Consider the following 144,179-nt stretch of genomic DNA (forward strand, 5'->3'; position numbering starts at 1 on the left):
GAATCTGGAAGGCTTCTCCTTCCGGGGATACTATTTGGAACACCAGGAGAGGGACGCAGTCACAGATGAAGCTTAATATAACAGCTATCCGGTCTGCTTGTACAACAAGTGTTACAGCAAACAAATGATGGATGGAATGCTGACAATGCAAACATTCTGCCCCAGTCAAAAGATCTCGGTTAAATCCACCGTTCTTTTGCCCATTACACCACCCCAGTTTGGACTCAGCCATATGCAAATCAGTCTTGACCCTGTGCCCCATGGGAACAGTCCAGACCGAACTGCCAAGCCAGGTCCTCCCTGGACTAGAAACAAGCATCCTAGGACCGGTTTCAGGGTATGTCACCCTTCTTCAGCCAGGCTAGCTTGAATCCAGTGGCACAGTGAGCAAGGGACCCACGTCTGGGCATACCCATCCCACTTAGGGCGAAAAATGTTACAGCAAACAAATGATGGATGGAATGCTGACAATGCAAACATTCTCCCCCAGTCAAAAGCTCTGGGTTAAATCCATCGTTCTTTTGCCCACTACGCCACCCCAGTTTGGACCCAGCCATATGCAAATCAGTCTGAGACCGAAACCGGTCCTAGGATGCCTGTTTCCAGTCCAGGGAGGACCTGGCCTGGCAGTTCGGACTGGACTGTTCCCATTGGGCGCAGGGTCAAGACTGATTTGCATATGGTGGGTCCAAACTGAAATGGCATGGTGAGCAAAAAAACCGATGGCTTTAGGCTCAGATCTCTGTACTGTGGTGAATGTATGACATTGTTCTGCATTCTGTCCATCAATTGTTCTTTTTGCATTTGTCACCTGAGTGGGACGGGTATGCCCAGACGTGGGTCCCGTGCTCTCCATACCACTGGAGTCAAGCTATCCTGGCTTATGAGGGCTGAAAACCCGAAACCGGTCCTAGGATGCCTGTTTCCAGTCCAAGGAGGACCTGGCCTGGCAGTTCGGACTGGACTGTTCCCATTGGGCACAGGGTCAAGACTGATTTGCATATGGCTGGGTCCAAACTGGAATGGCATGGTGAGCAAAAAAACGATGGATTTAGGCCCAGAGCTCTGTACTGGGGTGAATGTATGACATTGTTCTGCATTCTGTTCATCAATTGTTAGTTTTGCATTTGCTTGTACAACAAGGCTTTCTACGTCATATTCCCAATGTCTGGTGGGGTCTTTGCGGATTGGGCTGGTCCCGCTTGTAAACAACATTCCAATCTGTCCAACATCCACATCCTTTAACATCAGGGTGCACTACAGGAACTGACCTACTGGTAATGCTGGGGTTTGGTGACAGGACCACTTCCTACCCCTCCATTTCTATGCCCTCCGTAGACCTTATCAGAGCTTCTCCTTCACAAGGATAGTCAGATCATGAATACGTTTCCTAATGTACTCTATTTTTAGGTTTTATTTACAGGCAGCTCTTATCTGTTTGTTGTCGAAGGCCCAGTGTGGACAATACTTATTGTGGGCTTTGGGTCAGTCCATTGCTTACCATTGGGGCCTTTCATTTGCGTGCTTCTTTTTCATTGCTTTTCCATCTTCTTGTGTTTGTCCTTCCCCTGGAGCACAGCTTTTCTACTATACTTTTGCAGGTCACTTGTGTTCTTCTGCTGCACACATTCAGGGAACTCCTTTTTTCAAAATTTCAGCTCTCTGTGCAAGCAGTTGTGTACTTTTTGCTGTCTTCCTTGCTCTCTGCTTCTCCAATCAAAAACCTCCATGTGTTCCATTTTGCTGCCACCCTTTCCACCCCTGGCTCGGTCATTGCTTCCCAACCCATTTCTCTTTGGTTTTCTTCTTTAATTATTTTTTTCAAAAACCCTCCACTAACTCCTTTATTGCTGAGCAGTCCGGTGATCGCTTCTTCCCCACCACTCTTAAGTTATTCCACCCCCCAGAGTTGCATTAGTAAAAATATATATAAAAATAAATAAATATTTTTTTCTGAAGCCCAGCAGCGTCAATTTGTTACAAGGTCACGCCTTTTTCCTTTAACAGGCTACAGAGCATTTTTTTAGATTTACTTCAAGATTTGCGCCTATCATCTTCAAACGATACATTAAAAGTGCATGGTAATGTATGTACACATATGTGTGATCACACTGCAGCAGCTTGCTTTTGTTTCTGACGGTGCAGACCTGCATCCACAAACAAACTTTTTTCCCCCTTTTTGACGATGCAGAACTGTCTCAGCAAAAATTGTTGTCAGAGACAAAATGTCTGATTGTGCTGTTGAAAGACTGGACTTACTGACTTTGCTAATGCTTGTTTAGTTTGGTTTTGCCAATGCCTTTACAGAGATTTGTATCCTCGGCCATTGCAACCTCTCGTTAGGTGCTGTGACATGACACACAGTCTCAAGGATGTCCATCTCTTCATCCTTATTCATGGTGTTTGAATTTTCCTGGCTTGACTTGCTGCACTCTTGCATTATTTACACTCTATTGAGCTCTGCTAGGCCACCTTGCACCGGCTTTTCTTCATCACAATGCCCACTATGCTACCTGTGCTTGCCTCAACAAGGATTAACTACCGCATGTACTAATGAGGCTTTTTAAGTCTTGTATATTAATTTTGCAATTCACTATTTGAAGAAATCTGAAATTTTTACCCAGCGATTTGTGATTGTGTGTAGTTGGTCCAGAATCAGTTAAATATATCACCAGAAACATAGAGGGGGATAGTAGTGGGGAATTCACAAATCCATTTCGCGATCCAGCAAAGAACTTGCAAAAATGCAAAATGGGTTTAGTAAATTCAAAAATTAGCAGCTGCAAACTCTGTGATTTAAGGACTCGTAGGGTTTGCGACACCCAAAAAGACATCGCACATCTGGCCTTAGGATCCTCTCCTACCGTAACCATTAGGAGGGGCTGAAACTGAGATATTGCAGTCCACTACTGAGAATCCCTCAATGTCTAATCCATTTGTCAAGCCTCCAGGGTTGGAGAAAAATGGAAAATAAAAAAATGTGACAAGTACTACAGTTCCAGGATTTATGAATATTACCAGTAACTAATAGGGCCATTTTCTGAGCTTTTGAAAAATATGAATAAGCTGACACATTTCGCGGAATATTTTTACAGGTATGAAAATGACCCCGTTAATAAATGCTTTAAAGTGAATAATTTTATGTGCGGCCGTGGTTCCCCTATGATGAAAATCGATACAACAGGGGATTACTTACTTGTACCTAAAGGATTTTGTCCTAGCAAAAAAAATAACATTAAAAGATATATATTAATAATATCTAATTCAGTAAGATAGTTGTGTGTAATGTGGATGTTCACGTATGTTGGCAAACTGCAAGTCATAGATTGACCAGGTCAACTGAGCCGGCCATGATTCTAAACCTATCAGTTGAGACCTATGGTGCCATTTAAGGGTTAGCTTTGTTTCTCTTTGGAACCACATGAGCACAAATCTAACCAATCAGTCAATTTGTTTTGTAAGCATGTCATTGGCTGATTTTAGTAGTTGTTTGTTTATGTCTCCTATCATTCTTATGTCTGCTATTATTCATTGTTTGTTGGCTGGGGCAGCTGTCGCGCTTTACAAGCTAAGATAACATAACATAACATGATTGTGCTTTATTGTTTTTCATGTCCATTATCACAGAAAGGACACAATAGTTCATCATTAGGGTTAACCCATTCGCCGCGGGGGTAATTCCCCTGCGGCGCGGGGGGGTCGGCGGTGGCGGTGCTGTGCTCGTGACGAGCCCAGCTCGTCATGAGGCACAGTGGAGCTGTGCTCATGGCGAGCTGAGCTCGTCACGACTCTGCCCACTAATTGATTCTCCCGCACAGGCGGGGAATCAATCGCGCGTGGGCGGACCGCGACCGTTATGACGAGCCCAGCTCGTCATGAGCACAGCTCCACTGTGCCTCATGACGAGCTGGGCTCGTCATAAGCACACAACGGGTTAAAGGGTGTGTTTTGCAATATGCTGTGTGGTGAGCGGTGGCCTTCGAGCATGCAGTCTCTTTCGCTACTGATCCCTTTTTGGCAAAAGTACTATTGCAATGGGAGAAAATTACACCTTTCATCAGCATCTAGAGATAATTCACTTTACATCATATGCGGAATATACATTGTCAAAATTAATTTTAGGACCATAACAAAACATACACAACAGGAAGCAAGCATTGACACAGCTGGTAGGTTGGGTTTGCATTTTGAGTTCTAACTGAAATGCTAAAAAAAAGTGGAAAAAAGACAAAGAATCTTTATATATGTACAGTGCATCTACGACGAAAAAATGTTTTAATGTGCGATGAGTCAGGGTACTTTTGAGATGCAAAATAGTCGCTTGGATATTCCAATGCATTTCAGGTGGAAAGAGACACCAAATAGTCAATAGCGTGAGGTGAGAGAGAAATACTGGGCGGAGCCTAAGTTAACTTTTGTATTTTCTAAAACATTGGTAACAGTAGTTATGCAAACAGCTTCCCTTTCAGGCCAGACCTAAAAATAGAACAAAAAGTTAGATACAAAATCTTTTCTAATGGTTGAATATTTTGTGGTTAAAGAGAATAAATTACTTAGTGTTTTTGAGGTCTGGGTTAATCAGCGTGAGAAACAGTAACGGAGATCAAAGCTTAAGTGATAAGTACAATTAATATGTCTAAGACCCATCCTGGGACATCTTACAACTACTTTATCATAGATGGTGAAAAAGCGAAACAATGATGTTGATATCCAGTTGTCCTGCGGCTGTTTGCGTTGGCTTGCTGCCAGCGCGCGCTGCACTGCGGGTGTGTGGTTGCTCGAGTACTTCTGTTTCGTCCTCTTCTTAGATTAAATTTGGCAGGTCTGACTCTTTGCCAAGTACTTGGCACAAACCAGTTATGTTAAGGGTTTGACACAGAGCTGTTCAACTCTTTTTCTCTTGAGATGTTGAGCTCTACTTTAATTGGCAGGCTAAACATGGGTCTTGACTTGCCATCAGTAAAAAAAGCTGTCAATTGAACTTTAAGCTACTTATGTGCCTGTATGGATCCCCTACAGCGATTCAGCAACCTGTTTAATTTAACCGATGATACGATTTATCTTATGGAAGCAAGCCTTCCTGTTGGGTTTGCTACTCTTTAGTAGATATTGGTGGCTTGGCCCTGCATTGACAGACATTGTTTAATATAAAATGTACAGAGGCTTCTTACCAGAGATGAAGATGACCAAATGAAGAACCTCACAGGATGTCATTTTGGAGCCTGTGATGTCACGCCTGCTATGTTTTGATTGTAGTACATTGAAACAACTGGCTGCACCCTGATGAAATGCAGTGCTGTGTAATTTATGATATGATATTGTAATGGATTGGATTTTTACCCAGTGCCAATCTAGCGTGGCAATGCAGTGGAGGGCAGGAGAACTCTGAAGCAATGCAGAATGTGGAAGCACTAACTGGAGTGCGGCAGGTCACAAAAGTAACATGGAACATATAAGCAACATTGGGGAATAGGAGGTGGGATCAACAAATAGGTTGGGGCAAAGCAACACAGAGGGCGTGGATGGGGGAATCAACAATGGGGAGATAGAAAGGGTGCACAGGTGGGAGGAAGCAACATCAAGAGTGGGGTAAGCAATGTGGAGATGTACACAACAGAGCAGAAGGGGGACCAGGAGGGTGACTGGTAGAAGTCCATGGGCAACAGAGAGCAGCTCGGAGTGCAGTTTGAAAGAAGTACACTAGGGAGACAGCTAAAAAGCACATGCAGTCTCATTGGAAGCTGAACACAAAAAGTAGTGCTTGAAAAGCAAGAAGTGGCAGGAGGGTTGCCAACCAATCAAAAGAGATGGTAAAGAGGTAATGGTCCATGGGAGGGACAAACTCAAGATTGACAAGCTGGGACTTCAATAAGAAGCAGGCGAATGAGAGCAACAGGAACGCCAACTAATGGTAAGCGATTGGCGGACCCTGTATGTTTTTTGTGAGCCACAAAATAGTTTAATGTTTTAAACAACAAGGGAACCCAAAAGGCAATACGTCAGGGACCTTGGGTGTGTAAGCAATTTCTAAAGACAATGGTCCCTAGACAGTTACGAAATTGGAGCAAACAGTAAACATATGCTAGATAGACTATATGTTCTTTGTCCAGCCGGACAGAATTTTAATGATTAAATAAGTGCATAGAAGGAAAATCATGTACAAATTCAAGTGGGACACAACCTGCGTCCAACTCACAAACATAGACAGACAACAAGAATAGGGGAGGGTTTTTTCAATTTAACAGACTTGAATCGCACGAGAGTACCATTGCACACTATAATCCACAGTGTTTATCCATATGGTATACAGAGTGTCGACGACGTTTTGATCCCTAGGGCAAAATCATGAGATCATCTTCAGGACATTAATTATTTACATGCCTGTGTACGAGCAATTCTAGACATTTGAATTATGCATGTCTGGGTACATTTACGCAAATTGTTTGACACATGGTCACAGGTGAAGGAGAAATAAGGAGGGAAAATGAGGGAAAAAGGGATTTTTTTGTTGTTGAGGAAACGGCATTAGATACTGTGGGCAGCAACAAACCATATGATTAATAGTGTAGTGACATGAGCTAATTATCCGGGTGTTTAAGGCCGTGTGCGGATTGCTGGCTTATAGGAAGGTAATTGATAGATAAAGAAAGGAGAAAAGATACTTAAGTAAAAGACGAGTGACGATCAATTCGTGGAATCGGAGGAAAGGAAGAGTTTTGCCAGATGGTCAAGGCCGAGAGGTATAACGCCTGTGAGACTAGAGATTGCGAGCCGGTACGTGTCGCAAGCTAAGGATCTTTACCAGAATTGTTGCAAGTGGTTTGCGGCACACGTTGCGGTAGCTATCCGTGATTAAGTATCAGGCGCCAACAGTAGGTGTCCTGTAATCAAGAAGTTATGTGTGAAACTACTGGGAAAGACAATGCTAAAATGGGCGGAGGTGGGGGGGAGCAATCCTTACCAAGGAATTAGGGTTTACTCCGATTGGCCGGTGACCACGGGATATTTAGGTGCGAATTTGGGTTAACAATGCAAAGCGTGGCAGGTATCGATGACCGTCACGACGGAGGAGGACCTGTAAGGCAAATTAACATTAACCATTAGCGTAGGGGACCTTACAGGAGCTAACGGGAATGGCCGTCGGCGCTAAGCACAATCACACACTTACCGAGTAAGTTCTCGGATAGGGTCCATACGGCGCGGTCCTGGCGAATGAATCAAGGCTCGACGTGCAGTGAAGTGAAGTGGCGAAACAAATAGCATTAGAAAGAGCTGCGGTCACGTGATCAAGGTCATGCGGTCAGCGAGAAAAGCCAATTGACTAAAGAGGGAAATAGAGCGGCCATCTTAGACCGGTTTTGATAATAGATTAAAAGCATGGAAATAATAGCGGTACAGACTTGTAGACTTAAAACAATAGAATTTAGCAGCAATAGAGATTTTTTTAAAAACGTGTTCAAGGACAATTAATTACAAGAATCAGTGTATAAATGGAGGGCAGCAACAGTGACAAGTACATTTTTACAGGAGAGAAGTCCAGTCCTCAAGGCGGTTTAAACCATTGCGGATATTGTTAGTTTTTAGTATCCATTTTAGTTCTTCCTTATTCAGCAATTGGTGAATATCAGCTTCTCTCGGGGGAGGTCTGATTGCAGTAATGATAGTCCACTTAAAATCCATTTCAGTGTGTCCAGATTCCATGAAGTGGTCCACCAGTGGTGCATTAGGGGTGTTGCAAAGGATTCTGCTCCGGTGTTGGCAGATCCGGAGTCTGGCCTTCTGTGAGGTCTGGCCAACATATATTTTCATGCAGGGGCAAAACATTGCATAAATAACATTGGCAGTATTGCAATTTGTAAAGTTTCTCCTTTCAAACTTTCTTTGTTCATACACAAAATCTTTGCCTTCAATAGTAGTGTCACATGCAATACATTCACCGCATTTGGCATGGCCAGCAAGAGGTGGGAGTCCCCAGAGGTCATTCAGAGTGCCCTTGGGTTCATTAGATGGAAGAGCCGCTCGAACCAAGTGATCTTTAATGTTTTTAGCCTTTTTAAAGGCAAAAATTGGGTGTTCAAGTTTTAGTACGCCTGCATTTATAACTTTCCACTGTTTCATTACACTTGTACATGGATATTATAGTATGCAATGTTATATCATGAGTTTTTCATCTCACCCGTTGTCTGAAAATTCCTTGGCCACCTGGCATTGTTGAGGTTCTTGTTATGAAAGGCTGTAGTCTCCTGGTAGTAGTTTTACTTTGCTGAGTATGTGTCTTGCCATTTTCCATCAACCTCGTCAGAGCGGCTAGTGTTTCTGTTACACAGTCCATTTCTGGGTCCCCGCATCCCATTATGTCTTTGTCACTTTTTCCAATCCACTATCTACACTCCAAGTTTACAAGTTTATTAAAACACTTTTTGCTGTCAGCCTTTCTGATCAAAAGCAATAGATTTTGTCAACAATGTGAAAGGCAATTCAGATATATTTTCCCTTGCGTTCTTTGTCCTTGTTTGTAGCTAAGTTTGAATTTTACGATGTTTAGATTTGAGATATGTGTAGAATCATCAATACTAAATTATATTTCCCTTTACTTTTCCACCTAGATGGTGTGAGCTCATTCAATGGGCCTCATGTTTTTGTTAAACCTTGAATACTTCTTGTGTGTGTTTAGTATGCTTTGATTTGGTTTGTTTGGTAAAGTCTGGAACACTATATCAAGCACTTCCAAAACGTCATCGTGTGAAATGTGGGCTATATTATAAATCAGTTTAAAACCACAAAACGCTACCTCTACATTCCGGCAATGCAAGAAGAGAGTCTGCCATTTGATCTTTTTAAATGTAACAATTTTGCATAAAGTGATTTAGGAATAATTGTTTTATACACTTTTGGAATTTCACTGAAATTCTAGGAATAGCCTAAGTGAAATAATGAAAAAGCCCTTGGGCCACCTTATAACTTCACAAAAAATTATATCACATGCAGGGCTGGACTGGAAACCGAAATGAGCCCTGGCAAAAATGTTCAAACGAGCTCCATAATGTAGGAGGCAGTAGGCAGTAAGTAGAAAGTGGCCATGGGCCCATAGCTGGGTCATGGCAGCCCATCCTGCTCTGAAAGATGCCAACGTGCCTGCATCCCACCTGGGAAATGTCCTAGTGGCAGAACAGCCAATCCAGTGCTGCTGACACGACTATTGACTGGACTGACTACACAGGATGTGACATCACTGAGGATTTGGATCAAGAAAAAATGACGTAGTGAATTTAAAAAAAACTAGAATAATTTAAAAAAAAAAGAATAAATAAAATGTAATGTGTAAGCAAATAAATGGCGGTCATGGGTGTCACCCTTGTAACCATAATGATGAATAATGATAGTCTCTTTATCTCATTTTTGCAGGTTCTTTTACTATCCCATTCTTTCTCTCTCTGTCATTGTTGTGATATCTTTCTTTTCTTTCTTTCTCCCTTTTCTGCCATTCTTTTGCTCAGTATCAAAGTCTGATGGTGAAAAAAATAAGTCCTGCTCCCCAAAACGAGTGCTGCGCCCACTACCTACATAAACGAAGAACTCCATTAAAACTTTTATTTTGAAATTGGGGGTGGCTAATAATAAAACCCAATTTTCCAAAGTAAATTTTCCTGTTAAGGTATGTTCTTCTGCGTTTGCATCTATTTTAGAAAGAACAACACCATCACTACCTTTTAAATAAAAATTTTAAAAAACGAAATCGTCTCTTTTTTACACAAGATCTTTTTAATCTTAAACTATGTTTTTCATTTTTTAAATTTAGATTTTGCTGTCTAAAACACTGATGGAAAAGAAAGCACGCTTCACAAGCACGTATTATAATTATTTCTCAATTATATTCAAGATATTTTATTAGCAACCAGACAGATTTCCCAAGAGTAATAAGTATAAAACGGGGTATTATACTGCAGACTGAGCTGTCAGGGCTTTAAGAAAGCACCTTTAGCCTACAAAGGGCGTACATTTCTAAGGAACAATAGTGGTGCCAATGTTTGGATTCGGTCTCGTCATAAACTACTTTTTTGACAAGTAATCTGTGGTGGTAAAAGGCATTTGTGGACTGAAGTGAACTCAGGAGTTTCCCAACACAAAAGGTCTGTAATGTGATGCCTCTATGATATTTACCTCTTAGCACATGTAGGGCAGCTAATGGGTACCCTCATGGCTACCTTATTTGACACAGATGCGGGATGTTTTTTTAAGGTGGCTCGCATATCCCGCGTCATTGGTACCTGCTGGAAGGCTTCACTGACCCTAGAAATTCCTTCAACAACTGCAGATGTGACTGACTCCTCAGGTCCAACGTGTGTGTTTCATACGTTGCGGTCCGCATTCCCGGCCTGGTCGCCAATGTGGTAGATCCTTACCTGCCCATGCTGTTAGCCCTTACTTTCATTTGAAGAGTGGCGGGAGGGCCATGACCTCACAGTTTGGGAGTGCACGCTCTACATCAAAAGCACAATGGCGTCTACGGCAGGCTTCACTAGAAGGCCCTCTAAGCTGGATTGCCCCAACCTATATGACATCAGGATGCCTTGTGTTTTCTGAAGGCTGTCCTGTGGAACAGGGTCAAACCACAGGTATAGAAGCTTTGATTCACCTAAAATCGATTTGGAGGATTTCGCGGTTGTATTTTTAATTGACATACTGACATAGCGTTTTTAATTTTTAATTTTTATTCTTATATGGCTTTAGCTAACATTATCAAGGAAGAAGCAAAAAAATGTAACAGGTGAACAAATTGAATTGCGTTTTTTAAGACCTTTAGATACTTCTACAGCTAGCATCTTTGGGAGTGACAGAATAAAATGGTAAAAACGGATGTGAATATTTAGTTGAAGAGAAAGGCGAAATGTACTTCTGTTTTTTGGGTTTTCAATCCTGGTGCCACGATTGTGTGTGTGTTGTTGGATTCCAATAAGTGAGGAAAATTCCATTACTGTGGTAATAAACAAAGCTCCCACAGTTCTCGCATGGCAAATGGCAAATCTCAGAAGGTAAAACCTGCCTCAAGTTTCCTTGTGAAAATGTGTGGTAAATCCCAACAGATGCAGACTTTGTTGCAATAGGGGAGAGGAGTTGGCCTAACGGCTAGGGCGGTCGACCTCGAATCTGGGGAACTGGCTTCGAGTCTTGGCAATGACGCTGAACATCCTGTGATTCTGGGCAAATCAATTAATCTCCCCGTGCCTAACACAAATGAATGTTTCCTCATGTAATGCAACTGGTGCTATGTAAAGCGCTCTGATGCCCTATTTGAGTCAAGTTTGTGCTATATAAAACTCTGTCAAATAAAATAAATAGGTACTAAATTTCACATTATTCCCTATTTTTCAAATGAAAACTCAGAACAGAATGTATTTACAGCACCTCGTACATAGCTCATCCAGCTGCCTCTTTATTTACTATGCCCATAAATATCTCACATAAATCCAGCCCACTTATAACTGGGGCCTTGCAACAAAAATGAAAGGTCGGTGAACCAATCGGATTTGTAAGAGATTAAGGGCCAGATGTACAAAAATGAGGAAGTGTGATTTCCAAATAGCAATTAGGAAATCGCAATTCCTAATGCTATAACAACTTATTCTAAAAATAGCAATTCCTAGTAGGGTTGCAAATTGACCTACCTCATGAATATTAATGAGTTAGGTCACAATTTGTGACACACTAGGAATCATTGATATCACAATGATGGTGGCTGCTGGGGCCAGTGACCACCATGTATTTGATTGCTTTTCAATAAGGCAATCTTTTTTAATGAAGCCCGTTCTCCTTAAAGGAAAATGGGGTGTGTTTAACAAAAAAAAAAAAGTAAACATTTAAGTCTAATTTTTTAAGAGTAGGCAGTGGTCCATGGGGCCACTGCCTGCTCTTAAAAAAATATTTTTACATTCTAAAAGGGACAAAGGGTCCCTTGGGGACCCATTCCCATATGCGGATGGGTCCCCACCTCCTTGGAGAAGGTGGTCAAATATTAATGTTTTGCGACCGGAATTCAGTCGCAAACAGTGGCGTAGGAAGGGGGTGGGGGCCGCCCAGGTGTCATCACTGAGGGGGGTGACAACATGGCAAAATAGGTGTTTTAAACACATATTTTTGCCATTTTGTCAAGCCGGGGGTGACAAGAAATTTCCCGCACCGGGTACCACCTGACCTTGCTACACCACTGGTCGCAGGCTTTGAATACATTACACTACGAATCAGTATTTGTAAGGGCCGCCCTGAACATACCCCTTCCACAAATTGATTTGCAAACACAATTTGCGATTCAGTAACAAGTTACTGAATCTCAATTTGACTTTTGTGCATTTAAAAGTGCTTTTTTGCTGTCATGAATGGCCCGAGTCTGCGAATTGGGCTTGTTTGCGACCTCCAAAAAAGCTTGGTACCTATGGGCCTTAATCTCGGCACATGAATCCCATTCACAAATTCATTTTAGCTCCTACATTCCATTTAGGTTTGCAAATCGCAATTTGCCATTCACCAAATAAGAAATTATGCTTGCAAATCAATGTAATCCGATTTATTTGGTATTGTGCTATAATATGTTGGAGTAAATCTCATCCCAGAGATATGAAGTGGGTGTTTCAGGGCGGAGCTGCCTTGTAAAATAGGGGAAAATGAACCAACTTTTTCAAAGTCTATCCCAGACCTGAATACGACTGCAATTAACTCCTGTGTACAACAGGAGTAAATCGGGTTTGGAATAGACAGCGAACACCCGGAAAATTGTTGCTGGTGTCAGAGAAGCAGTTTCTCAGTTGTCGAAAAAAGACTTACTTGAAAAATAAAACTATGGCATTAAAAAGGCAAATTTGCATTTGTTTGCATTTATCTTGTAAATGTACAGGATGTCTATATGGGTATCTTGGAAAGCTGAGTCTGCCAGGCTTTCCCGAGAGCACTTCCTGAATTACAAAAGTAGTCATAATCCACAGGAGTAAATTTAGATTTTATTTCAGAATTGTGCCAAAGACGTGGAGGTAGGAAAAAAGGTAGTATTCAAGGGAAAAATGCATCCTTTTAGCCTGTTCATGGACAAGTCCTAGGTTCTGCATCTGGAACTGATGCAGTTTTTAGCAAACTGACACTGATTTAAGCATTTCATTTCACCGATTTTAGTTTTTCGAGAAAATAATCTGCATGATTAACACACACTCATTTTCAATGTTTTCTTTGTTTTTTCTCAATCCTTTTCTTAATCAGGTTCGACTATCAGGATTGTCAACCCATACCCAAATTCTTCCAAAATGTGCAACGTGAGTACTTCAATTGAGTGATAGCTACAGCTGTTCTTTCATCGATTAGATAGGCTGGGATTCCGAATGTTCTAAAGTGTGATCATTAGCATGAGTTACTCTATCAAGTTTCTTTTTAACTTTCTACAATTATGGGCCAGGAATCTGTAAGCATTGAACGAGTAGCCTCTTACATTCCCACACCCCTGCTACAGAAATCATGTCCTTGCTTTTAATATTGCATATTCAAAGAGAGAGATCTGGGGTGCTTAGTAGACAAGAAATGCATGCACCATCTAAATAAAACCTGTAGATATAATTTGGACTCCAGGATTTTTTCTTGCTCTGCCAACTGAAGTCTAAATTCTCAGACCAGAAAAGCAGAGAAGGGCACAGAGGGAAACCGGCGATCCATTTAAAAAGGACCACACTTCATAATTTGCCTCTCATTATCAGCACATGGTGAATTAAGATTCAGGAGTTCACATCTGGATTAGCATTACCCGGCTCAAACTTCAGACGGTAACATCTGGCTGTATTGTTATGGAAAAAAACTAAAATATGCTGAATTTTCACAGTTCAGAATTGGGGGGAAACGTGGTATTCTTGTGAGATCCTTCATTCTAAAGGGCAGCTGGTTGGCGCTGTTGGTTGGTACCAGCACTCATTTTTGAAGACTGGGATTTATATTTCATCATCACGCTTTTTTGGGGGGAGTTTTATATAGCACAAACTTGACCCGAAGGTATCAAAGCGCTTTACATAACCACCTGTTGCTTTACAGACGGACACGTTCATTTTGTTAGGCACTGGGAGATTCAGTGATTTGCCCAGAATCACAGGATGTTCAGCATCCCTGCTGAGACTCGAACCTGGTTCCCCAGCTTTGAAGTCGACCACTCTAGCCGTTAGGCCACATCCTCTCCTCTCTTTGAACTAGACCTTGAGAAAGAAAGGGGGGATGGGGGGGGGGGGGGACACAGAGTAAGAACAAGAGTTAAAAACAGAGAAAGCAGGAATGTAGAGAACCTGCAAGAGCGAAGTAAACAACAGGTGGTAGATACATGCACAAGTTAGGACAAGGAATAGGTATTCAGCAGTCCCACCATCTGCATCACAAGGTGGGCTTCTAAGAAACCACTGGGCAGTGTACTTATTTTGTAGACTTGGGTTTTGACAGTGCAGATTTCAAACAGCCCATCACTACAATAGACACAGAGGACGTTTTGCATCTGTCCCTTTCACCCATTGGCTTCCTTCGACCTTTTTTAGCCATTGGCTTGGGACTTTGGCAATGACATCTTGGTTCAGCTCAGTTGTGTAATCATCGCTTACCTAATGCTATTGGCTGTTTGGGTTACGCCTCTCCCTCCATTTGGGTGCTTGCATTTATCTACATGTGGACACCTATAAGTGTGGTCTATTCTGTTTGTTCCTGCTGGCCTCCACCGGGTTGTCCCGCTCTGCTCCTCTTCTGTTCACTCCCAACCCTCCCTCCTTCCCCTGTGTACTCCTGATGCCCTCTGCCTGCCACCCTCAAGTATTTCCCCCGCGCCCATGCCTCTTTTCTGTGTCTGCTGCTTATTCTCCCATCGCATATCACCCGCCTCCACTCCCATCCCCCACTTGCACCCTGGTTTGGCCCATGCAGGTAAGAGCGGTGGGGCCGGATTGGGGGGGGGGGGTTGATTTGACAGACGACCACGAGGAAAAAATAAATAAATAAATAATGTTCCCTCGCCGTTGTTAATCGGAATATTTCCACCCCCACTCACCCGGCCTCACCGCTCTTACCTACATGGGCCGCTGCTGTTTGCACCTTTTCTTGTTGCCTATCACCCTCGTATGTTCCTCACTCATCATCCCACCTTTTCCTGTGTGCTTGCTGTTCCCCCCACTACCACTCTTTCGTATCTCCCCCTTCTCCTTGCTCTACTGTGCTCCCCTTGTTCCCCAACCTGCATTCCACTCTTAGGTGTTGCCAGGATTGGATATTTTTTCTCTCCATAGAAACCAAAGGAAGTCGACACTGAAGGCTACCTGGCCTTCAACACTGTCCTACTTTTGTTTCCATGTCATACGAAGGCTGGCGGGCAAGGGAGCCTTCATTATAGTCTTTATTTTCTAGGTAATTTAAACTAAAAAAGCACTATAGTAAAAGCTGCCTTCACATGCAACCATTATTTAAAACTGAAGCATAAAGTGAGATGTGCATTGAGGCAAGGGAGCCTTCAATGCACAGCTCATTTTATTCCATTTCTGGCTTTGCGCGCATACACTGCGTGCACTAGCACTTTAAATCCAGACATATTGCCTTTGTTGATGCTTTTTTTTCTTTTTAAATACACCGCTGAGCATGGGTTGAGTGATGGATAAGTGGTTATTATACCTGAAGTGCTTGCCTGTTTGAAGAGGGCTACTGTTCATGAATTACTTGCAAATGCAGGCACTGAAGATTGATTTGCCTTAAACTCTGCACAAACACAATGAGCCCAGTTCAGCCTGCAAGCACCCAGGAGAGCCACCCTCAAGCAGCCACTCACCACAGAGCCACTGCTCCAGCCCCCACAAGATACCCACTGCAGGGAACAGCCACTGCTCCCGCCCACACAAGATACCCACTGCAGGGAACAGCCACTGCTCCAGCCCACACAAGGTACCCACTGCAGGGAACAGCCACTGCTCCAGCCCCCACAAGATACCCACTGCAGGGAACAGCCACTGCTCCAGCCCACACAAGATACCCACTGCAGGGAACAGCCACTGCTCCAGCCCACACAAGATACCCACTGCAGGGAACAGCCACTGCTCCCGCCCACACAAGATACCCACTGCAGGGAACAGCCACTGCTCCAGCCCACACAAGGTACCCACTGCAGGGAACAGCCACTGCTCCAGCCCCCACAAGATACCCACTGCAGGGAACAGCCACTGCTCCAGCCCACACAAGATACCCACTGCAGGGAACAGCCACTGCTCCAGCCCACACAAGATACCCACTGCAGGGAACAGCCACTGCTCCCGCCCACACAAGATACCCACTGCAGGGAACAGCCACTGCTCCAGCCCACACAAGGTACCCACTGCAGGGAACAGCCACTGCTCCAGCCCCCACAAGATACCCACTGCAGGGAACAGCCACTGCTCCAGCCCACACAAGGTACCCACTGCAGGGAACAGCCACTGCTCCAGCCCACACAAGATACCCACTGCAGGGAACAGCCACTGCTCCAGCCCACACAAGATACCCACTGCAGGGAACAGCCACTGCTCCAGCCCACACAAGATACCCACTGCAGGGAACAGCCACTGCTCCAGCCCACACAAGATACCCACTGCAGGGAACAGCCACTGCTCCAGCCCACACAAGATACCCACTGCAGGGAACAGCCACTGCTCCCGCCCACACAAGATACCCACTGCAGGGAACAGCCACTGCTCCCGCCCACACAAGGTACCCACTGCAGGGAACAGCCACTGCTCCAGCCCCCACAAGATACCCACTGCAGGGAACAGCCACTGCTCCAGCCCACACAAGATACCCACTGCAGGGAACAGCCACTGCTCCAGCCCCCACAAGATACCCACTGCAGGGAACAGCCACTACTCCAGCCCCCACAAGATACCCACTGCAGGGAACAGCCACTGCTCCAGCCCCCACAAGATACCCACTGCAGGGAACAGCCACTGCTCCAGCCCCCACAAGATACCCACTGCAGGGAACAGCCACTGCTCCAGCCCCCACAAGATACCCACTGCAGGGAACAGCCACTGCTCCAGCCCACACAAGATCCCCACTGCAGGGAACAGCCACTGCTCCCGCCCACACAAGATACCCACTGCAGGGAACAGCCACTGCTCCCGCCCACACAAGATACCCACTGCAGGGAACAGCCACTGCTCCAGCCCACACAAGATACCCACTGCAGGGAACAGCCACTGCTCCAGCCCCCACAAGATACCCACTGCAGGGAACAGCCACTGCTCCAGCCCCCACAAGATACCCACTGCAGGGAACAGCCACTGCTCCAGCCCCCACAAGATACCCACTGCAGGGAACAGCCACTGCTCCAGCCCCCACAATATACCCACTGCAGGGAACAGCCACTGCTCCAGCCCCCACAAGATACCCACTGCAGGGAACAGCCACTGCTCCCGCCCACACAAGATACCCACTGCAGGGAACAGCCACTGCTCCAGCCCCCACAAGATACCCACTGCAGGGAACAGCCACTGCTGCTCAAAACTACTCGCCAAAGACCCTCATTCCAATTGGACTGGTATCACCCCCAGGAAATATTGATACCGCCATTTGTGACTTTTACGGATGTAGGGAATTAAGTGTCAACCTGAGTTCTACACCTCAATATGCAGAATAAGGAAATCATTGTGTGTGTTGTGTCATGTTCCAAGGTTTCACCTGGTGAAAATGGAGTGGGGAAAGACCCAGTGGTGAAGTAGTTCCCATTTATGTGAGACTCAGGACATCTGAATGAGACCCACATTGTTGAAACAAGCTGGGCTCGAGTCACAAAGGGCTGGTAACGGGAATCGATCACCCACAAATTTGTTGAAGGTGTTCCCCCAACAGGGAAACATTTGTTTCCTCCGGAGGAAAAAAATATGCGTTCGGAAAGGCAGTGTACTCCCCCTTCTGCTGGACAGTAGACTGCATAATTGTCTGCACAGCACCCATGGGCAGGGCCACTGAAATTAAACAATTGTGCAACTGCAGTGTTTTTCACATAATTATGGGTTTGCCACATTTGCCACATAATCCATTATCTGCAGATTTTAGCAAACAAAGTATAGTTTCTAGTTACAACGGTTCAAAGGTTATCAAGAACGCAGTGAAATGTGTTGCTGCGCAATGCAAGCAGGGCCGGACTGGCCCTAGCTGGCACCGGGCGTTTCCCCAGTGGGCCGCCATGTTTGAGGCCGGTTTTGAGCCCCTGGGGGGGCGTTTTTGTTACTGGGCGTCAACAAAATCGGCCCCTGTAACAAAATTGGCCGCAACCGGCCCTCACAAACAGATGAGCTGCACCTCCCCTCGCCCCAGGGGGGCCGGCCGAGCTGTTTGCCAGGGCCGGTTTCGGTGCCCAGTCCGGTGCTGCATGCAAGGCCCTGTTGTAAGGTTGAGTGGTCACCTTTCTGTAACTTATTTTTATATTTGGGTGTTAAACTGGTACTAATGAGGTGCAACCTATGCCCAGACAGTGTTAACAAGTGTTAAAATTAGAAAATAATGAAGTAATACCATCACAAAATGAGCTGCATTCTGCCGCATAATTTGCCTTTTCTTGCCACATAACTTGGGCCTCCCCTGCTGCATAGTTCCAGTGTCCCTGCCCATGGCTGAAGTCACATGACCTCCCAGGTAGTATGCCTGTACACCTGCACCTTATGCACCTTTTCAGGAGTAACTTTTAGAATATTTCTGAATTGGCAAAATTGTAAAAGTTGAGGTGGAGTCGTAAATATCTGCATGCACTTTTACTGCATTTTGTGACTGGGACCCAGTCATTCTTACCTTTTTTTTTTTTTTTTACAAAGAGAGGCCACGCCCCTGTCATCACTCCTCTATGCTGCCCTTACTTTGTGCATTATGTATTGACTGATGCACAGACACCAGTGAGAGCTTATCAGAAACTACATTCCTATTGTTTAGCAGCTGTGGCATTGCTATCGAGGGTGCAGCAGGTGCAGTGGCACCAGGGCCCAAAGCTAGAAGAACCAACTGAATATTTTCTCCCTTCTTTTTCTCTCTTGCTCTGGGTCAAAGTCTGATGAGGAAAGATAAGTGCAGGTCCCAAAAAATGACAGCCGGTGGTCCCAGCCTGCGTCCACCAGCTCAAATTAAGCACCCGGACACAATAAAGGGGATTCAATACGTGTTAATATACCTGTCTGAAAGTAACCATGTGCCAAAAAAGAGCACTGCAAGGTCAGGGACCACGAGGAAGTGATATGGTATAACCGACTTTAAACCAGAAGAGCAGAAGTCAAATCCTGGTCCCCTATTTACCAAATTGTGTGATTCTAGGCAGATTACTCGTTACCGCTCTGCCTTACTTTTCAAAACTACGAATGCCTAAAACCCTGCTAATGGTATTATGGCAGTGTTTCAAAACAGTACATTTTACGTATGTGGTGATAAATTCTTTAATACTGGTAGTCTAGGGAAATATCTTGAGTTGAACACAAAGCAGGGGCTGCATTTAGGGGCGTAGCTTCAGGGGGGTGTTTGAGGTGTTACACCCCCTAATTTTTTTTTTTTTTAGATATATATAGTTGTGTACAGGAGCTTTTAGTCAGATATGGTGAGGTGTCTGTCGGATGTCATCAGGATTTTTTACCTACACACGGACAAAAACACACACACACTTTCCTTCTCCATTTTGAAAGTCTTCAACAATGTTGGTTATTTTTACAAAAGAATGCGTTTTCTCTCACTTAGTACCCCTACCAATCCGCATTCGTCTCCCTCTATTGCCCCTTTAGCACCTTCTTCTCATGCGCACTGCGTGTCGTATATTCTATTTTAAGATTATATGCCAGCGCTATTGTTAGAAAATCTGAAGCTCACCCCCCAATCTTAGTGACCAAGCTACTCCCCTGGCTGCATTATACCACCAATAATTCAGAGTGAGAAGGAAGGGAGTGCACATCTGGATACTACCCACAAGGACATCCGTGTAACAAGTTCAGCACTCGCACTTCCGGTATTACAGGACATTTACTACCAAATTGGATATTGTGAACTTTGAACGCAGCAGAGGCCAAGGAAATAGATTTTTTTTCTTCGACATTTTGTCCCTTATTAGAAGCCCTGGCTCTGCTCTAAACTCGATTTGAAGTGATTGCCCCTTAGCTATGGCATACATGCCATTGATCATGGCAAGTTGTGTGACCCAACTATATCCCACAGGTTTTTTGCAGGTACGACCTGCTAGTATCTTGTTAGCAAAGAACACATTTCCTATTTGTAAATGTGCAAATACAGAACATGCCAAACCCATCTGAACTGAAATATGAGCTTGCACTTGACAGAATTAGTGCTTTTGTAATAAAACAGGGCCTTCCTAGCACTACATCTTACAAATATTTTTTGCCTTTGTGTTCTAATTTGCTGGCCACATGACCTGTGAGACAGTGCTTAAATTAATACACTTATAAAACAGTACAAATTAAAAATCGTGAACGAATTATGGGAAAGGACAGGAAAATTGCAAACTTTCACAAAACAGCAATATATTTTTTTTTTGGGGGGGGGGTAATATTTCGGAAGCAGTGCTGTGATGAACGCCGTGCATGGCACATACCCGCCTCCATTTTGTCTATCGCTGTACTGCCTGAAATCTCTTGATTCGCTGAGAGTTGTTCCTCACATAAATAAGTAACTATGCCAGATATTAGGAGGCAGTTCCAATTCCGGGAAGCTGCATTAGCGAATTACCAGACGTGGTTCCGGCCGGTGCCGAATGTTCCCTCTTCGCTATCAGCAGTGGCTTGCATTAAGGCCCCGCAGATATCGCATGAATGCTCCGGGGATGACGGCGCGTGCGAGCGCCGACCTCCCGCCCTGACATCGTAAATGTCGAAAAAGCTGCTTGAAATGTTCCATGTCCTGCGCGGGGATGGAGCGAACCTCGCGTTTGTAATTTCCTGTGAGATCAAGCACAATGTAAAACAGACGAGCGCGGGGCGGTGCCCAACAGGAACTGGCAGTTGGTGACCGGAAGTTTGTGACTATCCAGCTTGCCACATGGAGAGAGCCTAATTTGTTAAAGCAAAAAGTGCAGGGCCTAATATTTGCCTCATAAGCCCACTAAAAGTAGCTTATCGAAACCTAACACAAAATATTGCCCCCCCCCCCCTTCTGCAGAATGTAATATCTCACAGATTAATGGTCTTGGTCTGATTGGGTGCCCCCCTGAGAGGGTTGAGGGCCCCCCAGAGGGGTGAGGGCCCTGCTGCGCTGCAGGAGCTTGTTTTACGCCACTGGCTTGTCTTGATTCCCCCCTCATATCCTTTTCTTTACCAGACAACACTTCCTGTTTATTTCATTCTTACCTGTTCTTTTCCATTCCTTCTTCCCCCCTTTGTCACTGTTTTCCTCCTATCTTTCCCTTCCCGCTTCTTTCTCCCTTTTCGGCCTTTCCCTGTCTCTATGTTGCTCTGAGTAAGTCTGGTGATGCAAGATAAGTCCCAGCACCCAAAAGTGAGTGCGGTGCCCACCACCTGCAAGCGCTGGCACAAATTAAGCACATCTCAGGGTAAGGCCTGATTGTGTCATGTGACAATATAACAATTTATGGATAAAGTTGTTCACTCTAAACTATAGTCACAACACTCAAAACGTCTCAAAGTGCTCTCTCCCAAACGATTTACCTAGGCTGTTATTCTGGGGTTGCCCACGCTCTCTCCATAAAGATTTGGGGTGTGCAAAGCTTTCAAGGTTTGTTTTTTTTGTTGCAACATTTGTTCATTGGAAATCTTTGCATCTTAATGAAGACTGATTTTTTTTATTCGCAACTTATGTGTTCACAAATTAGATTTTTGCAACAATTTAGAATACAGCTATCCTTATTTAATATTCAAAAGGGTTCTGCACTGTGCTGGAAATCAGGGGGATCCAGCCGGTTTCTTCATCCAACAGGTTTTTTTGGAGGTGAATTTACCCGACCCAAGTGAAACGTGCTGACTGTGCTGTGTACAATGTGAAGAAAGACACCAGGACAATTCAGTGACGTCTGCAGTTTGTGTGCTTTGTGGTCAGAGCAGCAACCTTCAGGACATGATGCAGCGGGTGAGCTAGGCCTCTTATTTTCAGCTCCAGCTCAGCCCAACACAAATGCCTCACTTTAAGGGCCAACTGCCCTCCCTTTGTTCGTCTCTCTTCCTGGCTGTGAGCCAGCTGGAGTTATAGAACCTTGATGGTTAACACCCTCAAGGGAACAGAGCTTGTCACTTCTCAGGTGCTTAAGAGATAAACTGAGATTTGGAGGCAGGTTTATGGCTTTGGAAGTTCAATCTGTAAGAGATAACTATGTTCTGAAAGAAATTAATAATTAAAATGATATTCATTTTTAGAGAAATACTAAAGTATATATTACTAAAAAAAACACTTTTAGGAATTTATGGATCAGGAAAGATTTACAGAAAACTATAAGGTTATAAACCTATGACTTGCAGTTGTTATGCAGCTCCTTGAAACCAGTTCATAATTTACTGAGCTATATTACAAGGATTGTAACTTGTGACCAGCAGGTAACACAAGGCTCTCTGTAATAAAAGTAGCTACTCACGGAACCTCCAACATAAAATAGAAATTACAACCTATATATCGCACGGTGAGCACCCCATGCTATTTGTGCTGAGTCCAACATGCCACTCATCTGCACACTGATCACTCCAGCAAGAGCATTAACTATTGGAGTGATCCTACCTTTAATATACCCCAGAACTTGCTGCTAAATAAAAATCTCTCCAGCGGGTGTCTTAACCCAATACAATATTTTAAAAATGGAATCTGTTCTTGACCAATCAGCTGACCCATATCAGAGTTCTATCTCATTTGCCCTTGTAAGTGCTATGCTTTAACCAATCAGAGAGCTAATCATGTCAAATTTAGGCAAAGTCATCTCTTGTTAGTTTTAGTTTCTGGCTGTTGGTGCCTGTTTCCAGTCCTCGATTATTAAGCTTTGTTGGAAATTAAGACTATTCTGAGTAACCACAATAACTTTTCATCTAGGTTAAATACATATCTCTTGCTATGACTTCCTACACAGCAAATGCTTTAGGGAGATATTGTCTGGTTTATTATAGTGATTGACTCTTTTCTAGTGCATATTAAAGAGGATACTACATTAATTTATCATAACCGTCAAGGTGCAGGGTGCTATAGGGGAAGTATGCACATAAGAATAAAAAATCACATATTTGATCCACTCTTGGAAATGATTTATCTTTGTTTGTGATATTCGGAACGCTCTTTCCCAATTTGGTCCAAATGTCCATTACGCTGGGCGAAATTTCTGTTAGGCGTTTTCCAGCACAATTTCAGTTATTTTGCATACACTTTAAAAGTGAAATTACAGAAACAACACTATTATGCCACGTTGCATAATTGTTCACCATTTGTTTAGTAAGAGTGTACGAGCGAAATGCATCCTGGGATCCACAATGGATACGAGGACAATTTTTGGGTAAAAATATATAGCATAAGATGATGGATTTCACGTTTCTTCTAATGCACAATTCCACATCATTTTCACAACATGTCTTGTAATTCTGCAAAAGCAAATTATGCATATTTTGCACATCCTTAATTTCGATGTGCTCGGCCACTGCTTTGAATCAAGAAAATTCACACCAGGGCCAGCCAGTTCCTCATGGGAATCTGCATACTCTAGACGAATAAGAGCATTTCTTATTTGTCCACTGACTACTGATTGAGTCCAGTTGGCGTGATTGATTGGTGATGTCTCAGCTATAGACCAAGTATCCAAATAATACTGTATGAGAATGAATTCTTGGGGAACTACTAGTTCAGTTTTCTACAAGTGATGTGGACAATTTGGGATTTGGTTTTGCTTTGTTCGCCCTAAGTTGGCAGGGTATGCCCAGACGTGGGTCCTGGGCTCACTTTGCCACTGGATTCAAGCTAGCCTGGCTGATGTTGGCTGATTAGCCAGAAACCAGTCCCAGGATGCTTGTTTCCGGTCCAGGGAAGACATGGCTTGGCAGTTCGGGCTGGACTGTTCCCATGAGGCACAGGATCAGACTGATTTGCATATGGCCATGTCTGAACTGGGGTGGTGGAGTGAGCTAAAGAATGATGATGGATTAAACCCAGATCAGTTGACTGGGGGTGAGTGCTTGCAATGTTCAGCACTCCGTTCATCATCCCCTTTGGTTTTTCTTAGATAGACCTTACACACAGATATTCACGTGGAACTTGCACAGGATTTTTTCCTTGCCACAGTGTGCACAATTTGCACAAGTGAGCTATCCCGCTTGCTCCTCAGCCTTAGTCAAGGTGCACATCCTTACCACTTCCCTCCGTAGGACCAAAAAAGGCATCAGTGCACTCTGAGCTCCTGCCGGGCTTAGGGGGAATTCATCTTTCATCGTTGGAGTTGAGGTATAGTTCAAGCTGCACGTTTACTGATGCAGCCACCATTGGGAAACCATTGTCATCGCCAACTTTGGTGTAGTGTGCTGGGGAAACATTTTTGAAATGATGCAAAAAATAGCAGATCTCTTGTTTTTGGTTTGCCTGTGGAATGGAATGGATCCAAGCTCACAAAAGACAAAATCCGCTTTGCAAGTGATATAGAAGAAATAAAATACAATTTCTACCCCGGTTCAAGCTACTCCGTTCAGGGCGGTACAAGTTGCTCATTATTCTAAATCGCTTCCCAACAGTGAACCGTAAGGGTCTTATCCATTCTCTTGAAAGAGGACACTGAAAATGAGAGAAAAAGTGTTGTTCAACAAGCCCCTGACTGCCGTCAACCAATCAAAATAGGTTTTTGTGGTCAGACCCTTTTGGTTGGCTGTGAGAACCCATTCCCAATTGTCCCTCCTGTTCATGACAAAGTGGATGTACGTGTGACATGCACAACACAAGATGCGATGCAGAATACATTGACAATGTGGTTACAATAGAAATATAAAAATGCAGGTACTCACAACCTTTGAGTACCGGCAAAGAAAGTCTGTTATGCTCTCAATAAAAGTATTTCACTCCTGTTGAAAAGTGCTTGCACTTTCTCTGTTTAAAATTTTAAAAGTGCAGGTACTCTGTACCCATTAGCGACGACGGTCCAATTAAAGGTCTAGATGAGCCAGTAATCCTGCAACAGTTTCTGGATCATTGTGGATTGCCACCAGAACTTTAGTTTGAGCTAAAGGAGGAAATGGATTCTAAAAAGACCGATTTGCCTTGATCTTCCCTTCTGCTTGCCAAAAAATGAAGAAAAAAAAGTATGCACCCCGATCAGAAGAACCACCACGGTCTTATATATTGACCATGTTTGAAGACATAACATAGAACAACGTCAGAGACTCAGAAAAAGTGACGCTGTATCTTATTACTAAGGAGTGGCCCGGTGCGGGAAGAGGCACCCACCGGTAATTGGGTGACTGAATGAGATGCCCTTTGGTCTGTATAGCGTTGAAAAAACTTGTGCATCTTATTAGTAGCACACTGTGTTTATTGTTTTAAATCATTAGGATTGGTTGGTAAGACAGTGCTGTGATTGGGTGTTCGGTTGCGGGGAGTGCTCTGATTTGCTGCCGTTGCCTAGCAACATGACCCAGGAAGGCAGTAGCAGCTTCCTTTAAAGCATGAGGCTCCTCCTTCCCCTAAGAAGGTTTGTCTGGAGCCCCAGGTCCATGATGCTCAATCACTCTAACCTGCAAATAGGCAACCCAACTCCAGTACATGTTACACTTGCAGAAAGAACTCCAAAGCTTATGGCAGTGCCGTACGGTGTGAGGATTGTCCCTTTTCCATGTCTACCCAGAGAGGATGAGATGCCAGGCTCAGGCTATTGAGATCAGAAGAAGGCAACGTACTTGTCTATCTTAGTCATAGTTTACTGGTCTTTATTCATTGGCTTCACATCTTGTCCCATCCCTTGAGTATTCCTGCTTTGCCACTGGTTAGATTGAATGGCTTGTATCCGCGCACTGCTCACATTGGTGAACAATTTTCTCATTTTTTAGCACTCCATGGGTACCCATGGCTTTTCTCCTCGCCCCCAACCTATCCTCTCGTTTACCTGTCACATCAATGTCCATACACTCTCTCTACCTACTTCGTATCACCCTCCCCCGTGCCCCTCATCCTTGCTCTCCTGATTTTCACCTTCCTAACTCCTGCTTTTAAAAAAAAAACTTTTTTGCGAGGAGCTGTCATATGGACACTGTCATAGTGCCATTCATTTCAGTCTTTTGGCGTAGCAATATGACCGTCGGCCATCTTGGAATGGTAAATTAATAATAAATTAATAAAGTATAAAAAAAATACCAAGACAGCCACCGGTGCAAAAACACACTTGTACACAAATGGGCCACCATCTTAGAAAAGGGTTTTCTCATAAAGCAGCCGAAGGTGTGCACCCATACGTATGCATGCATAGTGTTGCACTTTGTGTAATTTCAAAGTAAAGACACATTGGAAAACTAATTGCTCTCTTTGGGGGAGGTCTTTATAGCGCAAACTCAATACGAAGGTATCAAAGCGCTTTACACGCGCACCAGTTGCGTTACAGACAGACAGAGTAATTTTTTTTGTTTGGCACAGGGAGATTAGGTGATTTGCCCAGAATCACAGGCTGTGGAGTGTCCCTGCCGAGATTTGAACCCAGTTCCCCAGTTTCACGGTTGATGGCTCTAGCTATTAGGCCACATCCTCTCCTGGACCTAGATTAGGACAGGTGACACAGATTGGCTTTGCCAATGCTTAGTTCTATCTATATTAATTGAGTGGTACACTCAGGGTCAGTGACACATTAATAGAATACAATTAAGCCAATCGGTGTGCCAAAATAGGGTGGGGGGGCTCGATGGTCCTTAGAAGATCGATTGTCCATGTCTCTATGTCTACTAGGAGACAAGGAGGAAAACTGTCTTTTCAATAGGTGCCAGAAAACCCTCACTATCACCCTCGGTGCTGGGTGACAACTTTTTTAAATAGTGAAACGCTTACACTACGTAAAGAAAAGCGGAAAATTCACAGCCTAAAAATCCATAATTCCTGGATAAAAAGGGTAAAAAAAAAATATCCCTGAGCATTTAGCCCATATAAAAAATTGATCATCACTTTGCACTATTTCTGTATTGAGCCTTGAATTTGCTTCTAGTGCATGTCACCCCCATGCTCTTACATTTGCATCTTCCAGAGGCCAGTGCAAGGCGTGCAGGCCACATATGGCCTCACAAAATTTCCCTTACATTAGCTGTGCCTGTGGCGATTTTAATATCAGGCATTTTTATGACCTCGTGTTTTTTATTGCTGGTTATCTCATAGGCGATTGCTCGTCATCTGGCTTCGCTTAATTCCCTTTCGTTTTTGTGAACTTACTTACATAGGGATCCGGGATGAATGTTTTATGGTGGCGAGCCTTGAAGTCCCCTTACTTGAGGAAGATTAGTTTGCACTCAAAATATGTGAAATAAAAAAAATATATACTGCCTTCGGTAAGCCTGCACCCCTGTCCACCGCTGTGAATGTGTAATCTGGTTCCAGATCCCCCCCTCGCGCAGGAACACAGTTTGGTTTAGGTTTTAATAGATTTAGATTGCAAACTTCAGCTAAATTTAGCAAAATTCTCCATAGATGACTTGATAGCGCTGCTTTGCTTCTCTGTTGCTCAGAACTTCTCAAATAAGTTCCGAGCTGGTGTTTTAAGTATCTCCCCGAAAAAGTACTATGTCTATGAAAAAAGGAATAATAGTTTCACATGTTACAAATGCACCTATGGCTTTGTTAATAGCAGAGACGAGCTTAGTAATAATGGAATGGAATGCTACAGAGAGCAGCTGATTCGAGCATTCCATCAGCTGGTTTGTCGCAACTCAATACCGTAATAACGCCCTTCTTTAAGGTCCACTCTCCGCTGTCTTCAAAGCTAGCTACATAACACAATTCTTTAATATAAACATTTTTGCAAAATCACTGCAACTATCAACTTGTTAACTGCCATCAACTCATAAAGACATCACAAAAAAAATCGACAATGGCGAACTATACCAGGCCTACCATTCATCTGTCAATCTTTTTGACTCTAACCACATTAAATTCCGTCATCTCTATTCTGCTACAATAACAACTCCTGAATAAATATGTAATTTTTTTTAATGAGATCGTTTGTTTAACCCCTTCGCTGCTGCGGACATTCCGCTGTAGCGCTGGGGGGGGCAGGGGGGCAGCGCGGCGGGCCTGTGCTCATGACGGAGCCGCTCCGTCATGAGCCACGGTTGACCTGTGCTCATGACGGAACGGTTCCGTCATGACTCCGCCCATTTGCGTTGTCCCCCCGCACAGGCGGGGAAACAGCGCCGCGTAGGCGGAGCGGCCGCCAACGGGCGTGTCATGACGGAACCGTTCCGTCATGAGCACACGGCAACCGTGGCTCATGACGGAACGGTTCCGTCATGAGCGGGGAAGGGGTTAATCACAAAATGTATATTTTGCGTACTGTGGGTGTGCCCAACACCCTGCGGGCACCCCATCCTCCATTGCTGGCTAACCCTGTGAGCACCTACCCCACCTCCCACCCTCCCTCCACCTCCCAATCCCCCCCCCCCCCCCCAGTTGCTGGCCACCGCCATGGGATTGGTAAAGTAAGGCATGGTAATAAAATTTTAAATAAAAAAACAAAACCTTGAAATTCACTGAAAAAAGCAAAGGTGCACATTCGGTATGCACTGCTTATGACCTCAAAGATTACATCACTCATGAAATGTTCTATGACATCATTGAAAGCTTCACTAATGACGTCTGAAATGACATCATTGATGACTACAACTTGCACAGCGGGAGCACGAGTTAGTTTCTTCAGTTAACTATAACTGGTGAATTTCATTTTTTCTTTTGAGCTTAAACGTCATGTTTTAATTGACAATTTCCCCTAATTGTATTGTCACTTTAAATTCAGTTTTCATCAGTGAATTTCTAGGTTTTTCATATGTAATATAAGATATTATTACCATACCTAACTATAACATCACTTTAACTTTTCTTTTTTTGTTTTTAGGAAAATAAATATGCAAACATATGTTTGTGTGTGCGTGTGCGCATATTAGCTCATTTATGTGTATAGCTGCATATATGTGCTGTGGTGATACAGTGTGATATGCTAGAAATGGCAATGTTGTTCGAGAACTATGAACAATTCTCTGCAATGAGAGCTGTGGTCCAAGAGTCCATTCCACTTTGTGGCCATTACATGCCGATGGTCAGCTGGATGTATTTTCATTTAAAAACAGTCTCAGGAATTGTTGAAAGTAGTTTTGGTCAGTACATCAATGCATTACATTAAAAAAGCGACAAAACTGAGGGTGACATTGAGAAAATGTAATTCTGTGGTTTTCATCTCGGTATGTATTTCTGGTTAAAAATACACAACTACACTGAATTTAGAGTGATTTTAAGATGCAGGTTGAGGAAAGGGTGTATCTCACATATGCAGATTAAGAGGCAAGTTAGTAAGAGGATGTCGTTTTAAATACCCTACCCATGTCTTGAATTTATTTTCCAGCTAGCTGGACTTAACATCTTAGTGGTGGGGCCCCCAAAGATAACCTATTTCGATTGAATTAATGGGGAAATTGCTCACATCTTTCAAAAATTGCAATAAAAGCTGCAATTACCACTCGGTGGGGCAATTACAAACAATACAAACTCCTCAGCCTCTAGAAGTGAGATGGACGCGGATCAATTGTCTCATATTGAAGAAACTGCGAAAACACTTTATAGATCTTCAACTTATTTGAAAGACGCAGGATAAGTGTACGTGTAGACCAGCAAGTGGCAGAGCACAGTGCAAATTGGAATAAATTACCTTTGGGCTGCATAATCAGATCTGGAGGGTTTTTCATGTGACCGCCCTATATCCAGCATAAACGTCAACACTAAATTGTTTATCTCTTTCTCTTATATACTGATGTAGAAATGTTGGAGGACACGCATGAATGTTGGGGCTGCTATGTTATGAGACAGCTGAGCTATGTGAAAATCATTAGGGAAGACCAAGTTTATGATATTTAATCCATCCGTGAAAACCAGACCCAATCCTTCCCTGGGCTTAGAAAAACTGGAGAGGGTGAAAACATTCCAGTACTTGGGGGTAACATTGCATGAGAACATTTCATGGGAACCTCATGTTGTGAGCAGCTGCGTAAAGCTTTCCCAACTATCGGGCGGAATTCTAAAGGTGGCAAATTCCTCAACTTATAAACCTATCAGCCCGGCAGTTGAAATGTACAAAACTCAGGCTAAAGCAGCAGCATCATATGGAGGAGAACTTTGGGGGTTTAAAGCGGGTACAGGAATCTCCAAGGTAGAAAATAACTTTTTGAGACGACTCCTGGCCCTGCCCCGAGGGGCACCCCTCGTCCCGTTGAGATTAGACTTGGGTCTCCCTCCCATAAGAGACGACCTGCAACTAATGCCTCTAAGATTCTGGCATAGGCTCTGGTCAACTGCTGAGCTTGTACACTACAGACAAGAGCTTGCACACGTTATGAACATGAACCTCCGCGATAAAATCCCGTGGTTAGCCTATGTAAAGAAAGAACTTTACCGGTTGGGACACCCGGAACTATGGGAGTCCCCTGAACAAGGCTGTCGCAGGGTTTCACGCAAACGCCTTGCGGGCTTATATAGGGAGAAATGTTTTGCTTCCCTGGTCTCTGTATCCAACAAAGGCACCTTAACTGATCGATTCTTGAATTTCAAGGATACATACCAGTTTGAAGGTTTTATGGACATCATTTTTCCTATTTTATCTAGAAAATTGTTCATACAATGGAGGCTAGGGACTCTCCCTATCAAATCTTTTACCTATAACTGGTCAAATAAGAATGATAAAATTTGCCCAGGCTGTTGCATTCGCGATGAGGAAGAAATTCATATCCTGTTTTTCTGCTCAGCCTATATGAGACCAAGAAAATATTGGCTAGTCCCACTTTGCAGGAATTTGGGTTTAAGGAGCCATTTGAATTCGTTTAGAATATTGAAAACGAGCACTGATCCCCACATAGTCTTTGCAGTTGCCAAACTTTTAACGGCTATGTGGCAGATAAGGTCTAAACTGCTTACTGTTTGCTCTGATTAATGAATTCCAATTGTGCTTTGTGTCTCTAACTTTTTGTATAATGGTTTTATTGATAATTTCAATTGGGTTTTATTTATCTCATGTGAATGTTTTTATTGATGTTGTATGATTATATCTTTTATGGCCTATTTGGCCGAAATAAAGAAAATTTGATTGATAAAAAAAAAAATCATTAGCCAAAGACCAAGTAGACGATCTAGTGCAGTGGTTCCCAAACTGGGGTCCGGGGACCCCTGGGGGTCTGTGAAGCCTCCTCAGGGGGTCCACGACTACTTTGAAAATCAAATAATATTAACAGACTAATAAAGTGTATATATAAACATGCTAAATGTACAATTGGACATTTTAAAACATACTGTAAATGTGAAGGAATTTGAAACAGGAGGCTAAAATTGTAATTATATCCTCAGTTTGATTCGTGGGAGCAGTGCAGGTGCATCAAACTGTATATAGTACGGCTGATGAGTGGCCTCAATTGAATTTAGAAAAGCTCCAACCATTCTATTAAAATTACATTTGGATTTTTTTTTTATTTAAATGTGTTTGCTAATTAAATAAAATGTGTAATTTGTGTATTTATTTGATGAATAATTGTTTCAGTATTTTTGTGTATTGTTTTGCGGTTCAAATCATCAACATTGCTTAGGACGGGGTCTCTGGCTTCTAGTAATGACTCGTGGGGGGGTCCCCGGATTCGAATAATGATTCAGTTGGGGTCCCCGGGTTCCAGTAATGATTAAGTGGGGGTCCCCAGAAGTCAAAAGTTTGGGAACCACTGATCTAGTGAGATGACTTTCGAAGAGGCACTCATCTGGCCTTTGTCACTAGAACAAGAAATGAACGTACAGCAGGTTTCTCACTCACATGTGTTCCTAATCAAATTTTCAGTAGCTCAATGTTCAAATCCTAGAATTTCAGCAAAAGCGGACAGTCCGACGATCTATCTCTTTATTAGACAAAAGAATCTAATACTTGCCGATTAGCCCTCATTCCATAGAAAAGAATGCAGCTTGTTAGACTTTGCAGGTCACAACTAATTAGTATCTCCCCATATAATTTATCATATCATTGTGTAGTATGTCACTTCCGAATGTTATAATATTTTCAATAAAATGCATTTTTCCTTGAACATAATTATCCTAAACCATTTTCAAAATGAAGCACAGTTTGTCCCTCTTGACCTAATAAAACTAATTGATGTTGTAACAAAGATGATTATCAACATTAGTTTTTATTATCCTGCTGTACATATTAAGCAAAGATTTTTGGACAGCAAACACTATAAAACTAAGCGACTTCATCTTGCTTTTATGGACTAGATGTACATGTGTTATTCAACTGGGTTCATGGCTTGGTTACCAGAATTTCAAAAGGAACTCAAACAAATCTCCTTGTTCAGTATCCACTTTGTTTTTTTACATTTTATATCTTATATCTCTATTCTGTCACTTCATCAGATTAAAGTGTGCTGCCCTAACACATTTTATAATTTCACAAAGAACAACTACATGTCATGGTTCTAAAACGCGGTCTCAGTGTGGTGGGTTTACAATATCATTTTTGAATGAATGGGACTTACTTTCTAATAAATATTGTTAATCCTTTACAATAAAGCTTTTTAACCCTCGTATCTTTTTTTGGGATATTTTGATTCATCCTATATGGATGTCTGTTGACGCCAATAAACCTTTTATGCTCTCTTTTTTTATTGTCAGACTGAACACCAATCAGTTTTCCACATAATAAAATTCCAGCCTCCTGGCAATTGTAATATAAATAATTTCATTTCAACAATTAGTTCCACGAGTTAACGATTTGTTTGACTTTGATTATAGAAGTATTATGTGTTCTTTTGTGGAACATGGAGGACTTCCAAATCTGTATTCTTCCTTTCTCTCAAATGTTGCTGTGTTCATCATCTTTTAATAACCTGCTATTATGTTGTCCCTTCAGTGATGTTACACGGCCCTTGTAAATGTAGGAGGTATCACTCAATTTATGATACCAGAATGTTCCTGAATAAAATCTATAATTGAAGTCTGGTTTATCCCCTTCTTTTATGCAGTTCCTGGTTTCTTTAAAATCGTTTTTATCTCGAATGTCTTACTATAGGAAATTTCCATAAAAAGGTAAGGAAACAGAAAAGTTCTTGATGAGGTCTTACATTATTTACACGCAATAACTAAACATATTTAACATCAGATCGAAATGTGCAATGTTTATAAATATGGAGGTAACTTACCTTCACTACTTATATCACAATATATGCTATAGCGGGATCTTCACCTCCCAAAAATCGAGTACTAGAAAAAAGAAAATACGAAGGAGAAGAAAATGTAATTTTCATAAAGTGTTTGTCTAAAGATTGGTCATGCTATTCCAGACTCACGACAGATAACCAGTGAATATGTAAGCAATTTTTTTTTTTTTGTAAATTAAATAAAATACCCTGATATTGTTAAACTGATCTGGTCATCCTAGTCTAATGCAAAGGAACTTCATTTGGCCTCGCAAAGTTCAAAACAATGGGAACTAACTTTCAAGGATACAATTTATTCTGACTATCGACACGGAAAAATCAGGCATCAAAAGAAAAACATTCCTGATGTATATCCCACCACAATCAACTACAAACATATTCACACCCTTATCGAATATATGTAGCAATGGATGCGTAACGGGCAAAGATGACTCTGGACATTGAAAGTAATTGCTTATTCTGTCAGAGAGTGTCCGGTCTGCAGGTCCACTGAAGCAGGCTGGATCCACCTCACGACAAAGGAACCATGAGACAGAAACATGTAAAGCAAATAGAATTATTCTGCAAATGGAGAAGACATTCACAGGAGACCATGAACAACAAACTATCAATTGTTTACCAGCTATGGGGAAAACCGTGTCAGGCAGTGCTTAATATGAGCCGGTGGTTTCCGTTGCTCGGCACTGGCACCTAATTATCTGCACCGGGTTTATGATAGTCTGCCACATGGTGGCGCTGTCTGTCTAATTTAGGTATGAGCACAACAGCAGCTGTTTATTAGTTTAATTTACATTTACAATGACTAATACCTGCCTCCCAAGCCATTCTTATAGTTTTGGGGGTCTGGAATAGTATGAATTATCACACTCGTAAGAGTGTGATGGTTAGTAGTTGTGTTTGTACTGTCATTGGCAGTTGGCAGGGGCACTGTGTGGTGCAAGCTGCAGTGGCCTCCCGACAAGAGCCCGGCACTTATTCTATTAAATTAAGCCCTGGTGTCAGGTGACATATGTACCTATTTGCACATTCATCGTAAATGGCCTCCTACAGAGTCTACTTGGAAACGTATTCAAAACCGCAGAGATCTTTTGGTTCAATGTTCTTAAAACACTGTGGAAGAAAAAAGGGGCGGAGAATGGTGTGTGTTGCACAGCAAGGGACCAGGAAGTTGGACAGGTTTTAAGATATAGAAATTAAACTGGAGATTCAGTCCTCTGGACTGATTGAAATGTCCCACAGAGGCAGAAGGACATCTTCTTTGGTAAGAGGGTCAGTGCCCAGAGTGAAGGTGAGACAGGAGATGGGGCAGGCTGCGTGGTGTGAACTCAATCCACAGAAAGTAAATGTTGCTCTGATGTGACAGGTGGCTTCATGTTTTCAAGTCAGGGCCAAATCCAGCGGCAACGACTATTTACCATGAACAATATGCACTGGAAAATATAATCCAACCCCCACCTGTCAATCACCAGCAAATGGATAGCAAAGTCCTAACCCACATGAGTCTCTGCAGTCGAAGAGGTTTTCCAATGTGGGGGGTGAAATTGTTTCAATGAGCTTATTCTCTTTTTAATTATAATAGTTCTATTCTACATAACAAACCCTACCTTTGCTTACCTCTGGCTCAAGCTAGCCAAGTTCCCCAAGTTTGGAAGTTTTGACTTTTAGTTACTTGTATGAATAGACTCTATAGACAATGTGTAAGCACTTAGGCACTTTATAGTTAAATTGTATAGTGGCACATAATGTTTACAGTTTTTATTGTATATCCTTGGGAACTACTTGATCATTATGTGTTACTTTTACTATGATTAACGAACGACAGCGACAAAAGATGTGTATATCTGGTATCAATGTTCCAGTACGGCATGTAACCATTGAAATTTATTTTGTGTATATAGTTGTATAGCAATTGGCGAATTAGGTAAACGAAAATGGACCTAGTTAATTAAAATATAAAATTTTTAAAATAACCAAGGAACTGTTTTTTACATATGATGTTAATGTTTTAATTGCAATGATTTTGAATTATAAATATTGAATTTAGATACAAGCACCTCCTCCCATGTAAAAATGAGGAAGGGCTTTTGTCCTTAGATACGGTTGTTTATGCACTTACAATATAGCCACCACGGCAAGGCACGCTTGCCTCCACACAGAGTCTGCGTAGTCCACACCAAAGCCCTCCAATTGAATCTCCCGCCGATAAAACTCACTTCAAAGGGGCTTCAAGGTTTCCCGCCACGAAATTGATTTTGAAAGCCTCATTGCACATCCTGTGATGGCATAAATAAAGTGCAATGAACAGTTTAATGGCATGGAGAAGAGTGGAGAGGTGTGGTGCAGTGGCTAGGGTGGGTGACTTCGGAGCACAGGGTTCACGGTTCGATCCCCGGCTCTGACGGCAGCTCAGCTCAGCACCATAGCTCACTTAATTTCCACGACAGCCCCCAGCACCTTGAGACCCGTAAGGGTGAGTAGTTTGTGCTTTACAAATACGGATTTACATTTACATGGCCAACTAAGAGCTTGGCAAATCGTTGACGACCTGGAGTGGGGGATGGGCTTGAAGGAACATTATAAAATATAATTTGGCAAACATAAACTTTTCCCTAGCTTTTTGTCAGTGCCTCCTTCATACCTCTAATCGCATGTCAACTTAAAGTTCTAAAAACCAAGGAAGTGTTTTTTTTTAATACTTGAGGATACATTTTTTAGAGCAGTGGTTCTTAACCTGTGGTCCGGGGACCCTTGGGAGTCCATGACACCTACTCAGTGGGGCCGCAACTGCATAGAAACTTTATTAATATTCACAGATTATTAAAGTGTATACAAATAAAGAAGCAAAATCGATATTTTGAAACATTCTGTGAATGTGAAGGAATTTGAAATTGGAGGATAAACATTAAGTTGATCCTCAGATTGATTCGTGTGAGCAGTGCAAGCTGGGTGGCCTAAACTGAATTTAGAAAAGCTCTTACCTTCCGACTGAAATTGGAATTTTGATTTCTCAGATTTGTTTGTAAAGTAAATAAAATATTTAATCACTTGTGTATTTGTTTGATTAATGGTTGGCCTTAAAAAGGGATACTACAATCACAGATGCCAAGGAACAACTGGCACGAATCCAGGGTGAGTTGCAGGACTATAAAACATATATGGTCAATCAGAAAATCAAGGGTTTATAGAGAAACCTTGATCGATTTTCACATGAATGGGCTTTTCCCTCTGTTGAAGATAAATATTATCAAATACCCACTGAGCAACCTCGTTATCAGAACTATCAAAGGGGCGGCCAAAGACAACAGAGGCGCACGCCCTATAATTGGACGTTCAACAATACCAGTAGTGAAGAGGAGGAGGTATCTGAACAACCGTCAACATCAAATCAAAACAGGGTCAGTTTTGCGCCTGAGAGCAGAAGTAACGAAGATTTAGGTACTCTGTTGAGGTCTTTTTTAGGCCAAACCCAAAGAGGTTCACGAGGGGGAGGGGGCCCGCCCCAGAGGGGAAGAGGCAGGGGGAGGGCCCATTTCCAACCAACATGGCAGACATACTCCCCACGCATCACACGCAGCAGAGGCAGGAACCATCAATGAATGTTGCCAATGATGAAGTAAATTTGCCAACAATGATCAGTGTTGGTGACTTACAAGTAGATTCAGGCTCTACTAATGATATAGTTGTTAATTTGTCCAGCTATGTCTTGACAGATGATGAAATGAGAGTGTTGAACAAGGGTTTGGGTTTTGTTCCCACCCCACGCCATGACACTTTCAACCGCCGGACTGAAATATTTGAAATGATGAGGAAGATCAAAATTCAATTTTTTTTTTGTAGGAACTGAGAGGGCGTCCCCATCGATTTTTGCAACCAATTTATATCGTCCATCAGGTTTTTGCCCACCCACTTCTTCATTGGGCCCTGAAGTGGCTGTCTTTGAACAGCGGGTATTGCGAGATATTGAAGCACTGGAGCAATCCCATAGACAGATCAATGTCAATAATATGAGTAAGAGAGATTGGACTGCCATAAAATCGCTACAAGATAATAAATCCATAATGATAATACAAGCAGATAAAGGTGGAGCCGTGGTAGTACTTAACACCTGTGACTACGAAGCGGAGGTCCTTAGACTCCTGGGGGTCCGCACCAATTATCAACCTTTAATGCGAGACCCCACATCTGAACTCCTTAGTACCATCAAAACCCTGGTGGCGGATGCGCTGGGGAAAAAATGGATAACTTGTAAAGAGGCAGACTTTATTGTAAATCTAAAATCGCTTGTACCGGCATTTTACATCTTGCCCAAAATCCATAAGCCCCAGCGTCCACCCCCTGGGCGCCCGATTGTTTCGGGGATTCAGTCAGTGTTGGAGCCTTTGTCTCAATTTTCTGATTTCTTCCTCAGGGAATCAGTGATTTTTTTTTTTTTTTTTTTTTTTTTTTTTGAAACCGTTTATTGCAGTTTGTAAAAGTTACAGGTATGGGCCTACAACCACCCGGCCGGCCGCTAGAATGACAAAAGCATATTGCATACATACAGTAAAAGTCTCTCGGCAGTGCAGAGTAGTAAAACAGGAGTAATCAATGGTGCAGGCCACACAGCTCCATGCCCACAGTACGGTTCCCTTTTCTTGGAACAAAACAACACCAAAAAACCACACCCGCAAGGCAACCCGCGATCCAAAGCGACAGCACATGCTCCATAAGTGGGGGATCCAAACCAGCAGCAGAACTCTGGAGAGGGGAATGGGAATAGATCAGGGACTGGGGGACCACGCGCCCGCGGCCGAGGGAGGGGGGCCGTCTAGGGAGACGGAGCAGGCGAGGCAGCCGGTAGCAGTGGTGGCTCACAAATACCCCCGCGGTAGGCGTTCCAGGGGCCCCAGAGTTTCACCCACGCCCCAGGCTTACCCCTCGCCACATACACCACCTTTTCACGAAACATACACCAATCCATATGCTCTTCCCAGGCCGACACCGCAGGGGGCCTCTGGGATCCCCACAATTGAGCAATGTCACGCTTGGCTATCATGTATCCCAGAGTCACCCACCGCGTCTGCGGGACCGAATAGTCATTCGGTTCCCATACATTCAGCAAGCATCTCCTCGCTTCAGGCAGCAGCGCGACACGCGTAACCACACGCAGGACCTCATGCACACCACGCCAGAATCGCTCCACCTTCGGGCACTCCCACAGTATATGCATGAAAGTCGCCAACGCACCACAGCCACGCTTACACATTCCGTCACCAGCAAAACCCATACGCAGAAGCCTTGGCCCCGTCACGTAAACCCGGTGAAGGATCTTGAGCTGGACGAAACGAAGGCGAGCCGGGATGGCCACCTCTTTCGGAGAGGCCACCGCGGAAATCCAATCCTCGTCGTCCAGCTCCAGCCCGTCGGCAACCCAAGCCTCGCGGAGACTAGTCAGCAGGCACGATCTATCGTTGATCAGTTTTTTGTATATGAGGGAGATCGTGTTGTCCGGGACATGGCCATCTAGCACTCTGTCCTCCAGGGGGGAAGACTCCGGAATGGATGCGACATCCGGGAAGACGGAGCCCAGCGCATGGCGAACTTGTAGGTACCGAAAGTACTCACTGCCCTGCAGCTGAAACTCCGCCTGCAGCGTCTCAAAAGTTTTGAATCCCCCCCTCGTCCAGAGATCTCCCACCGTGCTGATTCCGATCGTGTCCCACTTCTCGAAGCCCTTCGACGTCCACAGGGAGCCCAACCTCTCAGACGCATACAGCGGTGACGCCCGGGTCAAACGGTCCTTCCACCCCATAGCTGCATTAGCCGCGTGCCAGACACGCACCATGACACGCGTCGGTCCCGTCAAACGGGAGTCGGGCGCGCCAGCGTAGAGCGCTCGATTGTAATCGCCACCGGGCAGGAGCATCTTATCCATCTCAAATGCCGGGTTCAAGGCGGGCCCGTAAAGGCCATGATTAATTGCAGCTAGTTGGGAGGCCCAGTAATACCGTTTAATGTCCGGGAGGGCGACCCCCCCATCGTACCACGGGAGCGTCAATTTAGCCAGAGCAATGCGCGGCCTCCCGTCCCAGAACAGGCGCCGCTGGAGGCCCTCCACCTCACGGAAATAGCGTGCCGGGACCAAGTCCATAGTATTCTGGAGGGCGTAGAGGAAGCGCGGCAGGGACATCATTTTAAACAAGGCCGCTCGGCCGAGCGGCGAGAGCGGCAGACGCCGCCAGCGCACCACGTCCTCCTTCAAGCGCCGGAGGGGGGGTAGCAAATTCCGCTCATAGCGGGCCTCCGGGTCAAGAGTGATATAGATACCCAGGTACCGAAAACCTTGGGAGGCAATCTGGATCGGACAGTCCCGTGGTAGGACCGGAGCCTCCCCGGAAAGCACATAGACACAGGATTTCGCCCAGTTGATGACCAGGCCTGAGTTGCGACCGAATGAGCGCAAAACATCAACCAGGACGATCAGTGATTTCCGCGGGGAGGCGAGATACAGAAGGATATCGTCAGCATAGAGGGACACACGGTCCTCATGCTCGGGGGTCCAGCGGAGACCACGAATAGAAGGGTGCCACCGCAGCCACTCCGCCAGGGGCTCCAGGGCCAGGGCGAACAGGAGAGGCGACAGGGGGCAGCCCTGTCGCGTGCCCCGCCCCAGCGCGAATGGGGCCGAGACTCGCCCATTCACTACCACCTGCGCCAATGGGCCCGAGTATAGCAATTTGACCCAGCTAATGAAACCCGGACCAAACCCAAATTTCGCCAGCATCGCCCAGATGTATGGCCATTCAAGCGTATCAAACGCCATGGTGGCGTCCAAGGACGCCAAGATGGCCGGCTCCCGCACAAATGGGACACGCGCGAGCACCCCGTGTAAGCGCCGCAGATTGAGCGCCGTGTTGCGGTGCGGTATAAAGCCAGATTGGTCTTGGTGGACCAAATCGCCCACCACGCCAATCAACCGGTTGGCCAACACCTTGGCGAGGATTTTGGGCTCCGCGTTCAAGAGCGAAATCGGCCTATAGGATGTGACCCGTTCACGGGGCTTCCCCTCCTTGTGGATCACCACAATTGTGGCCAGACGCTGGTCCGGCGGGAGGGAACCCTGCGAGTGGGCCGCCAGGAACATCGCGCGCAGGTGGGGCGCCAACACATCCGGGCGTAGCTTGTATAGCTCGATGGGAATACCATTGGGGCCCATGGCCTTGCCGGATGCAACCGAGCGAATAGCCAAGGCAATTTCGTCCGAGGTGGGAGGGGCGTCCAGCGAATCCCTGTCCTCCACCGTAAGGGAGGGCAGTGCGATGTCCCGAAGCAGGGCATGGGAATCTTCCTCCGAGCAGGGGGAAACCGGGGAGTAAACTTCGCGGAAATAATCCGCGAAGCAGGAGACAATGGCTTCCGGCTCAGTGACACATGCACCATCCACACCCTCAATCAAAGGCACCACGCGGCTCGCTCTCTCCCTCGTATCCAACCACGCAATCAATTTGCCAGCCTTATCACCCACATCATACAATCGCCCCTGCTGCTCTCTACTGAGGCCCCTGGCCGCCTCCGTGACGAGGGCGCGATAGGCCGCCTGCTTTAGGTGTAGGACATGCAACTTGGCGTCTGTTACCCCGCTCCCCAGGTCACCCTCCAGTTCTGCAATCTCGGCCTCTACCCGGGTCACCTCCTCCCGCTCGCGCCGCCGGGCATGGGAGATAAAGGAGAGGGCCTCCCCTCTAAGAACTACCTTGAAAGCCTCCCACAGGGAGATGGCCGAGGGGACCGACCCCACATTCTCGTCGAAATATCGCTGTAAGGCTTTAATCAAATCGGCACGAATGGTGGGGTCGCGCAAATACCATGCATTGATTGGGGCCACCCTGCCATCCCCCCTCGGGAAGACATCGAAATGCAACAACAATGGGGAGTGGTCTGAGATACCCCGCGCCAGATGGCGCACCTCCCCCACCCTCCCTGCATGGGCCGCCGGGACAAGGAGGTAATCAAGCCGCGAGAGGCTACCATGGGCACCCGAGTGGAAGGTGTACTGTCGCAATGCGGGATGCTTTAATCGCCAGCAATCCACCAGGCCCAGCGTGTCCAAAAGGCCGGGCAGCCACGCCTGTGCCCGGGGGAGGTCCCTAGGGGGATGGCGATCCATAGACCCAGAGGCTACCGCATTAAAGTCCCCTCCAACCACCAGCAGGCCACTCGGAAGGTCCAGAAGGAGGCGCCCCAGGTCCGCAAATGTGGTGGCTTGTAACCCAGGCGGGACGTACACTGATATAAAGATAAACACTCTACCCTCCATTCTTCCCACCAGAACCGTGTAGCGTCCCCTCTCATCATGGCGCACCTCATCAATCTCCAACGGGAGTGAGTTCTTAATCATAATACCCACCCCCCGCGAGCCCGAGGTGAAGCCGGAATGGGCCGCCAAACGATATCCCCGCCGATTCATTGCATGAAAGGAGTTACCTATAAGGTGCGTCTCCTGCAGGAAGACAACATCTGGTGAAATACGTTTTAAGTACTGCAGGACCACACCACGCTTAATCCTATCCCCCAGGCCGTTAACATTCCATGACAACACAGTCAAATCCCTACCCCCCATCATACGTCGAAACAATCGGTCGTCCCCCATCGAGCATTCTAAAAACAACAACACAGTAGCGGGTTTGCCTTGCGGTGCTAACAAACAACACACCCCCCCCACCCCCCGGTCCCAACAGAACTCCCCCCTCCCTGCACCCCTGCATGAGCCCAGACAGCCCCCCCAAAGTGCAGTGTGCCTGTCGCCCCATAGCTAAATACTAACTAGTCCCCCAGAGGAGGAGGGAAGCCCCCAACAGACCCCGCACGACCTCCATAGGAGGGGAACATACGCAATCAATGAATGGTGAAGGAACAACGTCCAGAGCAAGGCCTATTCAGTCACCCCTCAATTCTGATCCGGCGGGCCCTCCTCGCCAGCCGCGCCCCCCCCGCCCCCCCGGCCCCGATCCCCAGGCAGAGTGTCCAGCCAGTCCCCAGCCGCCTCGGGCCGGTCGAAGAAATGTGTGCGACCATCCACCTCTACCCTCAGCTTAGCTGGAAAGAGCATTGAGTACTTGAGGTTCAGGTCCCTTAGGCGACGTTTAACACCAAGAAAGCTCTGTCGCTGCTTCTGGACCGCCGGAGTAAAGTCTGGGTAGAAATGTACCTCCATGTTGTCAAGCTTGACCGGTCCCTGTTGCCTGGAGGTCTGGAGGATAGCATCTCTGTCCCGAAAATTAAAAATCCGGGCAATGAGAGGCCGCGGCGGGGCACCCGTCTTAGGTCTGCCCCCGGGGACCCGGTGAGCACGCTCCACCGCAAAAAGCTTACTCAGCCCCCGGGGCTGGAGATGGGTCAGGATCAACTCTTCCACGAAAAGATCCGCCGCCTCCGCCTCTCGTCCCTCCGGCACCCCCACAATACGGACATTATTCCTCCGGGCCCGACCCTCGGAATCCTCCAGTCGCCGGTCCATCAGGGCGCTCGCCTGTCCAAGCCGGCGCACCTCCTTCTGGAGGGCCACCACGTCTGTCGTGAGGCTCGTTGTGGTGTGGGCCAGGGAGTCGACTCGGTCGTTTGTTTTGGACAAGTCTGCCCTCACAAGGCTCACATCCACCAGGACCGAGTCTATTTTCTGCGCTAAGGTGTCGAAACGCTGGTCCACCGAGGCCTTCATCTCTGCGATGGCGCCCATGACGTCCCGGAGGGTCAGATCCACCGGATGAGCAGATGCCTCCGTCGGGCCCACCGGGGATGCACGCGATGTCTCCGGAGAACCCTTCTGGAGCGTGTAGCGGTCCATACTGTTAGCCTGGTGCGCCGTGCCACGGCGAGTCGTCTTCACCTTCGCCCGGTCGCCATCTTGTTTGGTGGACATGCTGGCTCTTCCACCGTCGTGTCAAGCTCCCCGAGCGGGCCGCTATACCAAGTCACGGGTGCCAGGGGGGGGGCGGGGGCGACCACCGAACCGCGGGTCAACCCACCGCCGGCGGGTCAGCCGGGCTCCTGGACAAGGCCACACCACCGCACCCCGCTCCGCCGCCCAACCCCGCTTGAGAGCAAGGAGGGCGCAAAAGCGAAAGCGAAAGTGCGGGGTACGCGAGTCGCCTAGCCCCGCTCGCCGCTGTTATTCACTTTGTCCCCGGATCGCCCCACTACTCCAATCCGGGGGGCCGGCGAGGAGAAGGCCGCAACCTTCGATCGATGCTCCCACCGGTGTTCGGGGTCCGATTCGAGCCCAAAAAACGGGTGGCGCCTCAGCTCGGGTTCCCCGACACAGTCCCCTCAACAAGGACAGGATATCGCCAGGATTAATTCAGGAGGTCGCGGAGGTCCTCGGGAGCCTCGCACCTACGCGGCCATCTTGGTTGCGCGCTAGGCTCCTCCTCAGGGAATCAGTGATTACACAGCGTTCATATGTACAGGACACCACAGATATTTTGAACATTCTCAAAACTGTGGAGTTTGATCCCGTTAATCAATTGCTGGTTACTATTGATATTGAATCACTGTATACCAGTATACCCCAGGGCGCTACGCTGGTGGCAGCGGCGCGGGCCCTGGGGGCTCTGGAAGGGTTCTATGACACTCCCCAATTGTTCGTGCTGCAGTGCATTGAACTGGCACTTACAAGGAATATTTTTGAATATAAAAAACAACTTTATCTCCAGATAGCCGGGACTTCAATGGGGGCTACATTTGCTCCTAGTCTGGCCTGCATCTATGTGGGCCAGTTCGAGGAGAATGTTGTATACCATGCCTCCAATCACTTCAGAGATAACATCTACCTCTGGAGACGTTACATTGACGATGTCCTCTGTATCTGGACAGGTACAGAGGACTATCTGCTGGCATTTTTGACATGGCTAAATCAGGCTGACGAATGTCTCCGGTTCACATGGACATTCAGTAATACGTCAGCGGTGTATTTGGATGTAGACATTACGGTTGATGAATCGAGGTTGACAACGAGTGTACACCAAAAACCCACAGATAGGAACTCCTTACTTCACTACCGCTCTTTCCACCCTAGAGCTCTGAGGGATAATCTCCCAGTGGGTCAGTTTTTGCGATATCGTCGCAACTGTTCTACAACCTGTAAGTTTGCTGAACAATCAGAACAACTGGCAGCAAAGTTGAAAGAAAGGGAATATCCCATCAAAATCATTAAACAGGCGAGGAAACATGCTTTAAATACTCCACGTGATGTGCTACTGGAGAGAAACAAAAAAGAAAAAAACAAACGACTGCCTGTTGTAATGACGTTTGATCCCCTCTCAACAAAAATGAGACAGATAGTAAGACAACACTGGTCCATTCTTGACACGCCTTCCAGTAAGATGCCACCCCCACGGTTTGCATTCAAAAGAGCACCGAATTTGAAAGACAAACTTGTCCACACTCGTACACTCATGACAACGCAAGTAGCCAATCTTCCATCGGGCCACCACCCGTGTTGGGGGTGCTCAGTTTGCAATCTCACTCAAGCCACTAGAAGTGTAGCTCTGCAGGATGGCAAAACTTGGTTCTTAAACAAGTTTAGTAATTGCAATACGGTTAATGTCATCTACAGGTTGTCCTGCAGTTGTGGTCTGCACTATATTGGTTTGACATCACGGAAGGTGAAAGTGCACATACAAGAACATTTGAGCACCCTCAAGGCGAAAAAGTTAACAACCCGGCTGGTGCAACATTTTATTGAGAAACATCATGTTCCGAGGGACTTGAGATGGACTGTCCTGGAGAGAGTGATGGGTGAATCATAAAATATTGATTCCATTCTGGCGAGAAAAGAGGCTAAATGGATTTTCTCAGAGAAGGCAGACCAGATAGGGTTGAACGACTCGATTGAGTGGAATAAAGTCAGTAGACGATGAGATGGTTGGTCTAGGTGACAGATGTAAAAGACCAGTGAATTTTATTGATGAGTTATCGTATATAGAAATTATCATTCGACTCGGGGAAGCTTACTTGATTTCTCCCGAGGATTCATGTCGTGAGGTCAGGCACAATACATCTTGGGATGCCTGTTTTGACTATCACCGGGGTTCATGCAAAAGATATATGGGTGTTAAGATCTCCCTAATATAGAATATCTGATATTAGAGATCAATATTGGATGACTGAATGGCTGAATGAACGTACGGAATGAGCAAGGGAGAAAGGTTTGTAGATATGCTTGAGTTTGGTGGCCTGTGCCAAAATATTAAGGAATTACAATTGAAACGCATGATTATTTGATATATTCTTTTTGGAAAAATATATATATTTTTTAATATAGTTTCGATCTCTATATATATTGTAGAGATGTAATTTGACAATTTTGAATGGGTCTTGTATTTGCTTTAGTTCCGTTCCCAACTTAAAATGGCCACCAGTTTTTAATTGCTGTGATAAACATGGATTATATAATATCCATTGGCAATGCAAGAGTGGATAGTTCGTAACAAATGATCTCTAGGTAGACACCCTTGCGACATGTGACAATAAAAGACTTGGTTGAGTACGAGGCTCGTGGTGGCATATTCGGAGATGGCTGTTTTCCCGAAATTTACTCTATTCTAAGATGGCTACCATATTGGGAAAGCATACATCCGTTTCTAATTGGATGACGTGCCGGAAGTGGGCGTGGCCAACCACATCCCTTAAGCCGTGCGTGGTGTGAGCTCAATGAGGAAGCTGCACACACGCCGGAGGGACGCGGCACGGGTGAGATGAGTGATTGATGGAATGGCGTCTTGAAATATCACCTGGGCTCAGTGAGTGGTAGACGTAGAAGTATCGAAGTGAAATGTTATGTGAGACGGAGGTATAGCTGATGATTGAGCAACTGATTTTTGGTGAAGCCATGAGCTTTTTACTTTGGTGTAAGATACACCAAGAGAGCGAAAGGAAGAAAAGATCGTATTAAAAGACCATGTTTTTGCCTTGCTTTGAGTGGTGGTATATTTACACATGAACATTGCCACACGACTTTTGAATGATTAGCGGGTTGAGCACGATATGGGTCTTGGACAATCCCCACAGTTGGGTACCAAGAATAGATGCGTTATATACATGCCAGGATAATGTCCAGAATGGACTATGTTTTGGAGAATGTATAACAAAAGGAAAGATGAAAGGAATGTTTCCTTTTTTTTATACGTAAAGGGGATGAGTTATTTGGTAGTCACCCCTGGGGCACGTGAATAGAAGACACGTGTTCCACTTTGAAGACGGTTGCGGGTATGAGAAGGCTCTGCAACCTTCTGGTAAAAACGGAATTGAGTACTTTTTTACTGATTTAAAATTGTTGAGTTCATGATTGCGTCCGGAATTCTGGACGGTTTGTTTTACACTGGCTTTCCTTGTGTCTTTTGTATTATACCATCAGAGGTTTTAGGTGTACCATTTGTGAAGGTGATTTGGAACCCCTTAGCCCTGAAGAAGTTGCGTGATGGGTCGGCAACGAAACATGTTGGCATTATAGAACTGGGTATGGTTTGATTGAAACCATTTTTATTGTGGGAGCTTACAGTATTCAATAAAGTCACGACAAGCTAGTAAGCACCACTGTTTTTTAATGGTGAGAATTAAGATTTTTTATGTTCTCACTGGGGTTCATTGGACACATATATAAAAACACTTGGCACTATTATTATTTTCACCACTTTTATACACTGAAATTATATATTAGTTTATTATAATTTCTCTGTTTTTCACATAGAGTAAGAGCAACCGATGATGATAAGTGGGTATACTGGTGAGTACCAACCAGCAAAACCCCCCTTGGTGTCACTACCGTGAGGTGCTCTTTCCTTCCTCACCTTTTTCTAGTCATGTTTGGGGTAGAACTGGTGTTCTGATGGTTTTTTGACACTTTTAAATTGATACACCACAAACATATGAATAGTGATAGGAAACATACACTAGGGAATTATAAAAGATTGAAAACTCTGTTGATTGATTAATACATGAATTGGTGTATCGTAGAGCCGGCCATTGGTTGTTATAGTGATCAATGGTTGGACCTGTATTTTTGTGTATTGTTTTGCTTTTCAAATAATCCAAATTACTTTTGTGTGTCTGGCTTCCATTAATGACTCAGTGGGGGTGCCTGGGCTCAATTAATAATTCAGTGGGGGGTCCCCGGACTCCAGCAGTTATTAAATGGGGGTTCAAAAAAGTCAAAAGGTTAAGAACCACTATTTTAAAGGATTCACTGGAGTTATGTGTGAGCTGACTGTGTGACTAATATTCATTTGAAGTAATTTCAGCCTGTGGCACAGATTCTCAGACAACTTCAGTGGTTGTGGGTTCAGGCTAGTAAGCAATTAGGGGTACATGAGATTTAAATTATGCCGGCGTACTTCACTTATTTTCTGGAATTTTGCATTAAACTTGTTATGCCACATTCCCCAAATTATATTATTTCTTGTAACTATGCCAGTTTCATGAACATTTCATACAATTTTCCAAAAGCAAATTATGCAAATTTTGCAGGCCCGTGGTTTAATTTCTGGGCCTTATTGTTCAATGTTTGACAGGACCAACACTTTGTGCAAAGCTTAATTTGTACCAGTGGTAGCAGGTCAGGGCTGGGGCACTGGCACTCACTTTTTTGTGCTTGGGGTTATTTTTCATGAACAGATTTTGTTCAAGAGCAATAAAAGGAGAAAAGATAGAAGTGAGGAAAGAAAGATGGGAAAATAGTGGCAAAGTGAGAAATAAAGGAATAAAAAGAACAGGCAAGAGTCAGTTGAAGACAGTGGCGTAACTAGGCCTTAGACCGCCTGTGGCAGCCCCTGCATTTGCCTGCCGAGGTGGCTGAATGTAAGAGCCACCCCGCCACTCCCCCTAGCTACGCCACTGGTTGAAGATTGAGAAAGTGCGCGCGGTGGAAGAAAGAAAAATGAGGTCTAATCAAGTAAAGCCAGCCTTTGTACTCAGTAACTTTAGTATTAAAAACATTATGCCCCTAGTGGCTGCAAGACATATTTATTATATGATCTAATCACTCACATCAGCCATATCCTATGAGCGCAGTCAAATTACCTACCCAGAGGTTATACAAAAAATGATATCTTGGAAAGATAATTTAAATGCAAAAGTACGGTTTCGTAACTTTCTGAGCTCTTTGACTAGTCTACCAGAATAATAAGATGGACACGAATACTGGCATCATTTCGGACGTTGCCGGTATAAAATATTTCAGCAATTTGCGACTCTAAAGGGAAGCATAAATGGCTATGCCTAACGCTTGGTACTTCCCAAAAATATTTTTGTGCTCGAAATATTCCAGCAGATCCTTCTAAGTCATTTTTTGATTTATTGAGCTTTTTGTAGCTCCCTAATCGGTTCATAAAAACAGCAAAACAACTTTAGAGTCTGGGAAAAGAAGATGCAGTACAACAGAACAAACAATCCCAGCTAGAGCCAAAGATGATTCACTCATCTAATCTAATCTATCTATCTATCTATCTATCTATCTATCTATCTATCTATCTATCTATCTATCTATCTATCTATCTATCTATCTATCTATAGCTATATATATAAAAAAAAAAAAATATATATATATATATATATATATATATATATATATATAGCTAGGGAGCAACCAAAAATGGATGCATTTAGGATTGAAGGTATAAGGGTGAAGGGTAAAAGGGTGAAGGGTTTACGGTTGAATGGCGAAGAGTTTATGGGCAAGGGTTTAATAGTGAAGAGTTTAAGGCTGTGGGGTGAAGATTGTGGGGTGGAGAGGCGAGGGTTTCGGGTTTGTGGGGGTGAAGTGTTGAATGTTGAAGAGTTTAGTGTTGAAGGAGTTAAGGATGAACGGTGAAGGGTTAAAGGAGAAGGGTGAAGTATTTTATTATAAGTAGTTAAGTTTGAAGGTATGAGGATGAAGAGTTTGAGCATAAAATATCTAAGGGTTAATGGTGAAGGATTGAATGGTGAATGGGATTACGGTGAAGGGCAATGGGTTTACAGGTGAGGTGAGAAAGGTTTCAGGTTGAAGGGGAAGGGTTTATGGGTGAATTGCAAAGAGTATATTGGTGAAGGGGAAGGTTTAGGGGTGAAGGGTTTAAGCGTAAATGGCTTAACTGCGAAGGGTTTCGGAGTGAAGGTCGGCGTGCCTAGGAGTGAAGGATGACAGATTTAGGAGTGAATCATTTAATGGTGACTAATTTAAGGATTAACAGGGAAAGGTATGGGGTGAATGGTTTACAAGTGACACATGCTTGGGTGTATGGTATACGTATCCTCAGTACAAAATAAATATGTGAATTAGCAGTCATTTGTAAAAGTTTAATTAAGAAACCTCCTACATGTACATTTTACCTTATGCACTGAACCGGATTGTCCCTCTGGGCACCAGCACACATGCAATAACCACATGTACTATTTCCCAGAGGTGGCACGCCAGACCCCTATAGCACAATGCCTTCTACATATGGCTAATGACCATGCATCGTGGTGATTGGCCATGTATTAAAAACCCTGATCTGTCACTCACACTGGCTTGTTTGAGCGGGCCGGGTCTGTGTACCCGTACAGAAGCATGTGTGCTTGTGCATCTGTGTGTGTTTCTTTAAGCATGTTTGGTGACTACTCCATGGTATGTGATGACTCCCATCCTTGGGCATCTGGTAGTGATTGTCCCTGGCATAGGTGACTCTCCCAGGCATTTAGGGATCATTCTATGCTTTATGATGGCTGTGGCATAAGGCACTTTTCCAGATTAAGGCATTCCTTGACATTTTCTGAGCAGTGTAGGCATTTAGTTGGTCCTCACATTATGCCGCCTTTATTGGTAAATTGTAGGCATTTTAGTTATTATGGTCGGCTTGGCATAAAATGCCTTAGTGGCATCCTGGGCATTATATTGGTTCTGGCATAAGATGGACTGCCTTCATATTATGAGCATTCTACGCATTATGGTGTCCATGACCTGAGGTGGCCCTGCTCAAATTATTGGGGGCAGTGTAGACATCATGGTGGCTCCGAGTAATGTTGTCCTCCTTGGACGATGATGGCCACCCATCGCTTCTGATGGGTCATGAATCATCTCTCAAATCTTTAGTGGCTAGAGCTTTCCAAAATGTTCTACAAATCAAAATCGTAAATAATGCATTGCCCTTGATCAATGTAGGGCTCCAAATGCCGGGTTAAGTGCCTTTTGTTCAGTTATAGAAACTCAATTAGCCTTGTTGAAAATTCGACACCAGCTCCAGTTTGTGCAAAATGGAAAATGGATCTGTATAACTAATTAGAACATTGGAATGTGGAGCACTCCATTGTAGACAATGGAGTGCTCCATGCTTCTACGGGCCGGTAAAGGCCCGCAGAGCAGCATTCCAATGTTTTATAAAAGCCTCTCGAAGTTCGAGGGGATTTAAATCCCCTCGAGCTTCGAGAAGCCTTTGTTTAATTTGTTAGAACATTCTGCCCTCTAGTGGCAGAATGTTCTAATAGCCTTATAGCCCTTCGTAGCAGGGCTATACCGCTGTTAAAGTCCCGCTGCTTTTGTTAAAGTCCCTCGCCCTCAGCTCGGGCCTTTAACGCTGCAGCGGGCCTTTAATAGCCGGTATAGCCCGCTACGGTGGGCTATAAGGCTATATTAGAACATAGGAATGTTGAGAGCTCCATTGAGAACAATGGAGTAGCTCTGGGCTTATAATGGCTGGTTTAAGCCTGGAGCACCAACATTCTAATGTTTGTCTTTTTCTTTCTCCCTTTCTACTTTAGAACATTCTACCCTCACTGGGTGGAATATTATAATAACCTTATAGCCCTTCTACCTTGGGCTATGCCAGTTGATAAAGGCCCTCTTCCTGGTTATAGGCCCTCACCTGCAGTTCGGGCCTACACGTCGGGTTCAGGGCCTTCAACAACTGGTATAGCCCTTTGCAGTGGGCTGTAAGACTATATTGCAAAACTATATAGCCAAGAGCATATAAGAGCTGGCCTCACTGGTAGCCGCAGACGTTTTAAGGTAATGAGCATATATTAAAAATAGAGATTTTGGCAACCAAATTTAAGCAGCATGGCCAGGACTAGCTATATGCTCCACTACTCAACGTATGCTGCTGCGATTGTGATAACTTGTATGCAAAATTCTGTAAATCTTTTTTCACAAAACTTCATGAAATTAGTATGTTTTTTAAAATCATGAATTTAATTGTTTAGACTGAAAGATGGTTTGTGGGTATTGCAGGTAAATTTCATGGGTGGTGCGTTTTGGTTAATAAGCTCTCACAAGATTACAACATGAGACTGGATCAAGCACAAAATGTCTTGCTAAGATATTTTCTGTGCCGATGAGGTCAATCTTGTGTAAAAAAAATCACAGGACATTTTGTAATCAAAAGTTGACGAAATTTCGCATAAAGCAAAATTCTGAAATTGACAAAATTAAAATTTGAAGCAGGACTCATTGTGATATTTCCCTATTCCATAGCACTGTGTTTGGAATTCTTTCAATTCTTTTTTACCAAGTGATCATGCAGAGCACTTATTTGTTGATTTTATCATTGATTGCTCACAATCTGTTCAATGAAAGGAACAGCAACAAGTGCCATCAGTCTGTTTTTAAAATGTACTATAACATTGATATTAATGCTACACAAAGTGCCCAATATTGTATTGCCTTCCTGGGTAATTTAGTCATTATGCATAAGTTGCATAAATTGTTACTATGTGGCCTCTTTTTATGCAGCTTCAAGACATTTAACTATATGATTTCTGAGCGGTACCTAAGTCTGTGAAGTAGCGTGCACCGCAAATTAACAAAACTCCTTAAAAGCGAAGTTTAGGAGCAAAATTCAGAACAAAAAGCTCAATTTTTTTTCACCTATGTAGAGTTCACATATTATTCTGGCTGAAAGAATCAAAAGCTATTTTACCACACAGATTTGTCAGTAATCCCTCAATCTTCACTTTAAACTGGGATAAAAAAAAAATGGATCCAGCCTCATGGGCATTTTCCATCACACTAGCCTTATTCCGCCCGCTTCCTCAACTAAGCATCTGGTGGAACACTCAGTTGCAGGGTGCTGACAGGCCCTTCCTTCTGCAAAAGAGGATTTACTTTAACAAAATTTAAGAGAATACACCCTGGGAAACCATAACAAACGTGATAATTTGCTGAAACACAGGAAAAGGAGTGCAAGAAAAAGGATAAAACAAGTGAAGGCATCAAAATAAGAAAAATATTGTCACAGCTGATCGTTAAAAGTCAATTTTGCCATATGGGCTTGAGTAAAATAAGTGCGGCGCCTCAGTCTCTTGGGCAAAGAGACCTCCCAGTAAAGCTTAGAGCAGGAAGGTTATTAAAGAATAGCAAAACTGTGTCCAGGAGAGCCCCGTTCATTCAACGTCTTCAGAATAACTCCTGAATATGTTAATGAGTTCCGATTAGTATACTTGTGCTCACATGTATCTCTGTGAATCAATTGAGCCCTCCGTGACCTAGATTGGATAACCCTATGCTGCAGATTTTATTATAATCCCATGGAACAATTTGCAATCCCAGTGATTCAACCAATCTAACAATTAGAGGCAGGTAATCCAAAAATCTTCTACATACTGATAAACTTATCAATTCTGGCAAACCAAATCCAGTTCAATTGAATTTGGCTCGGTGGGTCTTTTCTTGTATTCTAAAATGTCTTAGACAATGTTGGCATTTGTTAGAAATGGGGGACTAGTTGGCAGAAGTAGGTACTTTTGTCCAAATAGGGATCCTTGCTTCTAGTCAGGGTAAGGGAGATACACTTCTAAAATAACTCCTGCTCACCCCCTTGGTAGCTTGGCATGAGCAGACAGGCTTACCTCAGAGGCAGTTTGTAAAGCATTTGTGAACACATACAGTAATACTGTGAAAACACTACAAATGGACACTACACCCGTTTAGAAAAATAAGTAATTTTTATCTAAACCAAAACAAGACCAAACAGCAAAAATTCACAATACAGTTATCGTGATATCATCAAAAATAGGTTATTCACACCTGGAGTTATTATGACGTCGTTATAGATAAAAATCCTAAAGTACGGCACTGACCCTGAGGTAAGCGGCGTCGGGCGTGGCGACAAGCAGGCCCATAAAGAACAGTACCTTGGAATTGATGAAAGCAAAGACGGTGCACAGCGTCGGGAATGTGATGCTTCCTTGGCGCCGGGCAGCGTCGTTTCCTTACGACCCCAGGGGAGGTGAAGCCTCGGTTCCTTATTGCGGTGCAGGAGAGGTGAGACGTCAGTTCCTTACTGTGGTGCAGTGTCGATGGATTCAGGAATCACCCACATCACGTATCGGCTCCACGTTGATGAAGCACCTGCGTCGGTGAAATCGTGGCTGCGGTGCAAGTCGGGACGGTGCATTGTGGACAGCACGAGCGGTATCCTTGGCTCTGGTGTAGGCAGCGGCCTCGATGACGGCTTCACAGTTTATGTGGCATGGAGTCAGCAGGCGTCAGGCCTACGGTGCAAGTCGGGGCGGTGCATCGTGCTCTTCATGAGCGGTGCCCACGGCTTTGGTGCAGGTTACGGCATCGCTCGCCGGCGTCTGTGTTGCAAGTTCCTTCTGTGGCAGCTGACAGCAGTTCCAGATGCAGAGACAGAAGAAATGAAGTCTTTGTGTCCATGAGACTTCAGAACAGGAGGCAAGCTCAATTTCAAGCCCTTGGAGATCTTTTCCTCAAGCAGGTGACAAAGCAAGAGCAAAGTTCTTTTCTGCTTTCCTTGGCAGCAAGTAGCCACATCAGGCCAACCCCAGACAGCAAACAGCACAGGGTCATTATTCCTCCTCAGCTTCTCCGGCTCTTCTCCTTGGCAAAGGTCCCTCTTGATTCCCAGAAGTGATATAAAGTTCCGGGCCTCAATATTTATATCCCAAAATCCTTTGTCCTCTGGTGGCAGAGAAGCCCTGTGCTCAGTCAAAACTGGTTCTGTCCTCTCCTGGTGCAGCTTCCTGGCAGGAGGTGGAGACAGTATTGTCCTTGGCAGACCAGGCCCATTCAGGTGAAAGAAAATCTCCTCCCCCTACTCTAATTGCAGCTCAGGTCTATTCAGCGCAGCCCTGACTCATCAGGCTCTCTGGTGCCACTGCTCCTCCCCAGCTCCTGTCACCCAAAAGCCAGATATGCAATACACAAACCAGGCAGAGGCATACTGGATGGCTAAGCAAGAAAGTACTTACTTTCTAAAAGTGCTATTTTCAAATACAGAATGTAAAAATCACCCTCACTAAAAGATGCATTTTAACATTCTGAGTTCAGGCATACTAAACTTTATTTTCCTTCCTTGTTCTTAGGGGCAGTTATGTTTATAAGATGTTATAAATAAACTCCCCATTCTATCCTATGGGAACAGGTAGCCGTGCAATAGTGAAAAACGAAATTGGCAGTAATTCACTATCACGACATGCCACACACATCAGGGCATGTCCTACATTTCACATACACTGCACCCTGCCCACGGGGTACCTTGGGCCTACCTTAGGGGTGACTGTGATGCAGGAAAAGGGAAGCTTAGGGCCTGGCAAGTGAGTGCACGTGCCAGGTCGACATGGAAGTACCAGACTGCACACAGGGCTCTGCAATGGCATTAAATTTACAAGCTGCTTATGTAGGTGGCACAATCAGTGCTGCAAGCCCACTAGCAGCATTTGATTCAGAGGCCCTGGGCAAACACGTTGCACTGTACTAGGGACTGACTAGTAAATCAAATAGCAAATGTTGGAAACACCAATCCATGACAACAATTTACAGGGAGAGCATATGCACTTAAAAAATAAATAGCAGTGGTAAAGTGCCCAGAGTCATAAAACCAACAAAAACAGTTCAGGAACAGGAGGCCAAAAAGCAAAAAGTCTGGGGATACACCCACTGAAAAAGCCAGGTCTAACATCATTGAAATACGTTTTTAAACGTTTATGCTTTACTAATTTATATTGCATTGCGTACACCTTCTATCTTCAGTGTATCTGAAAAATAAATGTCAATATTAATTTAACAGGTTAAATTTATTTTTTGTTTCTTTTCATTCATTTCCAGTCATCCCTCAGGTGAGATCAGGAGTAGGTTAAGTATGGTAACTTGTGCCCTGTTGGGGTTAGCCACATTTAAAAGAGTCAATCAAATATTTGTTGTTGAATTACCCTACAAAATTAGCGGTAAGACTGTTGAACCACAGTGTCTTAAAACCTGGAGGAGTTGTCAGAATAACCCAAATATGCCCAAAATGTTTACAATGACATACATTTTTTATAAATTAGCGTGTTCGTGTTTGGATATACGCCTATCCTACTTATAATTTAACGGTTTGGGCATAATTATTTTTATTGCTGGAGTTCAACTTTGCAGGTCTTGCGGACATGAGAAAAAAACATATGCCTCTTAAATGTACAGTTGCGGGGTTTGTGATTGGTCCGCCTCATTGTCCTGACATGACTGTTGCAGGTTTTTCCCTATTCACAAGGTCCACGCCACAAATTTCCATCTCATTAATTTTAATGTACGGCTGTCACTCAGGCGGTCTCTTTCCAATGCAGGGCTTGAAAGATTTAAAATGTTTGTCTTATATCAGAGACGTAGGTGACCCTGGAACTTCACTTTTGTTGACTGCTCTACCTCTTTGTCTGCTTGGGGCTAAGTGGGGACTAGATTCGCGGTCACAACCTACACAATGCACCTAGTTCTCACGTTCTTTCTGGCTCTCCATTCTTCTTCCCTGCTGAGCTTCTTTAGAATTTTGGCCAATATCGAATATTCAGTGTGAATGGCGGCCACAGGTGAAATCTCAAAATTCAGCGATGCAGCGAGCGCAAGGTAATTCGTTTTATTTATTTAATTACTTACCTTACTCGTCGTATGTCCGAGTTCATCAACCCCCGCACCCTGCCCCTCCCATACTCCACCCCACTGCCCGCAGCACTCCCTCAGCGAGCCACCACTGGGCATGAGGTGGAATTAAGACGAGACTGTCTTGATGTTCAGCAGTCTGAGTTTTCAGCATCATCGGCGATGGACTTCTAAGACAAACTATGTACCCCTGCACCTACTAATATTACATTTAATAAAACCAATCTCTCTCACCTCCAGAGCAGGGCCGGTGAGCTATCTCAACCCTGTCAGAACGCCAGCGTTTGCCATGCGTCATCTGAGCACACCTACTTCAAAGGAAAGTAAGAAAAGACTGAGGTGTTGATGGATCAGAGAGATGGATGAAGGTGCGGAATGAGATACCAGCGGTTCACTTGATTAATGAGTTTCAGCTGCTACTTTTCTTCAAACCATGAATGCATCAGCTACACCTCGATGCAGGTGCGTGAAAGGCTGTCAATAAAACTGGATTGTACCACTGTGCAATGTTTAATGGGTTGCACGGGTTCCTATTTTCCTAGCCCCGGGCTTAAATTTGCTAGTTGACGCCCTCAGCTGAAGGACAACTGAAAAGCCTTGAAAGAGAGCAGAACATAGTCACACAAATGTTTTAATGTCTCTTGAGCTCTTGTGGCTTATTCCTGTAGTACTCCTAGTTTACTACAGGGTTCTAAAGTAAGTCCTGGCTTACTCCTTGAATTCAGGAGTAACAGCCGTCTCAAGTTACCCAGTTTCTTGCATGAGTAACTCATCCATTCCTGTTTTCTTTTCAATGCATGTTGGGATTTTTAGTCATGTTTAACCTGTTATAAAACTAAGAATACAAGTACCAGAATTCAAAGGACATTCCTTGATTAATTTAGCTGCTCATGCATGGAAATGGGAAACATGAGAGATCTGGTCTAAGTCAGGAGTACTGCAAGAGTATGTCACACCGATTAATAGTAAAATCAATGTGAACAAGCTATAAATATGTTTCTATAGAATTATGACAGTTATGCATATTTAATGTATATTATGCACATTCGCTGTATAATCCATATTAAACATATTTCATTTTTACTGTCTGCGTTACATATTTAGAATCTTGGGATATGAACATCTGAGAAAAAAGGTTTTGATCAAATTGTTCTTAAACTTTTGCAGACAGATACATTCCTCCAGCTGCCACACCTTGATAAACCATTTCACATTCCACCGCTGGCCTGATTGACATGCAGGGGTGTCTGACGTTAGTCCTAAAGACTGGATTCATGTCAGGGTTTCAAGAAATCAACATTAGATAAATTCATATTAAATTAATCTAAATTAAATTCATTTATATTTTTGGGCATTATCCTGAAAATACGGCACAGGTTCAGCTCTCAAGGACCTATGTTGGGCACCCCATTTTAAAGAATTCCGTATGCAAAGCGTGGAGTCTACACCAAACTGGAAAACCCAACTGAGGCCATATGTGGAACACCTCACAAAATATGACAAAATGTGAGGTCCGGAATAATGATACTGGCATCCAGAAAAATATGCTGTGGACTTGTGAAAAAACCATCCCCCAGGCTACACAGCTAACCGCAGAAAGTGTAGGGTGTTCTGGGTGAAATTGAGGTGATACACAAAGCCTAATTTAAAAACATGAAATCATCCAATGTTTTTCTTAGGAGCCCACCAGCTGCAGAGAAAAATTTTGGGGTTGCTAAATACAAAGGCTGGCTAGTCATGATTCCAACTCATTATTCATTCATGCACCACCCTACAATTCCTTTCTCTTTATCTAACGCTTGCAGGGTCTTTTCCATTTCTTCTTGCTCTTTTTGTCACTTTTTTACAACCCTCCTCCTTCCACTGGTTTCTGCATTTCTCCCTCTTCTTCTGTGTGCAGGACTGTGGACAAAAAATAAGTCTCAGTTCTAAAAATTATTTCTGAATCCCACCACCTGCAACCACCAGAACAAATAAGGCACTGACTATATAGGAAAGAAGCAAACACAAGCAGATGAAGGACGGAGCGCTGAAACTTTTCAGACACTCGCCCTCAGTCACAGATCTGGGTTGAATCCATCATCATTCTTTACCTCACTTTGCCACCCCAGTTCAGACATAGCTATATGCAAATCAATCTTGACCCTCTGCCCCATGGGAACAGTCCAGCCCGAACTGCCAAGCCATGTCTTCCATGGGCCGGAAACAAGCATCCTGGGAAAGGTTTCTGGGTAACACCCTTCATCAGCCAGGCTTGCTTGAATCCAGTGGCAAAGTGAGTAAGGGACCCAGGTCTGGGCATACCCTGCCAACTCAGGGTGAACAAAGCAAACACAAGGAGATGATGGACGGAGCGCTGACACTTTTCAGACGCTCATCCCCAGTCACAGATCTGGGTTGAATCATCATCATTCTTTAGCTCACTTTGCCACCCCAGTTCAGACAAGGCTATATGCAAATCAGTCTTGGGTATACCTAGACGTGGGTCCAGTGCTCTCTATGCCACTGAAGTCAAGCTATCCTGGCTGATGAGGGATGAAACCCCGAAACCGGTCCTAGGATGCTTGGTTCCAATCCAGGGATGACCTGGCCTGACAGTTCGGGCTGGACTGTTCCCATTGGGCACAGGGTCAAGACTGATTTGCATTTGGCTGGGTTCAAACTGGAAGGGCATGGTGAGAAAAAAAACGATGTTTTTAGGCCCAGATCTCTGTACTGGGGTGAATGTATGAAATTGTTCTGCATTCTGTCCATCAATTGTTATTTTTGCATTTATCACCCTGATTGGGGCGGGTATGCCTAAACGTGGGTCCCGTGCTCTCCATGCCACTGGAATCAAGCTATCCTGGCTGATGAGGGGTGAAACCCCAAAACCGGTCCTAGGATGCTTGGTTCCAATCCAGGGAGGACGTAGCCTGGCAGTTCAGGCTGGACTGGTCCCATTAGGCACAGGGTCAAGACTGATTTGCATATGGCTGGGTTCAAACTGGAAGGGCATGGTGAGCAAATAAATAATGGAGTTAGGCCCAGATCTCTGTACTGGGGTGAATGTATGACATTGTTCTGTATTCTGTCCATCAATTGTTGTTTTTGCATATATTGGAAAGAATACAGCATTCGACCACGCATAGGGGAGCCATGCCAGTCTGACTGATTATGGAGAATATATACATTTGCATAACATTAATATAAACAAAATGTATTTAAAAAATCAGTGGGTACTATGAAAATCTGCTCCTGCTTCTCCTTCTAGGTCAACAGCTGGACACCTATGGTCGTATAATGTAAAGTGAGTAAGTGTGATAGCAGCCTTTTTGGGCTAAAGTTCTAACTTAACGCAGTAGAAAATGGTAATCGGATGCTTTTAATAGGAGTTTTTGATGTGTGTGTGGCTTTTGGCTTGAAATATAGGTGCATTTGTTGACATAAAAAGTAAACAACTAAACATAACATGACATGCCCAAGGCAACATAACACCACAATTAAAACATAACATTGCACATCACAATAAAACAGTCAAAATCTAATGCAAGATTAAAATTGCTGTACAACAAAACTAAATAAAATTGCAATAATGCAACATGAAACAACACAACAGATCGCAGGCACAACAAAATGCCACGCAGCAAATGTGCACAAATGTTCTTGTCACACATTACACCTCCAGAATCCTGTTTTCATAATATGGCGGTAAAGGTGTTCAAAGCTAGCACTACATTAATGGCATCAGTCAAAAATGTTTTGTGATGCAGCCCACACTAGTTTGTTAAATAACTAGTCGTGTTATCTTGACAGTCTAAGACGTAACACATTTTGATATACACTCAAGCAGCTACAACGCTCCGTTTCCTAAACAGTTATGGTTTAAACCCCAGCAGATCTGACCCGATAGCAGAACCTGATACCTCGCCACAGGATTTTGTACAAATATTTAAAAAAAGTAAACCAAAAGCTGAGAAAGTGCTGAGGCCCTTTAGCGACTCAACAGCCAAAGGGAAACCCACGCCAGCTCCACTCACTCCAGAAGGTTTGGGTTTTCCATTTTGAACTGCACATTCAGTATGGAAAATGAAAGGAGGTGAATTAAATCTGATTAAGGATAGTGTAATTTTCCCCTGAAATTTAAGAGAGCACCGGAATACTGAAAACATATGCATTGACGTGAGCAGAGGAATGCACCCCTAAGCGCTGTGGTATGGTGTGTGCTGTCATATGGAAGATGGGGAATGGAAATCTGAGGTTTAATCCTAAATCTACAGTCAAACACTCTAGTTTTATTACTATTTTTGTAGCTGATGTTGTTTATGTTTATTATTATTGTTGTTGATATTTGTTGTTATTGATGTTATAGCTGGTGTTTATTATTATTAGTATTACTATTACTGTTAATTGATATTATTATTATTTTTGTTCTTACTGTCACGTATTTTATTATTGTTATTGTTATTAATATTATTGCTGGTGTTTCTTCCTATTCTTATTGTTATTGTTTGTTGTCATTGATTTTATTACGTTTATGTTTATTATTATTTTTATTAGTGTTCATTATGTTACTATTGTTTTTTTTTTTATCATTGCTGGTGTTTGTTGTTATTAATGTTATTACTGTTGTTTAGTGTTGTTATTTTAGTTGGTGTTTTCATTTTTATTACTATTATTATTATTATTCTTATTATTCATTTCTGTTATTAGTGTTTTAGTGTTGTTACTGTTACATATGATATTACTGTTGTTGATAATATTTTGCTGTTTATACCTATTATTATGGTTGTTGTTTGTTGTCATTCATTTTATTAATGTTGTTTATTTTTATTAATATTGTTGATACCGTTTCTTTTGTTACTATTGTTGTTGTTATTTTTACTATTTCTGTTGTTTTTGTTGCTATTACGGTTGCTTATGTTATTATTTTTGTGGTTGTTATTTGTTTATCTATGTATACATCTTTTTAATAATTCTATTTGTATGCATTTGCATGCACTCCTACTTGTATAATGGAAGTCAATTACAGGGATCTAGGGGTGCTCCGTCTGGTTTGCCTTGTGGTATCCCTGGCATCTGTGCTTCGTAAAAGAATATGTGCCAAGGCCCAAAGTTTTCTGAGAAGCCCACTGCTGGAAGATCAAGAAATATGCTATTTAGAAGCTGTTGACAAGACATAGTACATTATTTAATGAAGACAAACAAAACTATGATTTTAACCTGGTTTCCATGGGCATCTGCAAAATTTCTGCTTAAAAAAACTTTTTGTCGGAAATATCTCCTCTCACACTTTTAGAGTGATTTTGCAACTTTTAATTTTTTATACTTCACTAAATTTGTGATATAAGTGAAGTTTTCATACACTGAAGTTGGGGAAAGGACCAGATATTTGTATCATTTACGGTCACTAAATTTGTGATATAAGTGAAGTTTTCATAAACTGAAGTTGGGAAAAGGACCAGATACTAGTGTCATTTACGGTCACTAAAGAACCAAAGAAGATTAGTGTTTCTTGTGTACTTAGAATGAATCAGAGTTCTCATAACTTGGGCAGTCTGGAGGAACTTCGCAAACAAAGGACCGCAAAGAAAAAACTAACCCCACAAGTTTGCACCACTAGAAATACCTAAAGACAACAATTTGTATGTGGTTGAAACCATTACAAGCATTAGGAATATGTAAATCATTCCACAAAGTGGATGATTGGTTAAAATAATGTATTTCAGACAATTTATTTTTACAATCTCCATTCCCCAAAAACATGTTTTTTAAACGTTCGAAAAAGAAGAAATCACAGACATGTAGTTTAATAAAAAGTGCTCAATAATGCTAAACATTGTATTGTGTGTATTTTTGAAATATAGATTTGATTAAAATAATTGCTAATTTTTAGAGAAAGATGATAGATCTGCTTTAAATATAGGGTGTTGGGTGTGGAGAAAGGGGGGTTGGCCGCAGGCTGCACACTTTATGTATCACATTAAGATAACACTAGAAATTCACTGAAAAAAACACAGGTTAAAGTAGTGTTATGGTTAGGTGAAAATGTAACGTTTTAAACTCTAAAAACCATAGAAATTCACCAGTTATAGTTATCTCAAATAACTATAACTCGCACCCTCGCCATGCACTGCAAATTACCCCACATACTACATCACTCATGACATCTTCTTTGACATCATTGATAATATCACTGAAACATTTGCAGTGAAATTATTGATGAGAAAACTGTGTATGGCGGGGCACGAGTTATAGTTACCTTAGAGCATGAGTTATAATTACTTGAAACAACTATACCTGCAAATGGCGAATTTCTGTGGTTTTTAGAGTTTAAAAAGTTAAGCTTCCACCTAACTATAACGTTACTTTAACCTTAGTTTTTTTCAGTGAATATGAATATATATATACACACACACACACACACACAGGTCTATTGTTGAACCCTTGCACTTTGTAATAAACTTAAGAAGTAAGCACTAATATGGAGCTGTGGCGCTTGTTTCCTTCCCACACCAAATTTAGACTGTATCGTTGAGACGGTGATGTGTATATTTTCGGAACTCATAAGCAGATATTTGGAGAAAAATGGCCTAGTTACTAAAACATATTTAAGGCTGGTATTTGAGTGATAAATCATGTGGCATCATGAAAGCATTTTACAAATGCTATTACCTTGGTGCCAGAGGCATTGCAGCTATTGCTGTTCTGTATTGCCAATGTGGAGGCGTTCCATATTGTCAGAGCTATTTCTGCATTACTGCTTGCAACCATGCCTGATGGACGGAAGTGATCGCCGGTAGTAACCTTGCATATGTCGGCCACCACTGTAATCTTGTCTGATGTGGTCACTAATGCAAAACTAATAATATTAGCAGATGCGTTTCATTGAACATAAGTAGCTCTTATTTACGAAAAGTTGGAGACCTCCGATCTGGAGTAGTTCAACTGCCTGTAAAACACAAGACTTGTTAGTTGGAACAATAGCTGTTTAAGAAAAGGTGCGCTGTAGCTGCTTGAGTGTATATCAAAATGTGTTACGTCTTAGACCGTTGAGATAATACGACTGGTTATTTAACAAACTAGCGTGGGACGGACCACAAAACATTTTTGACTGACGCTATTAGGGTAGTGCTTGCACTGAATACCTTTACCACCGTATTATGAAAAGAGAATTCTGGAGGTGTAATGTGTGGCAAGAACATTAGCGCACATTTGCTGCATGGCATTTTGTTGTGCCTGTGATCTGTTCTGTTGTTTTTTGTCTTGCTATATTTTCATGCTGCATTACTGCAATTTTATTTTGTTTGGCGGTACAGCAACTGTTTTATTGTGATGTGCCACATAATGTTTTAATTTCAGTGTTATGTTGCCTTGAGTATGTCACTGAGTAATGTTTAGTTATTTACTTTTTATATGTCAACAAATGCACCATTTGTCCCAATTTTTTCAAAATAGTCATGGGTGTAATAGTACTTATGACTTTCTACTTCCTGGAGCAGTAGAATCCATGTGATGTGGATTTCATTTTGTGAACTTGTATCAATATAGCAAGGTCAGCCATGCCACAATTGCATTAACATTTCCAGTGGTTGCCTGCTCTGAATCTAAAATGTGCCCAAAAAGAGCATTGAAAGACGGGCGCAGTCGATGATACTCGCGGGATGCTGAAAGCTCAAATTTTCTTATTTGCATCACATCAAATCATTTGCTGTCAACATGTGGTTTAAGACCTTTTCCATCTGGTCTTTCTACATGTTGGTGCTTTTTCATCCTCTTTTCTAACTTGGCATGAAAATCCTGTAATGGCAAGAATACGCAACTATGAAATTGACCTCCAAAATGTAAAATGGAAACTTTAATGGGCAGTTCTTGGTGCAGATGAATATTCTTTCATAGTCCTAAAACTCTGGGGAAAAAATGTCTTGGAGTATTATGCCCAGATCCATGTTAGGACCAATGGAGTTTTGCAATTTTGCTTCTGCAGTAAACATCCTCCATTGGTGGTATCCAAATTTGCCACATACCCATTTATCTAAGCCTTTCACAGGAGTGGTTTGCCATGTTTCACCAATCGTCCTGAAATGCACTCTGGTAGACGTAGTTTAATGCACTTGCATTTCAACTGTTTTAGCAGTCTGGTATTTTCTCAGACAGCACTGGAAATCGCTTACACTTGTTTCAAAGTTGTTGCCACCGCAGAATATTCCTTCGATTTGGTGGTGAAATAACACTCCTTTCTACGGTATAGTGAGGAAATTTAAATAAAATAAAATATACCTTCACACACTGAAGGAGGTCTCGTGCAATAAGTAGAATTATTATGGTTACTACTACTTGTGTGATCAGTGTTGTTCCTCCTATTATTATTAATAATATCACTATCTGTTTGTTGTGTGTAGAGCTTTAAACCACTCTTTCTGCTCTTCTGAAATTCGTAAGTTATTATTTCATTTAACTAGTACTCACGTTTTTGACATCAGAAAATTAAAAGGCTGAGTGTCCCACACCAGGGGCCGTATTATGCATTTTTATTGTTTGCGCCAGGCACACCAATTAAAAGGTGCGCCTGGTGTAAACTATGACGGTGAATCCGCTGCCCCGAGGGCAGCCGCGTACTCGCGCTGCCCCCAGGGCAGCGCATTAATGTGGAAAACACAGAGCGACTGCTTGCAGCCGCTCTGTGTTTTCACTATGCGGGCGGCACCCGCCTGCACTTATACAGGGGAATAGAGATCCCCTTGCAGACGGGTGCAGTCAGTTACCCCCTCCAGAGGGCTGCCATCAGGGGGCGCACTGACATTGCTCCACTTTTTAGATGGTGCACTGTGAGTGCGCCCCCGAGAGCTTCTTTGCCTCTGCCTCTGCACCCGTTCCTGTAATATGGAGCAGACGCAGAGGCAAAGGAATTCCCTCTTTTGCATAGGGCACGCCCAGGGTCGGACTGGCCGTAGCAGACACCGGGCGTTTCCCCGGTGTGCCGCCAGGGTGGGGGCCGGTTTTGGGCCCCTGGGGGGCCGTTTTTGTTACCGGGGGTTGGCAGGCCCCCTGTAACAAAATCACCCGAAACCGGCCCTCGCAAAAAGCTCGGCTGCACCCCCCCACCCTCCAGGGGGAGCCGGCCAAGCAGTTTGCCAGGACCGGTTTTGGTTCCCATTCCGGCCCTGGGCATGTCCCTATGCAAATGAGGGTAGCGCCGGCGCTTTAAGTGCGCCAGCGCTATCGGTATGACTGAAGGGGACGCACAAGCATCTGCGCCCCCTTTTGTGATACCAAAGTGCCCCGGGGGCGCAAAAAGCAGGTGCAAATGCCCGTTGCACTCCCAGGGGACTTACTGTATTAAAGCCCCAGGATTCCAATTTGTGCCTTTCAGATCAACGTAGTGGTCAGCAGCGGGCAGGAATTGCTGTTTTCTTGGAGGTAATTACTAACACCACCACCATCATTCATACTGACCTGAACTCGTGACTTACATTTCAGCCACTTAGGTGAGGGGGCTGAGGTTTTGACTCATGCTCTTCAGGGTCAGTCAGTTTTAGAAGGAGAACTGCCCTCCATCCTGGGAGGAGTTTAATTGCCTTTTCCTCCACCTACACCTCATACATAAACCAGACGTGAGCACTACGAACCAACTCGTAGGCTGAACTAATCTCAAAGCGCCTTCTGGGAGCATCATTTTCCTCTCTGGTACTGGGCGTGCATAAAAACTCACTGGGTCCATGCCAGGGAATTTTGGAACAATAAAATTCTAAATAAACTATTTTAGCTCCCTTAGTATCTGTGCAGTCCTAAAACCGGTGTCAGAGGTTGGTGCCCCTCTTGTGAATTGTTGATGTTTACACTTACAGTTATTTCTGAACACGATTGCAGGGTCCCAGGGGAGCCCAATCACTCTTCAGCCTTGGCTAGCAGTGTTGGTGTTGGCTAAAAAGTATACCTTAGGGCTTTGTGAGTTAACATCCGAAAACAAGTCCTTCAGCATCCATCTGCATGTAAGCATATCTGCTTAATTAGCCATGATAATGTGAACATATATTTTTTATTTTTGGAATACAGTTAAAATTAACTGCATTCTATTGATGACAGCTACTTTCACGTTTGTACTTTTTTTTTTTTTTTAGGAATGCTTACATACATAGCACCAATGAATAAAAAAAGTGCAAATGAATGAGTGCTAAAATATATGAACATATCTAGCTCAAATTGTAACTCGCTTTAACAGATACCTTCCATGATATGGAATTAAATGCGCTATTAGGAAGATATAGTAGTTATTCACGCACACATATATTACTACAGTGCAAATTTAAAGGTATTACCAAACTCCACGCTAAAGAAGGATCTGTCAGAGGGTTAGTGGATCTTGTTCAACCCAACCCCAAAAAGGACTGTATTTGCCGCTCACAGCTGCCGTATGGGGCTCTTTGGTGCCCCCTTATGGTGGAGCCTTCAATACAGATATGCAAAGTGGTACATTTTTGTGGCTCGCATCTTAGCAAATTGTTTTCAGAAATTCTATAAACTTAGTTGATGCGAAAGAGGAAAGTTAGGGCCATTCTATTGTAGTAGCAGGAAACAAGGACAGACTGGTGCCACTTGGCTGTTGCCACTTCTCCATTCCACTCTCTCTCGCCCGACTGTCCCAGCTAGAAATCCTGAAATTTTTCTCTTGAGTGCTTATCATTGCTTAGATTTCCTGCTCAGGCATGCCAACAGAGTGCAAAATAATTCTCGATGTGGGAAAATGTAATGGAGAGTTTGCATGGTGCCCATGGAAGGCACATTCTGCCACTTCATATCCCGCAACCCAATGAACAAGTTTGAGTCCTCGCCTTTCAACAGATTCATCCTTTTGTCCAGTTTCCATACAGACTTACTCAATTCAGAGGGGTGCAAAATCCAAATTCTGAGCACAGCTTCTTGTGAAAAAGTTGGAACATTTTTGTTCCAGGATTGTGTGTAAACAAAATAGTTTCCACAAGGTTGGTGCTTTAGCAACAAAGTTCACTTTTTGAAGGGCTTTACACCTACTATTTATTTGACATTTTCGCCAAATTGAGGATCACCTTTGGAATGGAAGAACAACTCAACCAAATGGTAATGATATGTATTGTTCTCTCCTTCATTCGACATGTGCTTAACTTGCCTTTGCACTAGGACTCAATGTGTATCTTCCAAAACTTAAAATACTTTTTCAACCATGTGCTAATGACGTTGTGATCTTGACCCAAAGGTTGATAGGTCTATGGAAGCTCATTGATGCCCCCAGGAAATGGTGTATTTTTAATTGTCTAAAAATGAACCATGACAAACCAAGTTTATTGCAAAGTATGGAGAAACGAATGAAAAACCCTTACCTAGAATTTAGGTAACAATGTATATGAAGCTGTTAAAAACCATCTTATTGGAAAACATGAATTATTAAATGTAATTGAACCTTCCTCTTGTCACTACTAAATGATGAGCGACGGCAGCTTCAAGGGGCTAAAATAATAGCATCATGATGTCCAAATAGTACTTACATTATCTGTATTGTTATCCCAATATGAATTTAATGTACCTGCCACATAATTAAACATTTCCAGATGACTCAAATATAAATATTGCATGTCCTCAACAGGATTGATCATTTCTCCTTGTTAAGGTTATTTAAGTATTATTTCAAACTCCTCAGAGTCTTAATAGTTTTAAAGTACTTTACATTATTTGTAATACACAAACAAATGCCAAAGGCTTGGGTTCTAGGCACACCCAAAAATAAAATATAACATAAATTAACACTACCACATCAATCCTTAATAAGATACAGAGTACAATTCTATAATAGCCAGAAATTAAGATAAGAAAACAGAAATAAAAAAGGACGGTAAACAATGTTATGTCCGCCATGTAGATAAAGTAGACTCAGAGCAATGTGCTGTGGTGGGTTGGAGGGGTTCAGTGGGAACTCTTCGTATTGACTTTGTGGTAGTGGTAGTTCTAGTGTATTTGCTGCTCGTACGAGTAAATTAATAGGATTTAGAATGTTCAATCTGCCAGTACATTAGCTTCAAAGAGCTCCAAATGTTCAATCTGTCAGTACTTTAGCTTCAAAATCCTTCTTCAACAAAGTACATGGACTTTGTTGAAATGTGTGCAACTTCCTTCCCACATACTTTTAATCCCTGAAAATTTAAAATAGTGAATCTATAATTACCTAGCTATACTTTCCTCAGGATGTTCTCATAGTCGGTATTCTCGAAACAATATTATGGCAGAACAATATATTGTCGATTGATATTGTAATATACGACTATTTTACAAGCTTTCCAAGGAATCTGTGGAACTAATATGAGGAGCTATGATACATCAAAAGTCAATATCTCCCCATTAATAGCCTATGGATTTCAATGAGCAGGTTTCTATAAATTCATAGTGCAAGAGTTACAAGAGATAATATTATTTGTTACCTTTGTGTGCACCTGTTGTCAATATACTTACAGAGAACATGCGACTGCTCGTCTGGTTTCCACCCAGTTCTAGGAATGCTGATTTATGGAGAGCGAGGATTAGCACACTAATACCATTTATACCACTTATACCAATTATACTGTGTATAATACCCCTGATGTCTGCGCATAGGTCATTATCTTTCTGTCTACTTACTGTTGCAAAAAGTTTGTGAAAAGAAAGACCGGTTTTTCTGTTAAATCTTTTATGGAGATTCAGGGATATGCACCTTGTTCCACGAGCCCCAGTAATACCGATTCAATCTTAATTTGGAGTTTGTGCCAGAATTAGGATTATAAAATAGGATAAATTACTACTAGGAGGTCTTTCCATCCACACATCTTACCGGATGAAACCCAGCCATCTGTGGGGAAGAAGCCAATATTCAGACCTTTGTGCTATCCCTTACTCTGAACAGTGGAACTCAGGAAGGGGCGGTAAAGCTTCAACAGGGAAAACTAAGCCTAGAAGTTTTGATATTTCTCCAGACCTTGTTACCTCCTGGGAAAACAGTGGTTGTATCCTACTAGCTCAAAACGAACCATACCGACCATCACCAATATCTCATCTGCTACATCGGGTTGTGGGACAGAACCACGCATGCGATTACCACACATCCCAGTCCCACGCGGCCTTAATCAGGCAAATCTTAACCACGCATATGCCTTTACCATGCATGCCTTTACAACGAAACATGCATTGTTAAGGCATGTGTGGGAAAGACATATGCGTGGTTAAGACTTATAAGGAAAGTGTAACCCCCAACCCGTGTCCCCCACCCTGAGCCTAAAACCTACCCCCTCCCTCGTGAAAATGAACCCATTCCTCTCGAGCACTAAAAACGTCCCTGCCCTCCAAGCCCTAAAAAGTACCCCGATCCCCGGCCCCCTGCCCTGAGCCTCAAAACGGCCTCCAAGCCCATGCCGTGAGACCTAAAACTACCCCCTGTCTCCTGAAAACCAAACCCTCTCCCCAAGCCTTAAAAACTACCCTGACCCTTCCCCTGAGCCCTAAACATTACCCTGACCCCCCACCCCAAGACCTAAAAATACCACATCCCTCCTGAAAATCAACCCCCTCCTCTCGAGCCTTAAAACTACCCCAACCTTTCCACTGAGCCCTAAAAACTACCCGACCCCCCCAAGCCCTAAAAACTATCCCGACCCTTCCCCTGAGCCCTAAATATTACCCAACTCTTCCCCTGAGCCCTAAAAATTACCCCGACTCCCCCTGAGCCCTAAAAACAACCCCGACTCCCCCAAGCCCTAACAACTAACCGGACCCCCTGAGCCCTAAAAACTACCCCGACCCCCAGCCCTGAAAACTACCACAACCCTTAAAAACCCAGTCCCAATTACGTCAGCGTTTTCCTCCCGTTCCTTCCTCTTCCTTCTTCTTCTTCAGCCCGCCCATTCCAGCAGCTAGACCGGGCACAGCCTAAACCACGTGGTTAAGGCATATGCGTGGTTAAGGCAAGAGTAGATGCGTTTGCGTTGTTGGGACACGTGTGGCTGAGCACGCTTTGTACCGACCGATTCCCGCTACATCGACATACCACTACAAGTATATTTTTACTATTCTTAACTACACTCATACTTACCTTGGATTGTAAGTTACATGGAGTTAAGAGCAGCAATTGAATATTACCTTACAATGCAGGGGATGTAATATCAGTTCCATGTGATTTATCGCATGTTATATAACGACCCACCACTGAAACAGTGGCCATAAGAATGACAGCGTTTCTGTCTATATATCCTGAACTCTGACCCTGAGATTCTGGGGACCTTACGCTTCTCTGTCACAGCCGTACTATAAACAGGTTTCAGGGGAGTACCTGAACAGAGCAAAAGTGTTTGAATATGCCCCCATCCTTCACTCCATAAAAAAGACACACTTGCCCAGTACATCACTGGCGAGCAACAGCGTAGGGTGCTGTGAGCAGAACCTTCTTTCCAATCAATAGGTTTGGGACCTCTGGTGTACAGTGAAGGGGAGAGTGATTAGATAGCTAATAAGAGGACACCCTTATACATTTATTTCAGAATGTGTAGCACAAACTGCTGTGAAAACAAATATTTTTTAACACAAACATAACTCAAGTTGAGGATTCCTGTAACTTTATTATCTGCCCGTAAAGGCCATTTAGCACTGTGTGAGACCTTTGTAAACCTCTATTCCTCGCCACACTCCCACAGCATTTAACTGAAAGCTAATGGCAGAAGAGATGGAAGAAGGCAGACTGTTTTTGGCACATACATAACTTTAAATAGTTTCTTCTGAGACATGAAACACAATCCCTGTTTAAAACATCTTTCCATCCAGGGACAATATAAACAGTCTTAAATTTGATGGGATTCTTACTTCTAGATGTATATATGAAAGTTCAACCATGTTCAAAAGTTATATTGCGGCATACTTTGCAGAACTTTGCCTTTTGTGCGAACAAATTTATGATTCTGATGCCATCTTCCATTGCACTTTTACTGGAAATTGATCTCAGGCAGGATGATTCCATTTCAATCCGCGAGAGCCCATTTAAACAAATGTTTCATGCTATTATGAAGGCCAGTACTATTTAATTAACAATTCAGACTGTAATGAATATCGAATAATAAACACTCATTGCCTTACTTAAATGAAATATTACAAATTGTTCTTTGGTTGCAGTAACTGTTCTATATCATTAAGTCTGGCTTGTCAGCGCATCGGTCTGCTAGACCTATTGTTACCAATTCTTTAACATATTCGCAAATTGAGGATTGTCTCCTCACTGAAGAAGTATTTCCTCGCAACTCATGCAATTGGCTGTTTGGTGCATTCTCCCCTTCCCCTCACAGTAGCGGCTGGCAGGCAATGAGGGTGGAGAGGCTGTGGTAGGGTGGGCTGGCAGGGGGTGTGCGGGACAAAAACAATAGGAAAACATACCCACTTACCTCGTTCGCTGTCCGCGTTTTTCCTCTGCTTCTCTGGGAGTCCTGGAACCAGGAAGCATCCAGGCTTTCCACAGCCAATCACAATGCTGCAATGCAGCGCTGTAATTGGTCGGAGCGACGTGGATCGGCACTCAGATGGGGACAGGGAGCCTTGGCATGTTCCCCACCAGGCTGTATAATGCAGCCTAGTGGGGAACATACAAAGTGCGCATGACTGTTTGGCCGGGCCACTCCTCCCCCTATACCTTCAGCCCCACCCCGCCCTAACCCAGCCCCAAAGCTGAGGGGGAAACAAAACGATAATAAGTACATTATTGTTGTTTTATTTTTCCTGCTCAAAGAGCAGTGGGGTGACGCTCCACCACCTTAGCGAAGGAGCCGTCCCTGTCCTCTTGGGGGCCTGCAACGAGGGACTATTTTATATCTCAGAAACATAATGAATCATCCAAAAAAATATTTTATCTTGTAGGTATATAAAGAAATCAAATATATTTTGTTTTGTTCTTTAAGTGTAGCAGGATTTTTATTAAATATTTTGGTCAGGGTCATACTTCAAGTCATAGCAATTAGATTTTACAATGCTTGTTTTAAAAAAAAAAAAAGCTCTCTTGATGGTTGTTGACTAGGTAGAGTACAGAGAAACAGTGAAATCGATATTTCTTCTATAAAAAAAGACAGCTGGATTTAGAATGTGATTGTGCTACAAAGATGGTCATTTAAACACTCATTGCTGGCATATGAAGTGCTTGGTACGAATCATGACAAGGCCAACTTAGCCTTCCATCTTTTTGAGGTCGGAATATTGATCACTAAATGGAATAATAGAAACACCTGTTATCAACAGCGTGTTAAGTTCGTGAAAACTGGAGATATGCATTCTAAATTATTAAGGGGAGTTGGGTTAAATCAGAAAGGGCAGTAGTAGGGTTGAGCGTTAACATGTTGGGTAATGTTAGTAGGCAATATAGGACTTGATGCATGCTAATAAATCCCAGTAGCGGCATGGCTCGCGGGTGGGGGAGATCATAATTCAAATTAAAAACTACCTTTCCGTTGGGTTCCGCATCTTCACTGCTCCTGCTCTCCTGCTTTCCTGCCTCCAACAGGAACAGGAAGCAGGCAGCCAGGCTCCCTCCCCTAAGCCAATCACAACACTGCAAGCAGCGTTGTGATTGGTCAGGAAGGCGCCCAGCCAGGGGCTAATGGGGTGGCCAAGTTCTCCATGCAGGCTGCAATGCCGCCTACATGGAGAAGGGCAGAGTGTGCTCAAAGAGGAGAGCAGACCCGCCCACCTGCCCGCCCGCAATGTGCAAAGCAAACACAAAATGGTAATAACTAAAAGTTATTACCATTTTATGTTTTGGCTATCTCGCACTGCGAGAAAGCAGTGGGGCAGCACTCCTCCGCCCTAGTGGAGGAGCCGCCCCTGATAAAGCCCATATTTGTGCTTTGGATGGAACTGAATGAATAATTCACTCTGCATAAAAGTGCTGGGCCTAGAGTTTATGCCTCAAACATGTAATTTCCTTTTTCATTTTGTGCATCATAACAGACTATTTAGAAGTGCTAATTTGTCAGATATTTTTCCTGCTCATGTTGTTTCAGCTATGTAAGGATTTTTCATCTGTCTACTGGGTGTACAAGGTGGCTAAAATTGGCATATACAGAAGGACACTGTGAAGTTTCCTGTTGGTGGAATTCAAACTTTACAAGGGTTTTTGCTTCTGCCCTTCCTAATGCTTCCAATAGAAACATCTTATTTTCACTCCTGTCTTTCAAATCCTGGTTTCACTCACACAAGACCAACCTTCTATGAAGGGTTCACAATCTGAAAGTTTAGCGATGTATGCTAAACAATGTTTGGCTTATAGTTTGTATTGATGATAATTCTTAATCGCATGGTCTGCAAAAGAGTAGCACATAATAAAATCTAATCTTTATAAAACACCAAAGTTTGTGTATGGCTTGATTTTGTGGGTTCGCAGTTGTGCCCGTTTGTCTTCCACTTGTAAGATCATGAGATTCTGGGACAGACTCTCGAATTCCCAACACCCCGAGTTCACGCGCGAACGGATGAGAAACACGCGTCCGAGAATCCTTTTCCAGTGAGAGCTACGGAAATTTACTGGATGTCACCCCTAAATTATTGAGGATCACACAACAGCTAACCATGTGGATTTTGTGTTTCATCTATGAAGTTCTGCAAAGTTTCTAAACTTCTTTTTGTAAAGGTTTTATATTTTGATAACATAACAAACATTTACTTGCACAAGCATGTGCATATAACATTTTTTTTAAAAAGAGAATTCGCCAATAAACCTCCGTTAACTATAGCTGGTGAATTTTTGTGGTTTTTAGAGTTTTACATATTATGTTTTGATTGTCATTTCCACCTAACTACAACGTCTCTTTTAACCTTTGGTTCATTCATGAATACATATATATATATATATATGTTTAAGGTACATAGATGTGTAGATAGTGTAATTAGTACAATCTACATATACATTTTGATGCCATTTTGGCATTGTGGTAGGCAATGTACTGCCCTTATCAGATGGTATCACCCAATTCAGACATCTAGTATTTCACCTCTCCTGCCAGTGAGCACTGAAAGAGAGCACTGAATGTCCTAATTTAAGACAGGTTTCTGCTAAAGTTTTCGGCTTACTCATGTCTTAATTGTGTTTACCACCTTAGACACTGGTAAATGATTGCTGTTTATTGGAACTGCAAAGTCTTATGCTCTATTTGTCTGGAAATGTAGCAGAATGTTTTTTCACATCTAGAGCAAACAACAGAACATACAATTATAATGCACACAAATCAACATAATGTAATTACAACATAACGGAGTACAACAAAACTGTCAAAAAGCGACTACACCAGTCAAAGTACAACACACCAATATTACGCACCAATGATGCAGAGAAATAACACAAAAAAAGGAAACAACGCAGCAGCAAAGCAACATGTGACACAACGGATATATACAAATATTCTTGCCACACATTTACATCTCCTGAGACTTTATAACTTGGTGCTAAAAGGTGTTTGCACCAAGCATTGCCTTACTTACCACCAAGGACATGAAATAGCACTAGTCAAAAATGTTTTGTGATCTGCTTCATGCCTCAGGCATCTATCATTTATGTTTCTAATTGTTGGTGTGGTCTAGAGGTGAAGAGGTCATGTGACTCGCTTGGGCGGGAATGGGATGTTCTAGGAACTGGGCTACGTAAGGCTTGTTTACATTTACGTATGATCGCCAAACATGGCGTCTGTGATGAAGCACACCCCATTTTAATTGTTCACTTTTAATGATTGGTATTTAGAGACTTCACTGAAGCTTATATCTTGCCTCAGCCTCACCTCACCATGACGATCGAGGAAAACTATCAGGTATTCTCTTGACTTCAATATCTGTGCTTTTCTGATAGATTATTTTATAAAGTGTCCTCATTAAATAAAAACAACCATAAAAGTAAATAAAGACCCGATCGACCTAGGAGGCAAATAAAACTTGTCACAGAGATAGGCGATCGTTTCTTTACAAGTCATGCGGGGCGCTTCAAGTAAAACATCTTTGGTGTTTTCTAAGTCAAGGTAAACATTTTTAAACTAGGTATATAGGGGGTGGGAAGCCAATAATTTACACACAGTCGCCCCCCCCCCCCCACTCGTGACTAGTGCAATAATTCCTGGTTCAATGCAGGCACCCCAACAGCAGTAACCGTATATGTGCCAAAAAGGACTAACCAATTTATATTGCGTGGGGGGTGTCCTCACAAATTCTCTAAGATTTGCACTATATGGTGGGACCACTAGGGACTGTCTTCCACAGTGGGAACTATGCCATGAACTGTGATCTTAAACGTGATGGGTGGTGGGTTGGAGCGGGCGGGGAACGGGATCGAGATCGGGGAGCTTTGATTGTGTTCATGGTATTTTTTTTTTTATTTGTTACACTGCTGTCCACAACCAATAAAATGTGTTCATAAAAAAGAAAGCAGTAAAGGTATGCCCCATCTAAGTACCAGGCTACAACAGGATTCAATGATTTACTGCACATTCGATGATCCCAGAATTCAAGGATCTACACACAGGATTCGAGTATCCCAGTATTCAAAATAATGAATGCTGCAGAATATAAAAGCCACACCCAGGAGGTGTCCCTTCTCTTGGCTTTCCTTTGTCTTGATGAGAGGAAGTCTCTGATTCTGCTCTGCTATTCTTCTGTGCTCCTTTGCAATTTCTCAGTGGCTCACCTGTGTTCCTGACTTTCCAGTCAAGATAACCGTTAATCCAGACATTGAGAAACTCTTCTCAGACGTTTTCTGTTTGTGGCATGTCTTAAATTCCATCTTTAGCGTTTCCTCTAAGACTTTCCTTGCATCCATGTAATTATTCGACCTCACTGACCACTGTCTTCAGAGGTATAAAGTTGGTAATAGCTAGGGAATGTAAGATACCAAGGGGTCTATTAGGATGGTGGACGGATGGCCGCCGCCGGTGGCAACCGCAAGACCGGCGGCGGACATCCGCCGCAATCGCAACCCTGAAAACTGCCAGTCCCATTTGCATGGCGGTGACGGCCGTGGCGGTGAGAATCTCCGCCCGGCACTTTTCCGACGGTACCAGTCCGCACGCATGCCTAGCAGGCGGAACTGGACCGCTACAATGATGCCGGTGCAGGGCCAGGCTCCACTGGCATGATTATGATGCCGGCGGTAGCCAGCCTTTCCGCGGCGGTGGAACCGCCATAGAAAGGCATGCAGAGAATGTCTCCGGGGGCCCATTGTGGGCCCCCAATGTGTTGGGGGGGTGTGTGGGTGCACTGGGGGGGTACCCATGGTACCCCCTACATGTCCCTGTACCAGGTGGCAGGCACTGTGCAGCGCCTGCCACGCAGTGCAGTGACATGCATGACATGCTCCTTTTTATACCGCGGTGGTGCTGCTGGCAGCAGCAACCGCCGCAATGTTGATAGCCAGAATCTGACCACCGCGGTTGGATTTCAACTGCGGAGCATCCTAATTGGACCAGCAGTTATGCCGCAGTCCTTGCGGTCGGTCTTTTCCCACTACCATGGCGGTCAAAGAGAATTTCCAGCCGCCATCCTAATAGGCCCCGAAGTGTTTGGATTGCGGAACTCCTGTTGACCCCATTTACTGCCTCTTTACTCATGTCAGTCACACTCTAATAGTTGTGCTGTAACAACTGCCTCTCCATCTACAGCGTTTGATACATTTTTCTATGTGAAGTTGTGGAGCATTGAAAACTGCTAAAGGAGATCAGAACAAGACCGGTCTCGTGACGATCCTTTCGGCTCTAGCCACATAAAGGAGCTGTGCCATGGAGATGTTTATCATCATGCATCGGTTACTAGAGTAAATCTTGTGTTTCATTTCCTGTAGAATGTTACCTTTCATGCAAAAACAATATACATTAAAAACTGTGTGTATTTCAAGTTGCTGCAAGAGCAGAAAGTAACAGTAGTTCTGCGTTCTATTCAGTTTGAAAAAGCCATCACTCATGAGTGACTAGGAACTTCCATTTGACAAAACTATGTTTGTGATCATAAACTGACAGGGCCCGATTCACAAAAGTAATCTGTGACAAAATCCTAACTTTAGGACTTTCGGTATTCACAGAAGGCATTTAGGAGTAATAAAGTTAGAATTTTGTCTCAGTTAAACTTAAGTTTTGGTCTTAAGTTAAACTTTAGACAAACTTAATTTCAACTGAGACAAAATCCTAGTCGTAAAGTTAGGATTTTGTCTCAGTTAAACTTAAGTTTCTCTTAAGTTTAACTTAAAACCAAAATGTAAGATTAACTGAGACAAAATCCTAACTTTAGTACTCCTAAATGCCATCTGCGGATACCGAAAGTCCTAAAGTTAGGATTTTGTCTCAGATTACTTTTGTGAATAGGGCCCACAATGTCTCTTGTGTGTCTTTAGGACAAAGAGCAAACATGGGCGTGTTCAGCATTGTTGACGGAGCTATTGTAGAGTTGAGGGGTCAAACCTGCGAAGCTATTGGTTGTTAAAGTCTGTGATGTCACTTCCACTTCCCCTAGCATTTTGCTGATTGGACAACCATGCCTGAAACCCGATGTTTGTTTCATGCAAACACTGTGTACCCCCGAGTACATTGGTTTGCCAATGAACATAAGAAACAAGCGGATTGGCTAAGATAAAATGTGGCACTGCTCATGCACTGGGCTACCACCTGGTCTTTAAAGCTTAAAATGTGTTCACTGATTGGCAGGCAACTCCTTTTGCTGTACCTGTTTGCTCTTTTCCGTCTTTCTGTAATGACGACACCAATCCGGATTTCAAGCCAACACTCAACATTATTGGCAAACCTGCCTCATGCATGGTTCCCCTCTTGCCAGCACAGATACAACTGACCTGAGTGGAACTCAAGCAAGCACAAGGGTCTAACATGACATCAACAAAGGATGCCTTAAAGGCATAACACATCTTCCCCTTTTACAATAGAACCCGCCCCCATAATAAGACAAAAAGTAAGGAAACAGAAACTTACCCCAAAGCTCTAAACACAAAAGAAAAGGAAACTTACTCACAGCTCAAACATTACACTCTACCCCAAAACCTCTATGCAGGAACCGACCCCTCAAAAGAGTAAGAGAAAAAATGGATTTAACAAATAAGATGTCCTAGCATCACTTTACATAGTCACTCAAATACCCAGGTGGTCTGCGGTTCCTTTGACTCCTGTTTACCACCTCTTCTCCCCTTCTTCCAAAAAATTCATCCTCGACTGCATTACCATCATCCATCAACAACCTCATCGCCAAATTGTAGTGACAACACCAATCCAGCTTGCAAGCTGACACTTGACTTTATTGGCAAACCTGAATCGTACGTGGTTTCCCTCTTGCCACAAAGATACAACTAACCAGACATCAACAAAGGATGCCTTAAAGGCATAACACTCTCCTTACTGCCTGAAGCTCGGGCCCCGGGTCCCCACTTTGCCGTGTCCAGTCCCGCCTTGGCCATGCTCTGTAGTCTGCACTGGAGTAACGAAACTCGAGGGGGCCTCCCTGCAAGACACGTGGAGGGGCTCTTTCCGGGCTCAAACAGGAGCTCTGCAGCCCGAGTGCTGTGCTGAGGGGCCCCCCTGGAGCTTGGGGGCTGCGGGGGCCTGTGTTACGCCCCTGGTAGTCTGTGTATGCACGCTATTGGCACGGTTCCTCTCGTCTACACTTTGGACATGATGTCCTTGCACTCTCCAGAGAATCACCCAGTCTAGCCTTCAGCTGAGTCAAGTTTTTTGGCACCTAGCACAGCTCGAGGCCACACGTTGACGTTCCACTCAAGCTGCCTTTGGAAGTTACTAATGTAAATATTTTCAGGGTATCATAGTTGGCATTTTAAACCCTGCGCTCCACCCATCGTGCTTTAGAGTCCATTTATTCTCATTTTATAAACACTGGTGTGGAACAAAGTACTTTGCTATATTTATCACTGGCCAAGGTCGCCTGCAAGCTGGTGTCTGCAGACAACAAAGCATTTGAAAGCAAAAAAGCACAGACGATTTTTAGACATTTTTTTAAAGGTTTGGATCATAGCTTTTTCAATTCAATTACTTTATTCGGATAAAAACATATCCATAAAAGAACAGTTCGCACTGCAGCACATAAAAATACAAAAGTTCATATTAATCATAAAACCATATATAAAATCAGTACAATAAAATATCATTCATACGGTGCACATCGTGTGCCGGGCACTGAAAGTTCCCACATGAAATACCAATTGATCATCTTCCAAATTAAGGATAATCCTATAAACAGCTTCAAAATGACCATGTGAATGTTTTTTTAAAAAAGGTGTTAAAAACCATTTGATGTACTGTATATAGAACTTGCAAAAGAATAAAAAATGTAGTGTAATTTGCCCAGTCTGGCCATCACACTGACATGGTATAGAATCGAGATTAGCATGAAAACCAAGGGGGAAACATAATAAAAATGTCACTGTGCCGGCCCTTAGACGGAAAAGGAGTCCCCGCTCCCAACGGCCCATAGATTTTGTAATATAACTGACCAACTGATAATTAGTGTTCTTAAAAGACAAAAAAGTGGCTACAGTTGGTTTCCTGGACTCCCTATCAAGTCTATCCTTGCTATAATGCATATAAAGTGCCGAACGAAGATCTTTTTTACTTACGGTATCTGTCTCATGTGGGCTCTCAAAGATGTGTTCATAACCAACCCTGCTTAAACTCGATCTCCCTTCAGCCAGCCATGGGATGTCCATTCCCTTTTCCCACTTGAGGCAATCTCTTATAATGTGTCTCTTGTGAGAGACGCCGCTGGGTTTTTCTAAATGGCTAGCCAAAATGAAGCAGGGCAAGCCTTTATATAGTCTTCAATATAGAATGGATTTAATTCACTGTGACAAACATATTGAGACGTAGAAGTTTCCGACAAAACCTATTCTCCTCATACTGGATGTTACAACTCTTTGAGAAGCCCCGTACCTCAGTGCCGTAGATTATCGTAGGTATACACTGAGATTTTGAAAAAATTAAATCAGCTAGGATAGCCCCCGACCTCCTGGGTTGGGGGTAGACTAAGAACCAAAAATAATGGCTTTGGAAAACTTATTCCTACAGTATACCATTTGATCAGACCATGAACCGTTAGCAGCAAAAACCAGCCCCAAGTAGGGAAAAGTGCAAGTGTGTTGTAAACTTTGGTTACCCACAGAGATGATGCTTAGGGAGCGCTTCCTCGGCCCACAAGCCATTATAAAAGATTTTTTTAAGTTGGTGCATAGGTTTAAAGAGGCCATACAATCAACAAAACCTCGCACTAAAAGGCGCAGGGCATTAGGCGTGTGACCCATTAGTACTGCATCATCAGTGTATAATAGGGCTGGGAGTATATGACCGTTAACTCTAGGGACATCATCAGTGAGTGCTGTCAGGGATGAGTGTAAGTTGTTAATATATAAGATAAAAAGTAATGGGGACAAAACGCATCACTGCCTGACCCCTCTACGAACTCTGATGTCATTAGAGACCTCCCCACCTGTGTTGATCCTGACCCGAGCATTCAAATCCCTATGCAGATATGCGAAAAAAGTGTACTAAACCCTCATCCTGCCCATATCCCAATAAAATGGCCCATAGTCGTGACCGATTAACATAATCAAAGGCTGAGGTCAAGTCCATGAAGGCCAAATATATTGGTGACCGCTGCGCAATAGTATATTTCCCGATTACTAGGTTAAGGTTTAGGCATTGTTCAACAGTTCCTACCTTTCTCCTGAAACCAAGTTGACAGATATTGGGGTAAGACAGGGCTGTGTCCTGGTCCCATTCCTCTTTTTACTATACATTTATGGGCTGGGAGACCAACTATGTAAGGTGGGAAAAAAATATACCAAAATGTAATATGTGCCAAATCCCCGGTCTCTTATATGCTGATGATGCTGTCCTGATAGCCAGGAAAGCAAATGGCCTACAAGTGTTGTTAGATTCATTTAATGATTTTATGAACAATCCAGGGCTGAAAGTAAATCACACAAAATCTTTCATCAGGAAATGTGGCCCAAAAAAGCCAAAACAAACAAATAAGTTCTGGGGGGGGAGAAGAAATTGAGAAGGTTCCATATTTTACCTATCTGGGGGTACCATTTGATGCTGATTTTAATTGGAAACATGTTTTAAATATTAGAAGTACGCAATTTCAGAAATCTATTGAAGCTATTTTTTAGCTTTGCTAAAAGACTGGGACCTAAACCGATTAAGGAGATCTTATCTATCTACAAGAGTAAAATTCTTTCTTTAGCATCCTTTGGGGCCGGGGTGTGGGGACACGTAAATTACAAATCACCCCAAGTAGCAGAGAACAAGTTTCTAAGAAGACTTCTCTCAGTGCCTCAGTGTTCCACCGTTTCTTTCTGTCACGAGGAAGTTGGTATGACTTATTTGAAAGACTATATAGCGATTCAACCGTTGTTGCTCTGGTTAAAAACCTGGAACAATCCAGAGGCTGCCCTTTGCAGAACAATACTGACAGACTGCATGAAGCTGGATAATAGCTTAGACATACCCTGGCTTAGGTATGTTAAAAAGTGTTTTGCTAAAATGGGTATCCCAGAGTATTATTCAAACCCCGATATGTTAAAAAATGTTTCACCGGTCACTATAAAGTCACTTTTTTATTAAAGCTATGTCGGGACTGGCCCTATATGTAGCATGACTGGTCAGTCAGAGCGCTTCTCACAACTACAGAGAGAGCCTGCCCTGTACTTGCAAATTGACTTGAAGGAAAGAAGGACATTTTTGTTGACGAGGTTGCGTTTAAAAACTGTACATTTTTTTCCGCTTTGTCCTATCCAAGGCACGTGGTTTGCCTCACTCCCTGTTTGTCCGTGTGACAATTGTTCACCTCAAAGCACTTTGCACTTTATTCTCTTTTGTAGACTTTACACCCCCCCAGAGGAAACAGTTTATTCATCCTCTATTACTTGCAGGGATTATGAATTATAAATTGGCAATGGAGTTTTTACTCTCCCTAGGAACAGTTGAGAACATATATTGTATTTTAAATTACCTGTTTAGCGCTTTTAAAATTCGTAGTAGATACTGATCATTTTAAAACCTGTATATTATATGTATGTGGATGTGCTGTTTTCAAATGAAATTGTGTTTGTACAACCTTTTTATGGCTCTTTTAGAGTCGAAATAAAGTATTTCTGACTGACTGAGAGTATACCATATGATCAGACCATGAACGGTTAGCCGCAAAAACTAGCCCCAAGTAGGGAAAAGTGCTAGTGCATTGTAAACTTTGGTTACCCACAGAGATGATGCTTAGGGAGCGCTTCCTCGGCCCACAAGCAATTATAAAAGATTTTTTTAAGTTGGTGCATAGGTCTAAAGAGGACATAAAATCAACAAAACCTCGACCTAAAAGGCGCAGGGCATTAGGTGTGTGACCCATTAATACTGCATCATCAGTGTAGAATAGGGCTCAGAATATGTGACCGTTAACTCTAGGGACATCATCAGTGAGTGCTGTCAGGGATGAGTGTAAGTTGTTAATATATAAGATAAAAAGTAACGGGGCCAAAAAGCATCCCTGCCTGACCCCTCTACGAACTCTGATGTCATTAGAGACCTCCCCACCTGTGTTGATACTGACCTGAGCATTCAAATCCCTATGCAGATATGCTAAAAAGTGTACTAAAACCTCATCCAGCCCATATCCCAATAAAATGGCCCATAGTCGTGACCGATTAACATAATCAAAGGCTGAGGTCAAGTCAATGAAGGCCAAATATATTGGTGACCGCTGCGCAATAGTATATTTCCCGATTATTAGGTTAAGGTTTAGGCATTGTTCAATTGTTCCTACCTTACTCCTAAAACCAAGTTGACAGGGTTGTAGGAGAGAGTTCTCTTCAGTCCAGATTTTAATCTTATTGTACAGAACTCTCCCTAATATTTTCAGGGTGGTATCAATCAGGGAAATAGGTCTGTAACAACATGGTTGGGAGCAGTCACCCTTTTTAAAAATAGGAACAATAATACTGGTTGACCAGGTGCTTGGTAACGGGGCATTGGTTAGATTATTAAAAGCCACTGGTTCGACCTCTAGACACTCCACAGCGCTGAGACACCCTAGGGTATTTGCGCGCTCTACAAATCGCCTAAAATAAATAGAAATAGAAGCATTTAGCAACAGTGGGGCCCAAAAATCTGGTTTATGCTTGATGAGGTCAATAGGTAGCCCATCGGGGCCTGGAGCTTTATTACCCTGGCTCTGGTGTATAGCTTCCTCAACTTTGGAAAGAAATACTGATATCCTTGTAGGAGCTGGAAAATCAAACAAATCTTTGTCATGTGTGGGGCTGTATATATTATAGAAAAGTGAGCTTCCCAAGCCTCGCTGGTTATATTACAGCTGATCAGTGTTAATGTTTGTCCCATTGCTCTCATATCCTTAACAGCGGCCCAGAAGATTTTTCCATTCTTTAAACTAGCTGCACTAGCAAGGGCATCCCATCGTTCATTTAGTAGTTTTTCCTTCCTCTAGGAGATAGCTAACTTATACTTCTTTATTAACGACTGAATTGTAAGGTGACACCGATGTTTGTGGATTGAGCCTTGTGTAATTGACTGTTGCTGAACACTCGCTGTTAAACCATTTAGGCCCATGAGGTGTAGCAACAACGGGTTTCGATAGCAAAGATTTTATAGCTTCCCAAAGTTTAATAAATGCGCTAATTACCTCGTAATTAGGTACCTGCACTATCAGGCAGGAGCCAATAAGTCTCAGATTTTCCCTGACTACCCTATGGAACAAATCAGTGCTATTAACCCCTCGCCACACCAATCTCAGTTTATCAGTTAAAGATACCAAATTCCTAGCACCACATTCTGTTTTATACATGGGCGTAGGGGGCAGTCTCAACACCGCTTTGATCAGGTTATGGTCACCGTGGTGTTTAAGAACAACCTCAGCTTTAAATGAAAAGTCCCCTAGACCGGGGGAGATAAAAATATAATTAATAGTAGTGGCACTGCCCCTGCCTCTAAATGTTAGTTCGAATAGATTAATATTATTAGTAAGGCCAGCAATATCCATAACATTACTCAAACCATGGGTTCCCAAATGCTCCATCAACTCCACTCCCCTATGACAGGTTTGACCTCTGCTGCTGGGCCTGGGGACGGCAGTATCACCGCTGGGAGGCTTAGTGCTAAAATCACCACCCAGACAGATGCCAGCTGTTTTATCAGAACAATTCAAATCCTTTAGAGTGGTAACAAAGTCAAACAAATTAATGAAATTTGCGTTAGGGGAGCTATGAAAATCGTTGTTATACAAATTAAACAAATAAAAAGATACCCCCCTTTTGTATTGTAGCGCTTGGAATTTATCACTTTGGCTGTGTAGGACCTTAACACTACCCCCTGCTGCAATGTTCACCCAAATTGAAAGGCCACCGGACGAACATTAAAACATTCTAACCCTTCCAGATGTATGTCTTTAGTGGCCCCGGTTTTTTGGAACATTAGGATGTCCTGCTGCCTGGCTAGCTCCAGCCGATCCGCTAGATATTTTTCAGATTGCAGGCCAGTGACGTTCCAATTGAGTAAGTTCAGAGCTTTATTATCTTGAGCCTTAGGGGCGGTTATAGCAACTTGATCATGTATCTTGATTCTATGTGATGGACACATAGGTGTTTGATCGACCCCACCGGTCTAAGGGAGCAGCGGTAGTCAATCCTGAGTATCTAGGTAAGACAGTGCTGTGAATGTATTCTGAATGGCTAGGAGGGCAGGGTCATTAAAAGGACATCAGGGGTACATTTGTAGAGGTAGTCCAATGGTAGAGACCACATTTTAGATGGATTGCAGGTGGGGAACTCCTGGTTTTCAGAAATGTCCTAACCATTGACGGTTTTTGAAAATTGATAACAATGCAATCCCCTTCTATGTTCTTAGGTGAGTCATCTACCCACCCAACCCTTCGTACAATGATTATCTCTTTCACATTTAAAACGTTAAAGGCCAGATGTAGGTGGCTAAATACCGGTCGGTAACCCCGCAATTCAGTACATTTCAGGGTTACCGGTATTTAGCCATTCCTAATGTAGGTGATGATTCGGTAAATACCGAATCGGTATTTACCGAATCTATATTTACCGATTCAGTAAATGCAATGTAGAAAGCACATAAAAGAGTGCTTATGTGCTTTAAGAATTCGTTAATTACCACCAACTTCAAGTTGGTGGTAATTAACGAATTCCTTTAAAAATTCACTTTTGAATTTATTTTTTAAGTGCCATGTGGCACACATCCATGCCCTTAGGGCATGTATGTGCGCCCCATGTGCACTCAAGCACATTTCAGGGGTGCAACAGGGTGTCCTTTGGACACCCTGGCACCCTTGAAATACCTTCCGGTATTACCGATTCGGTAATACCGAATCGCTAATACAGAATGGCTTTAGATTCATTCCTATGGGCCTCCAAGCCCATAGGAATGAATGGGTAGGTATTCCTTATTACCGATTCGGTAATAAGGAATATTAAGGAATCGGTATTTTTTACCGATTCATTACCTACATAAGAAATACCGATTTCTCAATACCGAATCGGTAAAATTCGGTATTAAGAATTGGGTATTTGTGGATTACCTACTTCTGGCCCTAAACCTCTTGTTCTTGAAGACCAATCCACACATTTGTTGCGTAGTTGATCCCAGGTCTCCCTCTGCTTCTTTTTGATGGTAGGTACCCCTGCTAGCAACAAAACATAGGGGCAGGTTGCTGGTGGCAGTCCCAACACATCCGTATTAGGCCTAAGATAAGTCCTATTTGTTAGTTCAGATGTAATACTACTAAATGGTCCCAAACTCGGGCGGTCACCATTAGATCTAAGAGTGGGTTCAAGAGTAAGAACAGGTGAAACTGGTGAATCGACCCCAGCCGAGGTTAGCAGACTATCATTTGGAGGAAGAGGTTTTGGCGCTATATGAACCTTGGGAAGAAGGCACCCCCTTAATTGGGTGCATGTTTTACAGGAGGATACAACTAAGAGTTCAACAGGTGGACGCTTGGCGGTATAAGACGGGCTGTCTTTAAGTAAAACATTAGACAAAGGAATAGATGATATCCCCACAGTGTCGACATTAAAATGGACTGTCTCTCCCCTATGACTGAGTCTATTCATTACAGTGTCCAAATAGTCCAAACGCTTCCATAAAGGTGTGAGTTTCGTGTCGTGTCAGGTCACTTATCCGAGAGCATACAGTGTTGGTAAAACCTTCCCCAAGATCTAATACGACGGGCATGGCTTCAGTCTGAGTACAAGTAGAGCGGCTTCTCTTTCCACTCTGCGATGTTCCTGAAGTCCTGCCGCTAGATGATTATTGTATCCACGAGGACAGACCATTGTGGGATGTACTGGTGTGTGGGGCTGTTTCCTTTTAGTACTAAGGCTTCCCTGCCACCCTTTTGCGTTTGGTGGCCAAGGCTGGTGCGGTAATTGGAGCACCCTTAATTGGCTGTGTCTTGGGTGGGACATGCCTTGGAGCACCGGGGGAACTCTCACTAGGAATCGACACATTATTAGAACCGACCTCCAGATGTAAGAGGTCACATGGTGCAATAGTAGGTGCGGCGTCAGCGTGTACCCCCCCAGATGCAGAGCTTATCTGTATCACCTCACTTGCCAAAGACAGTCTACGCTCTGTTAACGCGATCTCATTGGATACAATGATAACAACCCTCTCCAACATGCTGTCAAGAGTAACAGAGGGTCGCGCCGGTGGTGGGCCAGTACGTCTCCCCATGGTGGCTTACTTAGCCAAACTATTACCAATTCAGTTTTTACGGGTAAACACTCACCTGGGACCTCAAAGCCAGCACTGCTGTTTCGCTGGAGGGAGAGTAGACCCAGCCCAGCCTCAGTAGGCCGCTGACTGTGCAGACGGGCCCCGCTTTTGGCCCAGTCTTTGCCCGGGCACGCGCCCAGGTGCGTCCCGCACAGCGGGGGCACAGCCGACAGAAGTATTCGCAAGGAGCGGGTGTGCTGAGGCCGGGACGGCTACAAGGCAGGCTAGGGCTTGTGGACCTGGTCTCCCCTCTGCTAGAGTGGGCTCCTGTGCAGCGGGGACCCAGCCGACAGAAGTACGCGCCTCCGGGCACAAGGAGTAGGCATGTTGAGGCCGCAACGGCCCCTAGGCAGGCTGGGGCTTGTGGTCCTGGTCTCCCCTCCGCAAGAACAGGCTCCCGCACAGCGGGGGCCCAGCCAACAGAAGTACGCGCCTCCGGGCGCAAGAGCAGGAGTGCTGAGGCCGTGATGGCCAGTAGGCAGGCTGGGGCTTGTCGTCTCCCCTCTGCAAGAATGGGCTTTTTCTCATTCTCTGGTTTTGCCTAGTGTCATTTCTAGCTGGTTTGCTTTCTCCCAAATAGCTTAACTTTCACTTTGTACTACCCTAAAACTCAACACCCTGGTAGCTTGACTACCCCTAGACTTCTCCAGCACAGTTCATTTTATTTTCTCCCACAGCTTGTTCTCTTATCTGATATTTTCTTTGTTGATTTTCGTTCTCTACCATGCCACTGTTTCTTTCCCCTTTTAGCACCTTTTCTTTCTTTCTTTTTTTGGTGCTTTCTTTCTTTGTTTCTTCTTTCTTCCTCTTCGATGAGTCTCAGTTCATTTATACCCTTTGGCTCAGTGTTTTTCTTTCCTAAGTTTGATTTACTTATTCCCAAGGCTAGAGGGTTTTCTGACCCTTGGCTCAGTGTCTTTCCTTCCCTTGAGTCATTTTCTTTCATCTCCTTGGCTCAGTGTCTTTTCAGCAATGGTTCGGTTTCTTTCTCACCTGTGACCGGTGTTTTCTCCAGTCGCTTGTCTCACTTTTTTAAAAACATTGGTAAATTAATTTTCTTTCCTTGTTTTGTGTTCTTTTCTTCAGTTTTCTGTTCACCTATACTCAGAAACAGAGCAGGAATATATATTAAAAAAACATCTGCATCACAACTTGTGGTTGCAAACCACCTACCAGCGAAGGGTCCAGATTAGCAGCTCATAGCTGCTCTACAGTGCCCTCTGCTGTCCTTACCTTTTTTTAAAAAAATTATTTGACGAGTTTTATATAGCGCTGGCTATGAGAGTGCTTTACATGAGGATCATTAAGTTACAAGTTACATCCGTTACAAGAGCATAATAAAGCACATGAACAAAAAACAATGTTACGGTAATACCTAGGAGGGAGGGGGAGGATGGATCCACAGCGGGGAGATGAGGAGAACTGTGCCTAATGTCCGACTGGGTAGGTGACGGCCGATGGAGTGAACCAGGGCCAATCTTCTCTATAGCTGACTAGCAGCTCCACTGGGCATCAAGGCCGGACTGGCCATAGTGGGCACCGGGCGTTTCCCCGGTGGGCCGCCAGGGCGGTGGCCGGTTTTGGGCCCCTGGGGGGTTGTTTTGTTACCGGGGTTTGGCAATATCAGCCCCCCGTAACAAAATCGGCCGAAACCGGCCCTAGAAACAGCTCGGCCTCACACACCCCTACCCTCCAGGGGGGCCGGCCGAGCAGTTTGCCAGGGCCGGTTTCGGTTACGAGTCCGGCCCTGCCGGGCATCAGCCATGTTGCTCAGGACCCAGCGGCCAGGAATAACAAGAATAGCAGTTTTGCATAGTTACATTAGCGACAGTAGCATAGTCAAATATAGAAGAACAAGTCCCCAATAGAGGATAGAGGGAATGGGGTAGAGGAGTAGAAACAGGGGTCTGGGAAGTAGATCAGATCTGGCAGACCGGCAGTGGAAGAAAAGTGTCTCATGGGGGCCCAAAAAGTTAGAGTGGGAGGAACCATAACCTAGATGGGGTCACATAGTCACTAAGTCCAGCGCCAAATTCAAAACACTGCGTTGGGTTACTTGGCAATGTGGGGGAACCAACAGGGAGGGAGAGAGATACGTGAGCTTCATTAGTGGCCATTCATGACTGGGGGAGAGAGCATCCCATGGGGGGCCATCCAGAGGCAATGGACGGGCAGGCGACCAAAGGAGTGGACCGGCGGAAGCAGTGAGCCAGGAATCGGTCGAGGCAATCAAGATGTGGAGAGTGGAGAGAGCATCCTGCTGGCGAGTCTCTTGAAATATGGAATTGTCAACACACACTAATCCTGACAGCATTGCATGACAGTGGGCAAGGACCCTTTATTAACATAATTGTGGAACATATATATGTATGTTCGGTGAAGGGAACGGAAAAATGCTATCCCTAAATTGCTGATCAAGGTGAGGCAGCAGATGGAGGTGGAGCCACGGAGGCGGAGTCATGTCAGCAGTAAAGGTATCATTTTTTGTTTCTAACTCTGCTGTAAATACATTGGCAATGCAAAAAGAACAGTTGATGGACAGAATGCAGAACAATGTCATACATTCACCCCAGTACAGAGATCTGGGCCTAAATCCATCATTTTTTTGCTCACCATGCCGTTCCAGTTTGAACCCAGCCATATGCAAATGAGTCTTGACCCTGCACCTCATGGGAACAGTCCAGCCGGAGCTGCCAAGCCAGGTCTTTCCTGGACGGGAAACAAGCACCTTAGGACCGGTTTTGGGGTTTCACCCCTCATCAGCCAGGATAGCTTGAATCCAGTGGCATGGAGATCACGGGACCCACGTCTGGGCATACCCGTCCCACTCAGGGTGACAATGCAAAAAGAACAGTTGATGGACAGAATGCAGCACAATGTCATACATTCACCCCAGCACAGAGATCGGGGCCTAAATCCATAGTTTTTTTATGCCATGGTCAAGACTGATTTGCATATAGCTGTGTTTGAACTGGGGTGGCAAAGTGAGCTAAAGAATGATGGATTCAACCCAGATCTGTGACTGGGGCTGAGTGTTTGAAAAGTTTCCGCACTACGTCCATCATCTCCTTGTGTTTGCTTTGTAAATACATTGGCAGCAGGGACAAATGTGAAAGTAAATCTGTTTTAATTGCCTTAATTGGTCACAAAGAGTCTGTATTTTTAAGTATCTGATAGAGTTAAGGCGTCTACTGCGGAGATCTTTGTGTGCCCAACAATTTTCAGGAGACAATAATAATGGTAAGATAACTCTGGTGGTTAATGCACTTCTTGGAGAGAGCTTTGTTTTCTTTAGTCACAATTTTGACTCATAAGGTAGTGTTGAGAGTAATGTGTCTACTGTAAAGCACATCATGTAACAAGCAGACCAGAGATTTGTAGTTTTAAGAGATATATAAGTGGATTCTGGCTTTTGACTGAGATCCTTTCGTTACTTGCAAACCTTCTAATATAGCACAGTGAGCTATAAAAAAGAATCAAGAAATTGCATGCAAGCTATAAGGCATGTGTTCAAACCTTATTTTTTTCTCAATCTGCCATTAGTCTAAGGCTGCAATAAAGGGCACCTTTGAGGATTAATAAACTCTTGTTAGTACAGACAACTCTAATGACTTTGTCACGTTTCTGAGCCTAACTTTGTGTATCACCTGACAATGCACACATAGCATATAATGTCCACTGGTACGAATGATATGCAACTCCTATTTTGGAACCGTGATTGTCTTATGTAAAACTTCCTGTAGATTGATTTTAACCCTTGTATGTTTTATTGGCTCTTCATAAGTTGTGTGTGTGAGAGAAACATAGTCCACTCTGATACCCTATGTAGGAATGAATAGTGCTATAAAAGAATTAAATAAAAGAAAATTAGTAAGTGCTCTTTTATTGTTATTTATGATAGTACTCGTACAGCCAGATGCAACTGAAATTTTTACAGCACGTATATATCTCATACGTACAGGGGTTCAAAAATGTCAAAAACCTGCCTAAAATGTAGTTTCTCTTAAGTACCTGTGAAGTGATTACAAGCTGAGTGACTTTCTTTCCCTCTATTGCATTGGCATGTAAATGTTAGGCTCCAGATAGCTACGAGTCAGGACAAGACTTCAACAAAATGAGGGGTGATGCTCCTTGAAATCAGTCCTTTGGTTTGGGCTCTGTTGGAAGTGAAAAAAAGAAGCCCCTCTCGTTCCCTGAAGATGTCTGCACTGAAGGCTCCCCTCACCCTTTGCAGGTTGCTGCCCAGAACAGAAAACAAACAATGTGCAAGCAAGCTCAACGTGTACCAGTGTCGCAAAATACACCAGGTCACAGTGGCGTAACACAGGCCCCCCGCAGTGCGGGGGGGCGCCCGAGCTGCAGGGGGCCCCCTCAGAACAGTACTCTGCCCTGAGAGCTCCTGATTAAATCCAGAATGGGCCCCCTCCATGTACCTTGCAGGGGGGGCCGCTTAAGTTTTGTTACGCCACTGCCAGGACAAATCAGGATATTTCAGTGCGGCCAACGCAGATCCTGGATCCGATCCTATCAGGGCCGGACTGGCCGTAGCAGGCACCGGGCAATCCCCCGGTGCGCCGCACGGGTAAGGGCCGGTTTTGGGCCCCTGGGGGCCGTTTTTGTTCAGGGCCGTTTTTGCAGCATAGCTGCAAAATCGGCCCTGTAACAAAATCGGGCGAAAACCGGCCATGGCAGAGAGCTCGGCGGCACCCCCAACCCCCGGGTGAGCGGGGCCACTGAGCACTTTGCCAGGGCCGGTTTCGGTTCCCAGTCCGGCCCTGGATCCAATAACAGCTTGCTGGACGGATACCCTAATTTACTGCACTGGGTATATTCTAAGGACTCTTGAGTGCCTGGTTCTGATACCCCCACACTATACTCTGTATTTTAACGTCTTTTTGAGAGTTCAGTGGTCAGGCACAACTTATTATTACAAATTCTTTAAAATATACACAGAGTTGGCTTCGGTTCCTTCATCAGGATTGTCACCCTCTCATCACATGCCATTGGCTGTATGGTGTATCTTTCCACATGTCGGAAGTGCAATCACTGAAATACTGGAAGGTCTATTTTACAAGTAAAAAACAAGCCGAATCATCATGCTGTTCGTCTCATTCAGTTCTTTATCTTCCATGGGCATTATGTGGAGGAAGTAATCCTTTTTGCTACTTTTTGCCAGTGTTGTTAAAGCCAATAGGTCTGGCTTTAATGTGCTACGCCACAATTGGGCATCCAAAGGAGTCAAACAGCATTTAGAACTAGCTATACTTGTATGTGATAACAGATTGATGCCAGATCTGTTGGTCTTGCCAATGCTTGTTCTTATCAACTCTGTCACCTTACTTGCTGTGGTTGGTAATTTTTGCCTCATTGTGACATCACCTCCATCCACATACACTTTCTCTCTTTCTCCTTTTCCTGTGGCCCAATTATCAACAAGCATTTACAATGCAATGGTCTCTGCAATATTATAGGTAGAGCTATTGGTATTGCTCATTATTTTTTTATCATTATTGTATGACACAATGGGTTGCTGGGAAACAAGCTTCCCAGGCGAACAGCATTCGAGAAGAATACAGAACCACACACAAGAAACCCGCAAGGAAAAGATACAAGACTCACTCCACATTACTAGCACCCCAACGACAGAGAATCCATCTCCGACCTGCATATTAGTTTACAGATAATCTAGACCTCTAGGCTCAATCTCACCCAGTAGTATACAATGGTAATAGGAGATGATCCCCTCTATCAACAAAACAATGAACATATAAACTACTTCTGACAGCACCCTATGAAATATAGATACGACCACCCTTAACAACTATACACAAACATACAACGGAACCAGACAGACTGATCCCCCCACCTACCCGCGCCACCCTGAAAACATGAACCCAAACAAACAGCACGTCTACTTTATTATTATGTACGGTTTCCAGCTCTCGGCGTTAACTAGGATTCTAACACCCAAGAGACATATGCAATGTTCTTTCCCGCCCCCCTCTCGTACTCAATGTGACTCACCTACAGGCCCCCCTCAGGCTATCACTCAGGGCCCTGGTCTCTTACCGCCGTCTTACTCACTATTCCCCTGCAGCTCCTCCTGTGGAGACAATCTATCTCGATGCCGCCTACTCTTAACTCTATGATTCTTCTCGAATCATGCTCCGCCCTCTGCCTCAGCCAAAGGCCGTCGCATCGCATGGGGACTCGCAGACACTTTTCACTATGTCTGGTGCGCGCGGAGTTATCAGGCACCGCCCATTGGAGCAGAGCAGTACATGGAGGGAGTGTTTGGAGGGAGTGTTGCTCAAGTCTTAACAGGAAGATACACAATGCTCCGTTGCCCATACAAACATGAGAGACTAGCCCAAGAAATGTTCACGATCTCCAATAGCTACAATATATTGATCCTGTTTATGTCCAGTGAGATAGCTAGCTGCGTGCTCATGCTAAAAAAACGAAGTGATGTGTACACTCCTGTCAGGAATGCCAGCACCACTATAGCGGTCCGCACGGAAAACAAATCACACCCCAATCACTTGAAAGAGAGGAAGGACTAAAAAAAATCTAATGTAGCAGGTAACGCTCGTGAAAGAAATATATGACAGATTACATACAATTCAATCAATCAGTCGAGTTTGTCAGACATTCCAGAAGGGTGAAAGAATATTTTGACAAACTTTACCCGTGCTCTCTGGGCTGATTCTACAAGAAGACTCTCGCTGGTGGTGAACTGCGACCGGAACCCTTTACTCTGACGCCGGAACCTTTTGATTGTCCCTTCCGCTATACTTCCGCAGAACTCCTCGGGATGCTCTTCCAAACTTTTTCGGCTTCGAGGGCGTGTTCCTGCTGTTCTAAAAAGGGCGTGGCTAAAAAGTGGAAAGAACAACACGGAACACGCCCCCGAATCTGAAAAAGACGGAGCCTATTTAGAGGGACGGCTCTCTCCTCCAATGGCTGGCCTCCGTTTAGGAAGCCAGCCAATGGAGGAGAGCCAAAAAGAGAGGCGGGCTAAAGAGCCACTCTCAGAAACATAAGATCTCCAGACTTCCGGTTCTGCCTTCGGCAGACCGGATGGTCCCTCGACCTAAAAATGATGTTTTTTAGCCATAGCATCATTTCTTTTTCGCACTTCGACTTCCTTCCTCTTGTCTTGAAATTATCAAAGCATTGGTGGAGAAGAAGTTCCAGTGCAATACAAGATGAAGGATGCTAAGTACGATTAAGTAGGGTGGAGTTCTAAGACTTAGGGGAGTCACGGAGAATGAGTGGATGGATGACCACGGAAATAGATGAACCATTATCAATTGTCAAATATGGTGCCACAGTGTGAGTGTGATGTTTTCGGCCTGCAAAAAGGAGGGCAGAGCCATGTGTGCACACTTGGATCTTCATTATATAGACTGCTGAGATCCACAGCGCAATACTGATTTCAACTGTTTTTTCATCGTTTCGGCACTCCAAAAAAACTGATGAGGCTGAAATCAGAACAAATAGCATTTTTATGAACTTGTACGTACCAAACGGCGTGACAAACAATATTAATTCTTGAGGTTGTGGATGAAACTTAATCTGGTAAAAGGCAGATGGCAAATCAAGAGAGGACAAATGCTTGGCACCGCCGAATGAGAACAACATATCTGTTATATCAGGCAAGGGATAGTGATCAATAACAACACACTTGTTAAGTTTCCTGAGATCTACGCACAGCCTTGCCTCACCACCATGCCCTAGCCTTTCAAAGTTCAACAGGTGCAAAGTGGGGCTAAAGTCTGCATCAATTCAGCATATATTCTTCCAATCCGAGCTCCAAAACTCAGGATGTTGCAGCTTTCCCTGCTTATACAACTGATTACAGCTGCCATTATATAAAGTCTTAGTCACTGGTTGGGAGAGCAGATATTGTAAGCTCAAGAGATGGTGTGATGATACCTGATCCGTATGGATACAGATGACAGTCAACTGCTAAGAATCTTCTTAACAAGGAGGGAAAGACAGTGCATTATATGGTATGAAGATGATTTTGTTGATATAAATTGTGGTGTATGCATACTCCTGAATTGTTATGTATTAAAATAATAACAAATAAATTAAAAAACAGAGATGGTGTAGTGAAAGGGGAGGGTATGTGTTACATGGACAGCTTAGTAGCGCATGCAAACTCTTGTCTTTAACAGGAATAAACTGTATTTAAAATGTCATATTTTAATACAAATTCTTAAATTCTTTTTTAAGGTAAACCAGTGTGGAGGAAAAGTTTTGTAAGAACTACCATTCCCTACTTGAGATGTAGCCTCTAGGGGTGGCTGGGAAGAGACTTTGGGAAATAATTATTCACAGAAGAGCTCCAGCAGACATTAAACTTTTTCACCATCACTAGTACAGGCAACACTTGTTACTATGATTGGGCAGACATGAGAAGCTAAAAATATCAAATAAGTAAATCAGGCCCATGCTTTTAGAGTCAGCAGACAAACGCCTAAAGAGGTTTGGGCTGACATTTGCTATCTGCTGCCAAAATGTATGTTCTTGGTTTCTTGTAGATATTTATGCATCTAAAACACATAAGCTTTAGCACAAATAACATCTTGCTGGGCCTGTCAAGTTTTATCATTAATCCTAGGAGAGTGTTGCTTAAATCTGTGTCTTTCACATATATGTTCATGCATCCCAGGCATGTCAGACGTCTTTACATAGCCCGGGTCAACAAATCAATGACGGGGTCTCTTATCAGTTTTAAGATTAAAGCAAATATCCTGCAAGGAGAGAAAAGACACCAAATGTTTGCAGAATTTCCCTCTGTAAGTTTACCTCTCTGGAAATTACATTTTATTCAGTATCATTGTTTTGCCTTAAATAATGATATGGGGCTAAAATTGTGGCAAAAGTCACAGTTTTCAGTGGTAAGTGACTACTTTCCCTAATTAGTTAAGTGTCCATTTACGAAAAATAATTCTTCGTGATATAAGCCTCTGCTGGCATCCTTCCATAGGTCCATGGCTTATTTTGCAGGCCGTGCGGAGGAGCACACCTGTTTTTCAAGGCCAGGATTTATTTTTCATCACCAGGCTTTGAGCCAAGTAGGAGAGCGAAAGGCTGTAAGGGGAGAAGAACGAAGAAGAGGAAAACTGTGACAAAGAAGGAAAATGTGTGTCAATGAATCTGCAAGAGTGAGACAAGGCACAGGATGTATAGGGTGGTGGACAATCCAAAGCAGTGCTCAGTTTGTGGTGACAGTAGACTCAAGCATCCATTACGTCTTACCTATGACAGTGCATGCACTGCATGTGCAATAGCATGCAAGATATATTTTATACAAGGGGCTTGCAGCCTGCCCATTGCTTAAAATTCATTGGCTTCAATCTCACTCTTTTTTGCTGGCTTCTAATTGGCCAGAGTGTGCTGGCTTCACTTCCTCTATTTTTCAGATGGAGCATGTACCAAGTACTGATTGCTTCAGCTTGATGGCTATCTTTCCGCTGTGATTGAGGTAATACTTTTATGTTTTTTTACGTCTTCCCTGTTGTCCCTTTTGAACTTCTTGCCATTTGTAGTTATTATTAGGTCTCGGCTAGCGAAGGCTGCGCTTGCGCAGTCTCGCTCGCGAGATTTAATGACTTTGAGTGACTTTGAGAAGAGGGGCTTGCTCCCGCCCCTCTTCTCTCCTGTTCTCCATTGGCTGGCCTCTTAAATGCAGGCCAGCCACTGGAGAAGAGGTCCAGTCACTCCGTTGAAGCCCCGTCCTTTTCGGATCGGGGGGCGTGTTTTTTCGCTGCTTTTCGCAGGGCGTGTTTTTCTCTCCTCCAGCCAATGGCAAGAGGAGAGAAAAAGAAACACGCCCCCGAATCCGAAACTGAGGCTGCGTTTCTCCGAGGCAGTTCTTCTCTGCCTCGGAGAAAGGCGGTGGTGTCCCGGCGTTGCTCCCTCACCTGATCTCCTTGTCTTTAGGTACAATTTTTATTATTGCTTATCCTTTTTGGCTTAGCTTTAGATTTAAATAGATTTATTATATGTTATTCCGCCAAATTGTATAATCAGTTTGCTTATCTAATGCTTCTTGTTTTACACCCATTGTTACATACTGTACCTATGCTTATAAATACTTTTAATAAAGCTCTTTAAAAAAAAAAATAGATATGCCCTGATGTTTCCCGGAACTCACCAGCAGAAACCTTGTTTCCAGCCGGACCCGCGCGCCCGACGCACCGCTGCCCTGATGTCTGATACTGGTCCGTCAGTCCTTCCTCTCTGTCTATGCCCTCTGCATCCGGAAGCTTCCCGAGGCGGGTGTTTGCCGTTGGACCCGTGCGCCGGGTCTGACGTACTCTAGTCCTTCTTCTGTGTTTGCTCTCAGCTGTCCGTCCTCTCTGTCTATGGCCCCGGAACCCACCCCCCGGTCCCTGTTTCCAGCCGGACCCGCTCGCGATCCCGGAAGTGCAGCTTTGACAGCCGGCGGCGCCCTTGTACCGGCCGCACAGGGGCAGCATGCTGCGGGCGGGGCCCTCGGGGGCCTGGTGAGTGCTTGAGCGGGGGCGAGGGAGGGGGCGCCGGTGCCTCCGGCCCCGGGGGCCTCCGTGGGCTGGGGATGTTGGAGGGCTGGGGAGGGGTAGATTCCACCGGGGGCAGCTGCAGCCCCCCCGCAGTGTCACTCACTTTGACCGAGTCTCACCCGATGCTGCCGTGGTTTGTCCCGCGGCAGAGGCGGTTGGCCGCTTTGTAAACGGACAGGTGCACTCTGGGAGTTGTAGTTTTGGGTTTGGAGCGTTTCTCGTGGGCTCAAGCACAGGTCCCTGCTGTCTCAAGCCCGGGGCTGGCTGAAAATGAGACCGCGGCAGGAGGGCCCTTTGCCCCAGATGTTATGATCCGCCCACCCTGGCAGGGGCGGGGCGGGGTGCTCCGTGGCACCGCCCTTTCACCCTGGGGAGCTGTGGTGTTGGTGTTTGAGTAAAGGCAACGAGAGTCTCCTTATCATCTTAGTAGCAGCAGCTCTTCTGATAATCATCAGATAAAAACATGTATAATTATTGATGGGTAACAGTGAATTACATGGATGTTTTTCACCAATCTGTAATCCACTTTTTACCCATTTATACATTTATGCTATATATGGCCCCCAAGATCATCTGCCCCTACTTTCAACTGCTACGCAGAGGAGTAATGGGGGAGCCCCAAGATTATCTGCCCCTACTTTCAACTGCTACGCAGAGGGGTAATGGGGAGCCAACCATAATATGGCCTCTGTTATGTATACCTATCCCAAAGGCTTACAAAAATGGCTTATCTGCCATCCTTGACCAAACCCCACCACCTTCCCTGCCTTCTCATAGAGCTGTGCTTTGTGCTTTCAGTCAAACTAGACAAGCAGTGGCTGCACCAACAGGCTCTCGGAGAGCTCTCTCACCTGACCTGGTAAGCGTTGATGACATCACAACAGTGGGTAACCAGTTTTGTTATCAACAGTTGCTATGTCTTAGGAGGGGGTATGAAATTCAAAAACTGAAATAAACGTTATGGGCTCTCTATGAGAACCATACATAACAGAAGAGATATAAATCTGGCTTAATTTTAATGTGTAGTGTTGGGAGGGAATGGTTATTTCTTCTTTTGCGTTCACCTTCCATTGGCCTTCTTTTCTCTTCCTACCTGTGCATCTGCTGAGATGCGCAAGCAGGCATCTCGAGGGTATAATAAGGCATCACATCCACTCACAACTTAAATATTAACATGAGGCATATCCATGACTTTGAGGAGTTTCTCTGGAGGCTCAAATGTTTCTGCAACAACTATTTAAAATGGGAGGGAAAGGAGAAAGATAAGGAGATAAAACAGCAGGGTCAGTGGTGTCTTGAGCTGTAATGGAGGGAGAGCTAGTAGATCTCTAAATAGAATCTTCCACACCACCATGGTAGTAAATATTCTAACTGAAGATCCATATCATTATCCGATGCCTCGTTCATGACATATCCTTGGGGTCGCCTTTTAGCGTTCAAAATATGAGGAATTGGAGATTATAGCTTTTCTCTGTTCATGCATTCATCCCGTAACCTTTGATATCTGAAATTAGGGAGGGTTATGGGTCAAGACTGGGCTCATCCTTAAGGGGTGGCTATAGATTTTGCAAGTAGCATGGATGGCCGAACCCTTCTCTTCATTGGATATTGTTTCTCCTTCTGCTTTTTGAATGCGACACACTTTCATGTAGTGGATAGCTTTCTTCACCTGAAATGTTTGGTATCTTTGGAGTTTCCTGCCAAACGTGATTTCAGCCAGAGATGCACCTGCAGTGGTGTAGGCATGTTTCAATACTCATGGAGAGTCTAACACAGGTCCTCAGAAACAGACAAGTTTGTGGTCTTGTCAATCTGAAGAGCTTCTTTTTATAGTTCTCATCAAAAGCTCCATGATGTCATTAATTTGTGACCATAAATGAATAATATTACGCTATTTAAAACCATGGTGATCAGCAAAGTTTCTGAAGTCTTTGAAACAGAAAGGGGCACCATTGGCCGATTGTGAAATGTCTGTTATTTCAAAGTTAGAAAATATCTTGTTGATAGGAGATATTACATCTTCTGCTGATGTGTTGGCAATTGTCATGATTTCAGGAAAATCAGAACGCTATTCTATGACGACAAGCAACTGTTCTATACTGATGAGATCCCAACAAATTGATGGTCACCTCACTCCAGATGTTGGAGGATAAATGGGACATCTGGTCTGGTTGTGGCAAAGTGCCTTTTCCTAAGCTCTGTCATATCTGGCCGGTATTTAGCATTGTCTCACATAGCTCGACAAGAACAGGGAGCCAGAAGAATCTGACAAACAGTATTTTGGTTACAGCAGTGCCACGGTGGCCTTTGTGTGCAAGCCAAAATATAGGTGTGAGGTGCACTCCTTTGCTTACTCCTTCCTGATAATACTGTTTGCCAATGGTGCTACACCGCAACATGTGCTGTCAAACATACGTCTGTCATAATCTTTATTTATTTTTATTGTTGTATATAGTGCAAACTTGACCCTGTGGGGTATCGGAGCGCTTCACATTACAACCATATATACTTTGTGTCTATTGTCTATTTAATGGCCGACAGGGTTTTGAAGATGTCTTTGTGGTCGCAATTGCTATACTCAAGTAATTCAACCAGAAAGGCACAAAACCAATGCAATACAGAACAGACATGAAAACATGGGGTGTGAAAACTGCTAATGTTCATGGACATTAAACAAAAACTGTGGCAAAATGGAAGGTTGCATTCTACCGACTACAAGGGGTTTCTCTGTGTTACTATGATTTTTAAGGTCTCAAATATCTAAACTGTGAAGATCACACACAGTAGAATCTGCGTCGTGGTTACTTGAAAGGAAAGCGGACATACTTGGGGACACCGGGGAGGTATGATGGCCTCTGGTCTTTCAGAGTGTGGCAGGGCTACAAGCCTATTAGCACAAGCACACTGGGCTCAGAGCAGATGATGAGGGTATCTGGAGCCAGCCACCTGTCTAACCATACATATGCGGGGGCAGGTCAAAAACTGTGCAATATGAAAATGGATAAAAATACCAAACATCGGGGACTGTGCTTAGCAGGGAGAGTAACCATCTTACCTGTATGTCATAGTAGTCAGAGCCACCTCTGATCTCAAGGTTAGGATAGAACTTCAGGCTCCTGACTGAATCTCCTTTTTAGGTCTCGGCTGCGAAGGCTGCGCTTGCGCAGTCTCGCTCCGAGATTTAATGACTTTGAGTGACTTTGAGAAGAGGGGCTTGCACCCGCCCCTCTTCTCTCCTGTTCTCCATTGGCTGGCCTCTTAAATGCTGGCCAGCCACTGGAGAAGAGGTCCAGTCACTCGGTTGAAGCCCCGTCCTTTTCGGATCGGAGGGCGTGTTTTTTCGCTGCTTTTCGCAGGGCGTGTTTTTCTCTCCTCCAGCCAATGGCAAGAGGAGAGAAAAAGAAACACGCCCCCGAATCCGAAACTGAGGCTGCGTTTCTCCGAGGCAGTTCTTCTCTGCCTCGGAGAAAGGCGGTGGTGTCCCGGCGTTGCTCCCTCACCTGATCTCCTTGTTTTGCTATCGGGATCCGCACCGTGCTTTGGACGCCTTTCCCCCTTGTTTATTATACCGCTTCCGCATCAAAGGATACAAAAGCACACTGGTTCTAGTCCTTCTTCCGTGTCTACAAGTTCAGGCGTCAGTAGACTGGGCGTGTTTCTCACGCCTGCGCACTGGGGCTTTTGATAAGAGGGGACCGGAAACTTGAAGGAAAAGTTTGCTACTGTTTCACTGCCGTTAGCCGCAGAAGATTCCCTTTCCGCCGCGCAGACATGTCGGGGGCTTCAAACGTTACGACCATGAAAAAGCTGGTGCATCAGCTGCGACTGGAGGCCAGCCTAAACCGTGTGAAGGTGATAGACACCATTTTCTACTCCTCGGTAACTTGGGAGCAAGGGGAGGGTTTCTGCCCCGCCTTTCGGAAGAGTCGGAGACAGTCTGTTTACTACTTTTCTCAAACGAGTCTTAGAGATGGTTCCCGTTTACTGTAGCAGACAAAGAAAAAATGGGGGTTGTACCTGCAGTTCTGTTTCAGTTGCTCTGCTCATGTCAACATGTGTCCTGTGTTTTTCTCAAACTGTAGCCGCACCCGGAAGCCCGGTGGTTCCCCTTACATCGCTTCCCCTAGCAACTTGAAAAATATGGGATATCTCCTTTACAGTTTTTAGCTCCTCTGCAGAAGTGTGCTTTTTGGGTTAATAGTTTCCCATCACATACATGCCAGCATTTTAGAACAGGCAAGTGGAAGATGTATGCTACCAGTATTTGATGGAAATGACAAGAAGCTCTAAGTACACAAGAGCAGGCAGGGCACGGAAAGCAACAGGTGTCTCTCCTGGCAACGCGCTCTGTTGTTTGTTAATTGCATCTGACCGACTACGCCCACTTTTACATTTGTACATAGGTCTTCGGAGAGTACGAGTCGCCTGAAAGTCTTTGGCGCCCCAGTGACAATGAAAATATATTTGCCCATCTTTGTCACACTCCTTGCACAAATTTCTCAGCTACGCTGTCGACCGCGCTAGCCCTTTATTTCATGGATCTGTATGAATTAAGGGACATGTTTTCAAAGAGCGCAGCAAGTTAAGTTTCTACATTGCCTCAGCAGGAGATAGCAGAACTGTGACTTATCTCACAGAAATGGCACTTTTATACTCTCTCCATGTGCTGGCGCACTTGTGGTTGACCAACGCAAGCACCCTTGCGCCATAGTGCAGGTGTCTGCATTGTGGTTCATATCGCTTTTGTGCAAGAAGGGATGTCTTCCTGCATAAAAAAAACTCGAATTTTAGATTATTTCCTCTTCATAATGCGTTCTGCAGAGTGCAGCACACCCGCAGTAAGGAAATAACGAGGCAGGCGCACCATTTTGGTGCAAATCAGTGTCTACAAGTCTATGGGTTTGTGTCCGAATCCATCACTGAATGCAGATGAACACTGATCCACCAGCCATAGAACTCCTATCTGATGCAAAGCAGTGCAATGTGCTGCGTTGCGTTGTTTTAAAAAAAAAAAAAAATTAACAAAGCCACGCGAAAAATCATTTGCGTTGCTTTAGGTTGCTTTATGCATATCAAGTGGGATTTTTTTTGTCAGGTTTGCATTACAACTGTAATGCAAACCAGAGGCACAACATTTCTAAATCTGGGCCTTTAATGTTAACACAGATCCATCGTAGTGGGAGGTCATGTAAATGCTTAAATTGTGGCACCCTAATAAAAACCCTTAACTGGCTTTGAATTGGGTTTAGTTCATCATGGAACAGACTTTTTCCACTTTATGCAGAACGCAAATTTACAGTGCGATATCCGCCTGGCTCCAGAACTTGAAAGGAAGCTTTAATGTTAATTAACAGGGATGGCTATGTTGTCTCTCTTTGGGAAAGCCCTTTTGGGATTTATGTTCAGTCCTCATTACTACAACTGTTGGTGCTGAAATCTCCTCCTGGAAGTGTAATTAGAGTAGATCAGACTGGATGATTTATTAAGATCTTCCTTTTAGGCCTTTTTGCAGAATGGTGTATGGTGAAATGATATCTCTTTGATCTGAAACACATTGCTGTGGCTGTACTTGGCACTCAAAGAAACTCCTTTGTGTGTGGATGTGCTCCTTGTCAAAGAAAAGAATGCTGTTACTCTTAGTGAAGTTAGCCAATGGCTGAAGAGAGCTGACCCATTGTCCAATGGTGTATGCTGTAGTGGACGGAAGAAAATGTAAATGACAAGAAATAAACAAGTGAATTAAGACAGCCGACTGAAAGCTTCTATATGTAAAAATAGTATGCACATATTAATATCCGCAGGCTCATGCAAGACAGCAAATGCAGGCCTTAGTTTAATCACAGTCCTGTATCTAGTCCAATCACAAGGAAGTGCAAGGTTAAAGAGCAGGATAAAAGCACAATGGGTTATGTGGGTCAGGGTGGTAGGAACTTTGCGGCTCTCCGCAGATAGCAGAACTTTCCTTCACAGAAATGTTAGGAAAATGTGTTTCTTACCAAAGTTTGATGTTTGCAAGTGCTTCTGGGTAAAATTAACTAGTGAGAGCCACACAAGTCAAGCTCCCTTGCTTGTGTAATTTAAAAATAAATAAATGTGCAGGTTGCCTCAGGTGCCGGCTGAGCTAGGGCCTAAAATCCACAGCTACTCACATTGGAAAACAAGCATTTACAATGCAATGGTCTCGGCATTGGTAAAGTTAGAGCTATTGGCATTGCTCATGACATTCTTTTTGTTTATGTTTTTGTTTTTAAAACATGTAAAGAAACGGCATTGTCATGGGCAATGCCAATAGCTCTAACTTTACCAATGCCGAGACCATTGCATTGTAAATGCTTGTTTTTTAGTATGCCACAAGCACTTCAAAGTAGACCTTTTCTCCTTTGAAATGGATGTTATCTGCTTTTACTATAGCAACAAATGTTATCTGCTTCCATATTTATTTTACTACGACATAGACATGGGCGCAATTTCTTTCTTTATGTGATAGGATTTTTTGCCAAATGTCATATATTTTTCTTTTACATGCATAAAGAGATTAACTGTTTTTCTCAGAATCACAGAGGTGCTGTGTAGAGAGCTGAAAAGCATTGGCAAAGTCAATAGGGCTCAGAAATGGCAGAGCGGTACAGCACGAGTATTGCCAATTTTGGCAATGACTTGTAGCCTTGTTGTATAACAACATGGCTGCTGTGCAGCATGACTAAAAGGAATGGTAATAAAAAAGGACTCTGATGCATCCAATGCTAATGCACTTTAAAAAAAAGTGCGTTAGTACTGGCTGCAACATAGCACTTTTAAAGACATGAAGTGTGGTGCGGTCGAGAAGAAAGCATACGATGGAATCAAGTCTAGGCAGATTGGTATTAAATATCACTGGCCTTTGGCAACACCAGGACTACTGTTTCCTAAAAACAAATTTGAAATCTTGCACTTATTTATTTTTTTACACACGTAATTTTTATTTTTTTGTTTTTACATTTCAGATCTGCGTAATTCCCATATGTCCAATATGGGGTAAATACTTTACCGATCTTAAGTTAGAATTGAAGCACTGCGGTCCACGGAGCGCTGAGATGTCACTTTGGTTTATTTTCCTTTATTCTGCAGTTTAAAGTAGTCTGCATGGCCTTTCCATACGGGAAAATCAATTCGACTGGAAGACGTCCAGCGGCCTATTAGGTAATGTACTCTGGGATGTGCTGAATTCTGAGTCCATTAAAAGATTATCAATATCTGCAAAGAGGCTTTTAATGTCATTAGGACTTTGGTGTTAATTTTCCGCCTGTGGTATGGACAAAGGGCCTTACAAATCAGTTCGTTTTTATTGATGATATCTGTCCGCGGTTGGCCGTTCATTGGTTAAGGCGTGATTCTTGCCGGATAAGGGATTTGTCCGCAGAAATGGGAAAGGAAGCTTATTCAGCTCAGCCATCAACTTACCTTGCTGCCCATCCTCACAGTAAAAAAATTAATTTAATAAAAGTGATGTTTGATATACACTAATTAACCGCAGCCACAGGTCAATACCCTTGTAGCATTGCAGTTCATTGTTTTCTTGCCCGGTAAGTCACTCCAGACACAGATATGTCGTTTGTAAACCAGTTTTAGTCATGCTTCGGGCCAAGTCCGTCTCTAGAGTGTCACATAATCAACCCACCACCAACCATCCTCTTTCTTAACTTCTTGCCTCATGGGCCCATTCCAGAACCAACCTCACTGAATATTTACTTTGTTCATTGTTTATGCTTGTTTTATTCTTTTTCTTCAAACCTGTTCCATGTAAGTTGAAGCGTGCCTTCTCTAGTTCAATGTACAGTGCACTGCTACCTCAGAGTTGAGTGTGGCATAGCATAATATACAAATAGATCAACTCAAGAATGTTTCGGCCTATGTGGGACTCATTATTTAAGCCTACGTCTGGGCATATTTCGTTTTTCTACCTTTTGCTTTGTAGAACTATAGATCATATATAGAGAAACTGACCAACATAAAGGATAATGGAGGGAATAGATGTTGAATGCACCCATTTGACAATTTTTTTTTAACATTGGTAAATTCTTCAACACCACAGACGCATTTACCCAGTGTTCAATTATGCAAACCATCGAGTAAATTCCTTGTGAAATTTTTTTGCTTACCATATTTGCTCAGGTCGATAAACAACAAACATTTGTCACCCTAGCAAAAAAACGACATTCAATATACTGGTTACAAAATCAAGAGGGGAAAAATCCCCAGGAAAAGTGGCGAAAGGTTGTCTCTGTTGGAGAGTACTCTAATGGAACGTCCATTCTTGTTACAGCACAGCCCATTGTACACATCATATTTAAAGGCATTTTTAAACCTGCCTATTTCTGGTTTTGATATATCTGGGACCTTTTCTCTATCTCTTTGTGTGCCACGATCTTTTTCTCGGTTAGTAGCTCGGTGGGCGTTGCCTCGTTGGTACCCTTAGACTGTTTCTACGTAACTCATGTTTTCATTAGTGGTACTGTAAGATGAACTTCTAGAATCCAATTAATTATATCTTTGGACACCTGAAAAACAATAAATAAATGAAAACAATTTGTTTAATAAATATTTTTACTTAGGTTTTTTTAAAGTATTTAAAAACAATTTATTATATAAAACAAAAAATAAGATTTTACTTATCAATGTTGGGTAAAGCTGTAATATTCAACTAATTTACTAAATTTGAAAAAGATGTGGTTACAAAATGAGACCTTTTTTCAGTTGAACGTAAATGATGCTAATCGTGTTTTTCAATTGAGCATGGGAATTATAACTTCATGCCTTTTACGCCAGTTAAGTGTACTCGAGAAGCAGATATTCGATTGCCTTATTGAGTCTTGAGATTAAGTTGACCCAACAATGGTTCAGCAATAAACCTTACCACCTCCCTATCAATCCAAGGCAGTATCGGGAACTGATGGAGAAGGAATAATGTATATGTTGTCCTCCGCTCTTCACCAGTGGCAATTGGCAAGTGTTCCCCACTCATTGGCTGTACCTTGAAGAAACACAATTGCTAAAAAAAAAAAATTAAAAATGTAGTGTGTAATTTTTTCTTAGGCCTTGCTATGCATCTCAATATTTACTAAGTTATGTGAAAGCTGAAGCTGTTAATATGTTGCAGGAAATCGGGGCCGGTGGACCAGGATTCCTAACGAGGACTAGAGTGTTCAGGGTTTAGAGTACGGAATACTAGATCCAGGGAGTGGAGGCGAAGGCATGCGTCTACAAGAGGGAAGCGAGGCCGGTACATCAGTAAAAGCAGATAGGCCGAAGGAAGGAGCATTTACCGTTAGCGGAGCCACGGAGGATGGGCTTGTAAGACTGGTTGTCAAGTCCAAGACGATCGTACTTTGTTGAAGGTTGGTGGGATCAGAAATGTACATCTATTATTTACATTTGAAGATGGTGTTGTAGGGTATTGAGCCTGGTGTGGAGAGGGTTGCGAGTTTAGGCCTCTCACATTTAATATCAGCCTTTTACACACTAGTGAAGTGTCTGTGGTCAATTGTGCCGCCCCACTCAAAGAAAAGCATGAATCTCTCCATTAGCAGTAGTTACTGTTGAAGGGTTTACAAAGCAATGTATAAATAAAAACAATATCTCTGGAACATCATTATCAATTTCTAATGAGGCTGTTGTGACACTGTCTTGAATAAGGGTCGCTCTTTGTTTTTTTTGTTTTTTACGAGAAGTACAGAAGCACAAGAATTCAACAAATTATTTTTTGCCATTTTTTCACTCCTACAAAATTTCGTCAGTAAAAAAGATTCTCAAAAAATGGTGAATCCGTCCTGCAATTCAATTTCTCTGAGAAATTAAAACTTGGCAAAAAATGTAGCCCACTACATCTCGGAAACCCACCTGGTAACTCAAGTCAGATGGCAGGATCCTGTCTCCACCTCATTTCACTCCACACCCTGGAGCACACAGGACTCTCTGGACCACCAGTGACCAGCAATGGTTGCAGAATCTATTTTCTCATGAGGGACGCACATGGACCTTTTTTTCCAGTTAAAACACTGTGTTGTTGCTGCGTGTGGAAGAATAGCCCCCCTGCAGCCAACCAGGACGGACCCCTGCCTCTCAGGTATGCGGCAGGGGCTTCTTAATAGAAATCCTGGTGGTTAATAAGGCGCGCGCTCTGCACCCGCGGAAGCGCCTCGGTGACCCGGAAGAGCATGGCTTGCATTGCACGCAGCAGCAGCCTCCTCGACCCCTCGCCGTGTGGACCCTTGGACCTGTGCCGGGGCCCTGCGGGTATGAGCTTTGACAGATGAGCTCAGGGCGAGAAGAGGGGCAGGCCAGGCGGGGAGAAGGCACCTGAAGACAGGATGATAAAGTGCCGAAGCCGACACTTTGTTTAAAAGAGGAAATCAGCCAGCCCCTGGAATCTGTTTCAAGTTGGTGGAAGGTGAACAATAAAACAGAAAGTGTTACAAACTCTCCTTTCCACCATTCTCTGGATTTTTTTTATGTCCTCCATAAATCGACTTCACATCTCTCGTTACTGTATGTATATAAAATCAAAGCAGCCGTTTTAGACCCCTGCCTGCGTCTGCCTTTGCCCCCGCGTTGGGATCTAGCACAATTGACAGGACAGCTCAGTGGGTTAAGACCCGCTAGAAGCAGCGGCAGGAGGCATGCTCACCGGAGGGAGGGGGGAGGGCAGTGTGGTGATGAGGCGGCGCACGTCACCACTGAAGAACCGGTGGGCACTATTGACAGATAACAGATGTTTATTGTTACCCGACTCAATGATACTTCATTTATCGACCTAGGAAGGATAAACGTCTGAGTGGGTCTCCCAGAATTTGAACCTGTTACCAGGTAGTCCTAAACGCAGCGTGGATACATTAGTCACTGAGCCATTAGACAGAGGTGCTGTATATTTGCGGTGTATATTGTTGAAGATATTTCCCTGTAGTAATATCTGCACAAAAGATTCTGGGAACCCAATTTGCTTTAATTCAAATCCTTTCACAAAAGCTTAGTGCTGGCTGCTGTAGTACGTCTCACTTGAGAATGCTTTTTTTTTTGCAGACTTCCTCTAATTTTTTTTAGCTTTGAACTTCATAGCATTTTTGTGCCTTTATCTTTTTAGCTCATATTTTTATTTGTAATGGTTATCAATACTCAATCAATAAACCATTGACTCGCTTGTGTAGGTAGAGGACTGAGCAGGGCCTGTGTAAAAGGGGAGATGCTGCAGGCCAGGGCACCATCCATTCCTCTGAGGCTCAGATGCAGCGTAATTATATTAATTCATCAACCGCACGGTACTTTGGAGGAAATAATAATTTTAGACATAGAGCAAGATAAGATGCTACATGCTACCATGGATTTGTAATAGGCAGCAAATGATTCTAAATTATAATTAGCAGAGAAAAATTAATGATTGCATCAGCACACCAGGCTCAGAGTAAATCTGGTTGCACCTAGCCACAGCCTAGACCAGGGTTCTCCAAAGTCGGTTCTGAAGGGCCGAATCCATGCCAGATTTTTAAGATAACTGCTTTTATCTGAATTGGGCTGTGCTAAAACTCTGGCATGGATCCGGCCCTCCAGGGCCGATTTTGGAGAACCCTGGCCTAGACCATAGCAAACTCCGGGTCATCCTCGGGGGTCATGGTTTTGGTTTCCCCTATTGAGGAGTGGTTTGTCCCAGTCAGTATATTAGAGATCTTCCCCCTCTAAGTTGATCCATTGGTGACGCCCATCCGCCATTGCTGTGTAACCCACACCGAACCATCCACCTGCACTGCGAAAAGCATAAACACAACAAGGAAGGCTCATGGTAGCATATAGTGACCCCCTCATTCTGGTCATTTCAGATACTGTCACCAGTCATGACCTTTTCAAATCATTGTTTTAAGGCAGAGGTCTTCAAACTGTGGGGGTTGCCCCCCTGGGGGTCCATGTCTGTGTTGCCAGGGGGGGGCAAATGTCTTTATAATTATTCGTAAATTAAGATGGCCTGGAAATGTGACTTTCTTTTTTAAGCGTTTCCAGGCTCTATTCACCTACATCAAGCAGTTAAAGTGCACAGAATTGTATGCCAGCTGTAATTATTGGCGCCCTGGTGGCGCAGTCAAAGACATGGCTAAGTGGCTAAAAAGAACATAATGTTCTGGAAATATTTGCATTCACCTAGAGCCATCTGCATATAAAATAATGCACATACCGTAAATTAAAAACAAATGCAAATTAAACTAATCATTAGGAACACATTCTTTCATGTTGTGAAACCTCAGTTGGTTAATGTGATCACTTCAGACGCTTAACTGGGTGAACAGAGCGCCGCATAATTGAATCCTGGTTTGCGCAGTGCGTAATAGTGGCTTGTGCATTTGCAACACTTTGAAGTCCCAGCCTGTAACACAAAGCGCTGTGAATATGCAGGTCATTATCTTAAAATTTTACTGTACACAGTATCAGCATGGCCACTGGAATTATACAGCATGGTAGGACTAAATTATGCGGCATGGCTGACTAAATTAATTCGGCAAAAAAAAAGCCAAAATATGCAGCTTACTGTGGCTCTTCTTGGGATAGTATTACTTCATTATTTTGTCAGCTTTACATATTCTAACACTGTCTGGGCTAAGGTTTCTCCTCATTAGTACCAGTTTAGCACTCATACAGAAAGGTGACTAGTCAAATTTTGCACTGGGCCTTCCACTGCATGGCCACATGTATTGTTGCATTTTTAGTAACTTTATATCCGTTTGAGCTATAAACCCTTTTTAAAAAAAAATTAAAATCTGCAGACTATACAGCAGACAGACAATTATGTAGCAAATCCATAATTACGGGAACAATTCTGCAGCTGCAAAATTGCTTAGTTTCCAGTGGTCCCAAGTATAAGGTAGGCTGCCCAAAAGGATTTAAGGTTTAAGATAAAACAAGTGCTTTCAAAGAATACCTTTTAGTAATAGGTAATACATTGTACGTAGTGCAAGCATTTTTATAAGCCCAATTAAAGGACGCTTTGCAAAACTTAACACCCCTAAATCACCTCTGGAAAAGAATACAGCTTTGACGATGAAGCTTCAAGTGACTCTATACATTAAAGCCTGTATCAATTCCAAGCAGCTTTAACATTTGATGATTAACCAGTTGCATACATTGACCTTTCTTTCAGATAGCAAGCACCCTGGTGAGAAGGCCCGCTTCTTCCTTAGGTCTCTGCTCATAGATAGTGTCAAAGAGACGGCCCAGAGGAGAGGGTGCTATGTGGGGGGCTGTTTATTTCATATGGACAGACACAGCTTCCTCAGGGAGATCCCCTGAGGAAGGAGTTATTATTTTTTTTAATTTTTTTTTTAAATGGCCATCATTGCTATTAGTGTAGCAGGTGCAGTGACACTAGGGCAATGCAATGCTATGAGGGAACACTGCACCCAAATGATGGCTGTGTTACTTCCAAAAAGATGGCTGGGAACCCTATATCGCTCTTAGTATTCCCAGGTGAACCTTGCTGCGCAGGGAAGAAGTCCAAAGCAATAAGGGGTGAGTGCGTGTTCCCCCCTTTTTTTTTACACAAGAAGGAAGACAGCCGGCGTTCAAACTCAGGCCGCGGCCTGATGGCAGGTGGAATGGGTGGAGGAGTAGGTGTCATCTGTGGAGCAGATGCAGTGTCACAGGGGCCCAGAGGCACGAGGAGCCTTCTAAACCCCAATTAGTATGGCTTTCATATCCTTCCTTGCTTACGTTAGGACCCAGTGCACCACTGCTGAGCCAGTGTTGATTTGGGCCTAGGACCAATGGCCCAAGAGAGCGGAAAAATCGAAGCAGGGAAGACATCTTAGCTTAGGCCTCAGAGAGATGGAAGAGTGGAGAACGGGGCAAGATGGAGGCAAATGTCTTCAACAAGGGGCAGAGGAGACGGCCATCTTCACCAGACAGTTGCTCTCATTGCCGAAGCAGGTGCAGTGGCACCAGGGCCAAGAGTTTTCAAGGCCCACCACATAACAATTATGACTGCCTTAACTTATAAAAGAGGACTTGAGGCTCCTTTTCCTTGCTAGCATTAGGGCTGAGGGCACCCTTTCTGCATTCATCTCTAGTAAAGGGCAACATGTGGGAGAATATTTTATTCTTAAAGAGACAGAGACTCTGTTTCAAGATCAGAGTGATGGGCAGGCATGGGGGGAAGGGATGAAAGAGGCAGAGGACACAGTTTGCTACTCAGGGCAACAGGTGCAGTTGTATTGGGTCCCAGGAGTGTGAGGGGCTCACAACTTCCACATTATAGATAGTAGTGTTTTTGCTTGATATATTTGCTCTTTTATAAGTCTCGCATTTAGTGTGGATTATGAGCAAAGGAAAATTGCCCCTGAAATTAAAAGCCTTCTCCCTGCATTCAGCCCTGACCTGTCCACATCCCCAGGTACAGACATAAAGTTTTGGATAGGGGCCAGACTTGAAAACGTAATTGGGGGGAGGTGGGAGGGAGGGGCAAATCTGGCCTGCCACCTTAGCCCACTAGACGCCAAAGAGATCTTGTGTTGACGACTGCCGCCGCTTTCGGATCCAAGGACTTTTTTCGGTTTACTACGACCTCTTTTCGAATTGTGAAGTTACTTTTAACTCTGACTACCTTCCGCGATGCAGCAATTTTAATTCAAGATTAGGAACTTGCTCTACTGTTTCTGAGGAACTTAGGAAAATAAACATTTAGTTCCACGGCATTCTACATTGCTGATATAAGGAACCTAGCTTATTCAGGCTAGTGTCTCGTCGGAAGATTTTAACTCAGGCTCTTATGATTCTTGACCTTATGCCCTGACGAAGTCTTTGGCTGACTTGCCTGATAGATGAAACACATGTTGACAATCTTGTGGTTATCCTGTGGTTTGGACAACAAATATCAAGAACTGTGGTCACTGAGGATGCTATGAACATGGAATAAAAAGAGAAATTGACTTCAACGGAGAGTTGTGAATTTATATGTGCCTTTATTTCATACATTTGTTGCTCAGGCTTTCAATTGTTAATTTGACCTTAGGACACTCACAAACCTCTGATCCCAGAAGCAATGTGTTTCTGATAATGTGTGTGGCTTCAAGACCCCATTGGTGTTGAGGAATGTAAGACCACAAGGCAGCATTGGGGATGAGCGGTAGAGCGGTGGATATCAGATGAGCCCAGATTATATTTGGGGTGAGCAGTGTGGACAAGGGGGCATGCTTCATCACAGGGCTTGCTCCTCACCCCGCTGGGGGTCAGCTTTTGTTTGGGGTGGGCTACCACTGTCTGTGGAGCTCTTAGAGAGAGTAGGTTGAAACCCTGCCCAGCTCCAATATATTATTCACTAGAAGAGTGAAAGAACAGTAGAATTGTTCTGGTTCAGTGTAGAAAACCCTTAAATTTAAAGTTCACTTAACTAAATGTTAATCTTGTTATCTCATGACAACAATTAAAAAAAGCCTGTGGTTAGTTACGACCGTTTGTGTCGGTAGGAATCCACATGTTCAACGCCTACTTGAGCCATTAGGTCTGTGGCATTTCATCAAGACTAGAGGTCTTTGTTACACCTACCTCGGCTGCCATCTTTTGCGAAGTCTGGTTGTGTGTAAAGGAATTTCTACAGTGATTAGATCATAGTGGGGCTGTACTCTGTGCTTTAAATGCGCAGGTACTGTCCGGTACTGAGTACCTGCACTTCTTTAATTTGAAAGGGAGAGTACCTGCACTTCTCAGCACTGCTGCAGTACATTTAATGGGAGAGCACTGGCACTTCTCAGGAGCAAACAGGTACTGTAAATAGTGAGTACTAGCACTTGTATATTGCCATTGAAAAGCACTCGCTGTCCTCACCTGTACCTACCTCGCGGTGACAAGCAGCTGTGCAGAGCGACCTCAGGAGGTTCGGCCACTCTTGCCACCATCCTGGAAGGCACCAATTCAAAAGCCGGAGGCAAGCAGGCAATTGCCCCCTATGGGGTATCTTTCCACTTCTGATGCAATGCATGTGTGAGGGATTACTTTACAACTGTAGGTCTCTACGTCCCTTCCGGCTGGCTACCTCTCACCACTACCCAGTTTCACAAATAAGTGTCTTCTCTTCCTTTTCATAACCACCACCCCCTCTCTTTTGACCATCATGCGCCTTCCTCTTTTCCCTGTTCGCTCCTTTCACATCCCGCCTCCCACCCATTCTCACTACTTCCTCCAACCCTTTCCACCTGTGCTCCTTGTTTCAACTGCCAGCCGCCACCTTTCCCTCCCTCTTTTCGCTGTTTCCTCTTTGTGCTCCTTGTTCCTCCTCTTCCTACAGGGTCTTCATAGTTCTGCTGGTACTTTATTGCCATATTTTTGTTCCTTTGAAATGAACGTCTATATTGAAGACACCGTTGTCTTAAAATATGTTTTTTTGTCTCTGTCATATGAAGGTCTTGTAAACAAAAAGACTTCAATTATAGGCCTTTATTTTCTTTTTTCCACAGAAAATAAAGAAGGACCATAATAAAGGCTCCCTTGCATAAAACCTTCTTGGGAATTGACATAAAAACAGGACAGAACAGAAGGCAATAGATCCCTCTATGTGGGTGGCCTCCTGTTTTGTTTGCGCCTATAAATTGCTTATATTGTGTAAGTAACACCTTTTTGCATTACCAGTGCGGACACTGAGCGCCCTTGCAAAGCACCTGCCACCAGTGGTGTAACGCAAAATTAAGCCCCTCCCCTGTAGAATGTAAAGAGGGGTCCTTGAGTCATGGGTATCGACTCACCTAAATGCCAAGGGAAGCAGAAGTGACACCACATGTTTTGACTACAATGACATCACAGGAAGTGATGTCATATGACTTTTGATACGCTGTCACCCTCCCCTCAGCTCTTTGTGATATGTCGAACATTCCTATTATCTGTCACGTCTTTCTCACCTGTTGTTGAATTTTGTTCACCTTTCCTGTCTTAAATGTGTCTTTCTCACTGATCACCTTATAATGCATGTTTCCCCCTCTCTCACTGATCTCCTTTCTTACCTGTCTCTTTTCCCACTCTATTTCACCTTTCTTCCTCCTCTTCTACTCCCTTATCTGTCCTTTTTCACTTGTCTATGTTGCAGTATTATCAGTGTCTCTTTCATCCCTCTTTCTCTCTTAATCATACATCCTCCCGTGTTTGTCCCTTGATCTCTTGCCCTTCTCTTTGTAGTGACTTCTTCCTTTCGTTAATTTACCCTTATTTCACCTCAAAGCCTTTCACCTTTACCCCCTCTAGTCGTGTGTTCAGTGCAAGGCTCATTGTACTTTTCTCTATGTTAGCCTAACTGTGCACAACACAGGCTGCATTTGCTTTGCACACGTTACTATATAAACACGCTTATTTTTGTGCCACATTGTACTTTCACACAGACCATGCAGCTGTTTTCACGTTGTGTTCTTTCCTGGGATTTAGTAACAACAATGTCCCTTGTTATTTTGATCTGGTCAGGCACTAGCACCTAAACTCAACACATGAGTGCAGCTGTTGTTTGTGAGTATGTTAAATGGTAGCGGCAGTTTCAGTCGGTATCCTTTCAAGTATTTGCCCGGCGGTAATCGCCTCTCATACCACTCGATAATTTACCAATAAAAGAGGCAGGCGCTGGAGACTGGAAGGCAGGAAACAAGGTTTTATTCCGTCGGAGCAGAACACATCAGATCAGACAGCAAGGTATCGTCACGAGGTGCTCTAACTGCATCTCTGAGACCTGGTCTCTTATACACTGGTTTATTGCTTTATTATACATAGTACATTCTTGAGATTCCCTTGATGTGCGGGGAAATATCCCCTGAAGCCCCGGCTCAGATCCGATCCCACACATGGTTACAGTAGAGGTTCCCACCCTACCCGCAGTGGGAGATGGCTATCGCGCAGCAGGGAATTCCGCTAATTCCCGGGGGTGTGTGCAACCGGCCGGGTCTCAGGGGGTAGGGGCTTTGATTCTACTGTAATCCCTTTGATGTGGGGTGTTTCCCTTACAGTAGGGGCAATAAACTGCATCCGCAGGGCTAGGTGATGGCCTGGGACCAGTTCAGACAATGGGGCGCAGGGGAAGGGGGGTTATCAAAGGAGAGGCATGACCATGTATGGGTTGTCGGTCGGAAGTGGTTCTGTAGCAGGGTCGCGCAGAAGGAGAGGGTTTATGGCCTGTATGAGAGAGCGGGGGTGGCCGGCGCGCAGGGGATGCTCGCAGCGCCGGGGGGAAGCGCTGGCGATCGAGAGTGAGCGGGGAGAGAGAGTGGGGTGCCTAAAATGGCGGCCGTGCATTTGCTATGCGTGGCGCTGGGGAGAGGCAAGATGGCGCAGATAATGTTCAGTTTGCACGCTAAATTTCCACAGTCCTCCCTTTTAACATGTCTCGCCAGCTTGCCTAGTTTGGATCTATCCCCATAATACCCCGTACCTCCACCTCATTCAGAGCTTTCATCCGCTCAGTTTCAAAGTCCAAAGTCTTAGGGCAGATGCAGTTCATAAAAAACGAACATAAAGGTGGCAGACACTGAATCCCCAAGCAACATCCACATAGTATCATGATTGGTATGAGGATAAATGAAAACAGCCTCCATCCCCAACCTTTAATAGCGTCCCAAAACCAACTCCCCAGCGACCATTCTTCTTGTTCTTGATGGACCTCTGTGGACAGTCTGTGGAGGTGTTCAATTGCTTTGTAGACTGAGGGTGAGTTATCCGGTATGTAGGTACAACAGCTGGACCCAATGATGCGGCATGCTCCTCCGCGGTCAGCCAGAACCACATCTAGAACAAGGCGGTTCTGGAGAGCCACCAGGCGGACGGCCTGAAGCTCAGCGGTGTTGTTGGCGAGGGCGCCAGCTGTAATGTTCATTGCTGTTTCGACCGCCTGGGTTAAGTGGCGGATGGCACGGCTGTTTGCCATCGGACCCCAGAGCGGAACAAGACCCTTTACTGCGTCCATGAACTGTGCTCTGGTGGAGTCGGTTTGTACAATGTCTTTGGCACGTTTCTGTCGGTGATGGTTTGCTGGAGCCACATACGTCGGAGGAAGGACAAAGGCGATGTAGCAGGTGCCTCCCCAACCTTTCGGGAGCCAGGTGTAGGCCTTAGTACCACACACGAAGCAACAAAGGAAGGTGGGTCAACTGAGTCCAATGTTCGGGTGATGAGGCAGGAGCTGTGGCCCACCAGCTGTGCCCCCAGGCCTTCGAGGCATACAGATCCAGTGATGTTGATGACGGACAGGGCCACTGTTAGGGTGGCGGCTGTCCGTTTTCGGAGGTAAGAGAAGGTGGGTCTGGCTGGATTGTTGAACACTTGCATTTCAATTCGTTCTTTGGCGGGGATGTCCATGTGAAAGGAAGTGTTCGATCTCAGAGGGCAGAAGAGGGCGGAGGTTCTACCAGTTTTGTTCAGCCAGAACCCATGGTAGAAGTGTGACATGGTTCTGCCGGAAGTGGCATTGTCCTTGTAGCTCTCCTGCAGGAGGATCAGCCAGGCGAGGCAGGAACCATGGACCGAAAAAGGTGAAGGGATGAAGGGGATTGAGTGCCCAGTGGCATGGGGCAGCAATCCACAGATCCAGCAGTTAGTGGCGTTGGTGGCAAGATTGTGTTGGTGGAGTAACTGCACAAAAGAGTTATTCCAGAACTCCTTACGCCTTTCACGGAGTTGGGGTGAAAGTGAGATCAGATGGTGTTCTTTCGTGGTGGTAGTTTGAACGGTAGTCAGCAATGTCTTATGAGCGGGTGTGCTCTCCTCCATGATCCAGAAGGTGACCACGAGGAGAAGGCAAAAGAGAAGGGAAATGAAAAGTGCTATTGTCTTAAAGCTGTGCATTCGGTCAGTCTTTGAGTTTTTGAAGTGGATCTTCGGACGTCCGGTTGCTTCCATCATCTTCATGTCGGGCGCTTCCATCACCTTCAAGAGACTCGGTAGCGGGCAGAACCACAGACTTTGTTTTAGTTTCTCTCCTGGTGGCCTTTGAGGTGCCTAGGCTACCGTTCTGAGATTTCCACTTAGCCTGTGGTCTGCTTAGCCGAAGTTCTCTCCTTTCGTCGCAAGTTATACCCTTCTTTGGATGGCACAGTGGGATCGGGATATTCAATCAACTCAAGTGTCTCTGTATCCGGGCAGCGGCTCAGGGATGGTCGGTCTTTGTCCAGAAGTTCCTCTTGGGCGGTGATGTTGTCCGTGGTTGTCAGGGTCGGTGATACCTTCTTGCAGTGGTGTGCGTGCAGCCAATTGCGTTTCCCCTCCACTCGAAGAGCTGTTCGGGTGGTGATCAGGACTTGCAGGGGGGCCCGTCCACCGGGGCTCCAAACTCTTGGTGCGCTGGAAGTTACGCACTAAGACGAAGTCACCGGGTTGGATGTCGTGTCCCGGGCCCCTGGAAACATCGGGAATGGCGTGCAGCACCTGCTGATGGATAACAGACAACGTTTTAGTTAGATTGTACAGATAATCAGACATGAGGACGTCCGGGACGTCGTGGATGGATGTCGGTTTTGGTGCAGTCCAAAGGTTCATGGGCCGCCCGAAGACGACCTCGTAGGGGGTTAAGTGGTGTTTGGTGGGGGTGGAACGCATTGATAGCAATGCTAGTGGGAGAGCGTCTGGCCATCTTAGTCCTGTGGTGGCGACTATTTTTGCTATCTTAAGCTTCAATGTGGCATTGTGTCGCTCAACCAGGCCTGCAGATTGGGGATGGAAGACCGCATGGAACTTCTGTTTTACACCCAACCCTTTTAAGATGAGTTGGATAACTTCGGCTACGAAGTGGGGGCCATTGTCGCTCCACAAAATTCGACAAAGGCCGTATCGGGGGAAGAATTCCTTCAGCAGTACTTTTGCAGTAGTCATAGCGGCGTTGTCATGGGTCGGGTAGGCTTCCACCCACTTGCTGAAGGCACACACAACGACAAGCACATACTTTAAACCTTGGCACCTTTCTAGCTGGACATAGTCCATTTGTAGGACCTCAAAGGGGTGATTGGGGACCCCAAACCCTCCCCGGGGTACAGCAGTTCCTTTCCCAGGGTTGTGTTGGAGGCATACTAGGCATTGTTGGACCAGACGTTTGGCTGAGTCTGATATTCTGTCGTTGTGCCAGACTTTGGAGATGAGTTCGATCATGGGGGCAGACCCTATGTGTGCGGGGGAGTGTGCCATGGTCAGCATGGGGATCAAGTATGAGTCGGGTAGTAACCATTTGTTCGAGTCTTTAGTTCGCCAACAACCGTCATCGTCCTTCAATCCCACCCGGGCCCATTCAGTTAATTCGTGTGGTGTGCTGGCTAGTTGGATATCCCTAATCGTTTCCCTAGCATCCTTCCATTTCTCAGTTTGTGACCTGGTCACGTACATGCGGGTCGTGGACCTATTCTCGGCTGTGGTTCGGGCAGTAATGTCAGCTAGTGCATTTCCCTGACCTATAATGTCTGTCACCTTCTTGTGTGCCTGGCATTTGATCACAGCTATCCGTGTGGGGAGGAGGACTGCTTCGGTCAGGGCAGAGACTAGATCTCCATGCAGGATGGGTGTGCCATGAGAAGTCAAGAATCCCCTCTCTTTCCATAAGAGCCCGAAGTGGTGAACTACCCCAAAGGCATACTGACTGTCTGTGTAAATGTTTGCGGTTGTCCCTGCTGCCAGGATGCAGGCTCGTGTGAGGGCAATTAGTTCAGCCGCCTGTGCGGATCGCTGTGTGATGCGGGCTGTCTCAACAACTGTTCGAGCTGTGGTGACTGCATAGGCAGCGGAGGTGGTGCCATCAGGGAGCTTGATGCATGAGCCATCCACCCACAGTTCTCCGTCAGGGTCCGGGAAGGCAGTATCCCGGAGGTCAACCCTACTCTTGGTTTGTTCGTCGGTGAGGGTCACGCAATCATGTATAGGGGATGCATTGGGGTCAGCGTCAGGGAGAGGTAGTAGAGTAGCTGGATTCAGAGTGGTGCATCGTTTCAATGTGATATGGGGCGCAAGCAGAGTCAGTTCATACCCAGTCAGTCGTGCGCTAGTCAGGTGTTGAGTCTTGGTTTGGTTCAGGAGGGTATCGACAGCATGGGGTACCAATACTGTGAGGGGGTTCGAGAGCACGATCCCCTCACTTTGCCGGATAGAGACAGCAGCGGCGGCTACTGCTCGAAGGCAGGCGGGCAAAGCTCTGGCTACGGGGTCAAGAGTGGCAGAGAAGTAGGCACAAGGGCGTTGCTTAGGGCCTATGGACTGGGTTAGGACAGACAACGCACATCCCTCCCTTTCGTGGGTGTAGAGGGAGAAAGGTTTAGTGTAGTCTGGGGTTCCTAGGACTGGGGCCGAGCAGAGGGCGTCTCGTAATTCTTTGAAGGAGGATTGACATTCAGGTGTCCAGGGGAGGGGGAAGGGGACATCCTTAGCCAGCAGGGAAAGCAGAGGCTTTATGGTAAGACTGAAGTTTGGCAACCACTGTCGACAAAAGGAGGTGAGGCCCACTAGGGATCGTACTTGCTTCTGAGTTTTGGGAACAGGGGTTTCTAGGATGGTTTGAATTCGGTCAGGGGTAAGTTTCCTCCCGTCTTTGGATAGTAGGTGGCCTAGATAAGTTACCTGGGGCTGGCAGAATTGCAATTTCTTTCTGGAGACCTTGTGACCGTTCTCCGCAAGGAAGCGGAGGAGGTGAATGGTGGCTGTGACGGCGAGAGGAGTGGTGTCGGCCGCCAAAAGAATGTCATCAACGTACTGTATCAACACCACTCCATCGGGTAGTTGGACTGCATCCAGTTGCCTCTTGAGGGCTTGGCTGTAAATACTGGGACTCTCAGTGTAGCCTTGGGGTGCCCTGCAGAATCTGTACGAACGGGCTTTTAAAGTGAAGCCGAACAGGTAGCGGCTGTCTGGGTGGATGGGGATGGAAAAGAATGCGTTCTTGAGGTCAATAACAGTAAAGATGGTGGCAGTGGATGGAATCAGGGTGAGGATGGTGGTGATGTCTGAGACTACTTTGTTAACCTCTCGCAAGTCAACAATGAAACGGTAGGCTTTCTCATCCCCCTCGCCTTGCTTCTTTACAATGGGTAGGATAGGGCTGTTGCAAACATTACTGACTACTTCTTCTACCACTCCTGCCTCGACCAGGGACTCGATGATTTCCACCAATGCCTTCTCGCCTTCGGGTGATTTCCGATACTGTGGAAGCTTTGGGAGCACTGCGTCCGGTCGGACGGTTATGTGTACCGGGTCGATCACCATGCGCCCTACATCTGAGTCGGTTTTAGCCCATAGATGTGAAGGTAATGTGTCGAGTAGGGACATATCAGCATCGGTTATAGAGAGCATACGCCGTGTGTGACAGGGTCTGGACAGATCTGGGTTATCGTGTAGGATGACTCGAACTCCGTCTGGGGAGCATCTGATGGTGGCTCGAAAATGCTTTAGCAAATCAAGTCCCATAATAGCATCGGGGGTGTTGGAGGAGAGCAGAAAGGTCGTGTCAGTGGTGTTGTCTTCTAAGTCAAAGGAGATTGGTGTTGATAAGGGGTTAGTGGAGGGCGTTCCGTCAAAGCCTATTGAGGTTACGTGTGAGCCAGACAAGGGTGCCCTAGGAATCAGTCGTTTAGATAACGCACTACGTGTCGTCCCAGTATCTACCAGGAATGGAGATTTTGTGCCCAAGACCTTAGCGGTGACGTAAGGACCTTGCTGGTCAACACGGAGTTCGACTGGATCCCTCCCTTGCCCCTGGCGGTCCTATGCGAAGTCATGAGTGCTCTCGTAGTCGGACTGCTGACACTGGTTTTGGCGGGGGCGATCAAAGGTGTTTGGTCTGCCTGGCCTGTCGTTGATGGTGTTGTTCGTGTGCCCTCGTCCCTGTCCTCTATTTCTGGGGTCATATGCTGTGTCTCTGGGGTCCCTATTCTTGTTCATTTCCAGAAGGACCGGGCACTGGGATTTCCAGTGTCCGAACCCTCTACAGAACGCACATTGATTTCCATCTAAGTCTCTCCGTCCGTTGTAGGGTGCAGGTGTATGGTCTCTAGGGGGTAGCTTTCTAGGGGCGGTTGGTTGGTAATTCTCTTTCGGGGGTTCCCTTCCTATGGTCACCCCTTGCAACTGTGCTATCATTATTCTCTCCTTCAGTTCCTTTTTCTTCTTCTCTGATGCCCTATCGTTCTCGTTTTTCTGATTTTCGTAGTATTGGGCCATCTGGAGAATCGCTGCGGGTTTGGAGGCTGCCCAACTACTCTCGCTGGTCTGTAGCTTCTGGGAAACTTCCTGTGACAGACCCTTTACATAATTCTGGACAAAGAGGTGGTGTCCGGTTGCGGTGGTCATGTCTTGGCCACTGTAATCGGAAAACACAGTCTCGAATCGGGAGAAGTATTCAGACACATCTTCCTGGGGTTTCTGGCGGCAAGCCGTCACTATCGACCAGTCTACCTTTCTTTCTGGGATTAGAGTCTTCAGCTTTTGTACAATCTTGTCTGGGAGCTCTAAGATGGCTTTCGGGGGTTTCTGTCCTGGTTCTCGCTGTTTATCTATGGTATCGAGTTGTATCCAGGTATATCCGAACGGCTCAGCGTGGTCAACTTTCCGGATTTGTTTCCACACATCAGCCGGCAGGCATAGCCCAAAGAACAAGTCGATATCTGCTAACGTCATTATCGTTGAGCCTAAGGCTGTACCCAATTCAGTGTAGAAGGCAGTCGGGTTCTTTCTCAAGTCGGGTAGAGTCTTTCTAAAGGTCAAAATATCTTGCCGGTCCCACGGCTGGTAGACCCAGTTATATACAACCCTTCCCTTCGCATCTTGGTGGTTGATGTCGTCGTGTGTTCCCTGACCCCGTGGGGGGACCCAGTAGGGGGCAGCTTCTTTAATGGGCATCATGGCATCGGCCCTTCCTCCCTGGGGCTTAGTTGCTATGGGGGTTTCTGTTGTGGTGGTCTGTCCATGTTCTTTAAGGTGTCGGTAGACCTCGAGTGTACGAGTGAAGAGGTTCGTTACATCACCCTGTCTTTCTTCCCCAATGTCTACCTTCCTATATAGGGCCGCTAAGCCTTCGGGACCTTTATCGTGGTACCTATCCTCATATGCATTCAGGGCGTGATAACAGAGCCGTACGACGAAGTGTCGTCTGCGGCTGTCGGCATACGAGTTATACACGTCTGTTATATACTCCTCACTTTCTTTTCGTTCCACCAGCGTCCCTACTATCTTGTCAATTCCTGCTCGTTCATCCTTAGTTAGTCGATTCATTCTGGTGGACTCTCTCTTTCCTATCTCATGGTCGACTGGCGTTGTGGTTGACGTTGGGTTCGGCACAAGAGGCTCAGCCGGCGCGGAGGCCGTGAGGGCCGAGGCCCTTGTACTGCTTTCGCTCGTGTTCGGGGGTTGTGGGTGTTGTACTATTGATTGGGAGGGTGCATACGGAGGGGGCATGTAAATGATCGGAGGACCTAACAGTAACTCGTCATTCGTTCGCTGCTTGGAGGACAACTCAGGGTAGAGCAAAGAAGGGGTCCTAACAGCGTACTGGCCTGAGGTTTCGGGTTCCTGTCTTAGTTTAGTTTCCCTTCTCTCTTTTATGTCTTCTTCTAACTTTCTAGCGGCAAGGTGAGCTGCCTTTCGTAATTCCTTTTCTGCTTTTACTTCTTCCCTCTTTTTCCGTTGCGTTGCTTCTTTGCGCCACATGCCGATACTGTCAAGCATAGTAGGCGTCGTCTTATTGCTACGCAGAGCTATTTCTAGCGCTTCTATCTTATGGTCGTCGAAGGATCCCATCAGTGGCCACTGACTTTCGGGGTCCTTCTTGGTATATTTATGCCACAGCTTGCTATAGGCTACGGCGACTAGTCCATATTTAGTGAACATGTCTTTATTAGGGGTGCCTTCCAGTGGAGCCGGATGGTTCACCTCTAATAAGCGGTCCGGGCAGAACCAACTACCAATCAGTGGGGAGAAGATAGGCATGACGGGTTTCAACGGGGACAAAAGTCAGCACTACCTATCTTTTCACTGCTTGCAAAGACTAGATAGAATATCTCTATTCTTCGTTATTTGTAAGCAGAGAATACCTCCAAAGAACCAATATCGAACAACTAGTGTTCGGACAATCAATCAATCAATCAATGGGGAGATAAAGATAGGCACGACGGGTTTCAACGGGGACAAAAGTCTGCGTTACCTACCCTTCACTATTTGCAAAGACTAGACAGAATATTCCTATTCTACGTTATTTGCAAACAGAGAATATCTCAAAAGCACTATTCTTCAAAACAATCAATGTTCGGACAATCAATCAATGGGGAGATAAAGATAGGCACGACGGGTTTCAACGGGGACAAAAGTCTGCGTTACCTACCCTTCACTATCTGCAAAGGGAGAGAGAGAGAGTATTTCTACTCCTCCCCGTTTGTAGACAGCGAATATCTCAAAGAGAACAATCAATGAGCACAATCAATGAGCAATACTAGTATTTCCAGAGCATTAAACAATCAATCAATTATTTCTCAATTTGTCGTGTATCACGACCTTACCCGGACCGCGTGGACAGTTTCTCGTCTTCCGCCTCCAGCGCCCGATCGTCCTCTACTCTCCGTATTTGCCGCGGCACTCCTGATGGTTCCCAGTCAGGACCGTAGATCACTCGAGAGAGGTCTGCTCGGAACCAGTGAAGTTCGGATGATCGGCTGCCAGACGAGGGTCTATTGGGCAGGAGCTCTCCCGATCATTGCAGTCGTTCACTCTGTCGTCGGGACCTCTCCCACTGGATCCACGTGTCGCTGATGGGCCCCACGTTTGGGACGCCAATTGTTAAATGGTAGCGGCAGTTTCAGTCGGTATCCTTTCAAGTATTTGCCCGGCGGTAATCGCCTCTCATACCACTCGATAATTTACCAATAAAAGAGGCAGGCGCTGGAGACTGGAAGGCAGGAAACAAGGTTTTATTCCGTCGGAGCAGAACACATCAGATCAGACAGCAAGGTATCGTCACGAGGTGCTCTAACTGCATCTCTGAGACCTGGTCTCTTATACACTGGTTTATTGCTTTATTATACATAGTACATTCTTGAGATTCCCTTGATGTGCGGGGAAATATCCCCTGAAGCCCCGGCTCAGATCCGATCCCACACATGGTTACAGTAGAGGTTCCCACCCTACCCGCAGTGGGAGATGGCTATCGCGCAGCAGGGAATTCCGCTAATTCCCGGGGGTGTGTGCAACCGGCCGGGTCTCAGGGGGTAGGGGCTTTGATTCTACTGTAATCCCTTTGATGTGGGGTGTTTCCCTTACAGTAGGGGCAATAAACTGCATCCGCAGGGCTAGGTGATGGCCTGGGACCAGTTCAGACAATGGGGCGCAGGGGAAGGGGGGTTATCAAAGGAGAGGCATGACCATGTATGGGTTGTCGGTCGGAAGTGGTTCTGTAGCAGGGTCGCGCAGAAGGAGAGGGTTTATGGCCTGTATGAGAGAGCGGGGGTGGCCGGCGCGCGGGGGATGCTCGCAGCGCCGGGGGGAAGCGCTGGCGATCGAGAGTGAGCGGGGAGAGAGAGTGGGGTGCCTAAAATGGCGGCCGTGCATTTGCTATGCGTGGCGCTGGGGAGAGGCAAGATGGCGCAGATAATGTTCAGTTTGCACGCTAAATTTCCACAAGTATACAACCCTTATTATATAGGTATGCACAGTAATGTAATATACATAGCGAGAGAGACTTTCTGAGAGGGGATCACGGCTGTACCGGAGATGTAGAATGTCCACCCGTGTATCCTAAGGTGCGGGGTCCACTACTAATCCCAGCAACCTTTATTGTATAATCATTCCGCTTCTCTAGAAGGGGAGGGGAGTTAGGCTAATCTGTCCTATATGACAGGGCTTTTCATATTATATGGTTTTCTGACTATGCTGACTGTATTTTTGTTATGCATTTGTTTTTTAAATCTGCGGTGTCAATTTACTTGTCTCTCTCGATATGGTTAGGAGGACAAGTGAGACACTATAGCTCGTCGGACGCGGGCTCAAGGGTACTGAGGTGGTATGGTGACTAAGTCCCTACCTACTGTTCTGTGGTCACAAACATAGTTCTGTTCCTGAGCAGAATCCCTGCAACACTCTCTCTTTTTCTCTCTCCTTCTCTCCCCTGTATTTCTTTCTTACTCTCTTCACAAGCTCTGGGGCATCTGAAGGCACGAAGATGATCCACACCACTTGGAACAATAAATTATCCTTTTCCCAGTTAGCTACCGTCCTCTGAGGTCAGGGGGAGGCAGTGACAGTGCTGGGGGTCGCAAGAGGCAAGCCAGGGGTTGCAGCTGCTACCCCTGGTGACCCCTAAATGATGTCCATGCCTTGAGTCTCCCATATCTCATAGATATTAATTTGGCTTTTGCTAAAGGGGGGCCATGTGATGGGTTAGGGGGATCCTGATGGGCTCTTCCCCCCCCCCCTGCACCACAGTGGGGGGGGATGCGAGTAGGCCTACATCAGGCCATGGCCTGAGACGTTCATGAAAAGGTGTTCTAGCCAGGGCCGGAGTGGCCATAGCGAGCACTGGGCCTTTCCCCGGTGGGCGGCTAGGGTGGGGGCCGGTTTTGGGCCCCTGGGGGGCCATTTTAATTGCCGGAGGTCAGCAATATCGGCCCCCTGTAACAAAATCGGCCAAAACTGCTCGGCTGACTCCAGGGGGGGCCGGCCGAGCAGTTTGCCAGGGCCAGTTTTGGTTCCCAGTCCGGCCCTGGTTCTAGCAGAGGGCCGGAAGTGATCTAGGCATCTTCTCTCTACCTGCACCCCAGCTGTGGGATGAGACCAGAAATGTAGACAAGCTATGTCAAGTAGAAAGGTTTCACAGCTCCTCCGCAGACTCTGTCAGCGCCCTCTGATCTACTCACAGGCACGAATAGTATTTATTTTGGCCTTCATGTCAAGTATAATCCTTGCCACAGACCTTTTCTTCAACTCACTGCTCCAATTTAGGTCTCAGAGAGGAAACCACATAATTGGCCATCATTAGTTTTATTCAGAAATGTCAGATTGAGTAATAAATTGCCCAGGCCCATTCCAAATGTTCTGCTGTACCTCACAATAGAGATGGCTGTTTAACATTGGCTTCATTTAGGGGAAGCAGTTACTGGCACTATGTTCCTGTCCGTGCTCTCCTATGGGTTCTTTAGAAGCTATTGCGGTACTAAGGGAAAAAATGACTTCTGCACTCAGCTTTGAGCCACTGGCCTCTCAATAAACATACTGTCCACACCGGGATAGGACACATCTGTCATCAGCATATTGGAATGGTGGGGGCGACATTGAAGAAAAGGCAATGTTTCTCCAGCAATAATGGCTCGCATAGGTCTTCTGCTTCAACTTTCTAATGTTGGTCTCTTCCCCATCTAAATGTAGAAGCTTCCACCCTTGGGGTGGATCATTCTAATAGAATGATTGCCCTTCTGCCTCAGGCTGTACCAGTTCTTACAGGTCTTTTCGCCTGTTATTGGCCAAGCCCTCGGGTTCAGGGCCTTTATGATCCAATATAGCCCTCAGCATCAGGCTATAACGCTATAATAATTGCAGCTCTGCCTATATCTATAGAAAACAAGTCGAAATATTGTGCTTTTATATCCACTTGCTAAATTATTGTGCCCACAATATCGACTACAAGCATATCCTCAAGGTAGGTTTACGTCCGAAAATATAGTTTACATTATCGCCTTGATGTGCATGACTAGTGAGCCTCTTTTCCTGCCATATGTACCACTAAATGCCATGTACTTATTCAACTTTAAAATATGTGATACTGCCGCAACCAAAGATTAATTGTTGACGATGACCAAAACCTTTTGTTTACTAAAAACAGTTAAAACAATATATATATATGTATGCCTTGAATCAATAAAGTGTGCCACTTACCTGATGCGGAGTGCGGCTTCATATCTGGGCAAAGTTAGGTAGAAATACAATTGCGGCGGCTCCAGGCCGTGGAAGCGACGCACCACCTACACACCAGTGAAAGGGTCCCTGATAGTGAATTGTTTACTTGAATATGGGCGCAACAGAACATTAATTTAGGTGTGCAGAGTCCCATCCGGGAGCCTAATGGAGGGTTAATTTGTCTTTTCAGCATGTGCCAGAGTTCCAGCCCACTGGAGGGTATGAGCATGCAATGGACTGCAACTCCCAAGGTGCAACAGAAAATGGAGTCTTTCTCAAAGGCGCACCGGAAGCCATAAATTCGAAAGGCACACGTGGGAAAATGCAACAGCAGTGATAATGGACCTTTGACACGGCCCCTGATGAAGAAGCGAAGAGGCTTTGAAACGCGTAGGGCCAAAGACGATAAACGGGATGAGAAGCTGTATGCCTTGAATCAATAAAGTGTGTCACTTACCTGATGCGGAGTGCGGCTTCATATCTGGGCAAAGTTAGGTAGAAATACAATTGCGGCGGCTCCAGGCCGTGGAAGCGACGCACCGCCTACACACCAGTGAAAGGGTCCCTGATGGTGAATTGTTTACTTGAATATGGGCGCAACAGGACATTAATTTAGGCATGCAGAGTCCCATCCGGGAGCCTAATGGAGGGTTAATTTGTCTTTTCAGGATGTGCCAGAGTTCCAGCCCACTGGAGGGTATGAGCATGCAATGGACTGCAATTCCCAAGGTGCAACAGAAAATGGAGACTTTCTCAAAGGCGCACCGGAAGCCATAAATTCGAAAGGCACACGTGGGAAAATGCAGCAGCAGTGATAATGGACCTTTGAAGAGGCTTTGAAACGCGTAGGGCCAAAGACGATAAACGGGATGAGAAGCTGTGTGCCTTGAATCAATAAAGTGGGTCACCTACCTGATGCGGAGTGCGGGTTCATATCTGGGCAAAGTTAGGTAGAAATATATATATATTTATATTATCTACTGGCGGTCGCCAGTAGATAGTTATAGTTAGGACCGTGTTTCCATAGGAAATCTCAAAATTCTATTTTGAATAACTTTGGCGCCGGTTGACGAATCCTCGCAAAACTAATGGGGTGCTCCGTTCAGCTCCTACCCTGAAAGTCTCGGGGTGATTCGTCAAGCGGGGAACGAGAAAAAAGGGGGGTCCCAAAACACGTTTTCCCCATGCATTTTTCCATAGGACCTTTAGACGCAGCTACAGCCCGAACGGCTGAACAGAATTACTTGAAATTTGGAAGAGAGGTAGCCGTAAGGTCAAGGAAGTGCCTTTTGCAGGTCTGGTGTAAATCTGTGCAGTATTTCCTGAGAAAATAGCATTTAAAAGCATATCAATATCTATACGCGCGCACCGTGCGCGCACCATGTGCGCACCGTGCGAGCACCCTAACGTGCGCGAGTGTAATTCTGATTGGTGGTTACATGTCAGTCAACGTTGGAATCGGTCGAAATCAGGAAGTGTCGGCCGCCAATTTGTTTGTTTTCAGTGCAAGAGTGAACAAGCATTTACAATGCAATGGTCTCGGCATTGGTAAAGTTAGAGCTATTGGCATTGCTCATGACATTATTTTTGTTTATGTTTTTGTTTTTAAAACATTTAAAGAAACGGCATTGTTATTTACAATGTCAATAGCTTAATCACTCAAATACGAGACCTATTGCATTTGCACCCACACACAAAGAGCCACCCACACACAAAGAGCCACCCACACACAAAGAGCCACCCACACACACAGAGCCACCCACACACAGAGCCACCCATACACACACACACAGAGCCACCCACACAGAGCCACCCACACACACAGAGCCACCCACACACACAGAGCCACACACACAAACCGCACTGAGGACACTCCAGACATCAACTTATGAAGGGGCACTGCACTGCCTCATATGAGGCAGCATCGCTTCATATAGTGAATGTCTTGGCATACACACAAAGCAAGTAACCGCCATTCACAACAGATCACCACACACCTGGACCACAAGGAAAGGCACATGCACTCTAAGAGCAAGCCGCCACCACTCCTAACATTAAATCTTGGAATGCCAGCCAAGTCTTTCAATCTTCCAAGGTCAGTAAAAACAGTACCACTAAACTGCACAAAAAGTAGGTTTCCTTTGCTTAGAACTGGCAAACATGCTGTATGATGTGCTGTATAAGCATCACAAAAAAAAATACAACACACACAAATAGGCCAACATTCAAATGGGGGGCAGGAACAAGATTAGATATAGCATCATATCCCAGGCTGCATATTTAAAACATCCAAACCTCCTTGGAGTTAAAAGCCTCTATAAACGCATTCAGCCAAAAACTATAGGGCCAGTCCACTCCTTAGTGACTTGAAATGTCCTTATACCGTACCCCTGAGAAAATGATCCTCTATGTAATTCACGCTACCCAAAAGAACATGTTAGACAAAACGTATGACTCCCTTATTCCCACAAGAAGCATATATAGTTAGCCACGTGGCCGCCACCTCAACCTCGCACCACTGCACTGTTTCAACATAGGATTTAAAACGGCTAAGGGAAAGGAGTTAGGTAAAAGCCTACCATGCAACAAGGCAAGGAATCCACGACATTAGTTTACAATGTCGCTCAGGAGAATAAGCCAGCAAAGGTCAACCATTTACCTATGTGAAAACATGTAAATGGCAAAGGCTTTTGACATATGCCATGGCTTTGTGGTGAGCAGATCACACTACCAAGATCCATTGTCAGATAAGCAGAGTCCACTTCACACAATAAGAAATATGAACAATTAGTAGCCAATACAATGATTAAACTCATCTTCGCAGACCGCACACTGAACCAGTTATCCTTGGATACAGAGGCGTAACTAGAGCCAAATTTCGGGGGGGGGGGGCTAAGCAAAAATTTCGGGGGGGGCTGAATCTTTAAACAGAAGGCAGACTGGCGCTGATTTCGGGGGTGGGGGGCTGAATCTAGGCAGAGTGGAGCTGCAGGGGCTCTTAGAAGGGGTGAAACAACAGCGAGGCCTCATTAACATGCAAATGGTCTTTTTAAAGACCTGTGAAGTGCTCGGGCGCAGCTTTGTGTCTGCCCGGGAAGCACTATCATCCCGGGCTGCCACACACTTGACGGGGGGGGGGGCTGAAGCACTTTGAGCTCAACGGGTGTTGCGTGCCTGCTTGGATACAAGCTAGAATTTTGTAAACAGTACTGAAAACTCTTCCAGGACTCTTGTTGGGTTGTAGTGCCACACAGATAGTATAAGTACATCATACAAAGGTTAACTTCACACAGCTAGGTTCCGTAACAAAGCCTGGTGGAGGTAATCAAGGCAGTTCAACCGGGACTCACAATTACAAACTGCAATAAGCGGAGGCAAACGAAGCCCAACGTCCCGTCTACACCTCCCAGAAGTACCAACACCTCAGCTGTGGCCACTACAAAGTGCTGGAGGAGGTGAACCTACACGCGGAGGCTAGAATTTAGGAGACCTCTCACATTATCTTGTTAAACTCTAGAACTGGATAAGAACACCGAGTGTGCACTGGCAGTTACACTGCAAATCCAGCTGCTTCAGCTACCCGGGACAGCTGCTTCAATGTGGATGGTGTCGAAACAGTACAAGGAGACGCAGCACTTCGGTGCCATTAGCAGCTGTGCTTCCACTGCGAGTTGGTAGTTGTCATGTGGTATCTGCGACAGCAGTGCCGGGCAGAAATACAGGAGGTCAAAAAGCTAATCACCTAGTGTCCGGGACAGAATGCCCAAGGCTGGCAATGAACACAGAATTGCCCTTAGAGACGGCAGATAATACAAACTTTGTATTGAAAATCAGCCTAATGAGCGCCATGCTGGGAGGGGAGATCACATGTCAGAGCAGTTTGCAGATGCTCGGGGGCAAACAATGCCTGTTTTCCTTTAAGAGCTGAGAAACTTACTGCAAGTCTAGGGTCCGGATTCCGGCAAAGACAGGCGCGCAGCAGGAGACCGCGGGCTCCTGTGAAATGGCGCTGCCCGTCGCTCTCACCCACGGCCCGCACTCTGAATGGTCAGTCAGAAAAAAGCCCTCGAGGTCTATCTAATATGGCGTCCAGTGAGAGCTTAACCTGTAAAGTATGCTTGCAGAAGAACTCCATTAAAGAGATAAGATGGCAGGCGGCAGATTCGCGTTCGATAAGGGAGTTTCAGACAGCAATTCAGGAGGAGCAATTAAAAATGCGGACGAGCCAGGCTAAACACGGAGCCACAATCGTGCACACACCAAGCCCCCCCCAAAAAAATCACATAGGAAAGGAGACATCCTGCTAACAAACACACCACCGCCTTTCTCCGAGGCAGAGCAGAAATGCCTTGGAGAAACGCAGTGGCGTTTTCGGATTCGGGGGCGTGTTTTGCTTTTATCTCCTCTTGCCATTGGCTGGAGGAGATAATTAGACTTTCTGAAAAAAACACGCCCCCCGATCCGAAAAGGACGGGGCCTGATCGGAGTGACGGGATCTCTTCTCCAATGGCTGGCCAGCATTCAAGAGGCCAGCCAATGGAGAACAGGGGAGAAGAGGGGCGGGTTCAAGCCCCTCTTCTCCAAGTCATTAAATCTCGGATCGAGACTGCGCAAGCGCAGCCTTCGAGCCGAGCCCTAAAAAGGAAGGTGGTGAACGTGAAAAGGGGGCAGGGTAGAGAGTTCCTGACCCCCTAGCCTTTGTCAGGGGATCCCTGAAGGACCCCGAAGGCAAAAATTTTTTTTTTTTTTTTTTAAATCGCGGGCACGGTGAAAACCAAAAAAAAAAAATTATAATTTTTAATACGTAGTTTATTGTAAAATAAATATATTTAAAAAAAATAATACATAAATAAATAAGCATTTAAAAAAACGTACAAATTCACTGAAAAAAACATAGGTTTCACACACGTTATAGTTAGGAATTAGCATTTAAAAAACCTTGCAAATTCACTTAAAAAACCATAGGTTTCACACATGTTATAGTTAGGTGGATATTTCACTCGTAAAAAAACAATGAAATTCCCCCGTTATAGTTAGTTCAGATAACTATATATATTCATCCAAAGTGTATCCATAAGCAAAGACGCACACAATGACAGGCGGGCTCCAAACTTCACAGAGGAGTCCTTTATTCAGCATGAACCTGCAAACACACAAATATTTCCTTTCTGGTTCCCTACGCGTTTCGGAGCTCCTGCTCCTTGCTCACGGGAAATATGCTAATGGGCAGATACGGAGCTTGTGGACTGTGGATCTTGATATAGGGTCCGGTATGCAGGATGGCAGGTTTTGCTGGTATTTGAACTGCTAAAATACATGAAAGGCTCCATCGGGAGTTTTAATCCAGAAGCATGCAGGAGGCAGAACCCATACAGGGTAATATTTAAACGGGGAAACTACGAGTCCCAGATGCCTATGAATAACTAAGCCCATCTGAGGGCAGGACTAAGGCTAATTAAGGACACAAGTTTGTTCCGTATCTGCCCATTAGCATATTTCCCGTGAGCAAGGAGCAGGAGCTCCGAAACGCGTAGGGAACCATAAAGGAAATATTTGTGTGTTTGCAGGTTCATGCTGAATAAAGGACTCCTCTGTGAAGTTTGGAGCCCGCCTGTCATTGTGTGCGTCTTTGCTTATGGATACACTTTGGATGAATTTAAACCGGCCGATCCAGGTCGGAAAGACAGCACCACCACGAAGGGAGCTTGTGGACTGTGGATCTTGATATAGGGTCCGGTATGCAGGATGGCAGGTTTTGCTGGTATTTGAACTGCTAAAATACATGAAAGGCTCCATCAGGAGTTTTAATCCAGAAGCATGCAGGAGGCAGAACCCATACAGGGTAATATTTAAACGGGGAAACTACGAGTCCCAGATGCCTATGAATAACTAAGCCCATCTGAGGGCGGGACTAAGGCCAATTAAGGACACAAGTTTGTTCCGTATCTGCCCATTAGCATATTTCCCATGAGCAAGGAGCAGGAGCTCCGAAACGCGTAAGATACAGTCAACAAGTGGTAGCTGGGCTATGAGAGTGGAAGTCGACTTTTACTTCGTTGGGATGTAGCGTTCTCAAAGAAGTGCGTCTCCAGCTCTTTCCTGAACTGGAGCAGTGTCTTGGCAGACCTGAGGCATATGGGTGTGTTGTTCCAGATTTGAGGTGGGTAAATATGAAGGGTTTTTTTGCCTTATTTTATAGGTTTTTTTGTACAAACAGGTTTTGCTCTCTGTTCCCAGAAAGCATTATGGTATCCAATCTAAACATAGAAGGGGCTTTGTGTCCGCCCCTTGCTCATGACGCAGTCGCTTTCTTGTTTATCTCCGTTACTGTTTCTGGTTCAATGGCTTTCCTCCATTGCCTTCTCTTCCTTCTCCTAAAGGAGCATTTTGATCTCAACCTGTTTTGACTAGATCAATTGTATCCTTCCACTGCTATCACATCCTTGTATTGCAGTACATTAAGCACTTTTTGTGTCTCTCCCTGCTCCTCTCTCCCTCCTTTAAGCCCTCTCTGCTCCCTATAAAATGTGTGAGCCCCTCCCTGCAGTGCTGCTTACCCTGCAGGCCAACCATCTTTTAGTAGATTGTTATCCATTCCAAGATGGCTGCTGCATGCACGAATGCTCCAGTGAATGCACAGCAGCATTCTTAGTACGTTTTTTCTAAAACATGAAGCAACATCATTGAACATCAAACATGGTCACTGCGAGGGGATGATCAATGGAATCAGGGGACAAAGTACGGGGACCCCACAGGAGTCGGCGGGGCATGGCACGGCTACTGACCACTGAGGGCGGGCACTACTAGGCTAGGTCCTTCTGGTGTGGTGCCATGGAGTATGTTGGTATTAAAATGGGTTTCTGAGATGTCTTCCATCAATGGCCCCTCCTTGCATCATCTCAAACCTCTTTTACTATTCAGATCTCCCAAACAAGCCTTTCTAACCCTTCCCTCTGACTCTTCCCCCTCCACCTCCCCTTTACTAATCCCATACCTCCTCCCACTGCCATGATCTTTGAAAAAAAACACTTTCTAGACCCTTCCCTCTTCTATTCCTCCACTAGCCTTTTCAATCCAACTAACAGACTCATATGTCTACGGCTCAAATTAATTTATTATTTCCCTATACTAATTTACCACGAATCCTGTTAGGGTTCCAGAGTAGCGTGTTACCCGCCAAAAAGCGTTTTGACACCTCTTCAGGGGTAGCAAGCGCTATATAAATGCAAACCCTTCCCTCCTCTATCCCTCCACTATCCGTTTTCAATACAAATTAATGTCATATCTCTGTATACTAACTCACCACTACTCCTTTTTTGGGTTCCGGAGTAACGTGCTACTCGCTTAAAAGCACTTCAGCGCCTCATCTGGGGTAGTAAGCGCTATATAAATGCAATAGCAATTAAAATTTAAACTGCTGGAATCGTTGCAACGATTGTTTAACAGTTTAATTTCCAAAATAAATTAAAGATTTTTTTAAAAACGTGGTCACTACGGGTGCGCAGAAATAACTTTCCCAAAGTGGCCACTACAATTACATTTGAGACATGACAGACGTCTTTGCTTTTTTACATTTTGGTTTCAGGATATAAACATTTGAAAATGTCCAATGTAGCCAACCAAGAAAAAAAAGCACTGGCAAAGTCAATTGATGTCATAAGCAGGGCATACTGGCTTGGCCAATCCTGGTTACTCTTGTTTTTTTGCACTTCATCCCCAGTCTGGGGGAGTCCGGCCCTTGTGTTCCAACAAGAGTCATATTTTAAAAAAAAATTGATTACAAGCAACTCATCAGGTGCCTTTGTTAAGTCTGCGGTTTGAATAAACACACTACAATCAAGCGATGCTTAAAAAGTAGATGCTCTTGCGCAATTACTACCCTGTGTTTAAAGAAATGTAAAGATACAAAGGCTGTTATTTTAGGAAGATGGGACTGGGACGGATGATTTATGTGTTTAGAAGCTGAAAGGCTACATATTTCTTCTGCCAGTCAGCGCCAAGTGCAACATATACAGACGAGTCGCGAGCTTGTGTTCACTGCTTAGAACAGGCCGGGGAAGTTGACGAGCCTGGTGAATTTACGGCCAGCCCCGAGGCCTCCGAGCCCAGGCCGCCTGCAGTGCACCGAAGTGTCTGGACGGGAAGCAAAGACAGTGACATACCGACTGCGAGCGGCCGCGATAACAGAGAGGAGCGGAGGTGGCGAGTGATCCACAGCAGGCTCCGCGCGGGAGCGTCAACCACGAGCAGACGCAAAGTCCAGCCGAGGCGCTACGGGTGCCGCATTGGAACACACCTGCGCGCGCTGTGCTTAGAAACAGACAGAACATAAACTTGAAATTGACTTCTGTAGACTCCCGTGTGATTTGAAAACCGGGCGTCTCAATGAACTGCAGGAAGTAGCTTACCAAGGATGCCGTGGGCCTTGGGGACAGCAAAGAAAATGGCGTCGGGGTAGTAACAGACACACATTATTACACCAATTATTATTATTTTCGCCCCGGTGCCACTGCGCCTGCTGCACAAATGTTAGCCACTCCCCTGATTACAGGGGATGTTCAGCACAAATGTACTAATGGGTACCAATTTGGAAGCCAGTGCGAGTCAGCCTTCTCCACTGAGCATAAAATGGCACCTCCCCTCTGAATGCAGAAACAGGATTGTGGCTAATGGCTATCAATAGTGCAACAGGTGTAGTAGCACCAGGGCCTAGGGTTGTGTGTGGGGAGGGGGGTTACTCACCAGAATTAGTGACATATTTGCTCAGTCAAAGCCAGGGACAGGGCGTCCAATAAACTTGTTTGCATTAGGGTGCATGGTGCCCTTTGCTAGGTGACTGTGTGTAAGTCTTCTGCACCGCTGAGGGGGGCGGGTGGGGAGTCTTTGAAACTCGAAGGAGTCTGTATAACCGTGCATTAGGGTGCATCACTTTAACATAAAGGTGGCTATTTAAACAAAGCATTTTGGAATACGAAAGATGAACTTCTGTTTTACTCTGCTCCGTACTATTGCATGCCTCTGTGAATCAGGCTCAAAAGATTAAAAAATAAAGGGATTAAAATGGGAGTTTTATTTATTTAATTTTTACAGTTTTATATAGCGCAAACGTGGCCAAAGGGCATTAGAGCACTTTACATAAAACGATTCGGATTTTTTCCAGGAACAGGGAAATTAAGTGATCCACCCAGAATCATAGGATGTTCCGCCTACGTCAGGACTCAAACTTGATTTAAACATATGACAAAAGAAAGTGAAAGTTAATATGGATGGTAAAACGGCGAACAAAACTACTTTACACGGGCCCAGGGTGAGGTGGCAAAAAGAGCGACTTTTTTTTGTATTCGTCCTATATCTCTAATATTCTGCAACATTAGGCATTCTAGAATGTTCATGTTATGATGTCGATGAAAAAAGTACCATTTCGGTTGATGGTATTGACGCCTGCTTTTTAAGCAGCAAAATACATTCCATACACTAGACAAATCCGCCCTTGACCACTTGCTGAGTAGAAAAATATAGCAATAAAAACGGATTTAATTGGCGCTCAGGGTTTTGGGCCCTGGTGCCATTGATCCTGCTGCACCATTGCTTGCCCTCCCCCTGCTCCCTTCATTTAAATCTTTGCATTGAACATATAATGCATGTTACATCGAGGTAGCTGTGAAAGAAGGGCCTTAAAAGCCCTTCTCGTGAATGCCTCATTCGAGGAATGGCACGCATGCCAGTCACGAGGCAGGGGAGACAAAGCGCCGGGAGAACAAAGCTGGTATCTTTCCTAAGCACATGCCCTGTAAACTGAAATGGGTGCCAGCCTTTTCTTATCGGAGCTGCTCCATCCAACATAGCGCCGCCTGCTCCCCGCTCCCCTGGCATTAGGACTCCTGCCAACCCCAGGCGCATTATCTTAATGGCGGCCTATAGCAGTGGGGTGATAGTGGGAGCTGAGCGTGCCATGGCCGCCATCCGCCAAGCATCCTGCGTAGGCTCCCGGGCATCTTTCCATCACGTTATGGGTGTCAGCAGCTTCCCTGCTGCAACAACTGATACTCTAGCCCCACACTCCTCTTTTGCTTCCAAAATAGGCCATGCTGTGAGTCGTGTTCAGGAGTGGGCCTATTGGAAGTAAAATAAATACATTATTTTTGCCATGTTCCCCTATTTTTTGCTCTGGACAGCTGGTGTTTTGACCTCTGTGGTGCCTGTCTTAAAGGCCAAGCCACATCTACTCTGTATTTATTTCTTGATTTATTTTATTTTAATGATAAAGTGCATGTATATCCCACAGGGCTTCTCGCCCGTAAACTAAAAGCGGTGGAACTGACAGATTCCATTTTTACAAAGGCTTTGTGACTTTTTGAAGAAACATATTGTCATTTTCCTCCTCAGCACCAACAGGTATGTTGTAGAAAGTGGCGTAGTATTGTGTTCCACTTCTTCGCTGCCAGAACTGAGAAGGCCCATCCACCCATCTTGTGTCTGCAACTTAGGGCTTTGAAGAAATCTAAAGTGTTCTACAGAAGCACTGTAGCAGGATGGATTCTGATTAGTTTATTTTTCAGAAACTGTAGAGCTGTGCAATAAATTGAGAGAAAAATGAATCAATCGGCCACCAGTGAAGTTTTTATTTAGAAAGGCGGAAGTAGCAGTGAATTTAGAAGCACCCAACCCTTTCAAGAGACGTATTTATTTTTTGGGGAGTTTTATATAGCGCAAACTCGAACCGAAGGTATCAGAGCGCTTTACATGAGCACTCTATGAGTTACAGATGGACACATTGATTTTGTTTGGCACGGGGAGATTACATGATTTGCCCAGAATCACAGGATGTTGAGCGTCCCAGCCAGGACTCGAACCCGTTTCCCCAGCTTCGAGGTCGACTGCTCTAGTTGTTAGGCCACATCCTTTTACTCCTGCATTCTGAATTAACTAATGGCGGGAATGTGCAGCCGTATCTTGGATACAGCGTATTGCTGTAGTCGAGCTTGCAGACTCTTGTTATTGTATTGGTTTCAGCCAGTCCTGGCTAGTCATAAAAATGTTTAGTTTGGTAGAAAATGGCCGACAAATGAAAAGAAGCCTGAGGAGCGAAGAAAGATGCCCTTACCATGAGAATGGAAAGTTATGTAGGGCATAGGTGTGGAGAAGAAGGTCCGAGTTTGCTGGGGCCAAACTTTACCGACCATATATGGTCAATGGCATGCACCAGCATGACGTCCATCTTATTGGATGTGAAAATGGCTGCTCGTCCACATACTAAGAAGATACATTCACCCGCTGCACCTCTCCTCCTAAGACCAAGGTTCATCATCTAACCTCAGGATAATCTGCGTATCATATGCTTAAAAAAAGAGCAGCAGGCTAAAGGCTAGATATATCTGGCTATCAGTTGAACGTAGATATTCACTGGACTGGGGGAAACTGCAGATCATTGCAGAAAACCTCAAGTTAATCTGATCCCAATGGAATGGGACAGGGGATGTGTCTCGTACAGGACTGAAAAAAATTATATAGTTTGACCCATGTTAGGAAGTCACCCGGATTCTCCCTCAAAATGGGAGTGGGCATCTAAAAATGTCAAGCGCGGCTGGCCTTTTTAATGCTGATCCACATAGACTAGCCAGGACTCATGCCTGCCGCCCGCGATTCATCTAAGATCTACTGACAATCAACGAAGACCCCATACAAGAAGCAATTGACCTAATGACTGGAGTGCTTCGCCCAAATGCTATCAACCTGAGAAATGTATCAGATGTCCTGAAAAAACCATATACCTCCAAGAGGAAGGTTATGGTGCAAGATATCAACGCTCAATTTTGGGTTGTCTTCATTAATTGGTTTCTAGGCCATCACCCTATGTCCCCGTCCTGATGAAGACCCGCACTGACTATATAGTAGTGCAGTATCTGGGTTGAAACGTCGACACTATCCCCTGGACCAGTTGCCAGAGCCTGCGAAAAAACTAATTGATTCAGTTCGCAGATCTACTATATATACTGGTTTTCTGGCCAACAGAATTTTTTCAACTTTTAAAGCACTCTGTACATATCACGCACTATATCACTAAGCACCGCTTGTCACCTTGTCACAAATTGTATTTCACTTTGTACTTTGACGGCCTTTCAAAATGTTTTTGGTATATATATGAATGACGCAATCTATATATAAAAATCTCAGAATACCCCACAAGTTTTGTGTGTTGCTTATGACTAATTGCATATTTTGAATAACGCATGACTTGTGCAAATTGTGTAAAGAGGCTTTTTTCACCCGACAGAACCATTGTTTCTTTGATATGTTTAATGCTAACGGCAGACCTCAGAGCAGCATCCTGCATGGATACCAGGACAACCATTTTTAATTGGTGCATGTGGGTTCAGATGGTGGGCAGCAGGACGTATTTAAGGGAACCAGCACTTATTTTGTATCATTAGACTTTGACCAAAAGTTAGAGAGAAAAATCTTCAGTGCCACCTGGTCTCTGTCCCTTCTGCCTTAGATAATTTTGGTGCCTCCTAAAAAGGAGGAGCAGCAGGGCAAAGTGATGACAACATTGTACCCTCACTCATGAGTGACAGGTCAGTAAAGAGACATTATGACTTTGGCCGCATCTCTGCTGGAAAGATCTCCTAATAGTGTGGGGGGAAGCAGACGATTAAGACGAGGAGATGTGGACGTGCGGCTAGAGCTGCGGATTGGAGAGCCAGGGTCAAATCTTGGCACCGGGTCAGCGCATATGATTCTTGGCAAAACACTTAAGGCCTAATTACGTGTACAGACCGCTGCACTGAAGGACCGCCTGCAGTATTACAACTGCAGCGGTCGGACCGTCACGAGAGCACCAGCACCGCCGGGATCAACGATCCCATTGAGCACGCAGTCTTTTCATGGCATGGATATGCTGGCGGTGCTGCAGTCGGCACCACAGCGCATGTTCCAAGTTGCCATGGTGGTGAACACGCCATGAAAAGAGGGGTGGAATGGCAACAAAGGGGGTACTTACAGGGGCTCCTGCCCAATTTGGGCCTAGGGGTGCATGCTGGGGGGGGCACATGTATTGCCCTTATAGATTTACACCCCCCCTTCGGTGCAGTCAGCTCTCTGACAGCGGCGGTCTGCCTGTTAGGCTCTTTTATGAGCCTCTCAGACCGTCACTCTCAGACCGCTGCAGGATTACCCACCAGACCAAGAAAAAACTCCTGATCCGGCGGATGGTCTCACCACGGATTTGGCGGTCCTACAGCAGGCAGCGCATTGCACAGTCCGCTGTGGGACCACCAAACTCATAATTAGGCCCTTAATTTCCCTGTGCCTAAAATAAAATAAAGTGTGTAACATAGTCTGGTGCTTATGTAAAGCGCTCTAATACCCACTGGTAAACATTTGCGCTATATGAAACTGCAACAAATAAATAAATACCTCAATCTTCTTCCCACCACAAAGTCTACTGTCAAATGTTTCTTGCAGTTTCCTCCAAATTGTCATGTTTACCTGTAAATTTGTCTTGAAAAGGGGTGGTCTGTAGGGTGCTCTGGAGGCACAGGCTGGTTTGACTTGTGGAAGGTCAGAGCCAAGAGATTTCTAGGGAAAGGTGTCATAGAGAGCTGAAGGCTCATCGCTTAGACGCAAGTGTGGCAAGAACTAGACGCAACATCTTCTGGCTCTTGTACCAGGCTACTTTGTCAACTCCGTTGAGGTCTCTGTGCTGTTGCCCTGAATAGGGCTGGACTCCATGAGGGCATGTTAGACACACGAAAGGGAATGCAGGCCACAGAGCTCTGACCATTACTCTATAGGATTTCAAGACAGTCTCTGGAAAACAAGGAAGGAAATATCTCAGCGCCTTCGCTTGAGGGTCCCAAGCTGTGAGAGAATGAGAGCGTGTGAACCGCTGGGAGAGGAGATAAATGTACACGGCAAAGCGTCAGCGGACAAAACTGGGCACGGGAAGCACGGCGTTGGCTGGAGGATCGCCTGAAGGAATCTGTTATTCATCGCTGCTCCAAATTAAAATATTTATAAAGAGATAATTGAGGATTAGAGCATGCAGAGGGGTGAGGATAAGGAAAACGTCAATCCTTGGATCTGTGCTACGAATGTAAAAGTTTGCTTGTTTTTCTCGCCTGATGCTCCTATTCCATGTTGTTTATCACAAAGAGCCACGTTCTTACGGTCCCCAACATGTCTTAAAAGTTCTGGTGTTCACTGGATATTCCCTTGCGGTCTAGCCCGCTTCTACACAGCTGCGGCCCGTGCATGTAAGAGCAGTGGGACGGTGGGGCCGGGTGGGGATTTCGACAGACGACAATTAATTATTTAATTTTCCCACGTCATCGTCTGTCGAAATCCCCCCCCCACCCGGCCCTGCCGCCCCACCACTCTTACCTGCGCGGGCCGCGGCTGCTTCTAGAACTAGACTATATGAGGCAATTACCTAGGATGCCAGACAGACCTGTGAGTGTTTTTGGGACCCTGGTCAAAAACATGACTGCAGCCCAATTGACACTACTTCTGCTTTTAAAGTGTGCCATGAACACCTAACATGAAGCATAAAAAATAACCAGAGAAGGAGACAAAGAAGACAGCTTTGGCACCTGGTAGTATCTACTTATAAGGCTTTGTATAATGCCTCATTAATAATAAAGATGGCCAGCTTCGAGCTGGCCTGGGTCATCACTCATCACGCCTCCTCGAAATATCCTTGCGACTGCTGTGGTGAGAGGGGTGAAGTCTAAAAGAGTGGACGCAATTAGTATAAAAAGTCCTGGAACACTCTGAGGAGTGGGTGATCTTGAAACGTACTAGGATTTTTCCCCAGGGTAAACCCACAAGATATAGTAACAGATTTTCTCAGTGGCAATTGGCGAAAAAGTAATTCCATTAACTTCAGAATGGCCGCCTTAGAGGGAAATGTCTGGTTTTCGGCAAGTTGGGCCAGAAACATTGATCCAGACTTGGTGGGACTTCGAAGTGGAAGTGGGGTGTCTCCCCAATGAAATGGTGGGATAGGTAAGAGCTAAAAAAAAAAAGGGTTAGAAATGGGGGTAGAAATTGTTTTTGCACAGGCAGTGACCACAAGCATTTAGATGCTGGCAATTTCCACAGCAAAATACCACACAAGTGGTTATATTTAGTTGAAATTGGTGGGAAAACAATTTGCTCTCGTTATTCCCCATTGCATATCACCGAGGTGATACTCGGGTTCAGTAATACACCGAGTACTCAAGGGTCAATGCTATTTACTTGTTATTGTTATAGTTAAAGCGCTCAATTTCAAACAGGTAAGACCAATGTTCTTCAAATGTTGGCACGATCTAACCACTACTTTGATAAACTGTAAGGATTCTGCACAAATGAACCTTTGGGGAATTTTGGTGGAGAATTTAAAAGTAAATAGTGCATTTCTAAAGAGATCACGCCTGGGCGGTTGGTCAAATGGTAAGAATAAAAAACTACTTTGCATGGATAGTTTTGAGATTTTTCCCAAAGATATTTTCGGAAATTTAGTAAGGTTGTATGTATTTTTAAACACTTTAAGCAGCAGTATAAAAAATATAAATCCATGAAGGCCTGGAGACCTTTAAACAAAGGTGAAGGGAATTGTGAGGGGTCAAAAGCAGGGCCGGGCCGGCCCTTTATTCAATCAGGCATTTCCCCGGTGGGATGGAGCCAATTGGAAGTCAGTTTCTCAGGCACACTGTTGACCCCTCTGTTACTTTCCCCAGCTCCCATAGGTGAATTGCAGCAGGCACAGGGTGGCTTCTAGAGAGAGGGAGGGATGTGGAGAGAAAGACATCAGAGAGGAAGAGGAGAATGGATGAATGGAATGAGAGAATGAGTAGAGAGAATAATGGAGCGGGGCTAGTTTGAGCACTATTGCCAGGGTGACTTTTGGTTCGCCAGTCTGGCACGGGTCGAAAGTCCCTACACTGAGCTCATGACACAACCGTTCCTCATTTTCACTTCCTGGTTGACACTATTTTCTACTTTTGGAGATCATGGTCATGAGCATAGGAGCCAAGCAAGCAGTGGTGGCCTGCACAGGTGACTCTGTGGGGTGGTGAAGCAGAGCAGGGCAGGGTGTGGGGGGGTAGTAAAGTTTGACATACGACGGGAAAGATTAAAGTTAATAAAGAAATGAAACCACTTACCTTGCGCTCGCTGCATCAGCCCCGCCCTTCCCCTTCTCCACCCCCTCACCGTCCAGTGTTACCTGTGCAAGCCGCCACCGCATGGGAGGTGAAACTTTCAGCCACTACTTACTTCTCTTTGCCAAAAGTATTTTGCTAGCTGCTTTGCAAGCTAGCAGTTTTCAAAATGTTGATGGAACCTATTAGTAGGGGGGCGGCGGGAACTCCATCTCCTGTGCTGCCCTGCTATTTTTGCTGCTGAAGGAGCCAACTGCTTTGGCAAGGGTGGACACCAGATGCCCCATTGCCCCTGGTGCTGTATTGCCAAAGCTGGTGGTAACAAAATGACATTCCCTCAATGAAATCAGGAACCCATGCATTAACACCCCAGCACTAGGCATTAACAGAAACCTGCTCACAGCGCAAGCATCAACTTATCTGCATTTTTAGGTCTGGCCTGACAGTACAGCGGTCACCAGACATTATAGGGTTAACCTAAATAAGAACAGCCAGGTGTCCTACAGAGTGTCGCTCTGGCTCCACCCGCATGTTAGTCGACAGGAGTCCCC

Source organism: Triturus cristatus, chromosome 12, assembly GCF_964204655.1.
Source record: "Triturus cristatus chromosome 12, aTriCri1.1, whole genome shotgun sequence".
In the NCBI taxonomy this organism is placed as follows: domain Eukaryota; kingdom Metazoa; phylum Chordata; class Amphibia; order Caudata; family Salamandridae; genus Triturus; species Triturus cristatus.